Source organism: Haliotis cracherodii, unplaced genomic scaffold, assembly GCF_022045235.1.
Source record: "Haliotis cracherodii isolate W230 unplaced genomic scaffold, xgHalCrac1.p SCAF_8, whole genome shotgun sequence".
In the NCBI taxonomy this organism is placed as follows: Eukaryota; Metazoa; Mollusca; class Gastropoda; order Lepetellida; family Haliotidae; genus Haliotis; species Haliotis cracherodii.
The window spans coordinates 39,715,576-39,859,754 of NW_027266341.1; the positions used below are offsets into that span (position 1 = coordinate 39,715,576).

General features: G+C 41.3%; 2 protein-coding genes across 6 annotated transcripts; one reads left to right on the forward strand and one right to left on the reverse strand.

The window, feature by feature from the left end:
• The first annotated feature begins 1,044 nt into the window (after nucleotides 1–1,044).
• On the forward strand, nucleotides 1,045–89,844 carry LOC139449841 (cytokine-like nuclear factor N-PAC). 5 transcript variants are annotated; one of them, XM_071231392.1, is made up of 16 exons: nucleotides 1,045–1,088; nucleotides 1,184–1,220; nucleotides 3,562–3,644; nucleotides 8,128–8,263; nucleotides 8,904–9,032; nucleotides 15,901–16,071; nucleotides 21,001–21,048; nucleotides 32,368–32,676; nucleotides 39,809–39,892; nucleotides 40,391–40,603; nucleotides 73,965–74,075; nucleotides 74,606–74,707; nucleotides 75,485–75,650; nucleotides 76,134–76,313; nucleotides 83,978–84,102; nucleotides 87,320–89,844. In XM_071231392.1, exons 1-16 carry the CDS (start codon nucleotides 1,054–1,056, stop codon nucleotides 87,392–87,394), a joined length of 2,004 nt encoding a protein of 667 aa, XP_071087493.1. In that variant the 5' UTR covers nucleotides 1,045–1,053; the 3' UTR covers nucleotides 87,395–89,844. The 5 variants fall into 5 exon arrangements, with proteins under 5 accessions (XP_071087493.1, XP_071087494.1, XP_071087496.1 ...); XM_071231393.1 differs by lacking the exon at nucleotides 39,809–39,892; XM_071231395.1 differs by lacking the exon at nucleotides 39,809–39,892 and having other exon boundaries at nucleotides 40,445–40,603.
• On the reverse strand, nucleotides 47,467–69,219 carry LOC139449815 (leucine-rich repeat and immunoglobulin-like domain-containing nogo receptor-interacting protein 2). Its single transcript, XM_071231354.1, has 2 exons — nucleotides 69,060–69,219; nucleotides 47,467–52,531 (listed from the first exon to the last, which is right to left on the reverse strand). The coding sequence occupies exon 2, from the start codon at nucleotides 52,434–52,436 to the stop codon at nucleotides 49,863–49,865; it is 2,574 nt and encodes an 857-aa protein (XP_071087455.1). The 5' UTR covers nucleotides 52,437–52,531; nucleotides 69,060–69,219; the 3' UTR covers nucleotides 47,467–49,862.
• Nucleotides 89,845–144,179: the final 54,335 nt, after the last annotated feature.

Genomic DNA, 144,179 nt, shown 5'->3' on the forward strand with positions numbered 1-144,179 from the left:
AATGTATCTATGGAAATATCATGCATGCATTCATACAATTTACTACAGTGGCGCTATTTGTTTCTGGGTAGTACGGGTAAAAATCAGGAGCACCGTGTCTCGCAGTTATGTCCCCATACTTATCAGCAGGAGCTTCTCGCACAGCAACATTATTTAGTATTCCTATTACAGTCTGTTGCGCTGTTCCTTCCACGGTTTGTCCCCCTACGTGTCATGTACACATTTCTATACAAAATTACATGATAGCTTCTTAAAGAGCTTCATCCGTCATGGGTCTTAAAATAAACAAAATTCAGATTTTGTTGGATAGTATTCATGGTCAAGTACCGTATTGATGTTTCATACACTTTTCTGGATTTCGAGTTATTTTGCAATTCATCGTTCTCATTTGGAGTCAAACGGACTGTAGTTACCGCTGATAATAGCAGTACATAATGTTGATGTTTGTATCTTACATTACAAAGTTGTTGACGGGATAATTGATAAATATTCATCATTAATGTATAAAATAGTGTCTGATAAAACCCCACCCGCTTCATAGGTTTTCACGTCTTCATTCTCTCACCTCTCAAATTTTCTGACCCAACCCCCAACTTTACGTAGCACCCGCCCATGTAACATTTCCACTGACTCCCCTCCTCATAACATCATAAGACACACTGCATCCACATCAAGCCTTTATGTATTTCAAGGTTTGTTCTTAGAAGAAAATGGGGTAATATACACACTTTATTTACACTGAATATATTCTACTCTTGAGGTGTATTTCTTACAATACGTACATATTCCTCGTCCATTTGAAGAGGAAATCCTGAAATCTTTTCCGCTTTTAAGTACATTGCCTTAAAAAACCGTTTATACAGAATAATGTAAATATTGATTGGTTGGGTTAAACTATTTTATTATATCTGTGACGCTTTGATTAAATACAGCAACTCTATGAGCCACGGGTCTCTCATTGTTTGCTTGTTCATGTCAATGTGACCCGATCCGAAAGTCCCGACGCCAACTTTTGTCCCATCATGCAATACTGCCCATGTGAAACTGGACAAGATGGCGGCCAAGTTTAAAGTTGGAGATCTTGTGTGGTAAGTTTTCGCGAATTTTACAAATACGATATGAGAATCGCTTGTCATTTTATTTGCATATCAGAATATTTATGTTTCCCCTGATTTCGTTTCAGGGCAAAGATGAAGGGGTTCCCGGCCTGGCCAGGAAGGGTGAGTTTACAGCCATACCGGCAGCGGTTTGGGCTTTGCTGGCAAACGCATTGTGTGTCAAACACCTTTCACCGGAATACGCATATTTACACTCTGATCATCGAGTAGACTCATTATTTCTTATTGTATATGGTAATAGGGGTCTTTTTTCATTATCGCTTAAACAACATAATGTATATTTACATCTAGAAACAGCAAAAACGACACGAAAATATTTTGTCTTACACAGTTATCTCCCCTTAACCGACACACCAAGCACCTGCCAACAACCTGATGTCAAATGGGTTTCACTGTTATATTTTGATCTTTTTTCTCTTTGTATCTTGGTATTTTGATACAGTCAGTTCATATTAAGTTTGAATTATCTTTTCAGTTATTTTGAGAATAGTTTTCATTCATGTCTAGTTTACAATAATATATACATTCTTTCTATCTTTAATACTCTCAATATCACTGGTGTGTATATATAAAATATTTGTCCTACAAAGACAGTCTACCTAAACTCAGCTTCTGTTAGTACCTACTGTCCATGGTCTTTACCTAATGTAGGATGATGTGACTTTATTGTTTTTTGTTTTGAAATTACATATATGTATTTAAGACATATGCTTTTTGCAATTCTTATTTTACAAATGTGTGTGATTCTTCAAATGGAACTTAGTTTGGCGTTTTCTGCAGTTACAGGTTATGGGGTAGCCTTGTGGTTGAAATGGTGGCAGACCCATCCCCTGTTATGATGTCTCTGGAATGTGCTAAAAGTTTCATAAGTCCCAACTCTGACACTCATTACAAACTGACACTAATGTTAGTGTAGAAACCTCAATTGTCCCAAGATGAAAATTTCTGATCAATAAAACATATGTGCAAAAATGAAGAAGGCCAATAAAGTAATATCCTGTATGTTAGAATCTACATTCTTGTTTCCTCTACACATAAACATAAATTTCCCACAGGAGTTATTACAATCAATAGACTTGATGGAGAATTGTTCGGTAACAGACTGATCCTAGAAATCATTCAAAGAACTTAATTGTTGAAATTAACTGTACTCAGCTGCAACAGAACAGTAACTGAGCATCTCTGTATCTGTGATCATTGAAGCTAAAAAATAACTGGAAATAACTGTTTATAATGCCGAGCACCAGTAAGTTTCTGGCGAGGAAGATGGCCATGGACCTCAGTCACATGTATCCACAGGTCCTTGAAGCATGTTAAGACAATTTATCAATTGTTCTTGTTTTTCAACCCTGACACATTTCTGAAAATAGGAGGATGAAGTTTTTTAGGTAATACATCACAGAGCCTGTTTTGAAATCATTTAGAAGAATTGTAAAATGGTAAACTATGAACCAAATATATTTATGTATCATGAATGTGTTGGTTTTGTAATGGCTTCAGTTGATCCCCTTTGAAGGTCTCTTCAGGTTCATATCAATTGAAATTCTAAAGGGAGAATCCCAAAATCAGTTTGTCATATAGATCCTGAAACTGTAAATACATGTTGTTTTGACATCTACAGATAGGAAAATGTGCCCAAACAGGAGTGGTATCAAAAGTTGAATGAAATAAAACATTGGGAGCAAGTTTTTACAATAGTTTTCATGACAGAGAATGAGTTTAAAATGTTCGATGGACACTTTATATTGATAATGTTTACCATAATTTATTCTCCTAGTTTTCTGCACCGGGTATAAAAGACATTCATGTATTTCAACCCTGTTTTCAGTACCCTCTATAGTTACATATCTCATTAGTGGTTGAAAAAAGGCTGACAAGCTCGTACAAATGTGAGTGTTGCTGTGATTGCTGTATCCGACTGCTGTGCTAAGATGGATTATACAGTCTGTAGGCTGCTTGTGTAGAGTTCAGCATCTTTGCACAGTGTAGGAAGTGGTCCTTCGCAGGGGTACCCAGCTTCAACTGATTGGGTCCATTTAATGAGACTGGTCAGTTATTTCCTTCTGTATGTCATGTTCTGAGACCAGTAACAGATTTGAAGTGCTAAGTGTTTGACCAGTAACATACGTGCAGAGTGTTTGACACTGTGTCGTGAACATCTTGGAAAAATGTATTTGGTTATTGTGATTGTTTTACATCATTTGAAATTTGGCTAAAACAAAAGGTCCTGCAGATGTCTTAATTTGTATCATTGTTTAAATAGTTCTTGCTTTATCAACTACTCTAGAATGTGGTGGGTTTCAGCAGATTGTACTGTAGCTACAGTGTTGTCATACTGATCCAGCTACATTCATGTCAAACAAAGACTGAGCCTCTAATACAGCTGAAAAACACATGCAGAAAGATTTCCTGCACTAATCATGGTGTGTTTTGTGTTTTGCAGGTCATCCAACCCAAGGATGAGGTGAAGCGTCCATCCAACAAGAAGCCACATCATTTTGTCTTTTTCTTTGGATCTGAGAACTAGTATGTATTAATTGTATTGCTTGCTCATAGCATTGATTTGGATTGCTGTCTTTGGTTATGTTGGTCAATCACCAAGCCTTGTCAGTGTAAAATAGAAAATAGTATGCCAACATAATAAATTTATGGTGATACATTCTTTGGGAGTTTTCTAAGTGTGTCTCCTATGCTTGTCATGTCACATGAGGCAGCTAAATGAACATGGTGGTTGAGCTTTGAGACTTGGTTCATTGTGTACACCCCAACAATGGGGAATGTTGCTCATTACATCAATCACTATATTGTCTGGTCCAGACTATTAACAGGCCACCATCATACACCTGGTAGTTGGAATATTGGTGAGGAAAGTGTAAAGAACAAACCACCTACTGGTGACAAATGACAGACTGATTCACAAATGTGCATGATGCTTGGCTCACACTGACATTGCAGCCCATCATCTTCCACATATGCTGTCATACTGTAGTGGGAAGCAATGCAGCAGTATTATCACACATCGCACCATATACAGGTCAAGATGCAATACACATTTATGTCAAATCACGTGGAAACTTGAATATAAATATTTCAGAGCAGGTTTATGAAACATCATGTATCTAACTGTTTGATTTGCCTTCTAGAAGTTGGTGAGTAAATAAGAAAACATGCAATCAAGACAACTTCTGGTTTATTGCATTTAGCAATGTGTAATATGATGTTTTGGTGTAAGATACGATATTGATAACAGTGTAAGATATGATATTGATAACGGTGTAAGATACGATATTGATAACGGTGTAAGATATAATATTGATAACAGTGTAAGAATCTAATAAATGCAATATACCACAAGTTGTTGTCCATAGAGTTGTATGTTTTCTTATTGTCATGCATCTTTAATATTTATACTTCAGGTTCCTCCTCACTGTTAAGAAAACAAGCAAAACAATTTTAGCAAGTGTATCATCTTGTATTGACACAGTAAAAATGTGCAGTGCACACGTCTTGTGTCACCAAATCATATGTGCACAGCAGGGATATAGATGTTGTGTGATGTGATCATATGGATTGTCTTTTGACAGAGGTCTGTTATGGGTTTGAATTGGAATTGATCCTAGCTGTGTGAGTGTGGCCAGATGACCAGATAAGTTGCATATCAATGATATCATGCACTGAGTCAAACAGCAAAAATCACCTTTATTACCAAATTGATTTGAGTTATGACTGTGTCAAATCCCAATAGGATAACAATGCTGTGCATATCATTTAATGAATGTAGACTTTTGGCAGGTGTATAAGGTTTTCCTGTCTGATCTATACCAGGATTTCCTTGATGCAGAAAACCTGCATATTTGATGCAGTGTAAATATAAAATACCGTATTCGATGTAATAAGCGCCCAGGACGCTCTCAAAATTAGAAATAGGGGTCTGTTATTAGAATATAACTTTGGTGAGAGAAAAAAAGAGTGTTGAAAGATTGTAAATTTCGTCTGTGCGTTATATTTACCACAGATATATTTCTCCAGAATTTAATTGGCCATGCATATTATAAACGAATGAATCAGTCTTGTGTACATTGATCAACCGGAAAGGGTGCTAATTGGGATTGTTCACTAGCCAATATATTTGCCTATATCGCTGTGGACGCTTATTAGAGTGGGGTACTTATTACATTGAAAAGGGTACACAATATCAATATTTCCATTGTGACAGTTGTGATGGAGATCATTCAGTTTATCAAAATCAATAACTTAATTGCTCTGTGCTGTTGGACATTTTAAATTTAAAAAAGGTATATCCCATGGCAATAAAAGTACAACCGATATAAGCCTTTTTATACGGGAAAACCCAGTGTCGAAAAGTAGAACAGCCTTACTGGCAAGCTCTTGAATTAAGTTTCAATACTTACCTGGATGGGTGCCTTATTTTGCTGTCAGCCACTGACAAGAATCGGTTACAACACATTTTGGCAAGTCATCATGATATTGTCAGGGAAAAAATGGTGACACTGGTACAAACGTCGATTTAATGGCAGTATCAGAGGAATCAAATACTGATACCAGTCACTGTGACTAAAATTGCTTTAGCACTTAACTACTCACTATCATATGCCACAGCCATAGTAACAGAGGCATTCTAAAGAGTATTCATGTCTATGTCAGTCTGAATGGCTTCATCACATGGAATTCCTCCTTCTAGCCTACTAAGAAAATATACTTTCAAGTCCAAAGATATGCAGCATAAACATCAAAAACACAAGTATCTCTTCCCGTTTAATTTTTAATTTATTTTCCTACGACATAATTACTTTGACAAAACCCAGTTCTGATTTTAAATGTTAAACTGAAGCATCATAACTTCCGTGTGCCAGACAACAGGCTTACTTACCACTTGACTCCCGGGATGAAATATTGATGTTTACAAGTCATTGGAATTCTTTACTGTTCTAGATTATGTTTTGTGGTTAAGAATAATGAAACAAGTAGAGGCATTGTTTATGCTTTATTGCATTCAGTACCGAGCCTGGCGAGTCACATGACGAGTTGTAATATATACATAGCAGTTGGACAAATTGGAGCCAATAGTTTAATTGGATTAACAACTGCATAGATAGTAGATAAATACCTTAAACATTATTTAAAAGCAGGATTAGTGAAACAACATAGTACTTTTTAGATTATAAATTAAATATATTTCAAAGTTTTGTTAAAAGACCCCCTACAAAAGACCACAGTTAGGGAGTTATAATGACCTTCAGCTTTTATAGGCTAGGGCAAATGCTGCTTTATTTAAGAAATAAACGATGACTGGGAGTTGTCTAATGTTCAATAAAGCACTCCAGGGAGATTAAAGTTAAGTTTGGTACTTTCCGGATATTTTCACATTTTTCACGTTGATTATCTATACCTTATCTCCTCATACTGATTGTCAAATCTCTCCCACTTTTGGATGCGATCCTTCGGCATTGTGTTTATCTACGTTGCACAGCTACATCTATGGGCAACAACTCCCTACCCTCTCAAAAAACATTGTCAAAGATACAACTTCCATCAAGTTGCGAGCACATATTCGAATCTCCATATATGACGTCATGATAGAACAATGTTTTATCGTGAAATAAATTATGCTTTGTTCTTCATTGTTCTTTGCGATTTAGCGCATAGCTATATTATATTTACTGATCAAATGGCCTCTGCTGCAGTGAGTAATGGTACAACTATTAACAGTTTCACTATTAGGGTTATCATTAGGTTTACTATAGGGAGCTCATAGGACTGCTGGTGGCCGTGTATAGGGGATATCCTTTGATGGATAAGCTTCTTTACACCTCGTCATTTATCATGTCACAAGTCTCTATCCATAGCATAGTTGATATATAGAGGAGTTATCACATGTGTCTTTGTATGGGATTTATCAGCTGAGTCTTAATCAGCATGTGCCCAAATTTTTCCTATTTTGCGAAGAAAGAAACTCCAATCTTAAGTTACATAAGTGAAGAGATACATGTATTTATTTGTAATGTGAAGAGATACATGTATTTATTTGTAATGTGAAGAGATACATGTATTTATTTGTAATGTGAAGAGATACATGTATTTATTTGTAATGTGAAGAGATACATGTATTTATTTGTAATGTGAAGAGATACATGTATTTATTTGTAATGTGAAGAGATACATGTATTTATTTGTAAAGTGAAGAGATACATGTATTTATTTGTAATGTGAAGAGATACATGTATTTATTTGTAATGTGAAGAGATACATGTATTTATTTGTAAAGTGAAGAGATACATGTATTTATTTGTAATGTGAAGAGATACATGTATTTATTTGTAATGTGAAGAGATACATGTATTTATTTGTAAAGTGAAGAGATACATGTATTTATTTGTAATGTGAAGAGATACATGTATTTATTTGTAAAGTGAAGAGATACATGTATTTATTTGTAATGTGAAGAGATACATGTATTTATTTGTAATGTGAAGAGATACATGTATTTATTTGTAATGTGAAGAGATACATGTATTTATTTGTAATGTGAAGAGATACATGTATTTATTTGTAATGTGAAGAGATACATGTATTTATTTGTAATGTGAAGAGATACATGTATTTATTTGTAAAGTGAAGAGATACATGTATTTATTTGTAATGTGAAGCAAAACAAACTAGCTACTAACTTCTTTTGGGAATTGTATCTGTTGAGATGTAAGTTCCTTAGGAATATAATTAATATTAAAACATTAAGTTGAACAGTGTTGTATCATATTTCAAAGTTCAAAAACGGTATGACACAACACTGCAGGATCTTTCTATGACATTTGATAATGTCCATCTTATTTATCAAATTTATTGTGTTTTGATTGGTTTAACAAGACAGTCTTGGCACAGCCAGGAACATCAGCAAGGTCAGCAGTAGTAGCCTACCTAGGCGCCAGCCAAGAGTAACTGTTAGAACTGTTGTTAATCCCATGACAAATTATGACCAATGTGTTTGCAGTGCATGGATCCCAGAAGAAAGCATTCATCTGTATGCCGACAATCGCAACAAGTACAGCCTCACGTCCAGAATCCCCCGCGGCTTTAAGGAGGCCATTGAAGCTATAGAGGATGCGCTCAAAGCTCTGCCCGCCAGTGTAAGCTGATGTAGAATTGTCCCCACCATTGTGGCCTTGTTTCAGACGTCTTGTATTTTGACATTAACAGACAGTTTGAGGAATCTCCTGGATATACTTCACGCTCACACAGTATGATGAGAATTGCTTCATCAAATTTAGGTTAGGCCCTCATCTGTCAAAGACTTTATGGTTCTGAAAGTTACAGTGGTGTGCAGCTTATTTTGTCACAACCACTTGGTCCAATTTCTTTGCCTGATGTTGAGTATGTGACCATACTATTTTGCTTGAAGTTGTATACTTTAGTTTGGAAAATAGATTTTTATGACTGCTTATAACAAAAAACCCAAAAGTGATTATGTTCAACGAAAAGAATATTGTTTAAAAGAGGAGTATGTGTTTTATGGAGTGAATTAACACTTTCTGTAATGTCAGAATAGAAGTTTGATCAAGATGATTAGATTGAGTTAACACTGAAGATTTTGATCCTTTTGTTGCTTCAATACTTGGGCTACGAAAATTCCTAACAGACATATTTGGCCTGAGCGAAGTATGTAGCTACAATGTTATGTATATTCCCCTGTTTGACAAGTGTTATGTTGGACTACATGTGCAGCCTAGCAAGCACTGATAGTCGGGAACAAGGTATGTCCTCTTTCAGGTGGCTGTAAAGACCTGTGAACTGCCATCTATAGATGAAGAGCTGGCTCAGATATTCCCTACAACCGGCACGAAGAAAGACGGACCAGCTCACAGGGACTACTCCAGGGAACCTCTTGCTGGCAAGAAGGTAAGTGCACTTGTAGGGACTACTTGCAGCATCAGCTGTGTCGTCTATAGACAAACAACCCACAAGGCAGCTCACAGGTCTGCTAGTTGATAAGTAGGATCTAACTGAAGTGAATCATCAGGCTCAAGGCAGCTCACAGGTCTGCTAGTTGATAAGTAGGATCTAACTGAAGTGAATCATCAGGCTCAAGGCAGCTCACAGGTCTGCTAGTTGATAAGTAGGATCTAACTGAAGTGAATCATCAGGCTCAAGGCAGCACACAGGTCTGCTAGTTGATAAGTAGGATCTAACTGAAGTGAATCATCAGGCTCAAGGCAGCACACAGGTCTACTAGTTGATAAGTAGGATCTAACTGAAGTGAATCATCAGGCTCAAGGCAGCACACAGGTCTACTAGTTGATAAGTAGGATCTAACTGAAGTGAATCATCAGGCTCAAGGCAGCACACAGGTCTACTAGTTGATAAGTAGGATCTAACTGAAGTGAATCATCAGGCTCAAGGCAGCTCACGGGTCTGCTAGTTGATAAGTAGGATCTAACTGAAGTGAATCATCAGGCTCAAGGCAGCTCAATGCTTGTTGATAATTAGTATCTAGCTGAATTCAATTGCCTGACTCATGGTAGATCACAAAACTGCTAGGTAATAGGCTTAAGATATTACTGAGAATCTTCCCTACCTAGTTGTAATATTTGTTGAATATTGAGGATTAAGATATTTAAATGTTCAGTCAGTCAACTGAAGACTCGGTAAAATAAAGTATACTTTTAATCAGGTTCTGTTACAAGTCAAAATTGTGCATAGAAGACAATTGAAATAATTTGTATTAAAATTCAAAACCAAGGAAGCAGCAGAGCGGCTGAAATGTGTTTTCAGATTTTTATTAAGTTGGAGTGTCTACCTTTTCATACGATGTACCTGCACAAAGCTGCATTCAGTCTTATTTGTGACACATTGATTACACAGGGTTGGTTTGTTGACATGTGAAAAATCTGAGCCACGTAGAGGGCATCGATGAATTTGTGAATGTTGGCAGCTATGTACGTCCAATCCTCCCACATGATCTTGTGTGTAGATGTTACTGTACAAACATGTCAGTAGGCAGCAGGTGATATGTTCCCGCCACCCTGAACCACTAAACTGTGGTTACACATGGTGAATGGGGTGCTGAGTCTGTGACTTTGTCATATGCCTGAGTCTCCATCACCAACGTGCCCGTTTTCCTGAGCTGCTAGCTGACCCGCAGTGCTAGATCTACACTCCTTCCTCCACTTCTCACTACCACCTTCTCTCTATCGCTGCAATAGCTACTCCTCTGTACATCTTCATTTTGTTGATCACCCAGGATTTCTTCAAAGCAATTGTACATCAATTTACTTCTTAATTTGTTTGTTGGGAGATGCACCCTTGTATGTTGTAAATTTATTTTGTGTAATCTGAGTTAATATTTAAAAAGAAAAGTTTGTTATTTTCAGAACACTGACCATATTACCAGGAAACGGAATTATTTTTTTTTGCCAATTGAAAATTGTTTTTTTGGTCACGCCAACCTCACTTTTGAAAGTTACTGGTGGATGTTCATATCTGAATAAAATAACCAAAGATTAACATCAAGGGCCACATTCATAGCATATACCATATTTTCTGGAGTGTAGTGCACATTATTTTCTCCCATAAAACACACCACAGTGAGTTTTGATGTTTTTTCCCCACCACACACTAAAGACATTACCGTGAGCATTACCATAACACCGGAAATACCATGTCAGCAAATCCGTAATGAATTACACAGTTTAATCCTGCATAAGACTATCTGGTAATCAAAAGTGTTTATTGTATATATGGACTTATGTTTGTAATTTATTTTTAAAAAATTTATTCAGAATTTCATTCAATATTGTTTACATTAATTTCAGCAAAAATGTTTGTGAAGTGACTCACCATTATTTACAGCAATCACGGTCAGATTACCGATATTGACACCTGGTAATAAACTTTAGTTGACAGAGAATTGATTACCAAATAAATGCCACACCTTGACTCATAAAAAGACATAAAAAGTCAGTATACTGTGTCTGAGTGGGGTGCTCATGTTAAGCTTTGGCATGGTATCTCAATGGGCAAGCTATGTAAAATCGGCATAAGTCCGGACAAGTAAAAGCAGCCCCACACACACATGCATGCCCGTCACTATATAACTGCAATAATAACTGGATGCAAAGTCACCTCACCTGTAGTCTGACTATTGTATGTCAAGATAGCGTCTGTGAGAAGTCTCAACAGCAACAGGTCAACTTGTTCCATACGGGGAAAAAATCTGTCAATATCAATCAGCTTTTCCAAATTGCTACTCTTATGGTTTTTATTATATTTAATACACATGGTAAACGTTTTGACTTAAATACATGATATTGGAATACATTGTTTTTTGTACAACAGTATGCAATAATCCTTCTTGCTTTGATCATATAACAGTGTAGAAACATTGTGCAAACAATCCTCACCTCACGACCTCGCTCCCCGCATGCTGCACTACTCATCACTTGTTCCTACATTGCCCGTAGTTAACAGACTTGTTTTGCTTCCACTCTACATTTATGATTGGATTTGTTTTTGTTTTTGGTTGAGCTCAAGAGGTCATGATCCCTCCAGCCTTTGCCCTGACTGACTGGTCCCCTGCTCCTTGGACCAGCGATGCTCGGAGTGTACCCACTTATCCTCCGACCTTTTCTACATTTCACCTTCGGACTCCGCCCTTCAGGCTACCTCACCTGCTTTGTCGCCTTTTTCACGGTCATCCCCTCCTCGTATCTGTTTGCTACGGAGCTTGTCCAATGGGTACTACGATGGCTTTTACCTGTACTGCCTGTGCTCTTCAGTGACGTCACCTCGCCTTCTGTTGTCTGCTACTGATGCCCATTGATGCCTTTAGACGCTCTTTAGGCTCAGGTGCCTCAAGCACCTCTTTAAGTGAACACCATCTGTATCTCTGTCCTACCTCTCTACAGGCCCTTTTCACTCGTATCAGCAAGCCCCTAGGGATGTTCCTACATCAGCAGTTCGTACATAGACGACTGCCTGATGAGCTCTCGTCTCTGTTGTTTCACAACCAGATCGGATTTACCCACCGGTTTCTTCACCATTTTGTTTGGAAAATCAACTTCGAGAAGTCAAGAGTTGATTCCCTCCCAGACCCTTCACTTCATCGGGGGATGGGCTATTCGACTCACATCAAGGTCTCCTCCTTGCCTCTGGTCCAGACAGACCTGTCGTCAGGACTCCTGATTCACAGTTGGCCTACTTGGCTTGCTTACATCAGTGTAGGATTTGACTTGCCACGGACGCCTGCAACCGTGGGTCGATCAGGACATGCCAGACCTGGTTGTAGCTTTCCCAGCCTCGCTTCAGTCTTACCTCCATTAGTGGACCCTTGGGTCGAACATCTACGAAAGGGTCTCTTTGACCGACTTTGTTCCCTCTCACCACCTGCATTGAAAGAAGGGTGGGGGACTCATCTCAGGGACCTTCGTGCCTCAGGATTGGACTGTCCCGTTTCTCCATTGGCACATCAACTGTCTGGTGTTTCAAGCAGTCATACTGGCCATTCAAACATGGCGGACGATGTTGCGACGGAACTCACCTCATGACAGCGACGGACAAGGTCTCGGTTGCTCATTACATCAACTGGATGGGATGAACTCACTCACAGAGTCTCCTGACCTCATGTTCACGGTCTATCATTTCATAGACGGCGTCCCGTTTGAGGTGAGAGCTCGTCACATCCCGGTCATTTCTAACATTCTCCTTGATGCCCTATCTCAGTCCAATCAGGGCCGCCCAGACGGAGTGGCAGTTACAGCCAAATGTTTTCCACATGCTTTGCCAGACCTTTGGCCACCCAAACATTGACTTGTTCGCCACACGTTACAACAACCAGCTTCAGACGTCTGTATCTCCAATACCAGACGCTCTGTTTTTTTGGATCACGATGCATTCGCCATGGAGTGGAGTGCCTTTCCACCTCTGGCGCTCCTTCCCCGTGTTCTCCACAGGAAACATCCAGATTCTTTTGGTAGCGCCTAATTAGTCCAGTCGGACGTGGATTCCCTCCCCTGCACCGACTCGCCGGAGAGCCAGACTTAAGACTTCTCGTATTTCCAGATCTGCTCAGAAATCCATACATTTGTCAACCACACGTGTGTCCAGAGTTGTTAGATCACATTGACGTCTAGGGGTTTCTCTACAGCTGCGGCTCATGCTATGTGTCAGACGCACCGCCCTTCTATGGCCCCCTTGTATGATCAGAAATGGTTATCTTTTGAGGCTTATTGTCGTTAACATGATATGGATCCTACTGTGGCTTCTACTCTGTTCATAGCTAATTTTTTCGTCTACTTATGCGACACCAAACATTTGTCAGACCGTTCCATTACCAGTTGTCTAGGCCATTAACTTGGTCCTCTGTGTATCCCTTCTTGCCAATGCTTCTGAAATCGCCGCCATCCTTCAGAGTTATTGTAGGGCCAATCAGCTCATGATCCTCCCCAGCCTTTGCCCTGACTGACTGGTCCCCTGCTCCTTGGACCAGCAATGCTCTGAGTTATCTGTTTGCTACGGAGCTTGTCCAATGGGTACTACGATGGCTCTAGCCATTACTGCCTGTGCCCCTTCGGCAACATCACCTCGCCTTCTGTTGTCTGAAATTGATGCCTCTTTAGGCGCAGGCGTCTCAAGCACCTCTTTTAGCGCACACCGTCTGTATCTCTGGATTATTTGCAATGGTTGTTGTTACCAGTGGAAAGTCCAACCTCTCTTCAGGCCCTTTTCACTCGTATCAGCAAGCCCTTGGGGATGTTCCTACATCAGTGGGGGATCCTCTTCAGTTCATACATAGATGACTGCCTGATGAGCGATCCCTCGTCTCAGTTGTTCTGCCGTTTTGGTTACATTCAACCATTTTTCTGGCTTATGCCCATACTGGCATGGATCCGCCTAGAGCTTCCGATCCACATGAAATTCTGGTGTTAGCACCCTAAATGGCACTCCACAAAAACAGCTCCGTCACAGACATCGTCCGAGGTTGTTTTTCACCAACTTCTGCTCCGAGATCTGTGCATTAAACTCTGTACCAAGGGTACTACGTATTCTAGTACCTCCAGTTGCAACATAATTAACACCCAGCCTTGCCTGTAACCAGGCATAGTGGTGATGTATGACGGGACTAGTGAAGTTGAACATGACCATGGTTTGAAGACAAAATGGCAGTCTAGTCTAGTCTAGTCTAGTCTAGTCTAGTCTAGTCTAGTCTAGTCTAGTCTAGTCTAGTCTAGTCTAGTCTAGTCTAGTCCGTGCTCTGGCCCGACAACTCAATCGCAAATGGGGATATGTAGCTGATCCAACCTGCTGTCCTACTGTGGGATAGTTGCATACTGTGGTGTACGGCCAGGTTTGAAAATATAAGGAATCAGAGTATTTCCCCACCCGTCCATCCCCTAGCGTTGGATCCACTTGTCACCTGCCTACGGGTGATCATGGAAAAAGTGATGAGTAGTGCAGGAGCATGCTGGGAGCGAGGTGGTAGGAGGGTGTTGTCTGGTGAGGATTGTTTTCACAATGTTCTACACTGGTATATGATGGAAGCAAGAAGGAATATTGCATACTGTTGTGTCAATATAAGGATATAAATAAAGGGAATTCTCTGATTCCCTATATTTGTGATAATTTAATGGCTTCAATATAATTCTTTCGATCGTTGCATCAAAATTCTTGAAGTAATATTATTGTTTGTTTTTTAGCTGAATCACAAGTAGATTAGTAGAAATTGAATTGCTATTTCCAGCTTTGTTTACGAGAAAATATAAACGGTAATCTTCATTTCTTCTTATTAAGCAATGTGAAGCAGAACTGGAAATAGAATTTAAATGGTGAATCATCATGTCTACTCATATTTTATCTCAAATTTCACTTTTCTATTAGCCAATTGAAGTTTGTTATCCCCTGAATACCCTGAAGGGATATTATGTAGTTTTTTACCATGCATAATATGATGTTGACCGATAGAGCTTGGTGACCCTTGCGTGCTGTGTGTACACTAGTCAATAACAAAAACACATGTCTGTCTGGCTGCACCTCTTTATTTCATATCCTTAGTTATGATATCCAGTCTCAGATTGTAATGTCCAGCAAGTACTTTTTTGAAAATATCTAGTTGCCAAATTTCGAAATGTCTGGTTTGCATTTTTTCAAATAGGACATTTTGATTTCACAACTGGCCAAGTCCGGCGCCCAGACCAGTTCCTGGATCCCTGCTTATAAGTGTCAACATTTACTTGAACATAGAATATAAATCTTTCAGAAATGTAGAAGGCATGGAAATGTGCTTAAAACCAGCAAAAGGGAACTCATATGTTTTTTATTAATGACGTGAAGTGCTGCATCACAGGTTACTGAATGTATATTTGTGTGATCCTAATCATCAGCCTTTACCTGGCATTCTGCTTATAAAACCGGAGGTGTTGGCACACAATATTGTTGATCATCTTTCGTGAGCTTCCATCCTTGGCTAAAATACCCTACACTTCATGTGTGACTCTTGAATGTTCTGTTAACCTCCGCCTCCACCCCTGTACTTGCATGATCTACCTCCCACTTCACTCAGCAGGGATGCACTTGATATGGTACTCAGCCTGCTGGACACACTCAAACTTTTGGGATTGCCAATAATGTCATTCATGATACTAGCTTCACAACCTGCTCAACTGTTGTCTCTGATTGCAATAAGTGCATTCCTGCATGTGTGTCTGTCTGATATTTTATAATCTTTGTGTGCATGGCTCTAACCTCTTTAGTTGCTTTGCTTTGTCCCAACTAGTCAAAGAAAGGCGTAGAGGAGCGCCAGTCATCGGCTCCTGTCCGGAGTGGCCGGAGGAGCCTGGACAATAGGCGCAGATCAGGGGAGTCTGCAGAGAGACGCAGGTCGTCTAGCGTTATCAATGGCACAAGCAAATCACGTGATTCGTCAGTAGATAGCGTTGTCAAGAAGGTGAGAACCTTGGCAACGACATTGTCATAGTAATGATGAGCGTAATTTGGAAGGTTTGTTCTGTCTAGTGTTGCCTGTTAAACACATGGAAACCAGTAGCAGCTCAAGTGAGTGACTAGAAGGGTTAAATGTGAAGCATGTTTGAAACACAGCTCAATCATGTAAAAGGAAGGATGATATGTGTTCATACCTCACCTGCACCAAAGGTTCTTGTGAGCTTATGTATGGTCTATTGTCTGTTGTGCAGCACTTTAATCATGGCATTTTAGACGCTTTCTTTCTGAATCGTCCCCTAAATCAACTCTGGTCAAATCTGTTAGGTTGGAATTTTGTAATTTAGAATGACAGTTATCTGTTTGCTACGGAGCTTGTCCAATGGGTACTACGATGGCTCTAGCCATTACTGCCTGTGCCCCTTCGGCGATGTCACCTCGCCTTCTGTTGTCTGATATTGATGCCTCTTTAGGCGCATGCGTCTCAAGCACCTCTTTTAGCGCACACCGTCTGTATCTCTGGATTATTTGCAATGATTGTTGTTGCAGTACTTTTACCATGGCATTTTAGGCGCTTTATTTCTGAGTCATCCCCTAAATCAACTCTGGTCAAATCTGTTAGGTTGGAATTTTGTAATTTAGAATGACATGAAATGTCTTTGAAGGAACTTGTTCTTAAACCCAAGCAATGGACAGTCACAAACACTGTTTTTCCTGACTGAGCAGTCTGAAATACTGCATAGCTGATCAAGAGGGAGTATTGTCAAATTCAAATTTACAAACATTTGGTTCTACTTGTGTCACAATGCTTTGACTTTTAGGTGTTGAATTTTATGACATCAATATAGTGATAAGTACTTTAGGACAAAATATTTCAATGGCGGTTTCATTTGCTCTTAGGTAATCAGTATGAAGAATAGCTGTGATAATTAATTATTTCTTTTCCTGTAGAAATTTCCTCCTTCACTTCGATCATATAACACTGAACCCCAAACATGCCTCTTCTACATCCAGGGTGACCGATGCCCTTGATCCCTATTTCCTTCTCATCCTTGAGCAAGCTGAGATCTGTCTATGGCATATCAAGCCGAGGAAGACCCAGCAAGCGTAGATGGATAGTTTGTGGAGAGAGGCAGCAGCCATGGTTACAATCTCCACATTTTCTTCCCTGACTGCTTTAGCCAGGGAAGTGATGATTATGGCAACGACATCACTGACTGGTGCTATTTCCTCCCCTGGACAGATGCTTCAACATCTACACTATACTATCTACAACCTTGACCCAGGTGTTTGGCTCACTGGATGTCATTGCCACCAGGACTGTTCTGTACCAGAAACTGTATTGTCAACTGATTTGTCAATGGGAGCAAATTTCTTTCTTGCTATGGAGACACAACCATGATATGGCATTGGTGACTGGTTCTGTTCCCTGACTTGGACAGGCGCCTTCACTCTCCATGCACTCCGAGCACATTGGTGTCTTGGATGCTAGTGTACCAGGACTATGCTACACCACTCCTTGTCCTGTATCGTAGGACACCAAAGGGGATTCTACTGCAAGACAAGAGGATTGATCCTATGTTCATAGCTAACTACTTGCTGTGAGCAGTCAAGAAGTTACATGTGGTACCATAGGGATATTGTGAGCCATCATCCCCGTCCTAGCATCTCTAGGTCTAGCACAGTGATGGGGATAAGAGCCATGATGAAGCTTGAGGGTTGGAAGAAACACCTATGGCCAGGGACCTATGAGTAGGCCAACACCAACTGGTGTCACAGCCATATGAACTGATATAGAAGACAGTGGAACAGTCTGTAACCCAATAAACTGTTTTTCATATGCTTGGTTACCGCAGCTTGTATTGGGGGAAATGATGCCTTGGTGTAATGCCGATAGAGTTTAACAGGGGACCAGATGCCAAGGGTCACATAGACCTCATGGGGCATGTTGTCATGAAACACTAACAACTAGGGGAGGCCGCAACTGTCACCAGCACTGGGGCATGACATTGCTTAACTTGCATTATGGCCATTTCGTGGGAGACTTGGAAGATGTCTTAAAGAGATGTCTTACGTGAATGAACAGCATCTTGGCCAACTATTAAAGCTCTTGTTGATATCCGATACACCTTGAGAATGCCACCACAACACTTGTGAAAGCATTCAGGTTGTCATTACAATCTCCTGCTGAGTGCCGGATACTTCCCATGTGCCACATTAATTAATCCGAGGGACTGTTGGGCTCTTGTTGTTAGTTGGCAAAAACTTGAAGTTCTGATCCTCTGAGCGTCACATATTGGAAGCTGCACAGATACTTGACCATGGAGTATAACTTTGCATATTAGATTAAGGATGTATGATCTAGTCTAGTCCAGGCATAATCCGGCACCTGTTACCAATAACGCAAGCTGCAGATCCCACCTCCAACTGTGGGATAAACGTTGCAATGTGTTGTGTCAGGATAAAAATTTATCCTCATTAATGCTGTATCCGTGATAATAGTACAATTATCCTGACACAACAAATCCAGTCCTCGTTCCGATATCAAGCTATGTACTGATGAGAATGTCATGAGGGATCAAGAACAGATAACTCTGATTGGTAAGCAGTGGTAACACACACCTCAGATGTAGAAGAGGGACATTTTGGGTTCTGGTTTATATGAAATTGCAATGTGTTGCAATAAGTATTCTGATATCATGAATATCAAAATTCATGTAATATTACAACTTGTAAAATATTTTGTCTTTAGAGCCTCTATAAGAAATTAAAGTTGACCTCTGAAACATTTTGCCCACTACTCAGCCATTTGTTTTTATATCAATGCTCAGATGACCATGAATTAAGTGTGTGGAATGTGCAAAGAATGTGTGATATCATATTGTCAGGTCCATTGCACAGAGGGTATTGGCTGTTTTTTTATGTATAAATGTGTCATTGACATGCAGTGAGAATGTTATAATGAAGAAACATGGGATTGTGATTTGTCGTTTGATTTGTTACTTTTCGTTTGACTCTATTGAGTTCTAAAGAATTCTATCTGTGATAAGTGAGCTGCAGAGTCTTATGGCTATGAGTGGGTCTTTGACATGGACCGCTATTGTTAATGCTGAACTTGAACTCCAGGCCTTGTCTTGGTTCAGATGGTAGCAGGAGTCCATGACAGATGAACCGTGCCCATTATTCTCATGAATATCACTGGGAAATACCCATAGTTTTGGAAAATGTTTTATGATATCCAAGTACATATTTAACTCTTTCACAAACCATGTATGAAGATTTCACCATGTTGCGTGACCTGTGAGGCTTAGTATTGAAGATATTCTTAATGGGGAAAAGGGATGTGGCTTCTGTTGCAGTCAGTGTTTCACCAAGCTATTATGGAGCATTACAGCAAGGTTTGGTTATATGTCCAAGTATTGATAAATCACAATTCAGATATTCTTGAGATGTTAGCATGAAGCTTGACATCAGCATGTTTGTGTTCTTGCTTGTTTAAAATCTTCAGTGAAACTCATTTGTCATCTTTGTTTTATAAGTAGTTTGTCCACATTGTTATAACCAATGCCCTGGAACCATGTAAGACATGGCTGACACACTGCCTCATTGTCGAGGTACAGCATACGTGTGACTCGTGTTTCCCAGGGTCCACATGGTCCAGGCTGTTAATTACAACAATGTGAAGGTACCGAGGGGGAAATGTTAGTCCAGATGGTGATGCAGGATTGCTTCATCAATAGTCAGGCTGGTATTTCAGTGGCGTTCAATGTTATGAGCCATGTCTTATATTTGTGGGAGATGCACTGCTGTGATGGGAAGGTGAGCTCATCTCTCACATCAGACATTGGTCAAGCTAAACATGCATCCAAGGAAATGCAATCATACCTTTCCGGCCAGACACAGTTTATAGTAAGCTGATAACATTTGCAGGTTTATTGAAAACATGTTCTAAAAATTATATAAGATAATAATGAACTGATTGCAACTGATGTTTTAAGAACATTCTCATTGGTGAAATACCAGCCTGACAATGCTACAATGGTGTCCGAGAGTGCAGTGAGTCTGGGGACCAAGGAAACACGGTGTAGAGAGTGTATGACATCAACATGTATGTGCTAACTGCTTCAGGTGACTGAGGAAGCTAGGAAACATTCAGATAAACAGATGTACAGCTTGTTAGGAAATCATGCCCTGAAATTTGGCTGAAGATGACATAAGGTTTCCTGCCTGCAATATTTATCAAAGTTGGCGGCAACAGTTCAGTGTGGCAAAAGGCTGTATCATGCCGCATATTCCATTATGTATAGCATAAGGCAGTGTCTCGCAGTATATTCCATTATGTATGGTGTAAGACAGTGTCATGCTGCATATTCCATTTGTATGGCATAAGGCAGTGTCGTGCCACATTCCAGTATATATGCCATAAGGCAGTGTCGTGCCACATTCCAGTATATATGCCATAAGGCAGTGTCGTGCCACATTCCATTATATATGCCATAAGGCAGTGTCGTGCCACATTCCAGTATATATGCCATAAGGCAGTGTCGTGCCACATTCCAGTATATATGCCATAAGGCATTGTCGTGCCACATTCCAGTATATATGCCATAAGGCAGTGTCGTGCCACATTCCAGTATATATGCCATAAGGCATTGTCGTGCCACATTCCAGTATATATGCCATAAGGCATTGTCGTGCCACATTCCAGTATATATGCCATAAGGCAGTGTCGTGCCGTTCATTGCAAACACTTTGTCCCTCTTTGTGTAATGGTTCAGATTACCAAGCTGCTTCCTCTCTCAGCCACTGAAGCTGTGGTGGCATCCTGCTGTAGCCATGACAACTGTGGTGGATCCTGTACTCAGGAAGATGGGTTTACAGCCTCGGTTATTGACATACATTCCTTGTTTTTAAATCTATGGATTTCCTTTTGCAGCCGGCTGAGTCCACAACCAAAGGAAAAAATAAAGATTCAGCTAAGAAGGTAAATATGCAGGGAACACAAATATTTGTCAAGTTAAACTTCCAATAGAAAATAAGGGGAGATGAATTTCACTTGAGTCCTTTACTGGCTACTAAGTCCAGTTCTGGCCCACCAACCAAACCAACGTCATAAGCACTATGCAACTAAATTATTATTCACATGCTTTGCGAATGATACAACTGACCTCAAAATTTGATCAGTTCATTTTGATGGGTCAAAGCAACAGCATCTCTCTCCCACTTCTGATGCTTTGTCTCACCTGCCAGTCAGTCAAAAGCTCCTTGCTCTCTGTCAGTCTTGTCGTGTGTATTTCTTGTGTGTAGGTTGACAGTCTCCCTTGTACCTTTCTGGTGTCCCCCGCCGTGATATTGCTGGAAAATTGCTAAAAGCAGCGTAAAATGATACTCACTCACTCTAATGACTGCTACACAAAAATTATTGACACTAGAGATTATTCTTACATTGACTTCTTCCAAATGGCCTTAGGCAGCTCAAGTTAACAGGGATGTGAAATCTCTGCAGAAACGCAGAAAATCACATTTTTTAAAGCAGTAGTGCTCGAAAATATCATCTGTTAAGGTCTCAAGTTAATACAAACTGATTATGGGTACGCTTTCTTCAAAAGTATTTATACATATATCATTAAACTCAGAATGTACCAGCGTTTGGATATGGACCTGGTTTAGAAAGGTCAAGGTCAGATTAAGGTTCATGTAATACTTGTAATATTGTCTGTCCTCCAGTATATACACACAGATACAGGTAGTGTGAAGTCCTCCAGTATATACACACAGATACAGTAAGTGTGAAGTCCTCCAGTATATACACACAGATACAGGTAGTGTTAAGTCCTCCAGTATATACACACAGATACAGGTAGTGTGAAGTCCTCCAGTGTTGACACACACAGATCCAGGCAGTGTGAAGTCCTCCAGTATATACACACAGATACAGGTAGTGTGAAGTCCTCCAGTATTGACACACACAGATACCGGCAGTGTGAAGTCCTCCAGTATATACACACAGATACAGGCAGTGTGAAGTCCTCCAGTATATACACACAGATACAGTAAGTGTGAAGTCCTCCAGTATATACACACAGATACAGGTAGTGTGAAGTCCTCCAGTATATACACACAGATACAGGTAGTGTGAAGTCCTCCAGTGTTGACACACACAGATCCAGGCAGTGTGAAGTCCTCCAGTATATACACACAGATACAGGTAGTGTGAAGTCCTCCAGTATTGACACACACAGATCCAGGTAGTGTGAAGTCCTCCAGTATATACACACAGATACAGGTAGTGTGAAGTCCTCCAGTGTTGACACACACAGATACAGTAAGTGTGAAGTCCTCCAGTATATACACACAGATACAGGCAGTGTGAAGTCCTCCAGTATATACACACAGATACCGGCAGTGTGAAGTCCTCCAGTATATACACACAGATACAGGTAGTGAGAAGTCCTCCAGTATATACACACAGATACAGGCAGTGTGAAGTCCTCCAGTATATACACACAGATACAGGCAGTGTGAAGTCCTCCAGTAGTGACACACACAGATACAGGCAGTGTGAAGTCCTCCAGTATATACACACAGTTAAGGTAGTGTGAAGACCTCCAGTATATACACACAGATACAGGCAGTGTGAAGTCCTCCAGTATATACACACAGATACAGGTAGTGTGAAGTCCTCTAGTATTGACACACACAGATCCAGGCAGTGTGAAGTCCTCCAGTATATACACAGAGATATCGGCAGTGTGGAGTCCTCCAGTATATACACACAGATACAGGTAGTGTGAAGTCCTCTAGTATTGACACACACAGATACAGGTAGTGTGAAGTCCTCCAGTATATACACACAGATACAGGTAGTGTGAAGTCCTCCAGTATATACACACAGATACCGGCAGTGTGAAGTCCTCCAGTATATACACACAGATACAGGTAGTGTGAAGTCCTCCAGTAGTGACACACACAGATACAGGTAGTGTAAAGTCCTCCAGTATAAACACACAGATACAGGTAGTGTGAAGTCCTCCAGTATATACACACAGATACAGGTAGTGTGAAGTCCTCCAGTATATACACACAGATACAGGTAGTGTGAAGTCCTCCAGTATATACACACAGATACAGGTAGTGTGAAGTCCTCCAGTATTGACACACACAGATACAGGTAGTGTGAAGTCCTCCAGTATATACACACAGATACAGTAAGTGTGAAGTCCTCCAGTATATACACACAGATACAGGTAGTGTAAAGTCCTCTAGTATTGACACACACAGATCCAGGCAGTGTGAAGTCCTCCAGTATATACACAGAGATACCGGCAGTGTGAAGTCCTCCATTATATACACACAGATACAGGTAGTGTGAAGTCCTCTAGTATTGACACACACAGATCCAGGTAGTGTGAAGTCCTCCAGTATATACACACAGTTACAGGCAGTGTGAAGTCCTCCAGTATATACACACAGATACAGATAGTGTGAAGTCCTCCAGTATACACACACAGATCCAGGTAGTGTGAAGTCCTCCAGTATATACACACAGATACAGGTAGTGTGAAGTTCTCCAGTATATACACACAGATACAGGCAGTGTGAAGTCCTCCAGTATTGACAGTCAGATACCGGTAGTGTGAAGTCCTCCAGTATATACACTCAGATACAGTAAGTGTGAAGTCCTCCAGTATATACACTCAGATACAGGTAGTGTGAAGTCCTCCAGTATATACACACAGATACAGGTAGTGTGAAGTCCTCCAGTATATACACTCAGATACAGGTAGTGTGAAGTCCTCCAGTATATACACACAGATACAGGTAGTGTGAAGTCCTCTAGTATTGACACACACAGATACAGGCAGTGTGAAGTCCTCCAGTATATACACACAGATACAGGCAGTGTGAAGTCCTCCAGTATTGACACACAGAGATCCAGGCAGTGTGAAGTCCTCCAGTATTGACACACACGCACTTACAGGTAGTGTATCACGCGCATCATGAACCTGATAGCCGCCTACCTCCATTTGAGGAGTGTCCATTTTCGAGGCGTACATCGACGACTGCCTCCTGAACCACCAGGATACGGCCACATTGATCCGCCACAGAAACTTAACTCAGCGTCTTCTCCATCAGTTGGACTGAATCATCAATATCCAGAAGTCAGAGTGACTGCCCTTGTACGTCCTCTCTGTACCCAGGGACAGGTGGCGCCTAATCCACCACCACCTTCTCCCTGCTCTACAACAACCCCGCACTCTCCGCCAATGGCAGGCGCTCCTGGGTCTTCTCGTGTCAGCACAGGACCTGACATCCAGAGGAAGGCTTCAGCTATGCCCTATCCAAATGTTCCTTGCTCTCTACATCAGGTGCCATGTCCACGCCATTGTCCTCCTGGACCACCTCAAGCCACATGTCCAGTGGTGGACGATGGAGTCGAATGTCTCCATGACAGAGATCACAACCACACTTGACCTGGTTGTAGACGCCTCACTCCAAGTCTGGGGAGCACATCTAGAAGGTCAAGTCGCCTCAGGGCTGTGGTCCGCCGCTCAACAAAAGGGGCACATCAACAACCTAGAACTGGAGGCGCTCATCCTGGCTCTATCTCACTGGAAGCAGACGTTTCAACATGCTTGGATCACCATATCCACAGACAACATCACCATGGTATGGTGCCTCAAGAACCAGGACGCGAATCACTCCTCCTATGTTACAGCAGACTTTCAGGCTCTTCCATTTGATCATTCAACTGGACCTCCAGTTTTAGATTCAACACATCCCAGGTTGTCATAACATCCTTGTGGACGCCCTCTCCAGACTGGACAGGGTAGCCCCCACAGAATGGAAACTCCATCCTGACACCTTTGGTGTTATCTGTTCACACCTCGGAGATACTAACATACTAACATAGACCTGTTTACCACCAAACCTGGGAATGGAACGTGGTCCTGACTCTGCTGGGAGGTGTGCCCTTTGAACCACTCCACTCAGGATCATATTACAACCTCACGAAAAAGACCATCTTCCTCTTGGCTCTGGCAACAGCGGCATAAGTAGGTGAACTACACACCTAAGGCATCACCCTTGTCAGATTTGAGAGCAGAGTGCATGGCGTTGTTCATGTTGGGCTAAACTGGGACTTCATCACCACGACTATGTCTGGTACAGGCCCTGCGATACTTCATCCGATGCTCCAAGAATAGTCATGGAAAATGTCATCACCTCTTCATATACCGATATCTCCAATGTCGCAGACAGAAATTAGTCGCAACACTATCGCCCTGTGGCTTCACGCCCGTGTCCTCCAGGCCTACAAACCCGTGGGACTGATTTCACATCTGATTTCATGTTGATGTTTTTTCATTCTTACAATATTGTTTTAGAAATATACCAAATGAAAATCTACCATGCATCCAACAACCAATCAGTCACTCAGTTGCCATATACACACCTGTCATCTTAGTTTGAAATACAAAAAATACCCATATTATTCTGCCATTTATAAAATGTGTCCCATCATTTATTTTTAGTGCTTATCATAGGTGTTAATTCATTGATCCACTATTTCTTACGTAATTATGATACTCCTGCCCTTAAGATAGTAGTAAATTACAGATATTAGTCGCAAGAAACAATAAATCCACCTGACTACCCCACAAGATGTGTATGACACATAAATAGATGTAAACAAAAGTTGTATCTTCATATATTATATTGACAAGTTATGATGCCCCCAACTACAAGGGTGGGGGTATATAGTTATACCAAGGAATTCCGTCCGTCTGTCCTTCCTTCCGAAGACATTTGTTTGTGTGACGTATAACTTGAAAATTGCAGCATACATGATTTCCAAACTTGGTGAACTGCAGTGCGAAGTTTGATTTCACTATTTGGATTTTATGAAAAAATACAGCTTGTTTTCTACTTATACTTTTTTTACTAAAACATTTGTGCGACCTATAACTTGAAAACTACTGCATGGATTGCTTACAAATGTAGGGAACAGTTTCCATACTAATAGGAAATGTAAAGTTCCAGGGTAGAATAGGTCTTCAGCAACCCATGCTTGCTGTAAAAGGCGACTATGCTTGTCATAAGAGGAGACTAACGGCATTGGGTGGTCAGGCTCGCTGACTTGTTTGATCTCATTGTATCCCAATTGTGTGGATTGATGCACATGATGTCAATCACTGGATTGTCTGGTCCAGACTTGATTATTTACAGACCGCGGTCATATAGCTGGAATATTGCTGAGTGCGGCGTTAAACAACAAACAAAAAAAAACATACTAAGAGAAGTGGGGCACTACACAGATTGATTTTGATATGTGTATTTTCTGAAAAAATATGTTTTTCATGTTGTGAAATTATGAAAACGTTCAAAATTTGTGTGACCTATAACTTTAAAACTACTACATGGATTCTTTTCCAATTGGGAGTACTGTTTCTATACCAATAGGAGAGGACCAGTGCAAAGTTTGATTTCAATAAGCAAATGTTTAAGAAATATTGCTTTTTTCATGTTATGAACTTAGAATTATGTTGGGAGTTGAAGTCGGGGGAATAAGTGAGCATGCACTATGATGATAATAGCTATGTATCCTGATTTTCATTCAACACTACACCTGTAGTATTAAGTCTATTTATTATCCCCCGCCACGAAGTGGAAGGGGGATATAGGAATGGGTGCCGTCCGTCTGTCACACTTCGATTCCGGAGCAGATCTTGAAAAACGTACCATATTTCTTCACCATACTTGGCACATAAATAGATCTAGTGGTGAACTGGTGCCTTTTGATAGTTTGGGATTTAAAAAAAAGTTATTTTTCTAGTTTCCATGGCAACGACTTTGATTTAGACTGAAAATGGCGGTAGTCCTCGTTTCCGGAGCAGATCTTGAAAACCGTACCATATTTCTTCACCATACTTGGCACATAGATAGGTCTAGTGGTGAACTAGTGCCTTTATATAGTTTGGGATTTTTAAAAAAGTTATTTCTCGAGTTTCCATGACAACAACTTTGATTTAGATTGAAAATGGCTGTAGTCCTCGTTTCCGGAGCAGATCTTGAAAAACGTACCATATTTCTTCACCATACTTGGCACATAGATAGAGCTAGTGGTAAACTGGTGCCTTTTGATAGTTTGGGATTTAAAAAAAAGTTATTTTTCGAGTTTCCATGGCAGCAACTTTGATTTAGACTGAAAATGGCGGTAGTCCTTGTTTCCGGAGCAGATCTTGAAAACCGTACCATATTTCTTCACCATACTTGGCACATAGATAGATCTAGTGGTGAACTGGTGCCTTTATATAGTTTGGGATTTTTTTAAAAGTTATTTCTCAAGTTTTCATGGCAACAACTTTAATTTAGACTGAAAATGGCGGTAGTCCTCGTTTCCGGAGCAGATCTTGAAAACTATGCCATATTTCTTCACCATACTTGGCACATAAATAGATCTAGTGGTAAACTGGTGCCTTTTGATAGTTTGGGATTTTTAAAAAAGTTATTTCTCGAGTTTCCATGGCAACGACTATGATTTAGATTGAAAATGGCGGTAGTCCTCGTTTCCGGAGCAGATCTTGAAAACCGTACCATATTTCTTCACCAAACTTGGCACATAGATAGGTCTAGTGGTGAACTGGTGCCTTTTGATAGTTTGGGATTTTAAAAAAAAGTTATTTTTTGAGTTTCCATGGCAACAACTTTGATTTAGACTGAAAATGGCTGTAGTCCTCGTTTCCGGAGCAGATCTTGAAAACCGTACCATATTTCTTCACCATACTTGGCACATAGATAGGTCTAGTGGTGAACTAGTGCCTTTATATAGTTTGGGATTTAAAAAAAGTTATTTCTGGAGTTTCCATGGCAACAACTTTGATTTAGACTGAAAATGGCGGTAGTCCTTGTTTCCGGAGCGGATCTTGATAACCGTACCATTTTTCTTCGCCAAACTTGGCACATAGATAGATCTAGTGGTAAACTGGTGCCTTTTGATAGTTTGGGATTTTAAAAAAAGTTATTTTTCGAGTTTCCATGGCAGCAACTTTGATTTAGACTGAAAATGGCGGTAGTCCTTGTTTCCGGAGCAGATCTTGAAAACCGTACCATATTTCTTCACCATACTTGGCACATAGATAGATCTAGTGGTGAACTGGTGCCTTTATATAGTTTGGGATTTTTTTTTAAGTTATTTCTCGAGTTTTCATGGCAACAACTTTGATTTAGACTGAAAATGGCGGTAGTCCTTGTTTCCGGAGCAGATCTTGAAAACTATGCCATATTTCTTCACCATACTTGGCACATAGATAGATCTAGTGGTGAACTGGTGCCTTTTGATAGTTTGGGATTTTAAAAAAAGTTATTTCTCGACTTTCCAACGCAACAACTTTGATTTAGACTGAAAATGGCGGTAGTCCTTGTTTCCGGAGCAGATCTTGAAAACTATGCCATATTTCTTCACCATACTTGGCACATAGATAGGTCTAGTGGTGAACTAGTGCCTTTATATAGTTTGGGATTTAAAAAAAAGTTATTTCTCGACTTTCCAACGCAACAACTTTGATTTAGACTGAAAATGGCAGTAGTCCTCGTTTCCGGAGCAGATCTTGAAAACTATGCCATATTTCTTCACCATACTTGGCACATAGATAGATCTAAGTGGTGAACTGGTGCCTTTTGATAGTTTGGGATTTAAAAAAAAGTTATTTCTCGACTTTCCAACGCAACAACTTTGATTTAGACTGAAAATGGCGGTAGTCCTCGTTTCCAGAGCAGATCTTGAAAACCGTACCATATTTCTTCACCATACTTGGCACATAGATAGGTCTAGTGGTGAACTAGTGCCTTTATATAGTTTGGGATTTTAAAAAAAAGTTATTTCTGGAGTTTCCATGGCAACAACTTTGATTTAGACTGAAAATGGCGGTAGTCCTCGTTTCCGGAGTAGAACTTGATAACAGTACCATTTTTCTTCACCAAACTTGGCACATAGATAGATCTAGTGGTAAACTGGTGCCTTTATATAGTTTGGGATTTTTTAAAAGTTATTTCTCGAGTTTCCATGGCAACAACTTTGATTTAGACTGAAAGTGGCAGTTGTCCTCGTTTCCGGAGCAGATCTTGAAAACCGTACCATATTTCTTCACCATACTTGGCACATAGATAGGTCTAGTGGTGAACTAGTGCCTTTTGATAGTTTGGGATTTTAAAAAATGTTATTTTTCGAGTTTCCATGGCAACAACTTTGATTTAAAACTGAAAATGGCGGTAGTCCTCGTTTCCGGAGTAGAACTTGATAATAATACCATTTTTCTTCACCAAACTTGGCACATAGATAGATCTAGTGGTAAACTGGTGCCTTTTGATAGTTTGGGATTTTAAAAAAATGTTATTTTTTTTTGAGATTCCATGGCAACAACTTTGATTTAGACTGAAAATGGCGGTAGTCCTTGTTTCCGGAGCAGATCTTGAAAACCGTACCATATTTCTTCACCATACTTGGCACATAGATAGATCTAGTGGTGAACTGGTGCCTTTTGATAGTTTGGGATTTAAAAAAAAGTTATTTTTCTAGTTTCCATGGCAACGACTTTGATTTAGACTGAAAATGGCGGTAGTCCTCGTTTCCAGAGCAGATCTTGAAAACCGTACCATATTTCTTCACCATACTTGGCACATAGATAGGTCTAGTGGTGAACTAGTGCCTTTATATAGTTTGGGATTTTTAAAAAAGTTATTTCTCGAGTTTCCATGACAACAACTTTGATTTAGATTGAAAATGGCGGTAGTCCTCGTTTCCGGAGCAGATCTTGAAAACCGTACCATATTTCTTCACCATACTTGGCATATAGATAGGTCTAGTGGTGAACTAGTACCTTTTGAAAGTTTGGGATTTTTAAAAATGTTATTTTTCGAGTTTCCAACGCAACAACTTTAATTTAGACTGAAAATGGCGGTAGTCCTCGTTTTCGTAGCAGATCTTGAAAACCGTACCTTATTTCTCCACCAAACTTGGCACATAGATAGGTCTAGTGGTGAACTAGTGCCTTTTGATAGTTTGGGATTTAAAAAAAAGTTATTTCTCGAGTTTCCATGGCAACAACTTTGATTTAGACTGAAAATGGCAGTTGTCCTCGTTTCCAGAGCAGATCTTGAAAACCGTACCATTTTTCTTCACCATATTTTGCACATAGATTGGTCTAGTGGTGAAATAGTGCCTTTATATAGTTTGGGATTTTTAAAAAAGTTATTGCTCGAGTTTCCAACGCAACAACTTTCATTTAGACTGAAAATGGCAGTTGTCCTCGTTTCCGGAGCAGATCTTGAAAAAAGTAGTATATTTCTTTACAAAAAGGCCCAGTGAACATAGTTCACAGGAGCTAATGCATTGCACACACCCGACATGTCATATTGGTGGGGGATGTGAGTATTTCATGCTTGTTAGATATCATGATATAGCAAATATGATTTATGATCAATTATTTTTATCATGACATAAATGCAAATTTAACCCAACAACCATTCCATATAGGTATGTCTAAATGCATTAATTTGTGTTATTTGTTTTTACATAAAACAGATTATACTTATACATAATGACTGCTAAAAAGTCACGCCTATGTACAATTATAAAAGATATCAAATAAAATTATGACATTGTGCAGTAGAGATATCTATTGATGTTAAGAGAAAAAAGCATAACATTATTTATTTGTGTGTGCAAGGCTATTTGAAACATGAGTTTAGAATGTGTTTGTAAAACATAAAAAGCGAAGTCTAAAGAAATGAAGAATGGGCTCTCTCAGTTATATACCTGATAAATACTTGTGTTGCTGTCAAATGTCACAACATTTACTGATGAACTTTAATTGACATTGCATAAGATCTTTACATTTTGCGTACCACATCGCCTGTACTGAACTGCATGCATATTGCCTGATCGGCGATTATACAACATAGATGTGGGTACCCATACATTGAAACTATACTTCATATTTAAAAGCGTGACATTCAGATATCAAATGCAGGGCTTTAAGTACTGATTGCAAAACGTCAACAGAGGGACCTGGACTGAACGGTCAGCTGATCGGATCCATTTGTGCTCAGATTACTGTGGCCATATTTCCCATGTGTGCTCAGATTACAGTGGTCATATTTCCCATGTGTGCTCAGATTACAGTGGTCATATTTCCCATGTGTGCTCAAATTACAGTGGCCATATTTTCCATGTGTGCTCAGATTACAGTGGTCATATTTCCCATGTGTGCTCAGATTACAGTGGCCATATTTCCCATGTGTGCTCAGATTACAGTGGTCATATTTCCCATGTGTGCTCAGATTACAGTGGCCATATTTCCCATGTGTGCTCAGATTACTGTGGCCATATTTTCCATGTGTGCTCAGATTACAATGGCCATATTTCCCATGTGTGCTCAGATTACAGTGGTCATATTTCCCATGTGTGCTCAGATTACTGTGGCCATATTTCCCATGTGTGCTCAGATTACAGTGGTCATATTTCCCATGTGTGCTCAGATTACAGTGACCATATTTCCCATGTGTGCTCAGATTACAGTGGCCATATTTCCCATGTGTGCTCAGATTACAGTGGCCATATTTCCCATGTGTGCTCAGATTACAGTGACCATATTTCCCATGTGTGCTCAGATTACAGTGGTCATATTTCCCATGTGTGCTCAGATTACAGTGGCCATATTTCCCATGCACCCATGAGTTATTCAGGGCCTCATTTCATTGCTGTACTACCAGAAGATACTGGTCTCTACAGCACCTCATTCCTGCCCTTGAATGTAGTGTACATATGCACGTCATGTTTTGACGGCAAGCGTGTATATCCAGCAGTACTTTGAGATGTCATTGCCTAAATAGTGTGTTTACATATATTTATAAATGAAGAAAAGCAGAAACGTACAAAATTTGTTCAAAGAGTTTTAATCTGTTGAGAATTACCAGCAATTCATGAAAGCAGTAACACTCCTTCATGATGTCACAGTTGAAAAGAGACATTATGTAACATTCCTGAGAATCACTTGTTAGATTCAAGCCTCAAGCTAATGCTCTTGCTGAGTGTTAAGGAAATGATTTTCTCTTTGGAGATGTGGACACAAGTTATGTCTCCTGTGGGAACCAGTATTGGAAAATACAAGGAAAATAAAGCCAGTATTGATGTTGTTGTGAAGTCAGTCATTCCTACTAGACATAAGGTATGTGAAAATAATCACAGTTGATGTTTCCTGCTTCTATGCTGTTGTACTGTTCATTTATCTGGGTATATTTTCAGCCAACACCAGTTCGCAAACCAACTCTCAAGCGACCCCTGTCAGCATCCAAAGACGAACCCCGGCCTTCAACGTCTAAAACACCTCCAACAAAGAGACAAAAGATTCTTGTTAATACACAAACAGTCAAGTCGCCTGTGAAATCACCAGAAACTCCCAAATCCTCAGAATCCATTGTGATTCCAGACTATTCTAAGACACCCAACATTTCAAAAGATGAATTTTACCAAGAAATAGGCCTTTCACCAGAGCCCACCAAAATCAAATCCAAAGATGTTTATGATATGCCGGATGATGAAGAAATGGATAAGGTGCGCACTGATGTCCTTTTTCATTTCCATGCTCTTAGAAAGTCCAGACCTAGAAACAGAAGAAAATGTTGAATGAAGTTGTGGTACAGACAGGTAGTCCTATCCTGAACCCATGTGTACAGGCAACTGGGGGGACATTCTTGTGCCTCAACCATTTGGAATACACACATTTTGTGACATGTACAGGGCTCGATTTAGCTTTATAAAACTTTCACCAGTGCAACCTATCATTGAAAAACACAACCTAATATTTATGTCAACATGCACCAAGTGCATGTGAAAACAATTTGTCTGCCTTACTTTTACTTTTCCACATTCAGTACCTTTGAGGTAGACTTCCTGTACTACATCAATAGTCTCTGCGTTATGTGTAACTTTTCATGCTTTCGTGGGTTTGACATCATCACACTGTGGGTGCTTCAAGATTACAGTTCACATGTTCCTATTACGTTTTACAGCAATACCTCATTAGTGTATGCAACACTGACGGCAGACCCACCTATGTTTCAACTTTGATACATTCATGGGACCAGGGTGCAACCTGATTTTGTTTGGTGCAACTTGGTTTTCATGTCAACATGCACCTGGTGCAAGTAAAATCAAGTTCCTTAAATCGAGCCCTGATATATAATTTCTTGAAATTTCTTACTTTGGAAATTAATGATTAAGATTGCTTCCCAAAGATATGCTTTGGCAATGATTAGTAATGTTTTCTTTGAAAAGAAATACTATTGAACTCTCAAGAGTGATGACAGGTGTGTTAGTTGAAGTGGTATGTCTGATAAGTGTGTTTAATGTCAGTAGCAAGGAAGAACTTTAACAATGATTCTCTTTCATGTGCATGTTTGAAAGTTTTTTTCCCTGAGCTTTTTACAACCCAACTATGGAGGAGAAAGTGGCCTCTAGCTTTGACCTCTAATTTTCTCTCTCGCTTCATGTGGATACACTCTTCCTGTTGATGTAGTTACTTGTGTATGCAAGCTATGTATCCTTAGTAACAGAGCGCTAATGCTTTGGGGAAAGTTGGCCATCTTCATGGAGTAAAATATTCAAAATAATATGATGAAACTTGAGAAAATTGTATGTAGGAGTTCTAATTCTACAAACAGTGTCCCTCCAAACAATGTGTCCCTCCATACACTCTGTCCCTCCATACAGTGTCCCTCCAAACAGTGTCCCTCCAAACACAGTGTCCATCCATACAGTGTCCCTCCAAACAGTGTCCCTCCAAACAGTGTCCCTCCAAACACAGTGTCCATCCATACAGTGTCCCTCCAAACACTGTCCCTCCAAACACTGTCCCTCCAAACAGTGTCCCTCCAAACAGTGTCCCTCCATACACAGTGTCCCTCCAAACAGTGTCCCTCCATACACAGTGTCCCTCCAAACACTGTCCCTCCAAACAGTGTCCCTCCATACACAGTGTCCCTCCAAACAGTGTCCCTCCATACACAGTGTCCCTCCAAACACTGTCCCTCCAAACACTGTCCCTCCAAACACTGTCCCTCCAAACAGTGTCCCTCCATACACAGTGTCCCTCCAAACAGTGTCCCTCCAAACACAGTGTCCATCCATACAGTGTCCCTCCAAACACTGTCCCTCCAAACACTGTCCCTCCAAACACTGTCCCTCCAAACAGTGTCCCTCCATACACAGTGTCCCTCCAAACACTGTCCCTCCAAACAGTGTCCCTCCATACACAGTGTCCCTCCAAACAGTGTCCCTCCATACAGTGTCCCTCCATACACAGTGTCCCTCCATACAGTGTCCCTCCATACACAGTGTCCCTCCATACACAGTGTCCCTCCAAACAGTGTCCCTCCATACACAGTGTCCCTCCATACACAGTGTCCCTCCATACAGTGTCCCTCCATACACAGTGTCCCTCCAAACAGTGTCCCTCCAAACAGTGTCCCTCCAAACAGTGTCCCTCCATACACAGTGTCCTTCCATACAGTGTCCCTCCATACAGTGTCCCTCCATACAGTGTCCCTCCAAACAGTGTCCCTCCATACACAGTTTCCCTCCATACAGTGTCCCTCCATACACAGTGTTCCTCCATACACAGTGTCCCTCCAAACAGTGTCCCTCCATACACAGTGTCCCTCCATACAGTGTCCCTCCAAACAGTGTCCCTCCATACAGTGTCCCTCCATACACAGTGTCACTCCATACACAGTGTCCCTCCAAACAGTGTCCCTCCATACAGTGTCCCTCCAAACAGTGTCCCTCCATACAGTGTCCCTCCAAACAGTGTCCCTCCAAACACTGTCCCTCCAAACAGTGTCCCTCCATACACAGTGTCCCTCCATACAGTGTCCCTCCATACAGTGTCCCTCCAAACAGTGTCCCTCCATACACAGTGTCCCTCCAAACAGTGTCCCTCCATACACAGTGTCCCTCCATACAGTGTCCCTCCAAACAGTGTCCCTCCAAACACTGTCCCTCCAAACAGTGTCCCTCCATACACAGTGTCCCTCCATACAGTGTCCCTCCATACACAGTGTCCCTCCATACACAGTGTCCCTCCAAACAGTGTCCCTCCATACACAGTGTCCCTCCATACAGTGTCCCTCCAAACAGTGTCCCTCCATACAGTGTCCCTCCAAACACTGTCCCTCCAAACAGTGTTCCTCCATACACAGTGTCCCTCCATACAGTGTCCCTCCAAACAGTGTCCCTCCAAACACTGTCCCTCCAAACAGTGTCCCTCCATACACAGTGTCCCTCCATACAGTGTCCCTCCATACACAGTGTCCCTCCATACAGTGTCCCTCCATACACAGTGTCCCTCCATACACAGTGTCCCTCCAAACAGTGTCCCTCCATACACAGTGTCCCTCCATACAGTGTCCCTCCAAACAGTGTCCCTCCATACACAGTGTCCCTCCATACAGTGTCCCTCCATACAGTGTCCCTCCAAACAGTGTCCCTCCATACACAGTGTCCATCCATACAGTGTCCCTCCATACACAGTGTCCCTCCAAACAGTGTCCCTCCATACACAGTGTCCCTCCATACAGTGTCCCTCCATACACAGTGTCCCTCCATACAGTGTCCCTCCATACACAGTGTCCCTCCATACACAGTGTCCCTCCAAACAGTGTCCCTCCATACACAGTGTCCCTCCATACAGTGTCCCTCCAAACAGTGTCCCTCCATACACAGTGTCCCTCCAAACAGTGTCCCTCCAAACAGTGTCCCTCCAAACAGTGTCCCTCCATACAGTGTCCCTCCATACAGTGTCCCTCCAAACAGTGTCCCTCCATACACAGTGTCCATCCATACAGTGTCCCTCCATACACAGTGTCCCTCCATACACAGTGTCCCTCCACACAGTGTCCCTCCAAACAGTGTCCCTCCATACACAGTGTCCCTCCAAACAGTGTCCCTCCATACAGTGTCCCTCCGTACACAGTGTCCCTCCATACACAGTGTCCCTCCAAACAGTGTCCCTCCAAACAGTGTCCCTCCATACACAGTGTCCCTCCATACAGTGTCCCTCCATACACAGTGTCCCTCCATACAGTGTCCCTCCATACACAGTGTCCCTCCATACAGTGTCCCTCCAAACAGTGTCCCTCCATACAGTGTCCCTCCATACACAGTGTCCCTCCATACAGTGTCCCTCCAAACAGTGTCCCTCCATACAGTGTCCCTCCATACACAGTGTCCCTCCATACAGTGTCCCTCCAAACAGTGTCCCTCCATACACAGTGTCCCTCCAAACAGTGTCCCTCCATACACAGTGTCCCTCCATACACAGTGTCCCTCCATACAGTGTCCCTCCATACAGTGTCCCTCCAAACAGTGTCCCTCCAAACAGTGTCCCTCCATACAGTGTCCCTCCAAACAGTGTCCCTCCAAACAGTGTCCCTCCATACACAGTGTCCCTCCATACACAGTGTCCCTCCAAACAGTGTCCCTCCAAACAGTGTCCCTCCATACACAGTGTCCCTCCAAACAGTGTCCCTCCATACACAGTGTCCCTCCATACAGTGTCCCTCCATACACAGTGTCCCTCCATACAGTGTCCCTCCATACACAGTGTCCCTCCATACACAGTTTCCCTCCAAACAGTGTCCCTCCATACACAGTGTCCCTCCATACAGTGTCCCTCCATACAGTGTCCCTCCATACAGTGTCCCTCCATACACAGTGTCCCTCCATACAGTGTCCCTCCAAACAGTGTCCCTCCATACACAGTGTCCTTCCAAACAGTGTCCCTCCATACACAGTGTCCCTCCATACACAGTGTCCCTCCATACAGTGTCCCTCCATACAGTGTCCCTCCAAACAGTGTCCCTCCATACACAGTGTCCCTCCAAACAGTGTCCCTCCATACACAGTGTCCCTCCATACACAGTGTCCCTCCACACAGTGTCCCTCCAAACAGTGTCCCTCCATACACAGTGTCCCTCCAAACAGTGTCCCTCCATACACAGTGTCCCTCCATACACAGTGTCCCTCCATACACAGTGTCCCCCCAAACAGTGTCCCTCCATACACAGTGTCCCTCCAAACAGTGTCCCTCCATACAGTGTCCCTCCATACACAGTGTCCCTCCATACAGTGTCCCTCCAAACAGTGTCCCTCCAAACACTGTCCCTCCAAACAGTGTCCCTCCATACACAGTGTCCCTCCATACAGTGTCCCTCCAAACAGTGTCCCTCCAAACAGTGTCCCTCCATACACAGTGTCCCTCCATACACAGTGTCCCTCCAAACAGTGTCCCTCCAAACAGTGTCCCTCCAAACAGTGTCCCTCCATACACAGTGTCCCTCCATACACAGTGTCCCTCCATACACAGTGTCCCTCCAAACAGTGTCCCTCCATACACAGTGTCCCTCCATACAGTGTCCCTCCATACACAGTGTCCCTCCATACACAGTGTCCCTCCAAACAGTGTCCCTCCATACACAGTGTCCCTCCATACAGTGTCCCTCCATACACAGTGTCCCTCCATACACAGTGTCCCTCCAAACAGTGTCCCTCCATACACAGTGTCCCTCCATACAGTGTCCCTCCAAACAGTGTCCCTCCAAACAGTGTCCCTCCATACACAGTGTCCCTCCATACACAGTGTCCCTCCAAACAGTGTCCCTCCAAACAGTGTCCCTCCAAACAGTGTCCCTCCATACACAGTGTCCCTCCATACACAGTGTCCCTCCATACACAGTGTCCCTCCAAACAGTGTCCCTCCAAACAGTGTCCCTCCATACACAGTGTCCCTCCATACAGTGTCCCTCCATACACAGTGTCCCTCCATACACAGTGTCCCTCCATACACAGTGTCCCTCCATACACAGTGTCCCTCCAAACAGTGTCCCTCCATACACAGTGTCCCTCCATACAGTGTCCCTCCAAACAGTGTCCCTCCAAACAGTGTCCCTCCATACACAGTGTCCCTCCATACACAGTGTCCCTCCAAACAGTGTCCCTCCAAACAGTGTCCCTCCAAACAGTGTCCCTCCATACACAGTGTCCCTCCATACACAGTGTCCCTCCATACACAGTGTCCCTCCAAACAGTGTCCCTCCAAACAGTGTCCCTCCATACACAGTGTCCCTCCATACAGTGTCCCTCCATACACAGTGTCCCTCCATACACAGTGTCCCTCCATACACAGTGTCCCTCCATACACAGTGTCCCTCCATACAGTGTCCCTCCATACACAGTGTCCCTCCAAACAGTGTCCCTCCATACACAGTGTCCCTCCATACAGTGTCCCTCCATACACAGTGTCCCTCCATACACAGTGTCCCTCCAAACAGTGTCCCTCCATACACAGTGTCCCTCCATACAGTGTCCCTCCATACACAGTGTCCCTCCATACACAGTGTCCCTCCATACACAGTGTCCCTCCATACACAGTGTCCCTCCAAACAGTGTCCCTCCATACACAGTGTCCCTCCAAACAGTGTCCCTCCAAACAGTGTCCCTCCATACACAGTGTCCCTCCAAACAGTGTCCCTCCATACACAGTGTCCCTCCATACAGTGTCCCTCCATACACAGTGTCCCTCCATACACAGTGTCCCTCCATACACAGTGTCCCTCCATACACAGTGTCCCTCCAAACAGTGTCCCTCCATACACAGTGTCCCTCCAAACAGTGTCCCTCCAAACAGTGTCCCTCCATACACAGTGTCCCTCCATACACAGTGTCCCTCCAAACAGTGTCCCTCCAAACAGTGTCCCTCCATACAGTGTCCCTCCAAACAGTGTCCCTCCATACACAGTGTCCCTCCATACACAGTGTCCCTCCATACACAGTGTCCCTCCAAACAGTGTCCCTCCAAACAGTGTCCCTCCATACACAGTGTCCCTCCATACACAGTGTCCCTCCATACACAGTGTCCCTCCAAACAGTGTCCCTCCATACACAGTGTCCCTCCATACACAGTGTCCCTCCAAACAGTGTCCCTCCAAACAGTGTCCCTCCAAACAGTGTCCCTCCATACACAGTGTCCCTCCATACAGTGTCCCTCCAAACAGTGTCCCTCCAAACAGTGTCCCTCCATACACAGTGTCCCTCCATACACAGTGTCCCTCCAAACAGTGTCCCTCCAAACAGTGTCCCTCCATACAGTGTCCCTCCAAACACAGTATCCCTCCATACACAGTCAGGTATCAATATTGTCATGTTCCAGTATTGTCAAGTTTTAGTATTGTCAGGTAACAGTATGGTCAGATATCAGTATGGACAGGTACCAGTATGGGAAGGTTCAGTTGCTTGTTTTGTTTATATGTTACATCAGTTAACTGCCCAGTTAAATATTGACTACCTTGATAATGGTGAATAGGACAGACTCTGATATGAGACCCAACATGCAGACACTTGACACTGCCCATCACTTCGGCAATGGGGTAGGCACAGTGACCCAGCCAGCCGGCCTATTACAGTTACTAGTCCTTCTTTTGTATTAAATGGGATTTGTGTGTTGTTTATGTTAGAGATCTTAAGAAGATACGTGTTTCTGATTCCTATTAATGCCAGATTTATGGTGTAAGTGATGATTGCCCACATCCAGTCCAGCCTGCCAATCTAGCACAGCACATCTTTCTTGCCTCCACAGGATTTGGTTCATTGTCAGATATTTTAGCAAATTTCCTGTTGCAACTTTGCTCAGGTTAGCTGGCTGTCTATGACAATGTCTCTACAAGTGAAGGGAAGGCAGGGAACCTCAGGCAAATCTCAAGGAAATCAACATAAGGTCAGGGGCTTTTGAAAAGTCATGGATTTTGGACAGGATGTTCCAGGAACAGTGTTCAATTGGGCTGATCTCTGTTGGGGAAGGACAAAGGCTTCATACTTCTTGCAGGGACGTAGAAACTACACTGTCCAGTAGCTTGAAGTAGGACAAACATAAACGTCCCTAGGGACCTCATTGATTGGCTAAGAAGCATTAAATATTTTCACTTCATCATGGGATTTCTGTCCTGAATTGAATCACAGTGAATCCAATTCCTGTTTTAAGAATAAGAAATCATTTGAGAAGTAGCATGGTGATTTAAAGTTGTCATGTACGTACTCAATGTGTGCTCATGCCATTGCACAGACAGCTGATACTGGTTCTACTGAACACCATTTTACATTAACCAAAGGGGAGGTTACTCTTTCTTCTACATAAGTTGTATGTCCTTAAGCATGCCTCCTGTGATGATGGTGTGACAGTGTAGTTGGAGTTGTAAGCAGGAGTTGTGTATTTCAGGACCTGGGGGTCCCATCTACCACCACCGGTACAGCTGTCTCCTCCTCCACACAGATAGACGACGCTCTCCTCACACGCAACTCCGCCAAGTCTGTCATACCCACACCCCTGCGCATCGGCTTCCTGGGACTGGGCATTATGGGCCAGGGTATGGTCATGAATCTGCTCAGGTCAGGCCACGAGGTCACAGTCTGGAATCGAACTGCATCAAAGGTATGTCTATATTTCTCAGTATTGATTCATAATCTAACACATTTAAGGGTTGTTGTTTTTACTTGCTGGAAATTATTGTTGAATTCTTTACAGATTTATTTCCTCTTTTTACCAGTCCTCAGTGCAGCTCCATTATTGATGTCAGTGCCCTGTTCCACAAGACAGTTTTTCATCTAGTCCTGTCTTAAGGATCATTGCTGGATTGTTTTCAGAGTATTTAACACTTTAGGTAGTTAGAAAACCCAGATGATTTAGTATAACTTTTCAAATGAAAATGGAAGGGAGTTAGTGTACATTTTGTTGCTAAATACCACATCAAGTTCACACTGTACTATAGAGGCAAACTTGCATGTCACTCTCCTGTTTTGCTTAAAAGTATCATTGATAGTTTATAACCTTAAAAAAACATTTGTCCACAAATGGGGAAAATTTTCATCTATAAAAAAAATGCTTTCAATAGATTAGTGTGCTAAATCTTGTGCAAATGGACACAAATGTTTGCGTGGAATGATTTCCCTCAATGCTTGAAGTGCAGCACTGGTTTACTGATGCCATCATACAGCGCCATGACATCATGCAGCAGACTTAGGGTGCAATGAAGTCACAGTCAGAGGAATGTTGTCTTGCTACCCTCATTCACATTGGTTGTAACCAGGAAACTACCTGTCTAAAATAGATTTAATTACATTTTTATTTCTGATCATACATCATATCATATCTTTGATTTGTCTATTAGTCTGTGATTCTTGTCTCCATATGCTACATCACTCGACTGGATATGCATTCATTTGTATCAGTAATGGATTGTTTTAAGCTTTGTTGTTAGAACACTCAAAAAATTGTCCGTTTTGCCTTTGTATAAGTTGTGTAGTGATTACAAAAGCACGCCAACTTGCATCCTTATTTTGCATTGGCTGTGGACACTTGTAGGGCAAGGCCGACGCACACCCAGGATTAGAGCGGGAACACCTTTGCCTGTAATCCTACACGTCCTGTCTCAGACAGACATGCTGATTCAACCCTGCTCAATGCTTAAACTCATGATGCCTTTTACTGAGTTAAGTTCGTTATGAATAATAGTAATAACACTGTACAAACACAGGCACTTTATGTAATCAGGGGCTACTGTCAGATTTGTAACTACAACTACAACCCTTTCTGACAGGGACATGTTTCCATGTCTGCATCAGTGATGGAGTTGTGTCCCCTGGTGATCAATTGCATGCGAGGGGGAGTATATGACAGAGCAGGGTGATCCATCCATACTGCATGGAGTGGTGTACTCAACCATGTTACATCACCATCACAACATACTATACTGTCTACTTGATACCACACCATCACAATATACTGTACTGTCTACTTGATACTACACCGTCACAATACACTGTACTGTCTACTTCATACTACACCATCACAATATACTGTACTGTCTACTTGATACTACACCATCACAACATACTGTACTGTCTACTTGATACCACACCATCACAATACACTGTACTGTCTACTTGATACTACACCGTCACAATACACTGTACTGTCTACTTCATACTACACCATCACAATATACTGTACTGTCTACTTGATACTACACCATCACAATATACTGTACTATCTACTTGATACTACACCATCACAATATACTGTACTGTCTACTTGATACTACACCATCACAACATACTGTACTGTCTACTTGATACCACACCATCACAATATACTGTACTGTCTACTTGATACTACACCAGCACAACATACTGTACTGTCTACTTGATACTGTACTATCTACTTGATACTGTACTGTCTACTTGATACCACACCATCACAATATACCGTACTGTCTACTTGATACTACACCATCACAACATACTGTACTGTCTACTTGATACTACACCATCACAATATACTGTACTGTCTACTTGATACTACACCATCACAATACACTGTACTGTCTACTTGATACCACACCATCACAATATACTGTACTATCTACTTGATATTACACCATCACAACATACTGTACTGTCTACTTGATACTACACCATCACAATATACCGTACTGTCTACTTGATACTACACCATCACAACATACTGTACTGTCTACTTGATACTACACCATCACAATATACTGTACTGTCTACTTGATACTACACCATCACAATATACTGTACTGTCTACTTGATACTACACCATCACAACATACTGTACTGTCTACTTGATACACCATCACAATATACTGTACTGTCTACTTGATACTACACCATCACAATACACTGTACTGTCTACTTGATACTACACCATCACAATATACTGTACTGTCTACTTGATACTACACCATCACAATACACTGTACTGTCTACTTGATACCACACCATCACAATATACTGTACTATCTACTTGATACGACACCATCCCAATATACTGTACTGTCTACTTGATACCACACCATCACAATATACTGTACTATCTACTTGATACTACATCATCACAATATACTGTACTATCTACTTGATACCACACCATCACAATACACTGTACTGTCTACTTGATACTGTACTATCTACTTGATACTGTACTGTCTACTTGATACTACACCAACACAATATACTGTACTATCTACTTGATACTACACCATCACAACATACTGTACTGTCTACTTGATACTACACCATCACAACATACTGTACTGTCTACTTGATACTGTACTATCTACTTGATACTACATCATCACAACATACTGTACTGTCTACTTGATACTGTACTGTCTACTTGATACTGTACTGTCTACTTGATACTGTACTATCTACTTGATACTGTACTGTCTACTTGATACTACACCATCACAATATACTGTACTATCTACTTGATACTACACCATCACAACATACTGTACTTTCTACTTGATACTGTACTGTCTACTTGATACTGTACTATCTACTTGATACTGTACTGTCTACTTGATACTGTACTATCTACTTGATACTACATCATCACAACATACTGTACTGTCTACTTGATACTGTACTGTCTACTTGATACTGTACTATCTACTTGATACTGTACTGTCTACTTGATACTACACCATCACAATATACTGTACTGTCTACTTGATACTACACCATCACAACATACTGTACTGTCTACTTGATACTACACCATCACAACATACTGTACTGTCTACTTGATACTGTACTATCTACTTGATACTACATCATCACAACATACTGTACTGTCTACTTGATACTGTACTGTCTACTTGATACTGTACTGTCTACTTGATACTGTACTATCTACTTGATACTGTACTGTCTACTTGATACTACACCATCACAATATACTGTACTATCTACTTGATACTACACCATCACAACATACTGTACTATCTACTTGATACTGTACTGTCTACTTGATACTGTACTATCTACTTGATACTGTACTGTCTACTTGATACTGTACTATCTACTTGATACTACATCATCACAACATACTGTACTGTCTACTTGATACTGTACTGTCTACTTGATACTGTACTATCTACTTGATACTGTACTGTCTACTTGATACTACACCATCACAATATACTGTACTGTCTACTTGATACTACACCATCACAACATACTGTACTGTCTACTTGATACTACACCATCACAACATACTGTACTGTCTACTTGATAAAACACCATCACAACATACTGTACTGTCTACTTGATACTACACCATCACAATACACTGTACTGTCTACTTGATACTACACCATCACAATACACTGTACTGTCTACTTGATACGACACCATCACAACATACTGTACTGTCTACTTGATACTACACCATCACAATACACTGTACTGTCTACATGATACCACACCATCCCAATATACTGTACTGTCTACTTGATACTACACCATCCCAATACACTGTACTGTCTACTTGATAAAACACCATCACAACATACTGTACTATCTACTTGATACTGTACTATCTACTTGATACTGTACTGTCTACTTGATACTGTACTATCTACTTGATACTGTACTGTCTACTTGATACTACACCATCACAATATACTGTACTATCTACTTGATACTACACCATCACAACATACTGTACTGTCTACTTGATACTACACCATCACAACATACTGTACTGTCTACTTGATACTGTACTATCTACTTGATACTACATCATCACAACATACTGTACTGTCTACTTGATACTGTACTGTCTACTTGATACTGTACTGTCTACTTGATACTGTACTATCTACTTGATACTGTACTGTCTACTTGATACTACACCATCACAATATACTGTACTATCTACTTGATACTACACCATCACAACATACTGTACTATCTACTTGATACTGTACTGTCTACTTGATACTGTACTATCTACTTGATACTGTACTGTCTACTTGATACTGTACTATCTACTTGATACTACATCATCACAACATACTGCACTGTCTACTTGATACTGTACTGTCTACTTGATACTGTACTGTCTACTTGATGCTGTACTATCTACTTGATACTGTACTGTCTACTTGATACTACACCATCACAATATACTGTACTGTCTACTTGATACTACACCATCACAACATACTGTACTGTCTACTTGATACTACACCATCACAATATACCGTACTGTCTACTTGATAAAACACCATCACAACATACTGTACTGTCTACTTGATACTACACCATCACAATACACTGTACTGTCTACTTGATACTACACCATCACAATACACTGTACTGTCTACTTGATACGACACCATCACAACATACTGTACTGTCTACTTGATACTACACCATCACAATACACTGTACTGTCTACATGATACCACACCATCCCAATATACTGTACTGTCTACTTGATACTACACCATCCCAATATACTGTACTGTCTACTTGATACTACACCATCACAATACACTGTACTGTCTACTTGATAAAACACCATCCCAATATACTGTAATGTCTACTTGATATTACACCATCACAATATGCTGTACTATCTACTTGATACACCATCACAATATACTGTACTGTCTACTTGATACCACACCATCACAATATACCGTACTGTCTACTTGATACTACACCATCACAACATACTGTACTGTCTACTTGATACTACACCATCACAATATACTGTACTGTCTACTTGATACTACACCATCACAATATACTGTACTGTCTACTTGATACTACACCATCACAATATACTGTACTGTCTACTTGATAAAACACCATCAGAATATACTGTATTATCTACTTGATACTACACCATTACAATATACTGTACTGTCTACTTGATACTACACCATCACAATATACTGTACTGTCTACTTGATAAAACACCATCAGAATATACTGTATTATCTACTTGATACTACACCATTACAATATACTGTACTGTCTACTTGATACTACACCATCACAATATACTGTACTGTTTACTTGTCACCAGTGTCACAATTTACTGTACTGTCTACTTTATACACAGACATTCCTCACCCAGCCCAGTGTGTTGTTCAGACATTCCTCACCCAGCCCAGTGTGTTGTTCAGACATTCCTCACCCATCTCAGCCCAGTGTGTTGTTCAGACATTCCTCACCCAGCCCTTTTTTGTTGTTCAGACGTTCGTCACTAATCTCAGCCCAGTGTGTTGTTCAGACATTCCTCACCCATCTCAGCTTCGTCACGATATGGCTGAAATATTGCCGATGTGACGTTAAACTGTAACTCACCCATCTCAGCCCAGTGTGTTGTTCAGACATTCCTCACCCAGCCCAGTGTGTTGTTCAGACATTCCTCACCCATCTCAGCCCAATGTGTTGTTCAGACATTCCTCACCCAGCCCAGTGTGTTGTTCAGACATTCCTCACCCATCTCAGCCCAGTGTGTTGTTCAGACATTCCTCACCCAGCCCTTTTTTGTTGTTCAGACGTTCGTCACTAATCTCAGCCCAGTGTGTTGTTCAGACATTCCTCACCCATCTAAGCCCAGTGTGTTGTTCAGACATTCCTCACCCATCTGTGCCCAGTGTGTTGTTCAGACATTCCTCACCCAGCCCAGTGTGTTGTTCAGACATTCCTCACCCAGCCCAGTGTGTTGTTCAGACATTCCTCACCCATCTGTGCCCAGTGTGTTGTTCAGACATTCCTCACCCATCTGTGCCCAGTGTGTTGTTCAGACATTCCTCACCCAGCCCAGTTTGTTGTTCAGACATTCCTCACCCAGCCCAGTGTGTTGTTCAGACATTCCTCACCCAGCCCAGTGTGTTGTTCAGACATTCCTAACCCATCTCAGCCCAATGTGTTGTTCAGACATTCCTCACCCAGCCCAGTGTGTTGTTCAGACATTCTTCACCCATCTAAGCCCAGTGTGTTGTTCAGACATTCCTCACCCAGCCCAGTGTGTTGTTCAGACATTCCTAACCCATCTCAGCCCAATGTGTTGTTCAGACATTCCTCACCCAGCCCAGTGTGTTGTTCACATTCCTCACCCATCTCAGCCCAGTGCGTTGTTCAGACATTCCGCACCCAGCCCAGTGCGTTGTTCAGACATTCCGCACCCAGCCAAGGGTGTTGTTCAGACATTCCTCACCCATCTCAGCTTCGTCACGATATGGCTGAAATATTGCCGATGTGACGTTAAACTGTAACTCACCCATCTCAGCCCAGTGTGTTGTTCAGACATTCCTCACCCAGCCAAGGGTGTTGCTTAGACGTTCCTCACCCAGCCAAGGGTGTTGTTTCGACGTTCCTCACCCATCTCGGCCCAGTGTGCTCTGCTTCACAGAAAACAAAACACTTGTGTCGTTTTTGTGATATTTACTAATATCTGTAACATACTCTTTAACATTGGGATAAAATGACAAATCTTACACTTTCAAACATCTATAGTCTAACCAGTAAAGAAGTCCATGTTGGACAAGACCTAACTGATGCCATATCCAATGACAATGTAGTGCAGTGTCATGTGTGAAGAATGGAATAATAACTGATCCTATTTATTCAGGGTATCTTTCAGGGGGACCTTAGGGTTAGAGTCATGAAGTTTACACAAGATAAAAACAGCAACATTTCAATGGTTGTGATTATCCAACATGAACTTGCATACAATGTGTGAAAGTGTCAGAGGCTACAGGCAACCCTACTTATCATCTTATGTTTGGGATAACAACTTTCTGAAGACAATATGAAATCAACACACATTACACACACAAGAGAAAGTAAATTTCCAGCTTCATAATTTGTTACCCCTTTTTGTCCTGCCTAAATGTAACAAGTGTGATTTGATACATCTGAAGAGCTTTCGTCAGTTACCAGTGGCTGTTAACAATTTGATGTTTAGTGCAAACTTGAAACATGTCGTCGGATGGAAGTTGCAATCAGCCAACCTTTGATGAATGCCGGGGACACCGTTGTACATGTTAATGTGATTACCACAGCCAGAGCTTTATCACTTACCAGTAGATGGGAGGTCATAGGTGTATCAGTAAAAGGTGCATTAAGTGAATAAAGTTGTTCAAGTGCAAAGGACAATAAATTAATTCACAATACAAATAACATTGAATCAAATTGTATTGGAAGTGGTTTTTAACACACTAGAATTTCGACTTCAACTTGTTGAACTGGAATATATACTGAAGTTGACAGGCCAACAAGACAAGAGGGAGTCAGAGCAAACTTGAAAATAACATCTCCATGTGATACAAAACTCATTTTGTATATGCTTCACTCCTTTGTATATAGGAAATGAGGAGTGTTTACAATCATCTGTAGCTATGTGTTCCTGGACTATAATATATGGCGCAGGGAATTCTGTATGCCATATGTATGAAAACATAATGTGATTACTTAATGACATTGTAGTTAAAGATAAATGTTACATGAGTTTCAAGATTTCATATCAAATCAGGTCACTCTTAAGACTGATTCTGAACTCAGTCTCAAGGAATTTATAGTGTTCACAAAATTAAGATGAACTCTTCACCTGTAACATCATGAGTATCTTCGATTTTAAGCATTTGTCAGAATGAATAATTTTGATAATCTTAAACCTTGACTAACATTGTTTTAATAATGTTCAGTTTGTGTTGAAATTTTTGAAATGATCTCTGTAAATACCAAAATTGATACAGCTACCTCTTATTGTGTAAGTGTGTCATTCGCTGATGTTCTGGTGTGAGGAGTTATGCCTTCTCCACAACAGCACAGCAGCCCCACAAGCCTACCCAAATCAATCGGAGCCCATTGATCTTACAATCAATACAGTGCTCACAAGAGTGGGCCATTTCTTGCTATCCTAGAAGAAGTCAGGTCTAAATCAGTCAAATTGGGAGAAATCTTCTCGACATGATTCTAGGTTGCATGCATGTGAACAACTTGCGCAGGATTTTTGCATTCACTAATTGATCTGTGTGTCAGCTTATGTGAACTTCAGAGTCTAAACACAATAGTGTAACGAGAAGTGGTAGCAATATTGGTGCTTGATCTCCAAGGACTTTCTGTGTTGGCAACTCCTAATGAAACTATGCAGACAGGAAGCCATATTAGCTTAGTCGCTGTACATTTATTGGCAGTGCCATGTTACACTTACATCAGAACAAATATGGATAAATTAGATGGAGAATATTTTGAAAAAGGTATTCAATGAACTAGACACAGGCCAAGTAAACGAGTACAATAAACCTATGATTAACATTGATCCTGTGCTCCATTTGTCGTGGGGCTGTTTGTTCTGATGTGTGTTGCCTGGCAATCAAAGTAGGCAAGTTGGACAAGCACAAGAACAACACCAAACATAGGAGCATCTTGAAACAAGGAAACACTAGTAATGAAACAAATACCAAAGTGACAAATGTTCTGAATATTGCATATATTTCATTGTTTAAAATATTGTGAACTGAGTGTTTGCCATGAGGTCTGTTCATGCATTACACAGTTTTGGTCTCTGGATTAGAATCTGTATGTCTCTTGACTATATACATTCAGCCCTCCACAGTCAGTCCTGCTCCCTCCGATAAACACATATCCACACTGTCTGCAGGTGCTCATCACACAATTACAAGTTCCTCCAGCAGAGGCTGAGAACTTCTGATTTTACCACAGATACTGAGATCGGTTATTGTATAGGAAGTAACAAGCACAGACAGTTTGGAGAACTGTTTACTGGTGGACACTTGTTGACCAGACCCAGTGGGTCCTGGACTCTGCAACATTTATACCGGATTTAGTCACACTCATACTATAGATTCCCTGACGTTGTCCCCTTCTTCCACATTCATATCTATCACAAAAGAGACATTGTCATGGTCCTGTAAGCTACTTAACTGTGCTGAAACTACCTGAGGTTCTTCTACATCGGGTAGATGACTGTTGAATTCCTGAGTATTTAAATGTCTTTCAAAGTCATCATCATCAAGACATGGTGACATTCGTAAACTGTCCTGACTAGAATTTTCCGAACTAGATGCAGTGATATATTCTGAGTCGCTTCCAGAGAGAGGTGGGAGGGAGCTGTCCTCTGTATCCTTCAGTATGTCCACATCAAAGATCATGCTCTCAGTCCTCAAGCACTCAGTCTCTATCACAGTCTTGCAGTTGTCCAGGTTCATGGTCTCCAGGAGCTTTATGACATGCTGCTGCTGGAGCTTGTACTTTTCATGCAGACGGACCATCTGCAGAGACCCATAGTCCCGCATCTTCAACAGCTGGTTGTTATACCTCTCGCGGATCTGCTCAATCTGATGTGAGCTGTAGTTGCGCAGCCTCCCCACCTGTGTGGTGTAGTTGTCCCTGATGCGGACCACCTGGTACGTGCAGCCCCGCCTCACCCGCTTCAGCTGGGAGTTGTAGTTGTCACTCAGACGGTGGAACTGATTATGATACTGGTCCCTGATGCGGTTCAACTGACCACTGTAATTTTCACGTAGTCTTGCAAATTGTGTTGTCTTGTAAAGATCAAGGTTTTCAAGGAGTTTTCTGATTGCTTCCCTGCGACGTTTGTTGACTAGACGTCGAGCTATTGCTCTGATGATTGAGTATATGATGTTTAGTAGAAGTAAGGAAACAGCACAGCCTGAACCCACAATAATACTCATGACTTTGACATTGAATAAGACACTGTAGTCAAGTCTGATCAGGATTACATCTGAAGAATTGTAGTTTGCATTCATCACTAAGCACTTGTAAGGACCGTTGTCAAGGCGGAGGACATAGTCGATGTAGAGTGAGCCATCATTGAGCAGGACGATCCTGTCCTTGTAGCTGCTGAGACTGGCTTGGTAGGTGGAGCTGTTGTGCCAGTAGTGGGAGGCATGGTAGGAGCTGTTGAGAAGGGTGTCCTCCTTGCTCAGCATGTGGGATATCACCTCGGGGTGGAAGGCATGGTAGGTTAGGATCTGGTGACGGGGCGTGGTCCATATCACCACACTATCAGGATCTGGCTCAAACTCACATGTGATGCGAGCAGGAGATCCAATTGCAAAGTATAACAGTTCTGTTGTATTAATCTGTGGAATTTCTTTACACATTTCATGGAGAGTTGTAGCTTTGGTAAGATGTATTCGTTTACCATCTGAAAGACAGTGTAGGTCCCTACTGAAAACAGTAGAATGGTTGGTGACATATTGTGCTAACCAGGCCAAGCCACAGTTACATGTAAAGTGATTGCCATCTAGCTTTGCTGTTTGCAGGTTGTGATTGTTGTGGAATGTCAGTACTGATAGGCTGGATAGGTTGTTGTGACTGAGATCAATGGATGCCAACTTAGGAAGTTGATCAAATAGGTGTGAATGCACCAATGTTAGGCGAGGATTGTGACTGAGGTTAAGGTGTTTGAGTGATGGAAGACCATGGAAAGCGTCAAAGGCTACATTGGTCAGTGAAGGCATTCTGCTGAGACTGAGCTCTTCCATTTTGTCAAGTCCCCGGAACACTGGAATGCTTATGTTGGGGAATTGGTTATCATCTAGGCTCAGCTCCTGGAGCTTTTCATTTGTACCAGTGAAAGTTAGAGTTACTTCTTGAAGTTTGTTGCCCTCGAAAGAAAGAGAGATGAGATTTGGCATGCTGAAGTATGTGAGAGTATCAATAGTAGTGAGTGAGTTGTGGCTCAGGTCTAGTACCTGAAGACTTCTGAGAGATAAGAATGTACCCTTCTCAATATATCTAAGTTTGTTGTGCTGAAGGTTAAGTTTCTCCAGAGTTTGCAGGCCAAGGAAAGAGAAAGCGAGTAGCTCTGACAGGTCATTGTGGCTTAGATCCAGGACTCGAAGCTGTCCCAGATACAGAAACGTGTCATTCTCAATGCTGGCAATGTTATTATGGCCTAAGTTCAGCTTCTCCATTGTGGTCAAACCTGACAGCATATCACTGTATAAGTCTGTTAGATTGTTGCTGGACAGATTCAACTCTTTCAAAAGTCCTAAAGCTTCAAAGACATTTGGCTGGATGGTAGAAATTGCATTTTGACTTAGGTCAACCGTTTGTAAGTTGTAGAGGTGGTCAAAGACACTAGTATTCAAAGACTGCAGTAAGTTAAAGCTCATGTTGACCTCTTCATGAGAGCTTACTCCTAGCAACACAATTCTGTTGCCGCTGAGGTTGAGAGATGTAACTTCATGGGGCAAATCTTTTGGCACTGTGGTAAGGTTTCCTTGAGCACATACGACCGAGGTGATGTTTGTGATAATGTTTGTAGAGTTTTGGCACACACAGTATTGTGGGCATGAGGCAGAGAGCTGCACCACAGTCCACAGGATGCTTAGTGCTATGGGGACTCTCCTGAACACCCATGATTCCACCTCCCCCATCCCTGGTCCACAGAGGTTGCTACTGCTGCTTCTGCTGCATGCTCACATGCCTGTCTCTCCACGCATCAATGGCTGGGCTGGCTGTCTTGGAGGGGCTGAAAGTGGACACAAACAATCATTTAATTATATCTATCAATGCCTTAACGACAAATATCTTGTATATCGCTATGGAAATATTTGGTTGTTTAGTACTCAATAATTCTAAATTAGTTTTACCTGAAACATCCCACTTTAAGAACTGACTTATAATTAACCAGCAATTATAGATCTTTTTTCATGGAGACATATACACTGTTGAACATTATCACAGATTAAAGTGAATTTCAGTATTTGAGTTATGGTGTGAAGCTCATACATTTATTACCTGCCATGTTGTCACCTGGAGCAGAAATCCCTACCTACAGTATTATCTCTGATCTTGTGTGTCAGTATTACATTTGAATGCTAAGTATAAAATGGATTGCAAAGTCGGATGCTGGCAACTCACACCATCTAAAACCCTACGCTCTTGGCCGACAACAAGCACAGTGTACTGCATCAGTAAATACCAAATATTTTGTGATTGAAAAGAATCTGATGAGTTGATAGGAACTCTCTGAACACTTGTCTGTGTCGTCAGGCCAGCTAGCACATAGCACATACATGTGCTGTTGCATGAAGCTGAAGGACTGGAGTAGTCTCTCCAGAACCAGTTTGTACATGTAGCATGATCTCAAAGAAAGTCTGCCTCAGCATGTTAAGCAGTGGTAACTGGGCTCCCCACTTGCCACCACACATGGCAGAAGGCTCACCGCACTCAGTGTCCCACTCCACTGCCATATGCTCACATTGTGTCTGCTGCTGTTAGCTATTGTTCTCTGCACCAGTTGCTGTTGTGTTTATTACATACAGAATCAGGTCCTGAAACATTTCCTTGGCAGTAGTTTATGTGTGTACTGTTGCAGAATCTTACAATTAACCAAGGTACAGTGTTACTCAATCTTATTAAAACCAGATCTTAGTTCTCGCTATCGCTAAACAAAGATCTGAGGACATCCCATTACGGGTCACGTCAGACCGACCTTGTGCGAACTTTGACCGACCAATGGAATGACCAATCAGAAGGCAACTTTCTCGTGCTTTACGGCACAAATTTCAAATTGGCGACTACGCTTCGAAATATATTTTGACAAATTCTTGATTACAAATTTGAAACCTGAACAAAAAAACATTCTGGAATGGCTAATAGATGGTCTAGATTGTAAGGATTCAGTCGTTAAACCTGTAACTATCGTTCGGAATAACCCATGTTAAAGTTTTCGAGATTGCATGATTAGAAGTCACATTCCGACTGTCACTTTCATAATCTGGTAAGCGACGCACTGATTGGTTGGATGAAAGGTCGTTCTGACGTGACCCTTAATGGGATGTCTTCAGATCTTTGTTTAGCGGTAGTGAGAACTAAGGTCTGATTTTAATGAGATTGAGTGTTACTTGGTATTGGAATTCTAAACCACAATTAAAAGGGAAAACATCTCTCAGACGTAGAGAAGCTTGTGACAGGTTACAGTGTATTAAAGATTACATTTAGACATGGTAGAGTATAGATTCCAGCTATATGACGGCGGCCTGTAAATAATCAAGTCTTGACCAGACAATACAGTAATTGACATCACGAACATAGATCTTTGCAATTTGGATACAATAACATGCATTAAGTCAGTGAGCCTTACAACCCAATCACGTTAGTTGCATCTTGCGACAAGCAGCTGTGGAGGCAGTAAAAATTGCAAAAGCAGTTTGGTCTTAAATAACCATGTGACATTTACCAGTATTGATTTCCTGAACTTGAAATTTAATTGAAAGGCAATCTCCTTTATCACAATGATTGGTTGAGCTATTCTGTCTTTCAAGATATTTGCGTACTATGTCTTAAGTAACTATCCTTGACGGAGGCTGGGACAGTGGCATGTGGTCAGGAAGCAGGGTCGGCTGGGGTATTACAAGTTCAGTAATGTCACTGTTAACTTGGGATTGACAGTATTGCCAGTTGCTACTGCTGTGAACAGTACTGCCTCCATGCTAAATGATACTAAATCAACACTAATTGTCTATGCAATTACCAAATAGGTCAGATGTTGAATGTAGTGGACACCAGGGGTGAAAGGCCTTCATGACTGCCAATGTTGTGTAGTGTATTGATTCGCAATGGGAAGATAGGCTGGGTTCTCAGAACAATGAAGGAAATATTCACATGATGAATAAAACATTTCAGTGCAGATGTTCTATGTCAGGGGGAGAACATGGTGGTAATTGTAGCCTTCCTCAGATTGTTTACCAACGTTGTATGTTTATGAATGCTATTTCACCATTATGAGGTTAGACTAATACACAATAATATTAAATGGACCAACTCCGTCGGGGAGGCATGGAAGCATTACATGATGCACCAGTTGAAATAGTATTAGGCTTGTATGATGGCTAAACTGAAGGGAAAATAGAACTGTAAGACCTTATGTAATAGTTCCTTCTGTTGGCTCATCGTCAGGAGTCATTTCTAATAGTAGGGAGCCTCTTAGATACATTACTACCTTTTCAACAAACAACTGAAGTATGAGGAGTAGAATATATGTTCTAGCTATTTCCCAGTGTTATGTAGGTTGAACTTGTGGGTGTATAGAGTCACCCTCCCACACAATAGTATGGTTAGTATACATGTGACCTCAGATTTAACATTGGTTATCAAGTGACACTTTCTGAGATTTCTCATAGAGAATCTATTACCGCCACACTTTTCTCCATATATGTTACACAAGTGGAATACAGTCGATAGAACAAATAACTATCCTAATTATTCTACTGCATTTGCCTTTTAGAACGGAGTCAAGTATTCATACTTTTTAAAAATATTACACTGAAAATTTTGAAATATATCATGTTTATTTGTCCCAAAACCAGCTGGCTGTGGTAAAGTCTGTTAGATACTAATAAACTGACAGTTGAAGGACAATATTTAAGATTGATCCTACTTAGAGCATGTGTAATCTCAGTTGACCTATGAGCTGTGGCCTGTTGAGATTGGGTGAAAGAGAATGATATCACAGATAAGAGATGGCTGATTGTTTATGAAATGGTGTTCCTCGCTTCATATTTGATATAAACAGGCATGAATTAAGTACAGAATTTCACTGTGCAGAAGCATGTCTAATGCAAATTATTGATCTTCACAGTGACATTACTCTCTGGTACTGTAAAACTGAAACAGATCCTCAAGCACATCTAATTCTTCCTTCTGATAGTGAAAGTGGCGAATATTGAATGATGGGGAAGTAATTATTCAGTGTGGTAGTGAACGAGGACATGTCATGTTGAGGGGATATTGCCTACTACATTGACTGGGTACTGGGAATCAGAAGAGCTGTGGTGGAGGACAGAAGAACCAAAGCATAAGAAGGTAAAACAATGGGTGGAGGACAGAAGAGCCTGGACACAACAGGGCACAGATATGGGTGAAGGACAGAAGAGCCTGGACACAACAGGGCACAGATATGGGTGGAGGACAGAAGAGCCTGGACACAACAGGGCACAGATATGGGTGGAGGACAGAAAAGCCTGGACACAACAGGGCACAGATATGGGTGGAGGACAGAAGAGCCTGGACACAACAGGGCACAGATATGTGAAGAGGACAGAAGAGCCTGGACACAACAGGGCACAGATATGGGTGGAGGACAGAAGAGCCTGGACACAACAGGGCACAGATATGTGAGGAGGACAGAAAAGCCTGGACCCAACAGGGCACAGATATGTGAGGAGGACAGAAGAGCCTGGACCCAACAGGGCACAGATATGGGTTGAGGACAGAAGAGCCTGGACACAACAGGGCACAGATATGTGTGGAGGACAGAAGAGCCTGGACCCAACAGGGCACAGATATGGGTTGAGGACAGAAGAGCCTGGACCCAACAGGGCACAGATATGTGTGGAGGACAGAAGAGCCTGGACCCAACAGGGCACAGATATGGGTTGAGGACAGAAGAGCCTGGACACAATAACATTTCTTTTCTCACATCAATAAAAACAAACCTGAAAGTATATCTGAAGTAGTATCCCAATCCAGAGCCTATCATGTATGTTATGTACAGCAGAACTTACTCTCTTGCTCAGGGGTTGTATGTCGTATTTCATTCATATAGCATTATATGGCAGGGAAAGTAGCTCCCCCACTTTTATGGTGATTAGCTTGGGAGATTTAGGATGTAGACGCTTCAGACATAACACTTGGTTCACACCAGCTGGGACACAGCAGACATATCTCCAATACGCTAAGGTTACTGTTGCTATATTTGTAGTAATGTCAAAATAAACCACTATCAGCTTTGACTGAGATGTGAGAGCTAATTAGCGGTAGTTAGTTTTAAGGAATGCAGCTGGTTGGAAGATTGGGCCATAATTAGGGGTAGACACTGCTTGTCAAATCCAACTCCTCCTCAGGTCATTTCAGACTGGTGGTTCATGTAAAATTGTTCCTCTCAAATTTCACTAGTCCTGGACTAACAGACGAGTGGCCGTGTCTATCCCTGATAATCTGTATGAGAGACATGCTTGGTGTAGCAACACAAAACAAATGCAGCCATGGAAGTATAACATTAGCATAGCTGTGTTGTTTGTTATAGAGTGTCTGCACATGCAGTTAAGCCTTGTGCAAAATGTTGCGACTTGCTCACTCTGTAAATATATCCAGCAGGAACTGGATTGCAGAGAAGTGTTGTGTAGGAGTTGTTTAACTGGAATCTGCAGGGAAACCTTGATCAGGATTTGTAACACTCTCCCTCATGTCATGATTGACAATTGGTTCTACTACTACTACTACTACTACTACTACTACTGATAATAATAATAGTGAGTGAGTATGACTTTACGCCGCTTTTAGCGATATTCCAGCAATATATAGCAGGGGACACTAGAAATGGACTTCACACATTGTACCCATGTCGGGAACCGAACCTGGGTCTTCGGCATGACGAGCGAACACTTTAACTACTAGGCTACCCAACAGTACACTTATATAGCACATGATTCCACATAAAAACGTTATATTTAGGTCAGTGTGAATATGTAGTCAAATGAAGTGAGGCAATAAAGAAAAGAGGTTTCCGATGGAGTGGGACAGGCATCGATACCATATGCTGTGACACCCAACTTACAGCCTGGTGTTTAGTGTGGCAGCAGGGATGAAGCTTTGCCTCCCCAGTAGTGAGCAGAAATAACATCCCCACCAGGAGGGAGATGGCAGCAGGGCTCAACAATCACAGTACTGTGGTATGAGGGCACACACATTAAAAACATCCATATACTCCAATGAGCTGCTGCCTTTTTATCACAAGGTTATGTGTATACATCAGTATCACTATTATTGTATGGCTAATAGCAAGGTAACCCATCAGTTCAAAGGACATAGTATGATTAAGGCCCTTTCTTGGCACACATCATAAGCATAATTTAGGAAGCGAGACAAACTTTTAGAACTTGGCATGAAAGTTATCATGTTTGTCCATAACAGTGAGAATTTTTTTTGGTTCAACACTGGCATCTGTTGAACTTGAAAATTTATTCTAAATGACAGACGTGTGTACTTGGACATGTCAGAAGTCCAAAAGTGCAAGTGAAATAAAGAAAAAGGGCTGTTAGTCAGCTATTAATACATGTCTGATAATTTCAAACTTGTGTGTATCTTTGAAATGTACTGAATGAAACCACAGCACCATCTTTTGGTTTGCTACACATTCAGATGTTTGAGAAGTGAGGGGTAGCCTGTGGATGGAGGAGTGTACAGTAACATGATCAGCACATTTACAAGCAGTCGCTCACACTGCTGGCTACACAGAAGCTACCACACCCAGACAATGATATAGCCATGCCCCAGTAGCTGCTCACACACCTGCCTCCTGCCATTGATCAGACCTAGGCTGTTAATGGCACTTATTGAACTGGGCTATCATGCAGCTATCGATGAAAGCCAGATGTAGTACAGTTTAGTAGACCTATTCACAGCAGCAGTAGTCACTGAAAGTCAGCTTAAACTAAGCATTATGGTCAAAATTGAATAAGTTAAACTTTACTTCCACTACATTTGATGAATGGTCCTGAATTCTGGTACAGCTTGTTGTCAGATCAATCAGCTAAAGTAGTGTTGTGTCTTGGATATATTCTGTCTACACATAGTCAATGTGTCCATCACCTCTATTTACCCTCTTTGTTCACTGTGAGCATACAATGCATTACCTGGCAAGAGAGAGCTGTCTCCACACGGGGTCCTCATGTGTGACTGTACGATGCTGAGAGAGGCAGAGAGAGGCCCCGTTATGTTGTCACTGATGCTGTCCTATCTGGCCTCATTAATAGCTCCTCGTGCTATCTGTGACACATCTTTATCAGGGGTCAAATGATTGTTTGCTACATAACTACACAAACAAAATGTATTTGATGGTGATTCTTTCAAGGAGAAATATTAATATCATGGAGATATTTCAATTTCCTTGTGACATTTCATGTCCGTTTGTGCAGTGAGAAAGGAAAAAGCTTAGCCTGTGTATGGAATCATGTGAAAGTGTTAATATTGATGTTGAATACCCACAACACAATTGGCTCCTATCTAGAGCATGTCCTGATTACCTGAATCTTAATGTGCTAACGACCCACCCTTCAGCTGAAACTTATCTTTGACAGTGTTGCTGATAAGAAAATCAGTTTATTTAGAAATCGGATAGTTAATACAACCCAAGATTAGACTGATGATTGATTCCACCATTAGACCATGATGGTCCAGACTTGATTATTTACAGACCGCCATCTTATAGCTGGAATATTGCTGAGTGCGGCGTTAAACAACAAACCAACAACAACAACCATGATGATTAATAAAACCCAAGATTAGACTGATGATTGATACAACCCAAGATTAGACTGATGATTGATACAACCCAAGATTAGACTGATGATTGATACAACCCAAGATTAGACTGATGATTAATTCCACCATTAGACCATGATGATTGATTCCACCATTAGACCATGATGATTGATTCCACCATTAGACCATGATGATTAATACAACCCAAGATTATACTGATGATTAATACAACCCAAGATTAGACTGATGATTGATACCACCCAAGATTAGACTGATGATTAATTCCACCATTAGACCATGATGTTTGATTCCACCATGAGACCATGATGATTGATTCCACCATTAGAGCATGATGATTAATACAACCCAAGATTAGACTGATGATTAATACAACCCAAGATAAGACTGATGATTGATACAAACCAAGATTAGACTGATGATTGATACAACCCAAGATTAGACTGATGATTAATACAACACAAGATTAGACTGATGATTAATTCCACCATTAGACCATGATTGATTCCACCATTAGACCATGATGAATGATTCCACCATTAGACCATGATGATTGATTCCACCATTAGACCATGATGATTGATACAACCCAAGATTAGACTGATGATTAATTCCACCATTAGACCATGATTGATTCCACCATTAGACCATGATGATTGATTCCACCATGATACCATGATGATTGATTCCACCATGAGACCATGATGATTGATTCCACCATTACAGCATGATGATTAATACAACCCAAGATTAGACTGATGATTAATACAACCCAAGATAAGACTGATGATTGATACAACCCAAGATTAGACTGATGATTGATACAACACAAGATTAGACTGATGATTGATACAACACAAGATTAGACTGATGATTAAGACAACCCAAGATTAGACTGATGATTAATTCCACCATTAGACCATGATTGATTCCACCATTAGACCATCATGATTGATTCCACCATTAGATCATGATGATTGATTCCACCATTAGACCATGATGATTGATTCCACCATTAGACCATGATGATTAATACAACCCAAGATTAGACTGATGATTGATACAACCCAAGATTAGACTGATGATTGATACAACCCTAGATTAGACTGATGATTGATACAACCCAAGATTAGACTGATGATTGATACAACCCAAGATTAGACTGATGATTAATTCCACCTTTAGAGAATGATGATTGATACAACCCAAGATTAGACTGATGATTAATTCCACCATTAGACCATGATTGATTTCAACATTAGACCATGATGAATGATTCCACCATTAGACCATGATGAATGATTCCACCATTAGACCATGATGATTGATACAACCCAAGATTAGACTGATGATTAATTCCACCATTAGACCATAATTGATTCCACCCTTAGACCATGATGATTAATTCCACCATTAGACCATGGTGATTGACTTTACCATTAGACCATGATGATTGATTCCACCATTAGACCATGATGATTGATTCCACCATTAGATCATGATGATTGATTCCACCATTAGACCATGATGATTGATTCCATCATTATACCATGATGATTATGTACAAAGTCCATAAGCACCGGGAAGTATTGACCATTAGGTAGGATCTGTGTGTAAGTCCTCTTACAAATTGTAAATGATAGTCAGATGTCCGCCACATCTGTAGCATGTGTAGGCCACGAACTGTATTTGATGGTGTCCACCTAGACAGGCCATCTCTCAGCTTTTAAGCGACTCCTTGTCCTAACAGGTTTGCATTATATGGTTGCACCTTTCGCCCTAATGAGGAATGGTAAAGCGTCCGCTCAGGGTTCGTTCCCAAAAAGAAGTTAAAAGATGGTACTTGTTGTTACTCAGTCTGGCATTAGCATTAAGGGGCTAAATCAAGGACGTGTTGGCTCGGAGTCAGTGCGTCTGAGTGGGGTGTCCATTTTAAACTGCGGCATGGTATCTCAATGTGCTAGCACTATAAATCAGCATCAGTCCGGACTAGTACAATAAGCCACACAGACACACACCTCACCTCAACTCACCTCATGAGGACAAAACTACTGTAGGTCTTGCTCATGAAGCGTATGATATTCATGATGAGTATTGTTGTTTGCGAGGGATAAGTCATTATTGATTTCATGCCAGTTACACACTAAAGCAAGCTGATGAGAAAGGTAAGGTAATTACTGTGAGTAGTAATGCTATTTGTGTGCCCCCCACAGGTGCCTCCTCCCCATGGTCGGAACATGAGTTGTTAGGCAGCATGAAGCTACATGGAGAGTGCGCTTAGTGTATGCAGTAATTTCCGGTTGTGTCTGATTAGTGAAGGTATTTTACACACACTGCTGCCAGTCGGGGAGTTTGGGAGGCTGGATATTGATACTGGACAACAGCCAAGGGAAGGGGGGGGGGGGGGGGGGGGGGGGGGGTGGAGGGAGGCCCAGGTAGGGGAGGGCTGGGGTCTAGGGAGGGGAGGCCCAGGTAGGGGAGGGCTTGGGAGGATGGACATGGAGATGTGACCCACTAGGGTGTACATTGATCACCATGAATACATGAAAGATGTGGCAGCATGCAGGTTTTTCTTCAAGAAGGTCTCAATTCTTATACCTGGATATAAAAATGATGCCCATCAGACTGAAGAGTATATTAAACATTATGGTTTAGAAGAGAAACTTGTAATTGCTATGTTAAAGTGAGTACTGAAGAATTATTGATTGCATGAAATAGCATTACGAGGAGATTATGGTGGATAGAGTGCAAAACCTAATTACTACCATCTGCTGGTGGTGGTGTCACTCACAGCTGTGTACATGGTAGAACTGGAGATGACCTGTTGGTTCAATATGTCAGGGGGATGTGTATAGGGTTACTTATGTGTTGTGAAGTGGGGATGCAGTGGGGGATGCAGACCTGGTGTGTGGGGGATGCAGTACTGGTGTTTTGGGGATGCAGTACTGATGCAGTACAGATGTGTGGGGGCTGCAGTACTGATGTGTGGGGATGCAGTACTGGTTTGTGGGGGATGCAGTACTGATGCATTACTGGTGTTTTGGGGATGCAGTACTGATGCAGTACAGATGTGTGGGGGCTGCAGTACTGATGTGTGGGGATGCAGTACTGGTTTGTGGGGGATGCAGTACTGATGCATTACTGGTGTGTGGGGGATGCAGTACTGATGTGTGGGGGATGCAGTACTGGTGTGTGGGGGATGCAGTACTGATACATTACTGGTGTGTGGGGGATGCAGTACTGGTGTTTTGGGGATGCAGTACTGATGCAGTACAGATGTATGGGGGCTGCAGTACTGATGTGTGGGGATGCAGTACTGGTTTGTGGGGGATGCAGTACTGATGCATTACTGGTGTGTGGGGGATGCAGTACTGATGTGTGGGGGATGCAGTACTGGTGTGTGGGGGATGCAGTACTGATGCAGTACAGATGTGTGGGGGATGCAGTACTGATGTGTGGGGGATGCGGTACTGATGCATTACTGATGTGTGGGGGATGCGGTACTGATGTGTGGGGGATGCGGTACTGATGTGTGGGGGATGCGGTACTGATGCATTACTGGTGTGTGGGGATGCATTACTGGTGTGTGGGGGATGCAGTACTGGTGTGTGGGGGATGCAGTACTGATGTGTGGGGATGCATTACTGGTGTGTGGAGTATGCGGTGCTGATGTGTGGGGTATGCGGTACTGATGTGTGGGGGATGCAGTACTGATGTGTGGGGATGCAGTACTGATGTGTGGGGATGCAGTACTGATGTGTGGGGATGCATTACTGGTGTGTGGGGGATGCAGTACTGATGCATTACTGGTGTGTGGGGGATGCAGTATTGGTGTGTGGGGGATGCAGTACTGATGTGTGGGGGATGCAGTACTGATGTGTGGGGGATGCAGTACTGATGTGTGGGGGATGCAGTACTGGTGTGTGGGGTATGCGGCACTGATGTGTGGGGGATGCAGTACTCGTGTGTGGGGGATGCAGTACTGATGCATTACTGGTGTGTGGGGGATGCAGTACTGATGTGTGGGGGATGCAGTACTGGTGTGTGGGGTATGCGGCACTGATGTGTGGGGGATGCAGTACTGGTGTGTGGGGTATGCGGCACTGATGTGTGGGGGATGCAGTACTCGTGTGTGGGGGATGCAGTACTGATGCATTACTGGTGTGTGGGGGATGCAGTACTGATGCATTACTGGTGTGTGGGGGATGCAGTATTGGTGTGTGGGGGATGCAGTACTGATGTGTGGGGATGCAGTACTGATGTGTGGGGATGCATTACTGGTGTGTGGGGGATGCAGTACTGATGCATTACTGGTGTGTGGGGGATGCAGTATTGGTGTGTGGGGGATGCAGTACTGATGTGTGGGGGATGCAGTACTGATGTGTGGGGGATGCAGTACTGGTGTGTGGGGTATGCGGCACTGATGTGTGGGGGATGCAGTACTCGTGTGTGGGGGATGCAGTACTGATGCATTACTGGTGTGTGGGGGATGCAGTACTGATGTGTGGGGGATGCAGTACTGGTGTGTGGGGTATGCGGCACTGATGTGTGGGGGATGCAGTACTGGTGTGTGGGGTATGCGGCACTGATGTGTGGGGGATGCAGTACTCGTGTGTGGGGGATGCAGTACTGATGCATTACTGGTGTGTGGGGGATGCAGTACTGATGTGTGGGGGATGCAGTACTGGTGTGTGGGGTATGCGGCACTGATGTGTGGGGGATGCAGTACTGGTGTGTGGGGTATGCGGCACTGATGTGTGGGGGATGCAGTACTGATGCATTACTGGTGTGTGGGGGATGCAGTACTGATGCATTACTGGTGTGTGGGGGATGCAGTACTGATGTGTTGGGATGCAGTACTGGTTTGTGGGGGATGCTGTTGATTTATGGGGGATGCTGTTGATTTATGGGTGTTGAAGTCTCAGTGATCATAGCATGACAGGGAATTGTAGTGCTGAATTAAGACTAGTCCACACAACAAGCTGACAGACATCTGCAGGAAATACAGTCCTACTGAGGATGTTCTACACTGCCTGTTATGTGGTGACGTCAGGACCACTTCTGTATGTGGCAGACAGAAATAGTCTGGATAGCTATAGACTGTCTGCCACAAGGGCGGGCACTCCTGGTGCTAGGACATTGCTAGGAGCAATCGCATGGAATAACTGTTATGTTGATAACGCCAGCTGTAGGTGATAGGGAGCTTGGAGAACAATGCCCTACCAGTTTGTCAAGTGTTACAAATACTGATATATTTGTCCTGTTGACTCAAAAATAGAAAGAAAGAAATGTTTGTGTGCATCCTACTCTTGATATAAGATATATTCTACCATGAATTTGAAATTTACTCGATTCTGATTGGTCAATCAGAGGCTGTTAAATCAAAATTAACCCCCTCTGATTGAAACAGCTGGTTTGACGGCCGCATCACTGCAGAAGCTAATATTCATAGAATAGTACTATTTTCAGTCATTGTCATACACATATACTACTTTGGAGGCATATTTTAATAATTGTATCTACAATTACAGGTTACAAAATGCACAGATGCAGTTACTAAAATATTCGAAGGATGTGTGGCAATACATTTCAAGCAAAAAACACGACCGAAATCTACAAAGGGAATGTATTTACATTTTGGAGACAACAGAGAGATTGGAATTTTGGCACTTTTCTATATACGACTGTGATGTCATATCTTTTGCGGCACAATGACCGATATGACGTCATAACAGTGACATGCGATGTAGAGCGAAAGCCTTGCAAAGCTTGCTAAGTTTGTTTAGTTTGCTTAGATTTAACTGCGCTAAATTTAACAAATTCAATTTGGCGCGGTTAAATCGATAGGTAACCTAGCTCTACATTGAAAACACAGTAGGTTTATCTCCTAAATGAAGTAGATGTTGGAGCAGTAGAATCTGAGAAGGGTGTTGAAATGTGAATATCATTAGTTACCCACAGTTGACATGTATATGGTAATTAACCTTGTTCATAACATATGGTAATTACATCAAATTACCAACAGGATCTGAGGCCACGTTACTCGGTCACTTGTGGTTTTTTATGTTATTTTTTTGCTACAACTGAAATATCAAATGTCAAACCGTTTGCATCAATGATGTGAAACAGTTTGCCCCATTTTCCCTTCACTACATTGCACCCTCTAACTCAGCCTATTTGAAGGTCACTGGACACACTGGAAGAATCCACACGATGGAGGGCATGAACAATTACTAACTTTGATTAATGTCACATATAGCTGCTGTAGTGTAACATACTTGTTCATGTCGAGGGTTGTGTAGATATGATGGACAGCCTTCAAGGTACTCACTGGCACACAACAGATACAACACTAGACACTATCAGTCTATATGTCAGGCTTATCATCTGACAACAGTCGCCAGGTCAAACTGGGTGTTGTGTGATGTGTGTTGGAAACTGGGTGTTGTGTGATGTGTGCAGGAAACTGGGTGATGTGTGATGTGTGCAGGAAACTGGGTGATGTGTGCTGGAAACTGGGTGTTGAGTGATGTGTGCAGGAAACTGGGTCTTGTGTGATGTGTGCAGGAAACTGGGTGTTGTGTGCTGGAAACTGGGTGTTGAGTGATGTGTGCAGGAAACTGGGTGTTGTGTGATGTGTGCAGGAAACTGGGTGATGTGTGCTGGAAACTGGGTGTTGAGTGATGTGTGCAGGAAACTGGGTGTTGTGTGATGTGTGCAGGAAACTGGGTGATGTGTGCTGGAAACTGGGTGTTGAGTGATGTGTGCAGGAAACTGGGTGTTGTGTGATGTGTGCAGGAAACTGGGTGATGTGTGCTGGAAACTGGGTGTTGAGTGATGTGTGCAGGAAACTGGGTGTTGTGTGATGTGTGCAGGAAACTGGGTGTTGTGTGATGTGTGCAGGACACTTGGTGTTGTGTGATGTGTGATGTTTGTAGGAAACTGGGTGTTTTGTGATGTGTGTTGGAAATTGGGTGTTGTGTGATGTGTGCAGGAAACTGGGTGTTGTGTGATGTGTGCAGGAAACTGGGTGTTGTGTGATGTGTGCAGGAAACTGATTGTTGTATGATTTGTGCAGGAAACTGGTTGTTGATATGCTGTGTTGTGTGTAAGGGGATGGTTGTTAATATGCTGTGTTGTGTGTAAGAGGATGGTTGTTAATATGCTGTGTTGTGTGTAAGAGGATGGTTGTTGATATGCTGTGTTGTGTGTAAGGGGATGGTTGTTAATATGCTGTGTTGTGTGTAAGGGGATGGTTGTTAATATGCTGTGTTGTGTGTAAGGGTATGGTTGTTAATATGCTGTGTTTAGTCACAATGTCAAGTTACGAATCAGATCACAGGGGCCAGTCCTGTCAGCCTGACACTGACATTATAACCAGGCCTGTGTTCAGACACTGTTACTAAAGCCACACCTCCGACATAGGGGCCTCGATATTATTACATTAACTGAAATCTAGTTCAGTATACTGACGACACATCTGTGGAACAAATCAACAACCTGAAGACAAGAGCTAGCTGCAAGCCTTTGCGTTGTGCAATCTATATTGTGATGCCATTGCATTGCATTATTAAAGTTCATCAGCATGCCATAAAAACAAACGGAAATCTGTGAATAATAACTTGTCATATAAACTTGTACCCGGGGTACATTTTGATGGTAAACCGAGAATTATAACGGGGGGTGGGGGGTGGCGGTTTGTTCCATCCTGCAGGGGTCACTGCTTCATACCAGACTGCTGATGCTACAGTTGGGATATGACATCACATCCCATCAGACAATGGGGTACTGTGGTGCGGGACCTGGGTTCACTGCTTCATACCAGTCTGCTGATGCTACAGTTGGGATATGACGTCAGTTCCATCAGACAATGGGGTACTGTGGTGCGGGACCAGTGGTCACTGCTTCACACCAGACTGCTGATGCTACAGTTGGGATATGACGTCACATCCCATCAGACAATGGGGTACTGTGGTGCGGGACCTGGGTTCACTGCTTCATACCAGTCTGCTGATGCTACAGTTGGGATATGACGTCAGTTCCATCAGACAATGGGGTACTGTGGTGCGGGACCTGGGTTCACTGCTTCATACCAGTCTGCTGATGCTACAGTTGGGATATGACGTCAGTTCCATCAGACAATGGGGTACTGTGGTGCGGGACCAGTGGTCACTGCTTCACACCAGTCTGCTGATGCTACAGTTGGGATATGACGTCAGTTCCATCAGACAATGGGGTACTGTGGTGCGGGACCTGGGTTCACTGCTTCATACCAGTCTGCTGATGCTACAGTTGGGATATGACGTCCCATCACATCAGACAGACAATGGGCTATGGGACCAAGAAGCTCAAACAGTGGAAGAAGTTGCTTTTGAAGTGATGATAAAAGGGTTAATTTTGTTGATCAGCAAGCAAAGTAGTCTGTGTCAAAGTCACAGTGAAAGTCACGAGTGCCTGTGGGCCTCAAGAAGCTGCTCATTTCAAGTTGACAGCTATATTAGAGGTCACTCCAAGTGTAGTCACGTGCCAGGTAAAATATGTATTGTCAGTCCTTGTCAGATGCTCCAGAAGTGTCAACAGAATTATGAGACAGAATTGTAAGACAAAATTAGATATGCCTGCTGACACTTGATTTGAAGGTTAGATGATACAAAGAAGGATGTCCTGAAAACCCTTGTTTAGATCATGAAATTGGCCTGAAATGACCTGGTGTTGTGGGATCATTTTCAATTTCGACCAGCTGTTTTATACTGCACAACATAGACTAACAACTGTTTGCAGAATTACCATAGTAACGATGATGACATTCCAAATCTAGGAATTAAAATTAATTTTTTCTAAAGGTAAACATTAAAACCCCTTAGGTCCATGTTTTTGGCCTTGTTATTAGGGAAATACAAGTCACATCTACAAAGCAATAGGTGTTACATCGATGGTTATAACGACATCCAAGTTGCATTTGTACTGACATTCGCTGCAGACTTGGGGTGAGTATCAGTCTCCCCAAGCATGTATTTGATACCAGATGTGAGTGGTGTGTTGAACTTGGCCTTTGAGGAAGTCTCTAGGTTTACTGATATAAACAAGGTTGTGTGACCTGACCCTTCCTTTCCTGACTGGGGTCACGCTTCTAGGGTGCATGTTAGCGGGAGGGTTCTTCTATTTTAAGCAGTGTTAAGACTTGTAACATGAAACGGTGTTAAGATCTTGTACGGATGTGGTTTTATGTGGCAAGTTATAGTTGTGTATCACATTGAAGATATATCAGTATCCAATGTGACGGGTCTTGCAAAATATACCAGGTAATGATTTAGTCTGCAAGGATAACCTTAGGGAAACAGCCTGAAGCTGGATGATGTATGGAGTTATACTTCTGAAACTGATCACTTTTGACACTAGAGTTATAACAGAGTACCTGAATAGTTAGTCCAATTTTGCTAGAAACAAGTCTGACACATAAAGGGTTGCCTTGGTGTTGCTTGTGTCCTGACAGTGATCCAGCCTTCCTCACACACTGTAAGTCAGTTGGTGCCTGCATCTCAGAAGACTATGACTCATAACAACTAAAGCATGGATGTATAGAGGTTAGCACTAAGACAGGATTCAGAAATGTTCAGCTGCAGAGTAGCCAGAACACACAACAGCGTGAGCTGCCTGCTGGTCACAGACAGATCACAAAGTAAGAGCCCAACTGACACCCCCCCATCACTTACCCACAAGCTGTGGAGAACCCCGGTGGCCCACATTGTCTTCATTTCACACAACATAAAAAATTCCGTCCAAATTTTAATTGTGGCTGTGCATGTGAAAGGAGAGAACGAATGAGCAAGTACAGGCTCTGATGCTCCTGGCTGCTCAAACCTATTGATTCTGGTAGTGTGCTTGCTTGGGCATCTCCACTGCTTTTGTGGGGGTGGCAGCTTGCAAGCTCAGTCTGGATGCAGTAAGAGAGAAAGGCTAGTCCATTATCACTGCTCTCCCTGTTATGCTGTGAGGTGAAATGAATACATCCTGTTAACTAGGTTTCTAGGTTTATTGTTCTCAGTCAAAGTAGGAACATTTGTTATGAATAAAAGCAAGGGGAAGACATTTTTCAGCATGACACTGTTGTGATAAATCTTAAAAACATTTCCAGAATAACTGTTGGTAGGTATGATTCATTTGGAATAAATGTTGGTCTTTTGTGTATGGTTTCTCATTGTTATTTAGTGATCAATTCATGAAACTGAGCATAATTCCTAAATAGAGATGCAACTGGTTTATGATGGCACAGTTACATAGCAACTACTTCCATCACCTGAACACAGGTAACACCGGGACATTGATACAAAACTGTTTTACTCTCATTTATGCAAATATGGCACATTGAAAACTCATCAGTGATGCTTGCAACTGCTGATGGGGATTCACTGTTGCAACTATAGCAGAAAGATTTGATTGAATAATTTGTTATCATTGGGTTAGTGGTAACTGATTTCTCCCAAACCTATTCACGTAATCCAGAATTGATACGATGGAGCTTGGTGTAAGCTGACTAAAAGAATGTGTTTGTTCAGCGCTGTCCGTGATCCCCAGGGCCCAGGCACAGAGCCCAGTAATGGTAAAGCAATAAAGCGACTGCATGTGGCATTATTAGCGATTGATCCTGTAAGGGAATTGCTATCGCTACTTTGCCTGTTATGTTATGACCTTGATCATGTGATATAGATAAGCAGCAGAGACATGACAGCACAGCCTCACACTCCTTGACTGTACTGGCCTACAGGGGTAACACTGGTGGCAGTGCGGGTTCACATGCAGGCAGGGTGTTTATGTTGGGTAACATAGCCAGCCCTGTGTGTGCTGGCAGTGTGGCTGTTGTGCAGTGGGTAACTGAACTATTTAAATTCCTGCTGACCTGTCACCACTAACCCTAACTGGGACTAGAATTATTGTGACACAATGTTTATGAGTGTGGCAGCATGAGCTTCAAACTGTGAGCTACCTTACTTTCCTTCTTAAACAATAGGAAAGTATTCTGCATGTGGATCTCTTTTCACTTTCACAGGTCTTTCCTGCCCCAAATACTCACCAGATTTACAGCATTTATTAACCGTCATCTTGGTTACATATCAGAACAGCTGAAATGGCTCCCATCTTGATTCAAAATGGGTAAATGGTTTAGTCACTGGGTATTGAGAGTGGCAATGGGGTTGATTGTTTATATGGAAGGTCTAGTTTCAACTTCCATATTGTTACAATGAGAACTGACATAACATAAATTCCACATTCAATATGAGGTTCTTTATCAGAATATCATACTATATGTGAATATTGCAGCTTTGTAAGTATTGATGAAAGACAGGTGAAATTTGCACGGGTACCTGTTCCATGGCAAGGGATGAGCAGGATCACAACCCTGCATGCCTTGGTCCACATCCTCAATGTACAGGGTTTAACACGACACAGATATGTATGTCAAATAACAAATGTATGGTATGGATGCAGATAAAAACAATTACCCAATTCTTGACAAAAGTCCTGCAATTACAGTAATTAGCAAATTGTACACTACATTACATTATTTCATTACTATACAGGAACCCGTGAAGATGCGGGGTAGAATAGGTCGTCAGCAACCCATGCTTGCTGTAAAAAGTGATTATATGCTTGTCGTAAGAGACGTCTAATGGGATTGAGTGGTCAGCTCTCTGGCTTGGTTGATGCATGTCATCGTATCCTAATTGCGTAGATCAGTGCTCATTATGTCAATAACTGGATTATCTGGAACAGACTTGATTATTTACAGATATTTGGAATATTGCTGAGTGCTGTGTTAAACAACAAACAAAACCTTCACCGGACTCTGATGTTTCCTGTTTTATCTTGAAATTAATGATTGGGGGTCCCCTGTAATCCTAGATTTGTAGGGCAAAGTAAAACACTGAATGTATTTTTTATAGGATTCCAGGATTCAAACCCACTGGCTTTCAAAGAGGAGGTTATATGTCAGTTGGAGTTTGTTTACAAAGTGAACTGGCAGTTTTGATATGTTATTGATTGCAGGATAATTAGTGCAATGTCTCGGCCTGCTAAAGTGATCCTTGGTACATGCTGATCGATAGGCAGTAGACATACATCCTAATGCTACAGCACCTGGAGCACTGCATGACTACCAGTGGGAGCATGCTGGTTTAACCAGGGCAGTGTCATCAGTCACATGTTACAGGACTCTTCTCATGCATTGTAACATTATACAAATGATTACTCTTCACAAGGTCAGTATGCAAACACAAGGACCTGACCCTTCGCCATTGTGTACCAAGAGTAATTGTTTGTTTTGTTATTCTGAAATTCACTTAAAAGTTTATGAAGCCATTAAACTGTCCTCTGTTTCATTACAGAAACTTATCTGCGAACCTTGAAATGTTAGTACCAGACGCCAATATTCAGAGTCAATATTCATCATGTGATGACTCAATATTCGAAGTCTGTCACTCACATGATTTGGGGATCAACATTGAAATGTCTTTCCAAGGACATTTTTTTTGCGACCTATACCTTGAAAACTGCTAGTCTACATGGATTCTTTTCAAACTTGGTGAAACTTTATATACCTATAGGAGAGATGCAGTGCAAACTTTGATTTCAAAATTTGGATTTTCTAAAACAAATAGAGTTTCTTTAGGGGAAAAGTGATATGATATTTTTCATGTTGTGAAATTAGAATATGTTTTTCCTTCAACATTTGAGACTTAAATTCTAATTTGTGGATTTTTTTCCAATTGTGGGATACAGTTTCTATACCAATTGGAGAGGTGCAGTGCTAAGTTTGATTTCGATAAATGGATTTTCTTACAAAATATTGCTTTTTTAATGTTTTGAACTTAGGAATATGTTTGACTCGAAGTTGGGGTTTAGTGAGCCCTGTTAGTTATTGAAAGATATGGTCCTAACTTAAATGGTTTGTGCATTTTGTGTTAGTATAGTGAGACACATCAACTCCTGTTTGGGTCAGGGGGAGAGTAATAGTCAGCTATATGACGGTGATCTGAAAATAATTGAGTCTGGATCAGATAATCCAGTGATTGATATCATCAGCATTGATCCATGCAATAAGTTGCCTTAGAAACAGTAGATTGTGACTTTTCAATAAATTTTGCATGAAGCTTCCTATCAGTCTGTTCTAGTAATTTAAAAATCTTCTTTTCATTAACTTTAAGGCCCCAAGGACTGAAACTTGGTTGTGATATGGTCACCTTGTGCAGTGTCAAGTTTGTTCAAGACATCTTGATCAGAAATCAAACATGACTGTCAATGACCATATTGTAGAATGAGTCATTCGTCCAGCATGCATCTTACGTCATGAGTCTCCTTCTCAGCACTGCACCAGTGAAGCTGAAACTTCATGTTTGTTCCCACAATTTGTTTAGGGGGTCTGAATCCAATGTTTAATGTGGCAGCCGTGGCTAGACATATTTCTAAAACTAGTTTTGGACATTACTTTTGCAAAATGTACACGTGTAGTAGGGCTCAGCTGTATGTTCTGTTTCTTGCAATGTTTTGAGTTTTGACATTTTTAATTGTCCGTTGCACTTTGGCCACACTGAAAACTGAATTTTCTTATTGCCATTACCCGACCATTTTGTTGGCGATATTTAAAATATTGACCTATTTTTGATCGTTGCTCCTAAATTTTCTCAAAATGCATTTCCTGACACTGAAAACATCTCCTGCTCAGAAGCTACTGAACCATTTCTGCTCTAAATGCTCTATAATGCTCTTAAATTCTTTTCTTTCATAATGCAGTTTTGAGGCTGATATTTTTGCCAAACTGAGGAAGCAGGACTTTGGCATATGATTCTCCCTATGACGACATCATGTTGTGTTCAAATCACCCCGTTTCGCTGTGCAGAGTTGCGTCCCTTGGACAGGACATAAACCTATGATTGTGGGTTCAAAACCCGGTTCGCCCCGATTGTGTTTGTAGTTTTGTCAGCACCATACCCGTGATCATGGGTTTCGCCGAAGTGGTAAACATCTGATTCCTGAGTCATTTTGGGCTTTCCTCCCACATTAAGCTGACACGCCGCGATATAACTGGAATACTGTTCAAAGCAGCGTATAACCAAACTCACTCACTCACTCACTCAAATCATCAGTGTTTTACTGTGTACATTTTTATGGCTTGGGACAAAATATTCTGTTTGGAATGTTTAGGAGGCTCAAGAGTTGATACTTGGTGTTATTATAAATTTAACTGTTGTGTATTGCAACAGTGTTTTGCAATAGTACATTCATTTTTACAGATTTAGAAACATTAGTGTTTCATCTTCGTTAATACTAGGCAGACAACTTGTTCTAAGAAATCCTGTGACATATTGTTTTCATTTTTCTATAAATTTTCTTCATCCTTGGGATTTGACCTCTGAAAAGATCGTCTCCTCTGATGAGAACATAGAATTTGTAGAAATTTAAGTGGAGGAACGCAGAGAGACACTAGTCTAGTGATGCTCAGTGTCCCTCTGCTCGCGTCACTCACTGCGAGGAGTTTCCTGCATATCCAGCCTTGGTACAGTGTCAACAAACACACTAAATTAATGGATTTGTTTAGCTCAGATAATACTTTATATTTTCAGTGTCGAGAGTTTGTGAAGGCAGGGGCATTGCGTGGTACGTCCCCAAATGATGTTGTCCAGAACTGTGACATCACCTTCACCTGTGTGGCCGACTCTGGAGCTGTCCGAGATGTGAGTAGCAGCACTATCAGCACTAGTAGCACTAGTAGCACTAGTGTATAATGCTTCACTCAGCAATATTCCATCTATATGTCAATGGCAGACTGTAAATAATCGAAGCAACACCAGACATTCAGCGATTGACATCATGAGAATTGATCGATGCCATAGGGATACGATGACATGCAATCAACACAGTCAGTGAGCCTGATCACCTGATCCCATTCGTCGCTTCTTGTGACAAGCATGGTGTCGTTCCTTGTTGCAGATAAAGAAATAATCAGTTGCTTGTTTCATATTTGTAAATTTGTTTTCAGTATTAATGCGGAAAGATTTGAATATCAATGCTGATAGCAATTTTGTTTAAATCTGCTGTTTTGTACATTTTAGTCTTTTGACAACACATCTAGGTGTCCAAATGCTATGGCACATGTTTTGTGTTTGCCAGTACAACAGTAGATAAGAAAACATAAATTCCTGCTTTGGACAACAGATGACTTTACATATTCTGTTATAGTAACCATCTGAAAATTCTGTTGCAGATTGTGTTTGGTAACTCTGGTGTGCTACAAGGAATCTCACGAGGGAAGTGTTATGTGGAGATGTCCACAGTTGATGAGGAGACTGTGGAAGATGTAGCAGAGGTAGGTGGCTGTGATCAGGGCATGTTCCTATATATGGGGGATGGATACATTCAATGCCAAGGTCCAGGATGTCACTTACGAAGCATTTAGTGACAACTTGTGTTATGTGGGCCCAGTTGTCTAAGACACTGCAATTAGCTAGCGGAATCTAAAGGTCAAAGGTTTGAAGAGATTTGTTGTCATATTTGTTTTGGACATGTAAGCAAAATACCCAAAGTGGTAAACATCTGAAACCTGCCTCAGTCGTATTAACCCAAACTTATTCACCATTGGAGAGTAAGGATGCTTGGTATTACTGATAGTTGAGGTTCATTATTTCCACGATACGTATCACAACATCTTTTTCGATATGGGGTTTATCTGGTGATTTCAGAATAGCATTTTTTATCATGTTATTAATGTTAGACACTTGCCAAATACCTTCCTGGTGTATAAGCCATCTTTTTCATAGACAGGTTGGCCAAATACATTGGGCAGTGTCAAGTATGGCACAATGGATGAAAGTATTTACATTTTTGCTACTAATTTTCGCTACCAATAACACTTATTAAAGCAAACATTTAAGGCCAGAATCAATGTTTTTTACTTAGAGTGCTACTGTGATCAATACTTTTATCAAGAAGTAAAAAATTGTGCTCCACCGATGCATCAGTGCTTCATCCTGCTACTATTCAGCACCATATGAGTGTATTGTGTTGGGACATTTGGTTAGGGAATTATGTGTTGCGACACTGCTGTGATGATGTGTTTGGATGCACTGGTATGTGTGTGTTGCAGGCAATCATGGCAAGGGGTGGCGTGTTCCTGGAAGCGCCTGTTGTTGGGAGTCGGGTGCCAGCCCTAGAGGGACGATTGGTTATCCTCACATCAGGAGACAGGAAGCTCTACGATGACTGTTTCTCATGCTTTGAAGCCATGGGCAAAAAGTCATTTTACTTAGGAAGTAAGACATTTTCCTCGCTTATTTTGATCAGTAGGTTTTCAGCTTGTCCAATTTTTCTTGAAATTGATGTTGTGGCACTAAGCTTCCATGTTTGTCGTAAAAAGCAAATTTGCTTGTTGGAAGAGGTGACTAACGGGATCGGGTGGCCAGGCTTGCTGACTTGGTTGATGCATTGTATCCCAAAATTGCGTAGACTGATGCTCATGATGACAATCACAGGGTTGTCTGGTCCACACTCAATTATTTACAGACTGCCATTATGTAGCTGTTATATTGCTGAGAGCTGCTAGCTTTAAGCAACAAAGTATGCAAGTTACCTGTTATCTTGTTATAAAAAGTGTTCTTTGTATACAGGGGTTTATATTTGTAATCTGTTTTATTAAATTTATTCACACACACACACACACACACACACACACACACACACACACACACACGTTGAATTTGTTGAGTTGTTGTCTCACTGTCACTCCTTCCTTTCAGATGAAGTGGGCACTGCCACGCGGATGAAGCTCATCCACAATATGCTACTGGGCACCGTCATGGCAGGGCTGGCAGAGGCAATGGCACTGGCAGAGAAAGTGGGCATAGACATGGAGGATCTGTCAGAAGTTCTCTCCCTTGGCTCACTCTCCTGTCCTACCATTAATCATAAGAGTCAAGGTAGGCCCAATGTCACTGTAGTTAGCTGGTTCATGGGACATAGACTGATGGCAATAAAACCCAAAGGCTGTTACTCGGAATTCTGAAATTTTGAAGCTAGCAAATGTCCTAAAATGTGTAGAAACTGCCAACATCCAAATCCTTATTTCACTTTCACTTTGACTTCATAAAATGTGTCTATCTGTCAAAACATTCATTTTTGCTAAAACTAGTGAAAATGTCCAAAATTGAAAGTACATAAAAAGAAAAAAAAATCGTCATTTATTAAATTGGAAATGCTTTCCAAACAAACTATTTTCTGAATCTCATAAAGCACTTATTAAGTGTTTTTTATTTAATATTAATTGTTTGCATGCCTTCTTTTTTTTTGTCTTTTCAGCAATTGTTAATGGCAAGTATCTTCTGCATAAACACTATCCGCGTTCTATAAACTTGAATATTTGGCTTGATAGTGCATGTTTCTGTTTGCACACTCAGTCCATAGTCTATGTTCACACAGTCCCTTGTTTCTGTTTGCACACTCAGTCCATAGTCTATGTTCACACAGTCCCTTGTTTCTGTTGTAACAGTAGTAACTTCTGTTATGATCCTTTATATCCATGTGGTTGTCTGATGCAGACTGGATTACTTATCCACAGAAGTGCTTGTATAACAGTAATAATGCAGCTCACTCACTATCTTACTCACTATCTCACTTACTATCTCACTGTTTTATTCACTCACTCACTATCTCACTCACTGTTTCATTCACTGACTCACTATCTCACTCACTATCTCAGTTACTACCTCACTTACTATCTAACTCACTGCTTCATTCACTGACTGACTCACTCACTATCTCACTATCTTACTTACTCACTATCTTACTTACTAACTCACTCACTATCTCACTCACTGTTTCATTCACTGACTCACTATCTCACTCACTCACTCACTATCTCACTACCTCACTTACTATCTCACTCACTATCTTTCTCACTCACTCACTCACTACCTCACTCACTATCTTACTCACTGTTTCATTCACTCACTATCTTACTCACTCTCTATCTCACTTACTATCTCACTCACTGTTTCATTCACTGACTGACTGACTGACTCACTTACTCACTATCTTACTCACTATCTCACACACTATCTCACTCACTGTCTTACTCACTACCTCATTCACTATCTTACTCACTTTTTCATTCACTCACTATCTTACTCACTGTCCTACTCACTATCTCACTATCTTACTCACTATCTCACTCACTATCTCACTATCTTACTCACTGTCTCACTCACTATCTTACTGTGTCATTCACTCACTATCTCACTCACTCACTCACTATCTTACTCACTGTCCTACTCACTATCTTACTAGCTCACTATCTCACTCACTATCTTACTCACTATCTTACTATCTTACTCACTATCTTACTGTTTCATTCACTCACTATCTCACTCACTATCTCACTCACTCACTCACTATCTTACTCACTGTCCTACTCACTATCTTACTATCTCACTCACTGTATTACTCACTATCTCACTCACTATCTTACTCACTATCTCACTCACTATCTTACTATCTTACTCACTGTTTCATTCAGTCACTTACTATCTTACTCACTGTTTCATTCACTCACTATCTCACTCACTCACTCACTATCTTACTCACTGTTTCATTCACTCACTATCTCACTCACTCACTCACTCACTATCTTACTCACTGTTTCATTCACTGACTCACTATCTCACTGACTCACTCACTATCTTACTCACTATCTCACTCACTATCTCACTATCTTACTGTTTCATTCACTCACTATCTCACTCACTATCTCACTCACTCACTCGCTATCTTACTCACTGTCCTACTCACTATCTTACTATCTCACTCACTGTCTTACTCACTATCTCACTCACTGTCTTACTCACTATCTCACTCACTATCTTACTATCTTACTCACTGTTTCATTCAGTCACTCACTATCTTACTATCTTACTCACTGTTTCATTCACTCACTATCTCACTCACTCACTCACTCACTATCTTACTCACTGTTTCATTCACTCACTATCTCACTCACTCACTCACTATCTTACTCACTGTTTCATTCACTGACTCACTATCTCACTGACTCACTCACTATCTTACTCACTATCTCACTCACTATCTCACTATCTTACTGTCTTACTCACTATCTCACTCACTATCTTACTGTTTCATTCACTCACTATCTAACTCACTATCTCACTCACTCACTCACTATCTTACTGTCCTACTCACTATCTTACTATCTCACTATCTCACTGTCTTACTCACTATCTCACTCACTATCTTACTGTCCTACTCACTATCTTACTATCTCACTGTCTTACTCACTATCTCACTCACTGTCTTACTCACTATCTCACTATCTTACTCACTGTTTCATTCAGTCACTCACTATCTTACTATCTTACTCACTGTTTCATTCACTCACTCACTATCTCACTGTCTCACTCACTTCCATCTCACTCACTGTTTCATTCACTGTTTCATTCACTCACTCACTTTCTCACTCACTGTTTCATTCACTCACTCACTATCTCACTGACTCACTCACTATCTCACTCACTCACTATCTCACTCACTGTTTCATTCACTCACTCACTTTCTCACTCACTGTTTCATTCACTCACTCACTATCTCACTGACTCACTCACTATCTCACTCACTCACTATCTCACTCACTGTTTCATTCACTCACTCACTTTCTCACTCACTCACTTCCATCTCACTCACTATCTCACTCACTCACTTCCATCTCACTCACTTTCTCACTCACTCACTTCCATCTCACTCACTGTTTCATTCACTCACTCACTTTCTCACTCACTCACTCACTCACTCACTATCTCACTCACTTCCATCTCACTCACTGTTTCATTCACTCACTCACTTTCTCACTCACTCACTTTCTCACTCACTCACTCACTCACTCACTCACTATCTCACTCACACACTATCTCACTCACTTCCATCTCACTCACTGTTTCATTCACTGTTTCATTCACTCACTCACTATCTCACTCACTCACTCACTCACTCACTCACTTCCATCTCACTCACTGTTTCATTCACTCACTCACTTTCTCACTCACTCACTATCTCACTCACTCACTCACTCACTCACTATCTCACTCAGTTTCATTCACTCACTCACTTTCTCACTCACTCACTTTCTCACTCACTCACTTCCATCTCACTCACTGTTTCATTCACTCACTCACTATCTCACTGACTCACTCACTATCTCACTCACTCACTATCTCACTCACTGTTTCATTCACTCACTCACTATCTCACTCACTCACTCACTCACTCACTTCCATCTCACTCACTGTTTCATTCACTCACTCACTATCTCACTCACTCACTCACTATCTCACTCACTGTTTCATTCACTCACTCACTTTCTCACTCACTCACTTTCTCACTCACTCACTATCTCACTCACTCACTCACTCACTATCTCACTCACTGTTTCATTCACTCACTCACTTTCTCACTCACTCACTTTCTCACTCACTCACTTCCATCTCACTCACTGTTTCATTCACTCACTCACTATCTCACTGACTCACTCACTATCTCACTCACTCACTATCTCACTCACTGTTTCATTCACTCACTCACTTTCTCACTATCTCACTCACTCACTCACTCACTCACTCACTATCTCACTCACTGTTTCATTCACTCACTCACTTTCTCACTCACTCACTATCTCACTCACTCACTCACTCACTCACTATCTCACTCACTGTTTCATTCACTCACTCACTTTCTCACTCACTTTCTCACTCACTCACTATCTCACTCACTGTTTCATTCACTCACTCACTTTCTCACTCACTCACTATCTCACTCACTCACTCACTCACTATCTCACTCACTGTTTCATTCACTCACTCACTTTCTCACTCACTCACTATCTCACTCACTCACTCACTCACTCACTCACTATCTCACTCACACACTATCTCCCTAAACTATCCAGCCACCCACCTGTTGATGACAGTGGACATTTGAGTGAAACCGAATACTTTGGGTTTCACTTTACTCTATCCCAGTGCAATGAAGGTTGTTTGTTTTGCTTGTCCCAGAGGACCATACGCCAGATGAAATTTTGCTCTGAGGGCCATAAGTTTGTCATTATATTGTGAGTGATATGTGTTGCTTTCTCTGACAGCTTCTAGAAGACATTGTCTGTGACCTCCCTGGTGGTGTGGTGCATGTGTGTCTTGTAGGAGTTACCTCCCTCTCTCACCTTATTTACCTGTCCCCCTAGCTTCTTGACTTTGTCTCACTATCTTTCTTATTAACTGTCTAAATGCAAGAAATAACAGAAGAAATAAGAAAACATCAAGCTATTTTATAGGGAAACAATACAGTGTGTCGCGGTAAAAAAGAAATGTGATCAAAGCGTGCGAGAGAAGAAACATGTGCAGCATAGACAACTTAAACATTCCTAAATATTCTCTCATTACCTGTCCGGGTGGCTCAGTGGGACAACAGTGGGTTACAAAACTTCACATGATATGTGAGGTATCAGATTTGATTCCAGTCATCCATAATGAAAAAGTTTCATTTCTTGTCTTCGATTTTAGAACATTGGACGTATGAAACACATAGTCCAAGTTTCATCTGCTACTCAAGTCATCACCAGGAAAAAGTCAAACCTCCCAAGAGGTTATGAGATAGAAAGATACCTACAAATCAATAGGCAAAAGTGGCAGTATCAAACCTAGAGACTTGAGGTTTGATATAAGAAAACCTGTCACAGACACACCTTGGTTGAGGAGCTAATATGGAGAGTCTTAAGAATGCAAGGTCTATGGCAACCTTGGGAGACTCGATTATGTGCATGCTGGGGCAGCTCAACATCTTGCAGACATTTATTCTGCCAGGGGAGGATAGTTGCTACAGAAAGGTCTCCCCAATGTTGGATAACATTGGTGTTGGACACACCTCATCTGGACTTGTCTGGCACATGCCATAACAACAAGTTTCCAGTGTATGTCAGTCTGCTGTCGGATCTCCGAGCTCGTCAAGCAGATGTTGATCATGGTATGGATGGGGATATTTGCATATGACTGTCGACCTTGTTCCTTCATAGACGGGGTTCTGAGGAAGATCGAGGACACAGACTGCGCCAAAATTCTCATAGTGCCAGTATGGCCAGCCTAGCTGGGGTTTCCACAGACTGTTTCCATTATTCTTGGACAAACCCCTGAGACTTCCGTAACACTGACATCTCCTACTCCAGCCCAGATCAGACATCATGTTCGGCAGCCTACTTCCACGGCACCTTCATACCTGGAAGTTATCATACAAAGATGTAGACAAACTCCATCTACTCCAAACCTGCCTCAGCAACAGCTGCTAGATCTTCACCAGGATGCTAAGTTCTGCCACGGCATCTTTGAAAGATACAGTTCGGCCCGATGTACAGTTCTCCAGCCCAATGGGATATCTGTAGGAGGTTATCCTGTCCCCAACAGAACGACGAAATCGTTCCTGTTGGAGGACGTGTAAAACCCATGCTTCATTCTCAAATGTAACTGATCATTATTTTTTTATCTGATTGGGTCTTACCAGAGTTCGTGGCAAAGAACCAGTCTCCAGCTCTGGGACGATTAGGGCATAGACAATACATGAGTCCTGCCCTTTGCAAAGAGCTAGTATCCACCGGAGTAGTATCTCTGTTCTGTTCTGGCTTGCAGATTCTACTAACCAGCCACTCAACTGCATCGGAAATACAGAAAATATCTGTTAATCTTCTATACAAAGGATGTCCTTGCATTTATTCTGAAAATTGGGCCTTTATAGGTGATTTTGGGATGATGTATGCCTAATATTGGTCAAAGCACCTAGAATGGTGTTGTTTGGAACAATTAGGACCCAAGTTTGATGAAAATCACGAAGTTTAATTTCAGTAGAACTGTTGACTATTGGTGTTTGGGTAGCCTAGTAGTTAAAACGTTCGCTGGCACGCTGAAGACCCAGGTTCGATCCCCCACATGAGTATAATGTGTGAAGCCCATTTCTGGAGTCCCCGGCCGTGATGTTGCTGGAATATTGCTAAAAGCGGCATACAACCATACTCACTCACTGACTCACTGTTGACTATCCAGGGCATAACTAGATGTCAGAACCTTTCGATCAGTCAGGGGTATTCAGGCAATGATGTAATAGAGGTTTTGTATTTGTAGGAATTATCAAACAATTGCCATCATTGTTAACAAAATAACTTTTATCCAAAGAATCAACATGGTGCAAAGAAATTTTGTATCATACCTACCTATTGACTCAAGTACCAATACTGACATAACCCTTTGGTAAGACAAATTGCAATTTGCATGAGGTATCTTCAGAAACAGGAATGAGAATATTGCACATTTCAGTTTAAATATTTATGTAATAATAAAGTAGAAAATAAACATTTAAATATGAAAACAAAACTTTTAACTAGGAACAGGGGGTTGAAACAATCATAGTGTTAAACATGATTTTGTTGATGTTGATATATCTCCAGTGGTAAAGTTATTAATATTTTTTTCATAATTGATCTTTTCAAAGAAGTAGTTACATTGTTGTTATATTATGTTTTAATGAACAGGATGAGTGGAGACATGAAGATATTGGTAAAACTGAAGCCCACAACCTTGTGAACCATGCTTCATTTGAGAGTTACCTCTCTAACGCTAATATGATCACTCCTGTAGCCTGACACATCAATTATTCACGCTGTCCAAAACTTGGTCAATGTTTCACTGCAGCGAAAGTCTGTATGAGGATAGAGCTTGACTGGTTACCTGCTCTTCGCCTCCTAGCGGCTGCAGGCGAGGAGCACAAGAGCTCTAGAACAGAACGTGGCTTCCTCTCATGATCGGGCTGATTAAAACAAACATGTTTAGTGTAATAATTCACAGTTAGGAATGTTTTAAAAATATTTTCATAATTATTTACGCATATCATTATGCATAAGTGAGACAAGGAAAAAGATTGTTGCAAAAGGTTTGTTTACATCTTTCCAACTATTACTCCTCTCCATGTAACTTTCTCAATCCAAAAACAAATAAAGCAACAAATAATTCAAAGAATATGACCTCTATTACATCAGGAGCTATCACACCTGCCTCCCCAGTAATCTGCATGCAGTTACTGATGTTAGAAACAAGTGAGGTTTTCCCCATGGCACATGTGCAAGAGATATAGGAAGAGAGATAATATTAGCGTCACAACATATTATAGGTAGTTGACAGTGAAGAGGACTTCTGGTGAAAATATTAAGAATTTTATAAGGTGATTACAACCAAAATACAGGATTTAGGTAATAATTTATTAGAGGTATAGTATTCTTTGAATACAGAGAGAACTAAAAATGGGATTCCCAGTGGTTGGATTATTGCTTGTTTTGTATGTGACCCACCTCAAAAAGTGCTTGACTTGGTCCATGATTAAGACCACTGCAGAAAAAAATAACCCGTGATATATTGACAACCTGTGTGTGATGTGTGTACTGAGATGTGTGATATATATATCACACATATATGATGGCTTCTGAACTTTGTATGTGTGCACTGAAGCATGTGATGTATGGAGTACTGACTAGTGTTCTCTCTTGCAGCAATGGTGAATGGCAAGTTTGACCCTCACTTTCCCCTACAGCACCAGCAGAAAGATCTACGACTAGTCCTGGGCCTTGGGGATCGTGTGGAACAGCCGTTGTATGTCGCCTCTGCAGCTAATGAGGTAACTAACTGTAGTACTGTATGTCGTTTCCTCAGCTACTGAGGTAACTGACTAGAACTGTATGTCATGTCCACAGCTACTGAGGTAACTGACTGTAGTACTGTATGTTGTCTCCACAGCTACTGAGGTAACAGACTGTAGTACTGTATGTCGTCTCCACAGCTACTGAGGTAACTGACTGTAGTACTGTATGTAGTCTCCACAGCTACTGAGGTAACAGACTGTAGTACTGTATGTCGTCTCCTCAGCTACTGAGGTAACTGACTAGTACTGTTTGTCGTCTCCACAGCTACTGAGGTAACTGACTGTAGTACAGTATGTAGTCTCCACAGCTACTGAGGTAACAGACTGTAGTACTGTATGTCGTCTCCTCAGCTACTGAGGTAACAGACTAGTGCTGTATGTAGTCTCCTCAGCTACTGAGGTAACTGACTAGTGCTGTATGTCGTCTCCACAGCTACTGAGGTAACTGACTGTAGTACTGTATGTAGTCTCCACAGCTACTGAGGTAACTGACTGTAGTACTCTATGTCGTCTCCACAGCTACTGAGGTAACAGACTGTAGTACTGTATGTAGTCTCCACAGCTACTGAGGTAACTGACTAGTACTGTATGTAGTCTCCACAGCTACTGAGGTAACTGACTGTAGTACCGTATGTCGTCTCCTCAGCTACTGAGGTAACTGACTGTAGTACTGTATGTCGTCTCCACACCTACTGAGGTAACTGACTAGTACTGTATGTAGTCTCCACACCTACTGAGGTAACTGACTAGTACTGTATGTCGTCTCCACAGCTACTGAGGTAACTGACTGTAGTACTGTATGTAGTCTCCACAGCTACTGAGGTAACAGACTGTAGTACTCTATGTCGTCTCCTCAGCTACTGAGGTAACTGACTAGTACTGTATGTCGTCTCCACAGCTACTGAGGTAACAGACTGTAGTACTGTATGTAGTCTCCACAGCTACTGAGGTAACTGACTGTAGTACTCTATGTCGTCTCCTCAGCTGCTGAGGTAACTGACTAGTACTGTATGTCGTCTCCACAGCTACTGAGGTAACAGACTGTAGTACTGTATGTCGTCTCCTCAGCTACTGAGGTAACTGACTAGTACTGTATGTCGTCTCCTCAGCTACTGAGGTAACAGACTGTATTACTGTATGTCGTCTCCACAGCTACTGAGGTAACTGACTAGTACTGTATGTCGTCTCCTCAGCTACTGAGGTAACTGACTAGTACTGTATGTCGTCTCCACAGCTACTGAGGTAACTGACTGTAGTACTCTATGTCGTCTCCACAGCTACTGAGGTAACTGACTAGTACTGTATGTCGTCTCCACAGCTACTGAGGTAACTGACTAGTACTGTATGTAGTCTCCTCAGCTACTGAGGTAACTGACTAGTACTGTATGTCGTCTCCTCAGCTACTGAGGTAACAGACTGTAGTTCTGTATGTCGTCTCCACAGCTACTGAGGGAACTGACTGTAGTACTCTATGTCGTCTCCACAGCTACTGAGGTAACTGACTGTAGTACTCTATGTCGTCTCCACAGCTACTGAGGTAACTGACTAGTACTGTATGTCGTCTCCACAGCTACTGAGGTAACTGACTGTAGTACTGTATGTAGTCTCCACAGCTACTGAGGTAACAGACTGTAGTACTGTATGTAGTCTCCACAGCTACTGAGGTAACTGACTGTAGTACTGTATGTAGTCTCCTCAGCTACTGAGGTAACTGACTAGTACTGTATGTCGTCTCCACAGCTACTGAGGTAACAGACTGTAGTACTGTATGTCGTCTCCTCAGCTACTGAGGTAACTGACTAGTGCTGTCTGTAGTCTCCACAGCTACTGAGGTAACTGACTGTAGTACTGTATGTCGTCTCCACAGCTACTGAGGTAACTGACTAGTACTGTTTGTCGTCTCCACAGCTACTGAGGTAACTGACTAGTACTGTATGTCGTCTCCTCAGCTACTGAGGTAACAGACTGTATTACTGTATGTCGTCTCCACAGCTACTGAGGTAACTGACTAGTACTGTATGTCGTCTCCTCAGCTACTGAGGTAACTGACTAGTACTGTATGTTGTCTCCTCAGCTACTGAGGTAACAGACTGTAGTACTGTATGTCGTCTCCACAGCTACTGAGGTAACAGACTGTAGTACTGTATGTCGTCTCCACAGCTACTGAGATAACTGACTGTAGTACTGTATGTAGTCTCCACAGCTACTGAGATGACAGACTGTAGTACTGTATGTCATCTCCACAGCTACTGAGGTAACAGACTGTAGTACTGTATGTCGTCTCCACAGCTACTGAGGTAACAGACTGTAGTACTGTATGTTGTCTCCACAGCTACTGAGATAACTGACTGTAGTACTGTATGTAGTCTCCACAGCTACTGAGATGACAGACTGTAGTACTGTATGTCATCTCCATAGCTACTGAGGTAACTGACTAGTACTGTATGTCGTCTCCTCAGCTACTGAGGTAACTGACTAGTACTGTATGTCGTCTCCACAGCTACTGAGGTAACTGACTAGTACTGTATGTCGTCTCCTCAGCTACTGAGGTAACAGACTGTAGTTCTGTATGTCGTCTCCACAGCTACTGAGGGAACTGACTGTAGTACTCTATGTCGTCTCCACAGCTACTGAGGTAACTGACTGTAGTACTCTATGTGGTCTCCACAGCTACTGAGGTAACTGACTGTAGTACTCTATGTCGTCTCCACAGCTACTGAGGTAACTGACTAGTACTGTATGTAGTCTCCACAGCTACTGAGGTAACTGACTAGTGCTGTATGTAGTCTCCACAGCTACTGAGGTGACAGACTGTAGTACTGTATGTCGTCTCCACAGCTACTGAGGTAACTGACTGTAGTACTGTACCTTGTCAGCTAATGAGTTAACTGTTGTACTGTTTGTTACCTTGTCAGCTAATGATGTATTTCATTACCAGTTACCTGCCCCATTGTTTGTGGGAACACCCACAACACCCACACATGGGGAGAACCCTATCTATGGTATGAGGAAAGTTTGGCAACAGTTTGATGGGCAGCAAGTAGGCACCACATCATTGTCATCAATCAATGTATGGAGCTTATTACAAGACTCTCCTGCTCGGTGACGTCAACAAGTGTATCAATGGTTTACTGTGTGGATAACACTCTCTATGGGATCAGGAACACTCTTAAACAGTCATTTCTATTTTCAGATGTTCAAGAAAGCTCGCAGTCTTGGATTCAGCGAGAGTGACATTTCAGCAGTGGTTCGAGCTGCAAATGCATGATGAGAACCTTGAGATCAGCCAATCACTACATGTGTTTCAGAACAATTAAATGAAACAGTTTCCTCAGAAAAGTGTTGGAGTTTATGTAGAAGAAACTTGGTAGGACGACCAAGACAAGGACTGCAAGAAAGGGTCATTGTAAATGTCCATCTTTAACAATGTGCAGGCGTTCTCCTGTCAGCAGTGGCATTGCATGGAAAGAACTTGATGTGACAAGATTTTATTTATGTATTTTAGAAGTCTAAGCATTGATGCAAGCATTAAAGGGAAAGCCATTTTCCCAATTACTTAAGGTCTCTGAAACCAGCAAGACAGTACAAGTGCTTGCAAGCTAACATTGCTGTTCATCACTTATGCCAATACCATAAGTTTCAGTCTGAGGAAGTAACATTCAGGATGTAAATGAAATTTTCATTTGATTGTATAGAAAAAAATTGTAGATGAGAAGTTTGTATAGATTTCTATTTGTAGCTTTAAGAAAGCCCAGTGCATAACAGTAATGGAGCAACACGGAAATGAGATGAAAGTGTGTGAATAATGTAGAAGATGTTAATATAAGTATTATGTAGCAGAACTTATTTATTTGGAGAAATACCCAAACTTGTTAAGAAAGGTATTTTTTGTCCTAATTTTCAAAACTGAACAGCTGTGGAACATTTGTTGTTGCTTTAATTCAGTTGTGTGAAGGCGCCTCAAAGTGTTCATTTGGGAGTCTGTACTAACATTTCTTACAAGTTATGTTAACCTTTTTAGATGGGTCTTTTAATATAAATTTTATATTTTACATGAACTTAATTAACTTGTTTGTTTAATCTAAGAACCAAGCTGTGGTGATTTCATTTTAATTTTTTTTGTTTTTTTGCACTGCCAGACAACCATGATTGCAAAACAAGGATATTGACAGATTAATTTTACCTGATGAAGTCACTGATTGGTGGGCTTTCGCAGAGGATAGATCTGGGTAAATGGTAGAAACCTGGCACAGTCTCTGTCAAATAGGCTCTCGCAGAGGAGAGATCTGGGCAAATGGTAGAAAGACAAGATTTCTTCTTTTTTTAAAAAAATTCTGTTGGGAAATAATCCGTAGAATTAAAGAGTGATTGAAATGGCCAGTAGAAGTTGAAACTGCATTGACTGGTTAGCTGAAATAAAGGGGATAGTAACTATACCAAGACAAGTTTGTCCAAATGAATATCTTCTTGTCAAATATACATGGAGTCTGCAGCAGCAGATTTGGCAAGTATTACCAGACATTGTTTGAATATCCCAAAGTAGAAATTGTTGCTACGTTTTTAGACTTAATGGGAATTACAGATATTCAGTCGGACTAGCCTCATTGTAATTTGACACTCCAACATTTTGTTATCATTTCACTTCACCCAATATACATATGTACCACATTCAACTGTAATGGTGTTAGCTAGCAAATATCAAATATATTTTTTACTCATACCAAATATGAATTCTCTGTCATGTGAAGAGACTGGTTTGGTAAGGTATCAGGTAGGGTTAAGTTCAGATACCAGTAAATGCTGTATGCATGAGTCAGTCTGTGACTTAAGCTGCTAATCCTAAGTCCAAGTGCAGTGAAATTCTGTTCAGGCTAGTAAGGTCAGCTAATAATAATCCACATAATAACACAACATCCTAACTGAAAAGGGTGCCAAGAGCCAAGTTTGGGCTAGTAGCCTCCAAAGTATTTGGTACAGACTAATATGTATGGAGACTTATCATCCTGCCTGAATTTTACGAATAGACTGGTTGTTTTTCGTTAAGCAGAGACGGTCATGTAAATATCATTCCTATATTTGTAATCATACTTTCTGTTCAGCTGTGTGTATATGCATGATACAACTGTGGTCTTTTGTCACATAATTATACTACTGACTTTGTGAGGCAGAGTATTGTCCCACAACATCTATGGATTCACAAGTCAAAATAATAATCTTAGATTGAAAGGCATACTGAGTTTGGTGTTGACATAGTTTTAGTATATTTTGTGTATTGAGTAGAACTATGATACAATTAATTGTAGATAGGTGTGATTGAATCCTGATTTTGTATAATATAGAAAACTTTCAATCATGACCACAGATTTTTACAGAAAAAGGCGTCTGTTTGATCTTTGCCTCAAGTTGAGGCCCTCAGGCAGATCTAAAGTAAACTATCAGTGCGTAGCAGTGTGGTAGAAATGTGATTGCTTTGGTTTTGTTTTGTTTTTTTACTGTATCAAGAAATGGATATAGACATCATGACTTTGCCATGATTAGCTGTCAATTTTAACTTCTACCAAGATGTCAAATTGAAATGGATTTTAACTTGTTAGGAAGCAAGGGTAGAATGTTTCTGTTGCGAACAAATTGCTACTGTGTTTCTACTTGTGTTTGTTCCTGTGTTGGATTCCATGTGTTGTATGTCCTCATCACATTCATCGTTTGAACCATCAAGTCAACAGCCATTTAATAAATATCTCAATCTCAGTCTTGTGTGTACATTATTCAACTTTGAAGCATGCAAGTTTTTTACAGCTGTCGCAGGGTTCTACAAAAAGGCTGGTCCACTAAAACATTGCCTGTAAGGTGTAAAATAAAAGAATTGGTTCTCAGGCAATAGCTTTTGAAAATATAGTGAGAGCGGGCAGTGTTTTGTGTGTGTTTCATTGAATTTCATTTACATTAACTTCGGTGAAATGGTGAATGAACACTGCATAGATCGGCAAATTGACATTGACTCACCTTAAACTTGCCTTTAGTCGTTAGAGATACATAGTGTTTGGTCTTCCGATCACTGTATTGAAATTTCTTTTCAGTTATGATATTGGCCATGACATTAAGTATTTTTTAAACTAAAAGACCCATAGATTGGGGGAAAAATGTGTGACCAGCTGATTGTTCTTTCAAGATGTTGTTCCGAGACAAATACACATGTAAGCTGAATCTCTGAGTAGGAAACATACAGTAAACAAGTAGCATTTAATTTTAATCATTATGTCTTGCGATGTTTTATTGTAGATTGTTTTTACCAAATTTGCAAACTTCTATTGCCGCCATGACCATAACACCAGACATGCAGTAAAGCAGTGCCCATGTAAAGGGATGTAACTGTACGTGATATGGGATTGCATTGTTTTGAAATATTGTAGCATTTCCCTGACACACACCTCCCCCCTCCCCGGGTTCTTATGAATTTTTAGGACTTTTCTTTTTTGAAAATGGAAAGAAAAACAAAATGTGCGGCAGACTTGATGATGCGGGCGGTGCATGAGAACTAAGACTATTGGTTTGACTTGTTTTTAAGTTGTTGTATGGCCCGCTCCACAGCTAGGTGTCAAGTCATCTGGCAGGGACAGCATACCCTCTCACACCTTGCCTTCGGATACTTTGCATTAGGATTATTCTTCTGCTTCAGCAGAGGTGGATACTGCACATTTTGTGCCAAAAGACGTTAAAAGATTTGTGCTTGGTACTTGTTGTTAGTCTGTCTGGTGCTCTGTATTAAGGAGCTAAAACAAGGACTGGTCAGCTGGGAGTCAACATACTGTGTCTGAGTGGGGAATTCATGTATAACTGTGACATCAGTGCATGCACATCACTACATATGTGCAATAATCTTGAATGCACTATGCTTGTCGTAAGATGTGACTAACGTGATCGGGTGGTCAGGCTAGCTGACTTGGTTGATGCATGTCATCGTACCACAATTGCGTGGATCGATGCTCATGATGTCAATCACTGGATCAATCCCCAGACTCGATTATTTACTGACCGCCATCACATAGCTGGAATATTGCTGAGTGCAGCATTAAACAACAAACAAACAAACAAAATCTGGACAAGATGACCATGGGGATGAAGCTGCAGTAAAATACTTGTTTGAGCTGCTCTGCAGGTACTGCTGCAAGAGCAAAAGCCCTTGTAGAAGTAGTCTAGTCAGTCACAGGTAACCACACCCAGAGGTCTGTAAACAGAGACTCAGTACAGTCTAGTCAGTCACAGGTAACTGCACCCAGAGGTCTGTAAACAGAGACTCAGTACAGTCTAGTCAGTCACAGGTAACTGCACCCAGAGATCTGTAAACAGAGACTCAGTACAGTCTAGTCAGTCATAGGTAACTGCACCCAGAGGTCTGTAAACAGAGACTCAGTACAGTCTAGTCAGTCACAGATAACCACACCAAGAGGCCTGTAAACAAAGACTCGGTACAGTCTAGTCAGTCATGGACTGTAAACAGAGGCTCAGTACAGACTATTTTGTATCTGCTTTCGTAATTTAACATTTCATTTACTTTCGAAAACATTTAATTACATCCCCCCCCCCCCCCCCCCTCCAAACTGTTATTTTAGGGAGGCAACAAAAATGGCGTCTGAAAACCTTAGAAACCGTTACTAAGGAATGAGTGCACATCCCCAAACAAAATGGCGTTAGGTGTTAGGTGTCCGGTATACTGCATTCTTGCGAAGACTTATCTCAGTCCACATTAAATTACTTCCTCAAATATTGTATTTGGCGATGAGGTGGCACATTGAAATGCATCTTAAACTTGAATTATTTTCAATGACATGGAAACAGACAGGGATATTAACCTCTGCAAATAATATCATAATAAACGACGAAGTTGAAAGTTGTTTATCGTACAATAAAACACTGCAGAGAGAATATGCCATGAGGGACACTGCAGGGTGAATAAACCATGAGGTGAGCAGAGTGGTTTATTCTCCCTGCAATGTTTTTTAGTACGATAAACAACAACCACAAGTTGTTTATTTCTTATTCGAGATATCAACATTTTGTACAGCCCCCTTAAGAATGTAAATAAAATGTACAAACTTTAAACATAATTAACCAGATTTTCTTATTGATGACTCCCTGAATAGAATCCTACCGCAGCAATGTCAGACAGGTGAATTTTATGAAAATGTCCAATATACAACGTCATCAAGTTGCAAGCGCATGTTCAAATCTCAAGAAATGACGTCATGACAAAACGTTGTCTCATGAAATAAACCAGGCTTCGTTCTTCATTGTTCTTTGTCATATATCGCTTAACTATCTTACAATTTACAATACGGACACTTTTGGCTAATTATCTCTTTGTATATTTCAGTCAATTGATGAAATGTTAATATCTTTGAAACAAATTAAGTATGTTTGCTTCATTATAAATAAACTTAATATACTGCTTACTTCCAATCACTAAGTGGCTGCTCATGGTGCCACATATATATATATATACTCTTAAAAAAAAGAAACTTGACACTGACTTTCAAAATGTAATATAATGCGATTGTTTCAAAATAGGACAGAGGACAGAGAAACCATAATTGAAACACTGTTTGAAGATCAATGTACACAATGTTCAAAACATTAATCGTATCACCTAGACAGACACACTTACACGATACAGTTAATGTCACAGGGGTACGGAAAATGTCAGTATCGGTTGTGCCCACCACATGCATCAATCACCGCTTGACACCGACAACCCATAGATGCAATCAAGTTGTCAATAACACGCTGTTGGATGTGCTGCCATTCATGCAGAAGTGTATCAAGAAGCGCCCGAATTTTCAAGATGTTAGAGGCCGCCATGGGCCACAGCGTGGATTCCAGTTACCAACCCATGGACCAGCCAGCAAGCCACTAGACCAGAGAACAATACGGTATGGGAGCCACACAGTATCCAGGGATAGGCCGTCCAAGGCAACCAGCCAAATAACTCCCACGGCATTCCAGCCGATTACGGGGCGGTCGGGTAGCCTAGTGGTTAAAGCGTTCGCTCGTCAGACCAAAGACCCGGGTTTGATTCCGGACATGGGTACAATGTGTGAAGCCCATTTCTGGTGTCCCCAGCCGTGATATTGCTGGAATATTGCTAAAAGCGGTGTAAAACCTCACTCACTCACTCACTGCTGATTACAGCGACAACAGCTTCTATCCAGATTAGGTCAAGGCCATATCTAGACAGACCAAGTGGTTTTTGACATCACAAACACAACCTTCAACGGGAAACTCAGAAATGTGATAGATGAAGTGAAACAAGAAACAGCCGAGTGTTTCCAGACTTCAACCATAGACTCGGTGTCCAAACAACCTCCTGTGAAGAAGTTAGTTCCCTGCAGAGATGGAGGTACGACAAGCCACAATCTTCACAGGACTCTTTTCGCCAGCCAAGGGGATATAACTGTCGAGGAAGATCAAGCAGCAGAGGGGAAAGAAAATTCTGACTTCCTTACAACCCCCTCCGACGTTATAGACCCTTTCGACCTGGTTACGTCTATGGATTGCGATTTACGCCTACTGTCTTTCAACATAATGCTGACTCTGGGCCCAGTGGGAGGGCGCCTTCTGTCATACACCTAAACTTGGAAGCAAGTTACCTGACTACTGGATTCTTGACGTCATGGCTCACGGTTACAAGCTACACTTCAGGAAACATCCGAACCCGAACATACACGCTGTGGGTTGAAGGTTTCACCTGACCGGTGCCAAGTTAGCAGCTGCAGAATTTCGCTGTCAGGAAACTACTAAAGAAGCGAGCCATTCGGGAACTAAAGGAGTCCAAATATCTACATTTCGCAATTAATGGCTGACTTTACGAATTCCAAGTCCTACCATTCAGGATAGCAATAGCACCTTGACTATTCACCAGAATTACAGTGCCAGTCATCAAGTTCGCCCATCTCCAGCTTGTTCGAATCAAGGGTTATCTGGACGACTTCTTAGCGGCAGACCAAGGGAAAAATCAGCTACAGTAGAACATGATATTCTTGGTCCAACTTATGACTTACTTGGGGTTCCTGGTCAACCAAGCCAAGTCAGAGATCACTCAGGTCAAAGACATTATATACATCAGAGCAAGATTCCAGCTAGACAGGGGATATCTATGTCACCAGAGAATCAATTCGACAAGACTATAAACATGATTCAATCCATCTCAAGTCAACCCAGCAAGTCACTGAGGTGGTGGATGTCTCTGCTAGGCAACTTGACATCTCTACGGGATATGACCTTCAGAGGAAGGCTGAGGCTACCTCCTCTACAGACATGGGTAAACTTAAAACGATTGAAGGGCCTACAGTTCCAGTCTCAGTTACCTTCCAGTTTGCTACAAGACCTCCATTGGTGGAATCGCAGAGAACACGTGATGAGTGGCATCCCTCTGACTTATCCGACGCCAGAACATCAGCTATTCACAGACACGTCAGATTAGAGCTCATATGGACAATCTCACAGTACAGGGATTGTGGAACGCAGAAGAGAAAAACCTTCATATCAACTGCGGGGAAATGAAGGCCATATATTACGCCATCCTCGAATAGAGAACATAACTTCATCTATCATCAGTTCTCATAGCCACGGACAACACCACAGTAGTGGCCTATATTCAGAAGCAGGGAGGAACCAGATCCAACTCCCTAATGACAGAGAGTACTACACAATTGTTTGCCTTGGCAGACTCCTTCAACTGCCAGATTGAAGCGAGACATATACCCTTGAAACTGAACATACTGGCCGACAGCCTCATCTGTTGGGGGAAAATAGTGGCAACAGAATGGACATTACATCCACCGATCTTCAGCTGGATAACCAAGATATGAACATGCCACATATAGATCCATTCGTCACCTCCCAGAACAACCAACTTCCAGTTTATGTCAGTCCAGTTCCCGACCCAACAGCTCACCAGATCGACGCTCTTTGGATGGTTTGGACGAATCTATTCCGCTATACATTCCGACCATGATCTCCCCTGGACAAGGTCATCCACAAGGTAGAGGAGACTGATTGCGTAATTATACTGATAGCCCCAGTATGGCCCAGCAGGGCATGGCTCCCCAGGCTATTAAAGCTACCAATGGAAGAAACACTTCGTCTGGATCTGCTATGACAGCCCAGGTCCAGCAGATTCCACGAAAATCTGCCCAGCCTACATCTAAGCGCCTGGAAGCCATCGCGCAGAAGATTCAAACATCCGGTTACTCTGAGATTGTCTCGGATGCTGTGGCAAGATCGTGGCGTCCATCATCCTCCCTTTTATATGACAACAGATGGGACAAGTTTGTCCAGTGGAGAAGACGACTAGGGATTATTGATAATGCTGTATCAATCCCTATGTCAAGTAAATAAATTCAGACACGGGACGATAGAAAGTTACAGATCAGCCCTTCATTCTGTACTTAAACGTGATAGATTATCTATCAGAAACCATCCCATCCTCAACAGACTAATGAAATCCTTTCTACTAGAAGATATTAGGACAACTCGTATCTCCCCAAGTGGAATCTATCTGTGGTATTATCAGCACTGTTAACGGAACCTTAGGCTACCCTACTTCAAAAAGTCAGGAAAACATTGTTTCTCCTAGCCATGGCTACAGCAGCAAGTGTTTCGGAGTTACATGGCTTAGACTATTCTAGCCTTACACATGATCAACACTGGACCTCTAATCTAAGATCGCTCCCAGACTTCATAGTTTACCACAACGTGACTGTTGGGTCATAGACATTATACAATTCCTGCATTAGGGCCATCAGTGGATCACCCTTACAGACTCTGGGGACCTGGGGACCTGTCCTAACACAGACCCATGTGGGAAAGTAGCAAAAGAGTCCTGGGGACCTGTCCTAACACAGACCCATGTTGGAAAGTAGCAAAAGGGTCCTGGGGACCTGTCCTAACACAGACCCACGTGGGAAAGTAGCAAAGAGTCCTGGGGACCTGTCCTAACACAGACCAAGGTGGGAAAGTAGCAAAAGAGTCCTGGGTACCTGTCCTAACACAGACCCACGTGGGAAAGTAGCAAAAGAGTCCTGGGGACCTGTCCTAACACAGACCCACGTGGGAAAGTAGGCAAAAGAGTCCTGGGGACCTTTCCTAACACAGACCCACGTGGGAAAGTAGCAAAAGAGTCCTGGGTACCTGTCCTAACACAGACCCACGTGGGAAAGTAGCAAAAGAGTCCTGGGGACCTGTCCTAACACAGACCCATGTGGGAAAGTAGGCAAAAAGTCCTGGGGACCTGTCCTAACACAGACCCATGTGGGAAAGTAGGCAAAAAGTCCTGGGGACCTGTCCTAACACAGACCAAGGTGGGAAAGTAGCAAAAGAGTCCTGGGGACCTGTCCTAACACAGCGCCATATGGAGGATCTAAAATAAACGATTGAGAATATCCTACAAATAATGAGGTATTACACATTAGCAGTTCAAAGTCAATTATTTCAACATTGTAATTAGCTAAACAGCATGAAGCAACATTAATGTTCAGTGAAAATTACTGAAAAACAACCAATACCAATATTTATATAACTGATATAGAGGATTGAGACACCTGTATCTGACATATAGGATTGAGACACCTGTATCTGACATAGAGGATGTAGACACCTGTATCTGACATAGAGGATGGAGAGACCTGTATCTGACATAGAGGATGTAGACACTGTATCTGACATAGAGGATGGAGAGACCTGTATTTGACATAGAGGATGAAGACACCTGTATCTGACATAGAGAATGGAGAGACCTGTATCTGACACAGAGGATGTAGACACCTGTATCTGACATAGAGGATGGAGACACCTGTATCTGACATAGAGGATGGAGACACCTGTATCTGACATAGAGAATGGAGACACCTGTATTTGACATAGAGAATGGAGAGACCTGTATCTGACATAGAGAATGGGGAGACCTGTATCTGACATAGAGAATGTAGACACTGTATCTGACATAGAGGATGGAGAGACCTGTATCTGACATAGAGGATGTAGACACTGTATCTGACATAGAGGATGGAGAGACCTGTATCTGACATAGAGAATGGAGACACCTGTATCTGACATAGAGAATGGAGACACCTGTATCTGACATAGAGAATGGAGACACCTGTATCTGACATAGGGAATGGAGACACCTGTATCTGACATAGAGAATGGAGACACCTGTATCTGACATAGAGAATGTAGACACCTGTATCTGACATAGAGAATGGAGAGACCTGTAACTGACATAGAGAATGGAGAGACCTGTATCTGAAATAGAGGATGGGGAGACCTGTATCTGACATAGAGAATGTAGACACCTGTATCTGACATAGAGGATGGGGAGACCTGTATCTGACATAGAGAATGGAGAGACCTGTGTCTGATAAAGAGAATGGAGTGACCTGTAACTGACATAGAGAATGGAGAGACCTGTGTCTGATAAAGAGAATGGTGAGACCTGTAACTGACATAGAGAATGGAGAGACCTGTATCTGACATAGAGAATGGAGACACCTGTATCCGAAATAGAGGATGTAGACACCTGTATCTGACATAGAGGATGGAGAAACCTGTATCTGACATAGAGAATGGAGACACCTGTATCTGACATAGAGAATGGAGAGACCTGTATCTGACATAGAGAATGGAGACACATGTATCTGACATAGAGGATGGAGAGACCTGTATCTGACATAGAGGATGTAGACACCTGTATCTGACATAGAGGATGGAGAAACCTGTATCTGACATAGAGAATGGAGACACCTGTATCTGACATAGAGGATGGGGAGACCTGTATCTGACATAGAGAATGGAGAGACCTGTGTCTGACATAGAGAATGGAGAGACCTGTGTCTGACATAGAGAATGGAGAGACCTGTGTCTGATAAAGAGAATGGAGAGACCTGTAACTGACATAGAGAATGGAGAGACCTGTGTCTGATACAGAGAATGGAGAGACCTGTAACTGACATAGAGAATGGAGAGACCTGTATCTGACATAGAGAATGGAGAGACCTGTATCTGACATAGAGAATGGAGAGACCTGTATCTGACATAGAGAATGGCGAGACCTGTATCTGACATAGAGAATGGAGAGACCTGTATCTGACATAGAGAATGGAGAGACCTGTATCTGACATAGAGAATGGAGAGACATTTCACGTTTTTTTTAGAATTTCCAACTATGAAAACTAACAGATTAATTCATGAAGGACAGAGAATGCATAATTCTGAGCTGCAAGTAGGGTTATTCTTTTTACTAACCATAGTCACTTTGTTCTGAGATTAAGTTGAAATATTAAGTTTTCCTGACCTCAAGTGGAGACATTAACCCAGGTGGCCTAATTCTGGAATAATGTCACTTCACATAGTTTGTGGCATCATGAACAATGGATGACATCATCTTTGATTAGTGTTACAATGTTTTCATATGACGTCATGTTGCAATGGGCTTGTTCACAAATAATGAAGACAACGGAACAGTTGAAACTAACTGGCCACTTTGCATGACACAAACATTATTATGCTCAGCGAGAAATACCATGCCCGAAAGTCTGACACTGTCTATTTTGCTTACGGACAGTCAGTTTTGAAAAGCTGCATGTCTGATGGTCAGACTATTATTGTATTCCCTAAATCTCCTGAGAATTCTAGTTTTTAATCCGATGTAAGTATTAAATGAACTGTCAACACTGAACACATTTGTGTACGATGATATCAAGTTTCTGTCCTAATACTATTCTTATGTTTACCTTTTTGTTACTTGTGTTTGATAGTCTAAAATAGTCTGGACTGGAAATATTTTATCTGATCTGTAACTTTGCATAGTTGCAAGTCCGGTTGTCTAAGTGACATTTTGTGAAATTTTATACACTGCAACAACTGAAACAATTTCACCCATATCCCTTATGGGTATCATAGATAAACCACAACTTCAACAACCACTAGTCGTTTCCAGATACAGAGTCAGTATATCAATACTGTTCGTATCATCACACAAGAAACTGAATAATTGTGTGTACTGGAGTCAGTAGACTGTGAAAGGATATGAGGTATTTGTCCATGTGGAACAAAGACTGTGAAAGTGATGGATGAGATAATTATCTCAGGCGGAGCAGAAACTGTGAAAGGAGTTTGAAGTGTAACCAACACTACCAGCATAGATTTCCTAATTGATCACATTGGAACTTAGTTTGATCATGTCATGTCATTCCTACTACCTACAGACACAATTACTTCAAGTGTCAATGACAATTCCCTTTTTTCAATATGTAGGCTGATTGAGAACACAGGGACAGTACAAGAATGACAGCCATGTCTATGATTCTACCAACTGGCTGATGAGCCCAAGATGAGTGCTGCCTGAGACAGATATGAGATCACTGCCATCAACACATTGTGTGATATATTGAATTTTTGATTACAATTTGCTTCAGTCATGAAGCAATTGCCTTCCCTTCAAGCAGCAGTCATGTCTGAACAGGAAGTCTACAATTTTACTCAAGACGCTGTCATCTTTCCAGCAAGTTAACTAAATCCCATGCTTTATTAGAAGAATTGATCTGACAGATGCAAGTAGTGGAACGTTTCTTCCTACTTAAACTGATTAATTCACTTTCTGATGGCAGACTTTAATTGTTGTCATCATCGATTTGGCTGTCAGGTCTACATGTCTGACATTTCTCTGATTTAATGTCCACATTAACAAAGTCAGATCTGAATGTGATGTGCTGTTTGATGTTTTCAGCATGAATTATCTGCTACCTACACAGAGGGATAATGTCTGTGCCAGGTTGTGACCATATCCCTGTAGGACTCGGCAACACAACTGAGGTAGCGAACAACCAGGAGGGTTAACATCTTCATCTTCAACTCAGCCCATGCATTCATTTGCAGCTTCTGTACTTTTTTACCAACACAAGATGGTTTAGAATTAAACATATGCAATAGCAGAATAAAACAAAGGCAGTAGCAATGATTCTAGGTATTTCTGTATTCCATTTCCCACTAGGAACCCCTGATTGAAAACCTAGGTCACTCACTGGAGTCCAGATGTCAGCGCAGATCCCGTGTCAGTGTAGATCCTGTATCAGTGTAAATCCTGTATCAGCGTAAATCCTGTATCAGTGTAAATCCTGTATCAGTGTAAATCCTGTATCAGTGTAAATCCTGTGTCAGTGTAGATACCATGTCAGTGTAAATCCTGTGTCAGTGTAAATCCTGTATCAGTGTAAATCCTGTGTCAGTGTAGATACCGTGTCAGTGTAGATCCTGTGTCAGTGTAAATCCTGTGTCAGTGTAGACCCTGTTTCAGTGTAAATCCTGTGTCAGTGTAGGCCCTGTGTCAGTGTAAATCCTGTGTCAGTGTAGACCCTGTTTCAGTGTAAATCCTGTGTCAGTGTAGACCCTGTTTCAGTGTAAATCCTGTGTCAGTGTAGGCCCTGTGTCAGTGTAGATCCTGAATCAGTGTACATCCCGTGTCAGTGTAGATCCTGTGTCAGTGTACATCCTTTGTCAGTGTAGATCCTGTGTCAGTGTACAGTGTAGATCCTGTATCAGTGTAGATACCGTGTCAGTGTAGATCCTGTGTCAGTGTAAATCCTGTGTCAGTGTAGGCCCTGTGTCAGTGCAGATCCTGTGTCAGTGTAGATCCCGTGTCAGTGTAGATCCCGTGTCAGTGCAGATCCCGTGTCAGTGTAGGCCCTGTTTCAGTGTAAATCCTGTGTCAGTGTAGATCCTGTGTCAGTGTACATCCCGTGTCAGTGTACATCCCGTGTCAGTGTAGATCCTGTGTCAGTGCAGACCCCGTGTCGGTGTACATCCTGTGTCAGTGTACATCCCGTGTTAGTGTAGATCCTGTGTCAGTGTAGATCCCGTGTCAGTGTAAATCCTGTGTCAGTGTAGATCCTGTGTCAGTGTACATCCCGTGTCAGTGTACATCCCGTGTCAGTGTAGATCCCGTGTCAGTGCAGACCCCGTGTCGGTGTACATCCTGTGTCAGTGTACATCCCGTGTTAGTGTAGATCCTGTGTCAGTGTAGATCCCGTGTCAGTGTAAATCCTGTGTCAGTGTAGATCCTGTGTCAGTGTAGATCCCGTGTCAGTGTAGATCCCGTGTCAGTGCAGACCCCGTGTCAGTGTACATCCCGTGTCAGTGTACATCCCGTGTTAGTGTAGATCCTGTGTCAGTGTACATCCTGTGTCAGTGTAAATCCTGTGTCAGTGTAGATCCTGTGTCAGTGTAGATCCTGTGTCAGTGTACACCCCGTGTCAGTGTAGATCCCGTGTCAGTGCAGATCCCGTGTCAGTGCAGACCCCGTGTCTGTGTAGATCCTGTGTCAGTGTAGATCCCACATCAGTGTACATCCTGTGTCAGTGTAGATCCCACATCAGTGTACATCCTGTGTCAGTGTAGATCCCACATCAGTGTAGATCCTGTGTCAGTGTAGATCCCACATCAGTGTAGATCCTGTGTCAGTGAAGATCCTGTGTCAGTGTAGACCCCACATCAGTGTAGATCCTGTGTCAGTGAAGATCCTGTGTCAGTGTAGATCCCACATCAGTGTAGATCCTGTGTCAGTGCAGATCCCACATCAGTGTACATCCCGCGTCAGTGTTGATCCCGTGTCAGTGTAGATCCTGTGTCAGTGTAGATCCCACATCAGTGTAGATCCTGTGTCAGTGAAGATCCTGTGTCAGTGTAGATCCCACATCAGTGTAGATCCTGTGTCAGTGCAGATCCCACATCAATGTAGATCATCATCATGCAATGCTTTCTTCACCACCTCAGTACCTCAGTTACATGACGATATGTTCCCTATAAATAAACTGCACTGTTCAAAATTGTATTTCTTCATTAAAGTCGCACATCAGCTTTCTCATGTTGTCTGATGTTTGGCTTTAGACTTAACCTGGACAATTATGATTGCAGTGTTTGATATCAGTGTAAAAACTTATGTTCCATGTATTGCCTTGGAAAACATTGAAAAACACTTGAAAAGAAACAACAAATCCTGCCTGTTAATGGATCCCTGAACAGCATAGAACAAGCACATTTGTGACACCAAAGACATAAAAAACACAATGCTTTCAGTTGACAGACAGTCCTCTTCAAATAAGAAAACTTACACAACTGTAGTTCAAAGAATTCCAAAGCAATTATTACTGACATCCTGTGTCAAGCTCTTCTCTCAGTGTTAATACAACTGCAGTTTGGGAAAATCAATGTGTACAAGCAATGTTGTTAACTTGTTGAGTGCTAGAACAATACTGATAGCTGTGTTTGACTTCAGGCTCAATACAGATTTGATAAACACCAGAAATCATTTATATTGACAATATGGCTTTCTGATAAATTCCCAATCAATTATGTTGATGGTTATATTATGCCTCTTTGTTAGTGTTAGCTGAAGTATGAAATCAGTTTCACAGCGACTCCAATACCAGCCTCTGTGCCAGGAGAACCTCCTTGAGTATGGCCAGTATGTAGCGGTCTGACTGGGTATTAGTGGGGACAAGTGGACAAGCCAGTCTGTCATATGAGGCAGGTGAGTTTAGGTAGATCCACCTTAAGAGACTCCCAATCTGGTTAAGACATATAATTACCAGTTTGTCACACGTCTGCTACATCATTGTTGCCCTCTCTGTCTGCCTGTCTCATGTTTGACTATCAGACAACAAAAGGTACATTTAGTGACTTGGGCTGTCGTCATGTTCTACTGCATGTTTGTCTATACACTTCATTATTTAAACATCATGCAGCATGCAGGATGACACTACTTCTAATCCAGCAACCCACAGGATCAGGTCAGGAGACCAATAATTGACTTCTGTTTGGTTTATGTTTAATAACGTAATTTCCAAATTAAAACCCAGTTATATTTTAAGAGAACCTTGAATCAATCTGTATGTTTCTGTATGGTGCTGGATCAATTAATTTATACTACTAATGATATGTTACTTATTATACGGTCCGATCAACTCCCTTTCAACATTAAGTAAATACTCATTGGGCATTTCCCTTAATCCTGCAGGTGAGTTATGCATACATATATATATGTGAGGTATAGTCACTGGCTAGACTTGTCTGGTGCTGGTGGCCGAACAGTTAGAGGTATAGTCACTGGCTAGTCTTGTCTGATGCTGATGGCCCAACAGTTAGAGGTATAGTCACTGGCTAGACTTGTCTGATGCTGATGGCCCAACAGTTAGAGGTATAGTCACTGGCTAGACTTGTCTGATGCTGATGGCCCAACAGTTAGAGGTATAGTCACTGGCTAGACTTGTCTGGTGCTGATGGCCGAACAGTTGGAGGTATAGTCACTGGCTAGACTTGTGCTGATGGCCCAACAGTTAGAGGTATAGTCACTGGCTAGACTTGTCTGGTGCTGATGGCCGAACAGTTAGAGGTATAGTCACTGGCTAGACTTGTGCTGATGGCCCAACAGTTAGAGGTATAGCCACTGGCTAGACTTGTCTGGTGCTGATGGCCCAACAGTTAGAGGTATAGTCACTGGCTAGACTTGTGCTGATCGCCCAACAGTTAGAGGTATAGTCACTGGCTAGACTTGTCTGGTGCTGAAGGCCCAACAGTTAGAGGTATAGTCACTGGCTAGACTTGTGTCTTGTGCTGATGGCCGAACAGTTAGAGGTATAGTCACTGGCTAGACTTGTCTGGTGTTGAAGGCCCAACAGTTAGAGGTATAGTCACTGGCTAGACTTGTCTGATGCTGATGGCCCAACAGTTAGAGGTATAGTCACTGGCTAGACTTGTGCTGATGGCCCAACAGTTAGAGGTATAGTCACTGGCTAGACTTGTGCTGATGGCCCAACAGTTAGAGATATAGTCACTGGCTAGACTTGTCTGGTGCTGAAGGCCCAACAGTTAGAGGTATAGTCACTGGCTAGACTTGTGTCTTGTGCTGATGGCCCAACAGTTAGAGGTATAGTCACTGGCTAGACTTGTGCTGATGGCCCAACAGTTAGAGGTATAGTCACTGGCTAGACTTGTGCTGATGGCCCAACAGTTAGAGATATAGTCACTGGCTAGACTTGTCTGGTGCTGAAGGCCCAACAGTTAGAGGTATAGTCACTGGCTAGACTTGTGTCTTGTGCTGATGGCCCAACAGTTAGAGGTATAGTCACTGGCTAGACTTGTCTGATGCTGATGGCCCAACAGTTAGAGGTATAGTCACTGGCTAGACTTGTCTGATGCTGATGGCCCAACAGTTAGAGGTATAGTCACTGGCTAGACTTGTGCTGATGGCCCAACAGTTAGAGGTATAGTCACTGGCTAGACTTGTCTGATGCTGATGGCCCAACAGTTAGAGGTATAGTCACTGGCTAGACTTGTCTGATGCTGATGGCCCAACAGTTAGAGGTATAGTCACTGGCTAGACTTGTGCTGATGGCCCAACAGTTAGAGGTATAGTCACTGGCTAGACTTGTCTGGTGCTGAAGGCCCAACAGTTAGAGGTATAGTCTCTGGCTAGACTTGTCTGGTGCTGATGGCCCAACAGTTAGAGGTATAGTCACTGGCTAGACTTGTGCTGATGGCCCAACAGTTAGAGGTATAGTCACTGGCTAGACTTGTGCTGATGGCCCAACAGTTAGAGGTATAGTCACTGGCTAGACTTGTCTTGTGCTGAAGGCCCAACAGTTAGAGGTATAGTCACTGGCTAGACTTGTGCTGATGGCCCAACAGTTAGAGGTATAGTCACTGGCTAGACTTGTTTGGTGCTGATGGCCCAACAGTTAGAGGTATAGTCACTGGCTAGACTTGTCTGATGCTGATGGCCCAACAGTTAGAGGTATAGTCACTGGCTAGACTTGTGCTGATGGCCCAACAGTTAGAGGTATAGTCACTGGCTAGACTTGTGCTGATGGCCCAACAGTTAGAGGTATAGTCACTGGCTAGACTTGTCTGGTGCTGATGGCCCAACAGTTCGAGGTATAGCCTCGGCTAGACTTGTCTTGTGCTGATGGCCCAACAGTTAGAGGTATAGTCACTGACTAGACTTGTCTTGTGCTGATGGCCGAACAGTTAGAGGTATAGTCACTGGCTAGACTTGTGTCTTGTGCTGATGGGGGCACGGATGGCCCAGTCGTCTAAGGCGCCACGATTCACTGTGAAGAGTTGCGTCCCTTGGGCATGCCAGAAACCTATGACTGCGAGTTCGAATCCCAGTTCACCAGATTATATTTGTAGGTTTGTCAGCATCATACCCGTGCTCAAGGGTTTCATTGAAGTGGTAGACGTCTGAGACCTGCATCACTTTGGGCTTTCCTCCCACATTAAGCTGACATACCGTGATATAACTGGAATACTTTAAAAAGTGGCGTTAAACCCAAGTCACTCACTCTTGTGCTATACCTCTATGTACGACAAATGTGCAACTCACCAGTTTTCAATGATTTAATTCAAAAATCTTTATTTTAACTGGTTCAGATTGTCAGATGTACAACAGAACCTTTGATTTTATCTTTCATATGTAATGCTGGATGTTGCCACACTCACACTAATGGTGCATTTGTTATATCATTGTTCACCACCTCAATTAAACTACAGATTTTACCACAAATACAAAGTAAAATAACAAGTTAATCATTGATTCTCATGTTTTTGTGTTGCATTTGTAATAACATTCATCAGAGACACTCAGTTTTCAGGAGAATTGTTCTTGTGAAACTTTCTTCTTGTTGAGTTGTGATAACATTTTGATCTGCTAGACCTGACATAATGGTCTGCATTGACACATTACAACTGCAGGCTGCAAAACCTGTCTGCTCAACAATCTCCCTGATGAATAAAGGAAGGCGACTGCACTGTTTTTAGTGCTATTTCCTGACCTGGCTTTACAGGAAGCTTTGTATTGCAGGATCTGGGCAGAGGGTCAGTCTGTCACTTGCAGTCTTTGATGTATGGGAATGGGTTTGGGGAGAGACCAAATTAGCCAACTGTCAACTGCACCTTTTATAATGTAGCAGTATTACTGTGTGACACACAGGGGACTATCCAACTATTATCCTATCACTCCCACTGCTTATCCTCAATGTTGAAAAAAATATTTCAGGAAATAACATGTTCTTAGGAATCTTCTTCCAGATGATGAAGAGTTGCCATTGGACAGGTACTTACCATCAAATGGGAATCTCTTTCTCTTCATCTTCACATGAATACAGGGAGATATTTTCTGTAGAACCTGTTAACAATGTTTTCCATTTCCATCACAAACACTGCAGATAGATTCTCCAGAAGGCACAGACTGCTCTTCAATAGAATACAATGCAGATTAAGGAACTTATACCTTTTACATTAATCAGTACTATTTGACATGTATCAGACTTCTTTACTCCTGCATTTAAACTGTGATGCATGTTATTACATTGTCAGGTAAGGGAAAGCCCCATTCCAAAACAGTGGAAGTGTCTGTGGTGACAGATGAAAACAGGTTAATACCTGTACCAGCAACATGCACAAGTCTAGACAGGTCGGGAGGAGGCCTCATGTTCACACATTCAAATACATTCTTGGATTCTGTCCATGATACTCACACAGCCAGTCTCCACAGCTGGTCCCTGATGACATACCACCTCCCATACTGGTCCCTGATGACATACCACCTTCCATACTGGTCCCTGATGACATACCACCTTCCATACTGGTCCCTGATGACATACCACCTCCCATACTGGTCCCTGATGCTACATGCCACCTTCCATACTGGTCCCTGATGCTACATGCCACCTCCCATACTGGTCCCTGATGCTACATACCACCTCCCATACTGGTCCCTGATGCTACAAACCACCTCCCATACTGGTCCCTGATGCTACATGCCACCTCCCATACTGGTCCCCGATGCTACATGCCACCTCTCATACTGGTCCCTGATGCTACTTGCCACCTCCCATATTGGTCCCTGATGACATGCCACCTCCCATACTGGTCCCTGATGCTACAAATCACCTCTTATACTGGTCCCTGATGCTACATGCCACCTCCCATACTGGTCCCTGATGACATGCCACCTCCCATACTGGTCCCTGATGCTACATACCACCTCCCATACTGGTCCCTGATGCTACATTCCACCTCCCATACTGGTCCCTGATGACATGCCACCTCCCATACTGGTCCCTGATGCTACATACCACCTCCCATACTGGTCCCTGATGCTACATTCCACCTCCCATACTGGTCCCTGATGACATGCCACCTTCCATACTGGTCCCTGATGCTACATACCACCTCCCATACTGGTCCCTGATGCTACATGCCACCTCCCATACTGGTCCCTGATGACATGCCACCTCCCATACTTGCCCCTGATTACATGCCACCTCCCATACTGATCCCTGGTGCTACAAACCACCTCCCATACTGGTCCCTGATGCTACATGCCACCTTCCATACTGGTCCCTGATGCTACATGCCACCTCCCATACTGGTCCCTGATGCTACATGCCACCTCCCATACTGGTCCCTGATGCTACATACCACTTCCCATACTGGACCCTGATGCTAAAAACCACCTCCCATACTGGTCCCTGATGCTACATGCCACCTCCCATACTGGTCCCTGATTACATGCCACCTCCCATACTGGTCCCTGATGCTACATGCCACCTCCCATACTGGTCCCTGATGCTACAAACCACCTCCCATACTGGTCCCTGATGCTACTTGCCACCTCCCATACTGGTCCCTGATGACATGCCACCTTCCATACTGGTCCCTGATGCTACAAACCACCTCTCCTACTGGTCCCTAATGCTACAAACCACCTCCCATACTGGTCCCTGATGCTATATAGCACCTCCGATACTGGTCCCTGATGCTACATACCACCTCCCATACTGGTCCCTGATGACATGCCACCTCCCATACTGGTCCCTGGTGCTACAAACCACCTCCCATACTGGTCCCTGATGCTACTTGCCACCTCCCATACTGGTCCCTGATGACATGCCACCTCCCATACTGGACCCTGATGCTACATGCCACCTCCCATACTGGTCCCTGATGACATGCCACCTCCCATACTGGTCCCTGATGCTACATACCACCTCCCATACTGGTCCCTGATGACATGCCACCTCCCATACTGGTCCCTGATGCTACATGCCACCTCCCATACTGGTCCCTGGTGCTACAAACCACCTCCCATACTGGTCCCTGATGCTACATGCCACCTCCCATACTGGTCCCTGATGCTACATACCACCTCCCATACTGGTCCCTGATGACATGCCACCTCCCATACTGGTCCCTGATGCTACATGCCACCTCCCATACTGGTCCCTGATGCTACATACCACCTCCCATACTGGTCCCTGATGCTACATTCCACCTCCCATACTGGTCCCTGATGACATGCCACCTTCCATACTGGTCCCTGATGCTACATACCACCTCCCATACTGGTCCCTGATGCTACATGCCACCTCCCATACTGGTCCCTGATGACATGCCACCTCCCATACTTGCCCCTGATTACATGCCACCTCCCATACTGATCCCTGGTGCTACAAACCACCTCCCATACTGGTCCCTGATGCTACATGCCACCTTCCATACTGGTCCCTGATGCTACATGCCACCTCCCATACTGGTCCCTGATGCTACATGCCACCTCCCATACTGGTCCCTGATGCTACATACCACTTCCCATACTGGACCCTGATGCTACAAACCACCTCCCATACTGGTCCCTGATGCTACATGCCACCTCCCATACTGGTCCCTGATTACATGCCACCTCCCATACTGGTCCCTGATGCTACATGCCACCTCCCATACTGGTCCCTGATGCTACAAACCACCTCCCATACTGGTCCCTGATGCTACTTGCCACCTCCCATACTGGTCCCTGATGACATGCCACCTTCCATACTGGTCCCTGATGCTACATGCCACCTCCCATACTGGTCCCTGATGCTACAAACCACCTCTCCTACTGGTCCCTAATGCTACAAACCACCTCCCATACTGGTCCCTGATGCTATATAGCACCTCCGATACTGGTCCCTGATGCTACATGCCACCTCCCATACTGGTCCCTGATGACATGCCACCTCCCATACTGGTCCCTGGTGCTACAAACCACCTCTCATACTGGTCCCTGATGCTACTTGCCACCTCCCATACTGGTCCCTGATGACATGCCACCTCCCATACTGGACCCTGATGCTACATGCCACCTCCCATACTGGTCCCTGATGACATGCCACCTCCCATACTGGTCCCTGATGCTACATACCACCTCCCATACTGGTCCCTGATGACATGCCACCTCCCATACTGGTCCCTGATGCTACATGCCACCTCCCATACTGGTCCCTGGTGCTACAAACCACCTCCCATACTGGTCCCTGATGCTACATGCCACCTCCCATACTGGTCCCTGATGCTACATACCACCTCCCATACTGGTCCCTGATGACATGCCACCTCCCATACTGGTCCCTGATGCTACATGCCACCTCCCATACTGGTCCCTGATGCTACATGCCACCTCCCATACTGGTCCCTGATGCTACATGCCACCTCCCATACTGGTCCCTGATGACATGCCACCTCCCATACTGGTCCCTGATGCTACATACCACCTCCCATACTGGTCCCTGATTACATGCCACCTCCCATACTGGTCCCTGATGCTACATGCCACCTCCCATACTGGTCCCTGGTGCTACAAACCACCTCCCATACTGGTCCCTGATGCTACATGCCACCTCCCATACTGGTCCCTGATGACATGCCACCTTCCATACTGGTCCCTGATGCTACATGCCACCTCCCATACTGGTCCCTGATGCTACAAACCACCTCCCATACTGGTCCCTGATGCTACATGCCACCTCCCATACTGGACCCTGATGCTACAAACCACCTCCCATACTGGTCCCTGATGCTACATACCACCTCCCATACTGGACCCTGATGCTACAAACCACCTCCCATACTGGTCCCCGATGCTACATGCCACCTCTCATACTGGACCCTGATGCTACAAACCACCTCCCATACTGGTCCCCGATGCTACATACCACCTCCCATACTGGACCCTGATGCTACATACCACCTCCCATACTGGTCCCTGATGCTACAAACCACCTCCCATACTGGTCCCTGGTGCTACAAACCACCTCCCATACTGGTCCCTGATGCTACATACCACCTCCCATACTGGTCCCTGATGCCTTATACCATCTGATGGCACATGCTCCTCAGACCTCCGGTGAGTGTAGTCCTTCCTTCCTCCTCCAGCCATTGATTTAATCAACCAGCTATGTCCTATGTAATCACTCTCATAGTAAGTGCATTTAATGCTGAAGGAAGTTTCTATTTTGGAGCAATGCTTTGCTGATCCTTGTCGGGCACTGCCTTCAAGGCAGTTCCTCTTATATCCAGCAACAGACTGCCCACTTAGCAGACTAATTTCATTGATGACACACGAAAATGGGGCTTTTACTATACTCAGGATTCCGGATTGCCAATAAGCTGAACAAACACATTACTGAAGAGAATATTGCATGAAAATACTTCTCATATATTTATAATCTATCTTGACCATTTCGCAGGAAATTACATAGGGCATAATATGGTACTACATATGCTTGTGATGTGGCAAAACCTACTCATGTGTGACCTCTTATCTGCCATCCGTAAAATCCAACTAGGACAGGAAAGTAACACCAAATGCAACCAGTGAGTTTACCCCAATATGCATACACACTGTTTACCTGCAAGAGAGACCAGCATAGTCTGTATTGCTCACATGGCTATGTATTCAAATATTCTTTTGAAAAGAATTATCTTTGTATGTTGTTGTCTCCATCTACCTACCTGTATTTTCACTTGATACCAAATACAGCACCTTATGTGGCACACTAGTGGAGGTCAGTGAGGTGAAAAATATCATTCGATATGTGCACACTTTATGCACCATCTATTGATTTTGCATCTATGAACGTACACCTGTCTAGCATTGTTGTCCTGTCCTGAACCAGTTGATGGTTTTAATAGTGTGAGGTTGATGGTTTTAAAAGTTGTTAGTTGGTTTTAATAGTATGAGGTTGATGGTTTTAATAGTGTGTAGTTGATGGTTTTAATAGTGTGTAGTTGATAGTTTTAATAGTGTGAGGTTGATGGTTTTCATAGTGTGTAGTTGATGGTTTTAATAGTGTGTAGTTGATGGTTTTAATAGTGTGTAGTTGATGGTTTTCATTGTGTGTAGTTGATGGTTTTAATAGTTGGTAGTTGATGGTTTTAATATACCGCAAAAGAAACATCACCCCAAGTAACAATACAAGAAAAGCTGTTATTCAACAAGATTAAAGTTGTGTGACAACATCTTCAAGATCGCTTTGTCACTGCTGCAGAAACTGCTCAACAGACCATTGGGACACACCAGTGACAATTGTCGAGCAGACACCTCCATTGTCACAGGCCACACCGATGGCCCATTCTGACGCCACATCATCGCCAGGACCATCTTCAACAGGCATCACACCACCATCACATCTGACCAAGGCCGACAACTGCAGCTGAACTGCATCAAGCATTCCTCAGAGTGTTAGCTCCAGTGCCTATGGCCTTCATCCATTCCATGTATCAACATTTCACGGCAGTCATCAATGCACATGGCGGACACACAAGATACTGACTTGTGATACCATGTTCTCAGAGACTAATGTTGTGTTTAACTTTAACAACATTTGACACTTTAATTTCAACCTTGATGATCAGTTTTGCCAAGTTTCATTGCATTAAGTATCAAAGAAAGTGCTTAAGGCAAGATATAAATAGACTGAGGGTAACCCTGCAGGTGTGGAAAAATATCTAAAGATAGACAGACGGTTGAAGGGGAAGATCTGGTGAGACATTCCCAGAGACTTTAAATTAAACAACTTTGCAGTCACAAACCAAACTAGGAAGTGTTGTGTATGAAAGAAATAGTTTCGTAAATCTCATCTGGTGCCATTACGTGAATGATTTTATGATTTGTCATAAATTTAGCAAATATGTCAATGTTAAAATTAAGTGGTCCAAACCATGCTAAAATCAATAAAGCAGCAATAGAAACTAACAATTTTAGTCCACTGGTCCTTATAATGATAACATATACAAAATCATAAAAATGTCATTTCAACTAGTGATACCTTAACTACTGGGTAGTTTGGCAAGGACTACATGACTTGTGCCAATTTCTATCATAGAATAAAGGGTGCCTGCATGTAATGTCGTTTAAAATTGCACTCAGAAAGATCCTACTGAGATCATGGAAACAATTCCGGATCTGAATATATAGCAATACCAGGAATGTACGCAGATCTGGCCTGGAACTTACAATCTACAGAATCTGCTGTTGTGCCAGTTCAAGACACTGAATATATGTTGCCAAGACATTGTCATGCAGCAGAGTATTTTCAAAGTGACACTGGTAGAATAACGAAACCATGCTGCATTGCCCTTTATTCTATGAGTGAGTGAGTGAGTGAGTGAGTGAGTGAGTGAGTGAGTTGCGTTTATCGCCGCTTTTAACAGTATTCCAGTTATATCGCAGCGTGTCAGCTTAATGTGGGAGAAAAGCCCGAAGTGATGCAGGTCTCAGACGTTTACCACTGCGGTGAAACCCACGAGCACGGATATGGTGCTGACAAACCTAGAAACATAATCGGGGCGAACCAGGATTTATTCTATGAAGAATTGCTACAATGTTACATGCAGGAGAAGCAGTTGTGTGCATGACAAGCATGGTGGGCAGGGTTCCGACCCGCTAGCCAAATGCCAGTGACTTTAAATAGGGCTGGTAACATTAACTTAACGCTGGCCTGACCATCTAGTTCAAAACTATAGTCAATACATATTCATTTCTTCGAATCATCAAGTCAGTTATGCGTCATTTAATGTCAAAGTCTGCTGACATTTGTTTTCATTTCACAGTTTATCGGAAGTGTCTGGGCTAGCAAAATTAAGTAAGGGCTTGCAACATTTCAGGTAAGAAGCCCTCCTGGCCTGTGAACTTTGGCAACTACTTCGTACACTGTTGGCAAGTGTTGTGTTATATTCACAACAGCAAAGAATTACACAAATATCTTGGACTATAGTCAGTGACTACAGATAAGGTTCATGGAGGTGATGGGACTCAACTCTTTCCAGACATAGTACAAGTATTAATGTTGTTATTTGCTAATGATGTAATTATGGTTTCTGATACTATGTGTGGTTTACAGAGTCAGATAAATATTCAAGATTCATATGCAGAAAAGTGGGGAATAAGTGTTAGCTTCCACAAATCAAATGCTGTTTATAGAAGAGGAGGAGATGTATCAGCTAAAGAAGGATGGTATTATAGAGGACAAGTTTTAGAGGTTGTCAATACTTATAGATACGTGGTATTAGTCTTCACTTGTAAGTTTAGCCTGTAAGTTTATCTGTTGCTGATCTTACTCGACATGCCAAAAGGATTTATTTGAGTTACCTTCTACAGCTAGAAAAAATATTTATTACTGCCTCAAAAGTGTTCTTTGGGCTATTTGATTATCAGATTAATCCGAACCTTGGGGATCAATAGATTTGAAAGTATAGAGAAAATCCACCTACAGGCTTGTAAAAACTTCTAACAAACAGGACCAGAAACACCCAATGCTATAGTTTATGGTGAATGTGGCTGATATCCAATGTATATTAACTCACTTGTTCGAAGTGTTGGATACTGGTGTAAAATATTATCAATATACAAAGACCCCCTCCCCTCCAAAAGCAGACAATGTGTTACTTTATTTGGATAATGTGGGGTATAAAGTTGAGCTTCAAGTATATTATATCTACCATTTTCTTATGGTTTTGGTTTTGTTTGGCCGTCACAAACAGTTGGAGACAAAAAATGTTTGATAAATACGTTGAAGGATTGTGCTAGTAATATGTTTCATCAAAACTTTTTACCTACTATCAATAACAGTTCAAGATTTAACCTTCAAAGAGAATATAAAGGTTTGTTGGAACCAGAAAAGTACCTTTACGCAATTAGCAAATCTAAGCTTTGAAATATTTTAATGTAGTTTAGGTCGGGTGTTACCGTTATGGTTAAAAATAATAAAGGTAGATGGCAAAACATGATATATGCATGAGTAACTGTCCCTTATGTGATCAAGGCATAGAGGACGAATTCTACTTCATTAGATAGTGACCAAAGACATGTTGACTAATGGAAATATGCATACATTTGAAAAGATAATTGTCACAAACGATACAGAACAAATAAAATCACTATGCCGGTTTATTTATCATGCATATGAAAGAAGAAAGTATTTGTTAAACAATGTTTAAAATTTGCCACTACCATACTTGTAAATTGTTATTTGTACATGGGCCTACAGCCTTCATACTGAATAAACTATTGATTGATGGATATAGGTGAGCAAGTGCCAATTATTTATTATTTGATGTTGGTAAACAAAGCTAGTGATATGTAACTTATTTATTACTCTGATCTTTGAGATATCTACATTGAAGGGGAATCCGGTTTCTATATAAATGTGACTAGACTATGTATGATGGCCTTCACAGCATACACACTTGCTAGGCTTGTAGTAGGGGACAAGGTAGTGCAGGGAGAATCTGTGTACACACAAAGCAGTCATGTCACAATCAGAGGCACTTGTCAGTGGAGCACAGTGCTGACACTGAAACTGAAAGTTATGTGTGCTGATGTGCATACACTGTACGTAAAACAACACCATAAAAAACAGTTCCTACCTTGCACTTCTTAAACCAATTGTGCTTGCACTGACACTGGGGCACTGACACAGGCGCAGGTCATGAACTCAACATGACGACAACACTGCCACATCTATACTACATCAGAAGTCATGACAAGAACATATGGTTCGTCTCTGGCGATATATTCCCTAGTTCCTATTTCCTATTTCATCTTAAAAATCAATACTAGTATCCAACTGGTCATGTAGAGTTTACTGTACAGTGTCCTCATCAATGACATACCAGAAGACTGATATCCCCACTGATATCACCACTGACATCACCACTGACATCACCACTGATATCACCACTGACATCACCACTGACATCACCACTGATATCACCACTGACATCACCACTGACATCACCACTGACATCACCACTGACATCACCACAACCCTGGGTATTTCTTCCAGGCTTCAAAGCTTCTGTGCTTTCAGTTTGCATATTATTGCTGTTTTGTAGAAATGCTTATTTCAGAGGTCAGGTAAAGCATATATATAAATGTTTGGTAGTAAATCACCCTCCCTTACATGATACTTTAGATTTCAATCAATTCTCGGGGAAGTAAGATTATGCTCCAAATGAATGTTGATAGAAAATAAATAAAACATAATATAGATAACATAATGACATAGCTACCAAAACATTTACACCTTCTAGATTTCAAATGAATCCTACAAATAATCTGTTGACATTGTCTGAAGATGTCAGACTGACAGATTCCAGGCATCCTGGGAACCAAGAAACGCATCTGCTGCCACTCACTGTCATAAAACATGCTGTCCTTGATTGTGAAAAACATTTTTTGTAACCAGTTTTATATCATACAATGGAAAGCACAAGAACCACTCAGAAGGAACCTATCTCATCATGCCATTAATGCTGTCAGAGAGAAACTAACCACCATTTATTATGTCAATACAGCTTCAAACTATCCACTACAAAGTCACCTGGTATATGTTTACCACTCAAAATTATAATGAAGCTGATAACAGAGAGTGGACACTGATGCTGTCTGTATGTATATAATTGTGTATCTGGAGATAGTTAAACCTCATGTCTTGTATGTGGTTGTGACAGTAGGTAATTCCTGAAGCATGCAATTCTCTATCTGTGGCAAGTTAAATCAATGATGTGTATTAGTTCTGCAGTATGTTACATTGTTCACAGAGACAGTAATTAACTTCACCAGTTCAGGGTCCAGACATCTCCTGGTGCTCTTGTTAGTAATATCTCATAATGACCTTAGCACTTCACATGGGCTAATTGGTTTTACAAACGTGGATGAGAAAAGGGTACCACTGAGACTACATGGCCAACATAAATAATTGCCATCCAAGAAGCTCTATCAGATCTCCTACACTGGTGTCGGCAAGGCCCCTTGAGTGTCTGGATCTTTAGTCTCCTTGTCTCAGCCAGCATAGACATCAACCTCTGCCAAGGCCTTGGTCTCCATGACTCAACCTATGCGTAAATCTCTCAACTACGACGTCTCATTCTCGCCTTCCCGTCTCAGTTTTCCAGTCTGGGTGGAGACCTCAGAACAGTGTTGTCCTGTCATACAAGACAAAAAGACTGTCATTGTAAAACCTACCGTATTTCCAAATTTTACATTACCGTCTATCCATGTCATGAATCTGCCTAGAATGGAACTTTCACTTCATTCATTTAATTGCCATTAATTACAGCCATCTGCAAATCCCAACTCACTGTTTCTGACAATTGCGAAGATCTACAACTCTATTTTCCCAGGGTTGAGTGCGCTACATAATGCTACTACTTTGGGAAGTCTTATAAACTTTCACTTACATCATAATAATTTTAATAGAAAGAATAAATCTCAATGAGTGCAACAATGCTTTTAATATCAATTTCAAGGGGCAGGCCCACATGGCCGCTAAAACTTGTTTTTTTTGTGTATACTGGTCCTATTATGTTTCATTTCTGTCAAAATGTATTTAATAAATCCTTCATGGCTTGATATGTTTAGTATATTTCCTTAATTTAACTGTTTTACATATCTCAAATCGCTTGAATGGTCATGTTTGCGGATGGATACCGTACATGACCACAGATAAGCTTTCAAGTTGTGGGTGCTTAGCCGTTGTATTTGTTCCTTTGTTTTTGAGAGATTAGTTTAATAAACTGGAGAAGCCTGTGAATTAGTGATGGTCATTTAATTTGTTCATAGTGTATTTAATTCAATTGGATTAACATACAGCAGTGGCAGCAATGTTTGAAGTTGAATTGAAGCAAACTGGTGAGTTACTGCATAGGTGTATAAAAGGGAATATTTTTATTGACTGGCATTCTCATCATGAGTTCAAAACTCCAACTCATTTGTTGGTACATTTTCTCACGGGTTTATAATTCTATATACACCGATTCACAAAATGGCGCTTCGTTGTTGATGGCAACAAAAAACGATCACAATGAGATTAAAAAAAGACAAAAGAAACAGCTTCCCACATCATGAAAGTGTAAGACTGGTTTGTTGAATCCTCATTAGAAATAATAATGACTTTTTCCATATAACTACGTTTTTCACCTTATATTTTTGAATATCTGTGAGTACTGGCACATGTCTTGCAGTCCCACTTTTTTGCCTTTCACTTCCTGGTTCAGCTTATCAGCGGGTCATATCATTTTCTTTCATATTTCAATGGTCAAGTTAACACCTCGGCTTATCTACGGGGTCGGCTTATCCACGGTCATATACGGTACATAAAATCTAATAAACCCAATTCTGTGACATTCTAATGACAAGGCCGTAATTAAATTTTTTTTACAGGGGGGCAAATAAGATTATTCATTTCTTATTAAAGTTAACTTTCCGAAGGAAAACTGTTTTCTTTAAAAAAGCCAGGGGGGGCAAGTGTACCATGGCTATGGCTATGGCAATGGCTATGCAAGTGTATATGTAATATGCACCATCATTTAGTGTTATTTTAGAAGATGCACATCTAGAATTTTCTTTAAATGATTTTTGTGTTTGAATTAAATGCTTCGTGAAGACTACATTATTATCATTTTAATATGAGAGTCACATGCACATATTTCCATAGTCCGTTTCATAGACTTTCATCAGTGGACTTAAAATAAATCTGAACTTGTTGTTTTTGTTAGAATTTTTCTCCTGTAAAATTGTTGATAGGACTCCTTGTGACAGAAATACTTCAAACCACAGATCAATCGGAAGTTACTTGATATTTCAATAGCAACAGTCTGTGAAAAATTACATCCTTTTTTAACGGGCACAAAGCATTTCCGACAGTACTTTATATTAAGATGTTGACTCTTGCACACACAAGAAAGAAGTGAGGATTTTCCCACCTTTGCACATGGAAGAGGTAATCCAAGGTGCCATAAGGGATATGACCAGTGATGTATAGTTGACAGTGAAGAGGACTTCTGTTGCGAATGTGAAAGTTTTAATGTGATATACAGGATTATAGCTCAGTTAGTCTACTGTTGGAATGACATCAGGTTGCTTGGAGACTAAGCAACCAATCATATCAATGGAACAATGAATGAACTAGCCAATCAGCAGGAACGAAAAATTGTAATGCTCCGTGACAATTTTTGACAATAATTTCCCTGCAGGGAATATTATATAATAATGCTAAAATGTAACATGTGATATTGTAACACATTTTGGGAATACACAACAAATATTCTATCAAACAAATTTCAACAATAAACTATGGTTATTTTTTTTTTAAAAGCAGTAGTATAGGTAATGGGGGTTCTGACTCACTTTAACTAGAGCCAGATTTATATACCTATACCACCACTACAGGGGGAATTTTTTATGCAAAAATGATGATGCGATTCAACAATCATCATGATTCGTATTAAAAGAAACATCAATATTAATTAATAATGAATAAGATTTACTATAGCCCACGAGGATATTGGAAAGGTATAGGAGCAATAAAAAAATTAGCCACCGCGGCTAAGGTATCTAAAGATGTGGCCAAGGATTGGTTAAAGAAACAAGCGATGTGGCAAATATACTTACCAGCACCGCGTTATATACCGAGAAGAAGTTTGATATTTATACAACAAATGAAGTTCATCAGGCTGACCTCTTGTTTCTTCCCCACGATAAGGTAAGACACAAAACGTATAAATACGCTTTAACCGTAGTGGATGTGGCTAGTCGATACAAAGAGGCTGAGCCATTAACCTCGAAAGATTCAACAGAAGTAGCTAATGCACTGAGTCGCATATATAAACGCGGACCACTAAAATGGCCTAAGCTATTTCAAGTAGATCCCGGTCGCGAGTTTATGGGATCGGTAACTAAACTGTTAACAAAGCATGATGTCGAAATCAGGCGTGGTGAAAAAAGAGGCCCACCGTAGTCAAGCTATCGTCGAAAGATTTAACAGGACATTAGGGGAACGTTTATTTGGATATCAGTATGGGATCGAAATGAGATCAACCGAATGGGTGACATGATTATCAGCAGTTGTATCAGCGCTGAATAATGAAGTAACGAGATTAATCGGGAAGAAACCATCCGATGCGATTAAAATGAAATCCGTGACTTCCGAATCTTCAGCACCAAGGAGAGGCAAAAAACAAAAACTTCCAGATAGAGTAAGCGTAAGATATTTATACCAGCCCGGTGAACTCGAAGGAGGCCAACGTCGCGCAACCGATCCGATTTGGTCCCTTAAGATATATAACATTAGTCGATAGGTTATGAAAGAAGGAGAGCCTATTCTTTATTATCTTAAAGATGGATCGGGCAGGGCATTTGTACGAGAAGAGTTGCTCATAGTTCCCAACGATACAGTATCACTGCCCTAAGTAACCATAAGTATAGGTAGTTACACCATCATTATCAATCCATCTCTTTGTATCTAAGGGGGATAATGATGTCTTGTTCATTCTTAATCCATATATCCTATGATTGTAACTTCTTAAAGAGTTCATCTCGTGTTTGAATGTTCCACCGTTGAATAATGCTTCTTTATACTGTTCGTGTTTGATATGCTTTATTACCACATACTTTTCTTATCTCTCCATTATCGGACTTCTTTATAGAATACATCTTAGGTCATAATCCGACATACTCCGCTATAGGGGTCCCAGCACATTCATCCTTCATCTTACGTAACACCTTTTTATTTACTACGCTGTGCAGTGGATTATCTTTAGGGTAATCGCTCGTGTCGTACATATCTATTTTTTTTGGGCCATATCTTTATACACATCCTCGGTTTGTATTTCCATCAACAAAGAATCTGTGTCGGTATATAACACCTCACATCTATCGCCATACTGCTTCTTAAGTTTGTTGTAATAAAAGTCATACATTAAGTGTTTTGACAAGTCAAGAATACTCATACCAACGTACACCGGTCTGTTGAATTTTATATTACTTTTCTGCATGTGCAACGCGGCTAAGTCGTTATCGAATATCTTGCTTCTGTTAAAAGCCGGACTGGCTATAAGTTTCCTGAGTCTTTCTTCCTCATTAGATCTGCCTAATTTAACATCGACACGCTTCCTTAGATTCTCCATAGTTTTACCAAATACTGAGTTATTCATGAGCTTATATACCGGTAGATTCTTTTCAAAATTGCTGGTAGCTATCTTTCTTAATCTGTGTTCAGCCTTATATATAGGGCTCCATCTAAGGACTTTGATCAAACTTTAGAACACTGTGTATTTCTTTAGTTTCATACCTAACGATAGATATAACTGGAGACTTCTGTAGTGAACTATATATTTTGTCTTATCCATCAAATTTGGTACAAGTTTTTCTACGTTAGCTAACCTTGTATTACCCATCAAGGAGTGATGATATTCCGACATCCAATCTTTATTAACCATTAATCTTTCAGGAGCTAGCGGATAACTGCTATGATCTTTATGTAACGAATTTGGATATTCCAAGTCAACTTCTGGTATGTATCCTTTAGTCACATTGATATTATGGATATTATTCACTTCGATATCATCGACCCACTCAAAACCATCCGTGGGGTAAAGGTTGACTCAGTCATAGCCCATCCATACAAATTGTTGGCGTTGAGATATAATATATGCGGGTCGGGTTTACTCGGATTATATCCTTCCACTAATTCATTATTAGCCTTAGAATACCTTTTCGCTACCATTGATATACCACCTCTTAATACTTTCTCAATAAACAAGTGCATATCGTAATCAGTGAGTAGTTTTAGTTCTACGCCGGTCTTCTTCAACAATGCATCCCACGATAGTCCGGGACTGGAATAGTACCATGCCGGGTCAAAGCTGTATTGTTTTAAACATGTCTTTCTAAATATCTCGAATATATCGGCGAGTAACAGTACATCAGTTTTTAAGTACAGATCGTGATAATTACCTAAGTTCTTACAACCTAATTTATCCCAGACCGTCAGAGCGTGTTCATAATCAGCATCGGTTATTTTAGATTCTGTTAAGTTACTATAGAATGATTCAAAGGGTAATTTAATTTGGTCGAATCTAGACCAATCATCCATATATTCATAAGGATATACACCTTTTCTCAGCAACAAATGACGGCACCGATCGGTATATTGATTTGTTATCACAAAGTCATCGGGATTGTTCGCATTAGCCAAATTGTCTAGGGAAGATAACAGAAACTGTACGGAGTCTTATGAATCTAAGCCCATTACTTTGCTTTATTCTGGCTTTCCCAACCTTGTCCGTATAATGTATAGTTTTAGTCAACGAGAATGATATGTATTTTTCCATATTACTAGGAATGCACGTTAAGCCGCCGTCGGTCTTTGAGATAGCTTGCATGATGAGATGTGAATCGTATCCTCTAAGGTTATGAAACACAACGGGGATGGGTATTGTTTGAGAATTCATTTTTAGTTTCAAGTTACACTCGTTATGCGCCGCTCCCCGATAGTTACCCGTGATGTGGCAATGATCTCTTCTGGAATCCCCATTCAGGGGTTTATCACAAACATGACAACTCGTTGACTTCTTATAGGCCCTCCAATCATCCCTCGTCATCCACATTGGTTTCTTACACAATAAATTTTCCCTGATTATTCTCTCTTCATTTTGTAGATATACTAGGAACTTTCCCGCTGCATCAGGACCTCTGTAAATCACGGGCGGGTTTGTTTTCCCATCATACCTTACAACTATCTATCCAAACCCACAAGGAATATGTTCTTGAGTTTTGTACGTAAAACTACTATCTTGATTATTACGTTCAGTATTTTCTATAGGTTTGATAAGCGCTTCGAAGTCGGTGTAAATTACGTACGGTACTGGCATTTGATTACAATAATGTTCAAATTTTAATACATTTTTTCCCTCTTTAGGCATATCGATCCTGATAGCAGTCTGTCCAACACCTCTACAGTCTTCTTTATGCGCTTCTAATAGATCTTGTCTGCTGTACCCATGTAGGCATCTTTCGCAGAAATATTTCTTTTCCTTATGGGTTGTTTGATCGTATAATAGCCTGCTTAAACTCTTTATCCACGTATAATGATATTTACCATCTTTTTCGATCAGAAATGAATTGTTTTGGGAATATGTTCCGGAAAGGAGCTTATCCTGTGTACAACAATTCCTTTAGAAGAATGTCCGAAAACATTTATAGCTTAATTATTTTGCTTTTCCACTTTGTGATATTGGTGTAGGTTCGTCTATACCATCGAGGTTAAGTCCATCGTTTTGGGGATAGCTTGAAGGTCTATCCGGATTTTTGTCTACAGGGAACAATGCAGATCTTATCATCATTCTGAAACAGTCATCTGATTTATTTTTTACATTAATTATGGCTTTTTTCTTTTTATAAGACGGGGGTAAATCTATATAAGATCCATCTTTGAAGGGCATATAATTTGCTATATCTTGATATAAACTATCGATTTTATTCACACCCCAACCCAAACCTCTATTAGTCCAGTGTTCTAAAGTTTCCTGTATCCTCTGAATTGATGTATCTAATGATGTGTTTATAGTATCGGATTCGGTTATAACTTCTTGATTGCTCCGGAAATATGGTTCGGTATATTCAGTGCTATCGTCTGCGCTACTTTTACTCAATGACATTTTAATCGTCAGCTGGTATTTTATACTATGTAAATCATCTAACTCCTTGTTAATTTTACTCGATACGATAGGCTTAACATCATTAACATCCATGTTGGAATTGATATCCATCTTCCAACCTCTTAGATATTTACCAACGCCGGCTGTGGGTACAAATTTTAACTCATTATTTTTTTCAACATCATCAACTGATTTATTATCAACATCATCGGATTGATTATTATCTAGTAAAGCGATCAATTCAGCTTTTCTCATTCGAGAATAACCTCTCAGCCCACTGTTTTTTGCTTGAGCTTTGAGTTCTCTAACAGTCTGGGGTTTGTTGTATTCCAAACCTAGTAAATCGATCAATTCAGCTTTTCTCATTCGAGATTATCCATGTAGACCACATTGTTTTGCTAAAGCCTTCAACTCTCTCACAAAAAACATTGTGGTTGAATGGTATATGCAAAATGAGTCAAATGTCTAATTGCTATTCTCCCCAACCTATTCCTCTCATTGATGTAATCTCTCTTCCTAGCATAAATAATCTGGTTCCTGACCCTATCAGCACCGTGTTTCTTACATAAACAATAACGACCTTTGACCCCTATCCCACATACAGAACATGTATAGTTAATGTTTCCCCGCCTGATGTAATAAGAGTGGATGCCACAGTAAATACCAACAGAACGTCGGTTGCATTGAGTCGGCTTCCCCATGAGTGTAAATCTGCACCGATTGATGGTTATACATCTATCATGTCATTTGTCTTAATGTAAATCACATCTCCACTGGTGAGTCACGGTGATAAGACTCGCCTGCCCTAACTAGGTCATGGTTTATGCGTAGTTATTGTGTAGCTAAAAATAGCAATGACTGATAACCCAAACATTATGAATGCTATCTCGCGGTTTTTTTGTTCCACCGATGGTGTATAAAACTGACTTATTGTTGGTCTCTGTATTGGGTCAAGTTTTTTTCCATAAACGAGGAAGTATTCGTGCATGGCAGATTCAACATCCTTAAACGTTTGAATTGAATGTCCCTGCTAACGCACTTCTTCATTAATAAAATCTAATCTTTATATCCTCTGTCCATTGTGACTGGGCTGCTTCGAGTTGTTCTAATGCTTTATTATGTCGTTTACGCTCCTCTCCTCTCCTATCACACTAGAAAATAAAAAATTACTCCCCGAAAAAGCTAGAGCATTAACAACAGCTCCACCGACCATCATCCCAATTGATGCCATGTTTATATAAATATAAAATATTCAAATGTTGAATTTACTTCATTATGTCTTCCGGGATAAGCCCTTGTTTGATGAGCATATCTTTTGTAGCCATAGCCAATCCAATATCAAGAATCATCATACCGATATCATAACAATTAAAAACTAGCTTGAGTGGTGTGGCTTTAGTAATCATTTTAGCTATACGGGCATAGCCAATGGCCAAGCCGCTGACCACTACTGAAGGATACGTTGCGTTTACCGTCTGTAACTGGAGTAGTCATACTTCTCATAGCATTATATGAAGGCTAACCTCTAATTGAACTTGTTGTGTAATCAGGGGTGACGTTTTCTCTTCTCCGGTCTTATAAAAATAAAACAACCATACCACCGCTATAGCAACAACACCTAGTGCCCAAGTTTTAATCGGACGACTATGTTCAATATTTGAATTATGCATTATTTTCGCTTTCTTCGCCAGCCCACCCTTCCTGCGATATTTCTGGGGTTCTTCATAGTAACTTGTGATATTGCTGGTATTTCCTCATTCACAATCTGTTGTGCATCCTCGTTCACTTGTTGTACAATCTGTCTCCATTATTATTAAGTGGGCACGTATGTTTAAATTGACAATACCTAGCCGTTATTAAAGTGGTGGTCACCTGAGCTAAGAACATTCCGTATCTATGATAAAACTCACAGCTTACTGAGCTTATAGCGTGTTCGATAAATACGGGCGATGTTCTGCCGGGATAGGAAGATATGTACTATCTACTAATGTGTATACCGGTAGTTGTAACATAACCGACCCTATTGTTTTAGTCATGGTAGCTCCCAGTCTAGACTCGTAACGCGCGTACAGTTTTTTAATTTCTTCATCAGTCATGTTATCAATTTTTTCGATGGTATAATTTTCTTCCAAATATTGGGAACATTTTCCACCGGCTACCAAAGCAGCGAGTCTTTCTCTATGTTTATCTAAAGATTTGTCTACGTCTTGATCTGGTTCTTTGAGCATTTGTTCGATGAGTTCGTCGCATTCCGTAATGTAATACCTAAGGAGATATTCAAGTCTAACATAATGTAATATGGCATATCCAATACAGCCCGTAATAATAAACTGTTGCGAAAGAATGAGGATTTCAAGCCACATTATGTCCTAATAACCACTAATGTTCAATTTATTGTATTTTTTGCTATTTTTGCTATAATTTTGCTTTGCAGTTGCTGTAATTTTGCTTTAATTTGCTATAATTTTGCTATTTTTGCTATCTTTTTGCTATTTTTGCTATAATTTTGCTATTTTTGCTAAGCAATTGCATAAGCAGCTGGTTGATCGGTTTTTAATACGAGTTTACAGTGCTTTGTTGAAGCTAAAAGTTTTCTGACTTTATCTCGTTCGGACTTGGTATAAATAACATCATTTTCGTGTAAACATTCCTCGAATGAATCTCGGTCTTTGCAATGAAACAGTGCAACCCATTTGGTCTGCTCTCTCAGATCTTTCAGGACAGAGTTGTATTTTTGAGTATGTACCCAAACGCCATGCAGAGTATGGTAAATATGAAAGCATATCTTTCTTTTTGGTTACTTCTTCACTCGCACTGCAATCATCTATTATGAAAAGGGTTGATTCTTCTTTGTAATTTTCGTGACATACTCGTAAACAGTCTTGTAAACGATCACCTGGATCAACTCTGTGTACCCCATCGTCATTCATTACCCAATCTCTCGATAGGTATGTTTTATTTACGCTTATAGTCGGGCACAGAATAATAATATGATCGAAAACGTCCTGATAATGACTTTGTAAAATATCTAGAATAAAAGCTGTTTTTCCACAACCCGTTTGCCCGCATATGATAGCACAGTGGGGTTCTTTAGGTAAAAGATTATTAATAGATTGCTTGCACGAATCGTCCATTCTGTATATTAAGTTACGCATCGATAATCACGTATAAATATATGTTTAATTTACCAGCCGATTCCGGGAGCTTCGTTATCTGTATAGTAACACCCTTGCTGGCATTTTCTATTCTCCGCCCACTGCCGTATTGGTGGTCATCGTCCGTGGTTCGCATGTTGAGCCATAGCGCATACTTCATGGTGAGGTATTCACCCATCGATACACTCCCGAGAGAAAGATCTTTCGCAACCGCGTTAACTTCTGGGCTAAGTTTTATAGAAGGAAGTTTTTTAATCTCATCACATTGTTGATACGCTAGCATTCCTATATATAGTCATATAGTTGATTAGGCACACCCTCGATAGTCAATTCTACTTTTGTAATCTTGGGATTGTAGAACTTCTCGGTATTTCTTTAATATGCATCAGAGGGATCCTCGAACAACATTAAAATACCCTTCAACAACCTCGTGGGGACGTTTAGATTGATATTCCACGTCGTATCATTTTTGTTCCTTGTCGATGTCGAAGCAAGCGGTCGTACAAAATGGCTAAACTTCCTGTATACTGGTTACGAATTTGTCTGGCTAATTTGGGATCTTTTATCATATCATACTCCAGTGAGATATTGTCAATGGAATAGCTAGCATCTTCAGCAGCTCTGATTACTCTACTGTAGTCATTAAAAGTGAGTTCGTATTCTAACCTATCGCCTAGGGATGCTTGATAAAAGGGCATGTGGGAATCTAGTAATTATAAGTCTAGCGGAATAAAGAATTGGTTACCTAATGCGCCAGCAACAGCGAGATCTTTAACAACGGTATTATCACCATCATCAGCCCCCACACGCAGTCTCAATGTGTTCCGATTACAAATACCTTGGTACTGTAAGTTTTCCCGCTTTTTATCCGTTCTCCAGAGATCCACGTAACAATACTATACATCGCTATCATCGATACTCAAAACCTCATTACTGCTAATTTAATCATGATTTTCTTAACGATAGCACAACCTATGTTCTGAACAGGCTCCCTGTTAACGTCGGTAGAAGTCAAATGCTAGTCGGACAGTTCCCGGAACTAACACATCGTGTGCGCCTAGATTAGAAAAGCGAACCAGAAGCGTTTGATTCTGATCGATGGTACTAGGGTTATTAGTTATAGTTACAGACTGGTCAATTGCTTTGATCCCTAATGGATCTCGAAGTCTACGTTGTGGATTTAACTTGCGTCCGTATTGCGAAGACATTGTTATATTGAAATTATGTAACCTTATGTTTAATATAAAAATGGATGATATTAATCTAGATAACATAACTGATACTAGTACAATCGAAGAGGGTACTGATGAAACCAGCTTTACGAATCTTAACGATGAACTTTTGAAACCAGCCGTTAATGATTATTATGATACCTTTAAAGATGTTAGCCCAAATGGTCATGACTATTCAAAGTTTACGATAGATAATAAAGGAATATTGCGACTACGCGGTGAACCTGATATTGACCTTCTGCATTATCGTACTCGCAAGCCCCTAGCTTTATCTACTATAGCAGCTAAACATGGCATCAACATTGTTCGTAATGAATTAGGTTTTGTAGACTACTCACGAGAAAAACTTTCCGCGAAGACTAAGGTTCTTCAGACTGTGCGTGATGAACTCGGTAACACAGATAATTTGGAAGAAAGCTCGAAGGTGGCCTCGGACGGACTCGGAGAAATCTTGAATACCTACTACAATAATTCCACGGTCAGTGTACCATCCTCGGAGTTCAGTATTAGGGAATTATGAGGTCTTGATAAGGCAATGCAAACAATGCGGGGAGAACTCATAAAAAATATAGCCAAGCTATCCGAACTCGACAAGTATATAGCGTATGAGAAAACAAAACTTAAACAGGCGGGTGATGAATTCAGTAGACGCCGCGTTGAAGAAAGATTGCATAACTTAGAAGAGGAAAGATCAGACCGCCTCGAGGCTGCTTCCAGTAATAGAAAGGCACTTCGTTCACAAATCAGTCGAATTCGAGAAACTATTGATCAAGTCCTTAACGATGACACTACACTAGCCGATAAAATTAAAACAATGTTCAGAGAACAGGGAATAACCATTGCCAGTATTTTAACCGCATTGGGATTTATTATATCGACTTTGACTCACGCGTTAACCGGTGGTACAGGTGGTAGTGCACCGCCTAGTGATAGGGGTGGTATAAAAGAAGGGATAAAAAAGCATTTAAAAGCATTAGGTTCAGCACTGGGAAAGCTTGCTGGGAAAGCTCACTGGGAAAGCTTGCTGGGAAAGCCGCGTCTGCACTTCCCGGTATAATAGGGAGTATAGTTTCCTGGCTCCGCTAAGAACTATTTAACCAAAACATGAGTAAACCAGCCGCGACTCCACCTACTACAAGCGCTGTTTTTTCATCGATATGTTGTTGATTTTTAGCTGCAATATGTGGTGGTACTTGTGGTTGTGCGTTAGTAGATGGTTGAGCGTTAGTAGATATCTGTGGCTTGACTATTGCATTATTAAATCAGTGTTAATATCTGAATTTATATCTGGTTTTTGTTGATCGGTAGCAATAACAATTTTATTATTATAACCTATCACTTGACCGATCTTAAGTTCCATATTACTCAGAGACATGTATAGTCCCGGCGCATAAACATAGTCTACTTTGGATTGAGCGTACTGTAATACATCTTGATAACGCTTTATAGAAGATGGTATGTCAACTGGTGAATTAATAGCATCCACTACGTTTACAACAAACTGTTTTTGGGCATCGAGCGCCGTCCCAGAACCCGATGATTCCCGTTCGTGTTTGCGATTGTGCACCAAGAATTGCTCTTACATAAGTTCTTATTTATTCATTAACTCCTACAACTCCTGGGTTAGTAAAATTATTTTCTGTTTTATTAACAACGCGTTGGTCTGACGTTGATGAATGAATAATTTGCATACTCGTATATGCAAGGGGCCGACGTATGGTTCTCAGTAGGAAGTGACAACTTGGAGACGATGGCTGGCGGTATATACAGTTTTACTTTATACATGTTGATATATACATACAAAAGACACTATGTGCCAGGTCAGCACATAGTGGTAGTGGTTGTTGTCTAGGTGCTCCGGAGCACCCAGCCTAACCCTAGTTCCACTAAGGGTAAAACCTTTCTTTTTTCCTTTTTTTCTGGACCAAAGCTTATATAGTCAAGGTCACCTGACATTTAGTAAGTAATAAATATAAATGTAAACAGTAAATCATCAGTGACGTACTTGCACATCACGTTCAGGATGGCAGTCGGTCGATGTACACAAAAATGGGGATTAACCAATAGGATTAGCATCTTATAAATAACAGCAATTAAGTGATTCAAGGCATATAGATGTCATGGCTCCAGGGTAATGAGCCTTTGCAATCAAATGTTCTTCAGACAATGGATGTCGTAAATCAGTCGCTATGACATTATCATTATGAAATTCATTCCAAGCAATTCAGTTGCACAAATTATGTAACAATATAAGCCAAACCACCCTTAAAACTCATAAGATCTCCTCTCCAACCGTTACTCGAAAGTTCCCAGCCATGATTAAGATTATGTTATCTTACAAAAAGATTGTTTTTCTGTAACAACATAAATGGATTGAATGGTTGATTAGTTTTTTTAACTAAATCATCGCTTTCTTCTTTAACAGTTCTTTTTCTGCTGTACGGAACACCTAGACCATGGTTAAGTCCTTTAATACGCCAATCTAAATTCCTGACAAATACGTTCATACGCGAACCTATTGTATGGATTATTTGATGCATTCCATGCTCGATACTGCGGTAATGGGGCACTAATTTCTTTAAGTATACGTCTAATCTGATAGTACACATGAAATGATAAAAGAGACTTATTTAGTTCAAATCCTGGGGCATAAAGAGATACAACACATCCTGTTGTGGCACACCATATGTCAAAGTTTAACTGATTCTGCCAAAATTGCATTGGATTGTGGAACCAATCGTGCACCATTTTATCGCTAGTCGCCCTGACCCTGTATTTTTCAAAGATATCAGGGAATTCAACAACAAAATTAGCACCAGAGGCACTTACTAAAATCAACTGATGAGTAATGTAAGTTGATTTCATATTTAAGTTATGATATAGTATCAGTGTATTTTTAATATGTATGTCACACTCCCGGGAATAACAAATGGTCAGTCTATTCAACTGCTTCATACTATCGATAACTCGGATGGACAACTTGAAGTCTCTATCTGTGATGTAATGTATTACCCGCGGTGGACCAATATAAATGCTGCTAGAGAAAATAATAGGCTGTTAATAGGTGAAAAAAAGTATTGGTCACACTCGCATTGTTATATCTGATAGGTATTACAGCGTATGCTCACTCAATGATGAAATTTTTAAGCCTAATGGAATTAGTCTCACACAAAATGAGTCGAATGGGATGCTGAAATTAAGTGTTGGAGAAAAGCTTGTAGTTCTAAGCTTAGCAGATACACTTGGATTATCAACGTTGACAATACCACCTAACGATATAGTGCATGGAGTTAAATTACCCGATTTAGTTCCCTATAAAGAGTTGTGCATCCATCTTGATCAGATCAGTACAACGGTTAATATTCAACTCGAACATCCTGCAACTCTACTCAGATCTATTCCAGTCAAAGATGAAAAATACAATAGCGGTAGAACGGAATCTTTCTGATCATTACAATATAAAAAATTAAAGCATGGTTTTATTTCAGATCTCAAAATTTCTGTATTAGATGTAAAACATCAACCTGTACATATAGGATACTTGAGTGTAACACTCCATATAAATAATGGTTGATTCATTAGGCCCTGGAACGCATAACCTTAGACAATGTAATATAATTGTGCTTTCCGATCTCAGAGACACAGAAGGATTCGGTAAACCCGGTACCGATGGTAAGTTATACGCTTTACATTTACAAGATAATGTATACAAGCCGAAAGAAGTTACATTCACAGGTAATCTAGGAGATTTAAGCGATGTCGACATTAGTAGACTCCATAAAAACACTTCGTATTATCTTACTCGCAACGATGATAATAAATGGACCATGGTCGAAGCAAACATCAAGTGGCTACTGAATATCGTCATTACCCCACCGTATGTGATGATGGGTAAGGCACATAATTTAACTAAGATAATAAATAGTGGGATCGTACTCGGGGCTTATATCCCGTCTAAACGAAAAAGTGTGTTAGTCACCCCCCTGCCAGAAAACCCAGGTCATATGTTATATAGTCGTCCGGCAGTCCACAATATTAGATTAAATTTGGTTACTGAATTCAATGATATTAAACAGAACTTGAGTGCAATACCTAATCTTTCTACGCTTATCATTGAAGTCTTGTTCGGAGATGCACTGGAAGATGCCTTCGAAATATTACCAGGTCTATCGATTAAATGGCTCAAGAAACACGAGCGTCAACGTTGCAGTATTATTCATATTGGAGCATCACCTGTTGCAACCTTTGAGGGGATCCAAATTATTAAAAGTGACAGCATTTCTCTTACTAAGATATTCATGCTGTATAATATACATTTGATAAGGTTGATGTATACTCTCAAAACATTTAAGCAAGACCAATTAAAGACTATTATATGATATAATAATATACACTATGAGTTTATATCCAGCGCTTGATGAGGCATCTGAAAAGATGGATACTGTTGATGGATTTCGATTACATCAAATAAACGACATAAAACATCGAATAGATAAGGAGAGGGAGTTTAGACTTGGATTGTATAAAACGTATCACAGAGCAGTGAATGCTCTCAACAGAGTTGACACTGCTCTTGTAACAGTTGGCATGGGACTTGGTGTAGCCAGTGTTGGTTTATTATCAACTATAATCGCCGCGCCTATCGTACTTGGCATGGAAATAGCGTCCGGAGTCTCAGGACTGGCAGGAATAGCAATAATATTCTTTGTTGTAGGGTGCAAAAGAAAGCTAAAAACATGATAATATTCGGATACTCGCCGAAGCAAAGTTGAACAGCGTTGAGGATGATATTTCAACAGCACTGGCTAATTGTAAGATATCTGAGGAGGAGTTTTGTTTAGTGCTGTCGGAACTCACCAAATACAATGTAATGAAGCAGGAGATTCTATCCAATTCTCATAAGACCAGTGGTATTAGAGAAGACGAGAAAAAAAAGTTCATAAAACAGGGGAGACAACAAGCACGTCACTTATTCCGTGCCAAAACCAAAGAACTGGTTGGAGAAAAATAGATTGCTTACTATCATTTGATCACATTTAGAAGAACGTTTACATCAATATATAATAATGGAGAATTACAAACCAACAAAGGAAGAACTCGAAAAAGCTATCAAAACATTTTTGCTCTGGGATAAAATTATCAAATGGAGAGAATTACCACAAGGTATATATTATATCAGTGATGTCAAACCAACCAAATACGGTCATCAATTGTTTCTTACCAATTACCAAGAAGAGTATATAGTCTGGTCTCCTAGTAAAATGAACGAAGAAATGTTGAGTATCACTTCCAAATTCCATCTGTAGTAGCGGTATAGGTATATAAATCTGACTCCAGTTGAAGTGAGCCAGAACCCCCATTACCTATAAAAAATATATCATAGAAGCATTGATAGGGTTCTAAAATGGTTCAAGTGGTGGTGAGTTAGGGCCCTTTTCATTACAATTTAGCTTAGTCTCATGTTGATTATTTGTGTGCATCATCATTTACACATAATAAATTCCCCCTGTAGTAGCAGTATAGGTATATAAATCTGGCTCCAGTTGAAGTGAGCCAGAACCCCCATTACCTACACTACTAAAGCAGCCAAAAGAAACTTTCAATCCAAAATCATCCAAATACAGTATCAGAGTATTTCAGAAAGCTATAACTGAACAAGTTTCAGAAACTAAAGAAATTCTTGCATTGTATGGAAGTAGTGCCTCATGGCGTTTCTTAGGATTGTATGTGTTGAAAGTCAAACTTTCAGTCAGGTGAGCTAAAAATGATTGATAGGATTGATGAAACTTGCAAAGAGGAGAGGTGTGATGGGAACTGACAGTTTACATTAACTGACAACAATTTTGTTGTCAGCGCGAAGCGGGGGATATAGTATTCACGACCGTCCGGACGTACGTCCGTACGTCCATCCGTACGTCCCACCTGTTTGTTGCCGCGATATCTCAAGAACTAAACACTGGATTGTCTTCATATTTGGAACTATTGTGTATATACAGACTCCGCAGACACCAGTTGGTTTTGGTGACCTTGACCCCATTTTCAAGGTCACAGCAGGCAAATCTGCTTTTAGAGTTGGAAAACGGTGTTGCCGCGATATCTCAAGAACTAAATACTGGATTGTTTTCATATTTGGAACTATTGTGTATATACAGACTCCACAGACACCAGTCGGGTTTGGTGAGCCTGACCCCATTTTGAAGGTCACAGCAGGCAAATCTGCTTTTGGAGTTGGAAAATGGTGTTGCCGAGATATCTCAAGAACTAATCGCAGGATTGTCTTCATATTTGGAACTATGGTGTATATACAGACACAGCAGACACCAGTCGGTTTTGGTGACCTTGACCCCATTTTCAAGGTCACAGCAGGCAAATCTGCTTTTGGAGTTGGAAAACGGTGTTGCCGCGATATCTCAAGAACTAAACACTGGATTGTTTTCATATTTGGAACTATGATGTATATACAGACACCGCAGACACCAGTCGGTTTTGGTGACCTTGACCCCATTTTCAAGGTCAGAGCAGGCAAATCTGCTTTTGGAGTTGGAAAACGGTGTTGCCGCAATATCTCAAGAACTAATCGCTGGATTGTCTTCATATTTGGTACAATGGTGTATAATCAGGCGGGGGACATTTCGTCACTTTGTGACAAATACTTGTCTAAATTATCTTTGTCAAATAACTGGGTTAATTTACCAGTCAAAATAATACATGATTTACTAATAAAAAGAGAAATTTGCTATTAATCAATGACAGTGACCAAAACTAATTTCACTTGTAACGGTGACAGTGAAAAAGTGGGAACATTCCAACTGAATTACCCTGCCTCCAGCTGCTGGGCACAGTGATAATCTGTGGTCACTCATCAATGCAGGACTATCAGAAGCAAGTCATGTAAAGTCATCTCTGGTTACTGCTGTGGATTTAGTGTAATCGTTTCAGGTGATAGTATTTAGTCAGCTCCACAGAGTAATGGGACTCATTAATCCTGATATCCATCCAGACGGCCCACAGAGTCAGTGTCAGGGCCAAACTCAATAACTGAAGTTGATCTGCTGCAGTGACAACATATCAATAACATCTGTTTACTGCCAGACAATTGTAGACAGCATGCATAGTGCACCTCTGTCACACAAACATTTTCTTCTGGCAGTGGTGAACAAATATCTGTTATCACAATTTATTTATTTTTTTACCAAATGTACAAGGAAGGTGTCTTAAAGATATAATTTCTATGTGGGCATTTTGAAAAGGAGACTTCAAGCTGTCACAGTGTCATACAAACAAGCTTCTGGCTGCAGTGTCATACAAATAAGCTTCATGCTGTCACAGTGTCATACAAACAAGCTTCAGGCTGCAGTGTCTGAAACTCAGCAGAGTAAACTGTGAGCCTTTAGGGCCTGCACATTTCACAAACATATATGAGATATCATTATATAGCGATGATATTATTTTGTAACACACATCCTGAGATTTTATTTGATGATAGCTTTGTCAGGAGTAGTGATCTGTCAACTGAATCAAAGGCCTTTTGAAAGTCTACAAAACAAAAGTATAATCTTTTCTTTTTATTTACATCATCTGATGTTGGTGAACCCTTCTAAATCTAAACCGTGGTTTTGTGATAGAGCTTTTTCCATGTGTTCCATTATTCTTTCATTCATAAACTTGACTTTGTAAAATATCAGAGAAGGCACCACTTCACATACAGAACTATCTTGTGGGCTGGAGGTTAAAGGGGCACTGATCTAAAGCAATTCCCCGGGACTGGTTGTTGCCTTTATTATTTTTTCCCCCGTGAGTACCCGGATGATACGCATCATCGGATGTGGTCATTTGGAAATATCCCTGATTGTTATAGTTTAATAATAAAAAAAAAGTATCCATGCAGTGAAAGCATTTTCGGATTTTGGATTGCGTCAATATGATGATTACTACTCCCTTATTGTCATCTATGTTTTCTGGTATAACCCTACACCTTTGTATTTGTAGTCATTCATTTGATGTTCAGTTAATGAATTTATTACAGGTACAATTAGTGGTAGCACCACTTAGATCACCTGACAAAGGTTCCCATTTGGCATTTATTGTGTCTGGGGTAATTATTCAATCTAAATCCAGGTTTGAAGTGAGGTGAAATGTGTGTTATGTAATATGCACGTGGCAGACCAGCAAGAGATGAATGATCAGTTGATTTACGGATCGTTCCTAGTCAAAGGATTAACAGAAAATACATTGATTAATCACTGTTATCTTGCACAGTGGATATGTCAAAAGTGAGTGTTTTCATGTCTAGGTTTACTAAAACAAAGGGAATACACTCATATCATGGCGTATAGTGCTGATGTAAAAACAACATACTTTGTTCAAAGGGTTAGCCAATTATACGTCAATTGATTGTTCATTGTTATCTAACTCAGTGGATTTTTTTAGGAACCATGGACGTTATGAAAATAGTTGTCACGTGGGCTTTCTCAGCCGACCTTTGAGACTTGACACCTAGGTGAAACACCTGAAACAAACTAATTGATGATCAGTTGAGAAACGAACACGGGTTACAATATCCCGAAACGATATATATATTTTTAAAAATATTTGATTGTTACAGAGACATGTGACATCGAATAAGTTTCTTTGTACAGCTGCAGACGTGTGGGATATTATTACTTTGTGTGGATATTCATGGATACATTCCTCGGACAAGAAAGCTGCCTGAAATTATACACATAAATTTGGTAGGTTGTAATTATGATATTTGCATTTTGTTTTCCTTCATTTGCTGTAGCATTGGACAGGTTCATTCTTGTTCCTCTACGTCTTGGTTGGGAAATTCTTCGATGCGCGATAAACATTGTTTTCACAAGTCTTTTCTTTTGTAAGCGTGCATATATTACAGTCAATTTGTAAAATGTGATTCTCTCAGGCAATTTATAAAATGTGTAAATATTTCAGTCATTTTTGTCCATTTCTTTAACAGATTGACTAAAATTGATTAAGACGATCAAAAGGGCCTAAAAACATCACAATAGATTATTATGGAGGAGTAGAAGCCAAATAATAAAGAAATGTACTTTTCATAGTAACATTTTCAGTCTCTTGGTGATGATATTAAACATAAAAATGTTTAGAATAATAATACAGATGGACATATTTTTCAGTCAGTTTGTAAAATAACTGAATATTCAGGCGTTTTATAAATTTTCTAAGTGAAAATTTTGCAATTTAGGACTAGAAAAATATAAACATGATAAAATAAGCAATGCTCAGGAGAAATATTTACTTTGTGTTGCAAGTCAAAATAGTGTAAACGAAAATCGCACAATTACCAAGCAAGTGACTTATCAAAACTTCGTCACTATTACCCATGCTACCCACAAAGATACCTACGTTTTCTTATTATCTCCAAAACTGTGTTTCATTTTGTTGATCAATGTTACCATACGCCTTTATACTATCAATAAAAGTGACAAATGCGCTTACGAATGGCGCAGCACAGGTTGCGAACTAGTCTAGGTTTCTGCTATATCATCCGGGTACTCACGGGAAAAAACAATAACAAAGGCAACAACCAGTCCCAATTGTTTGAGATAGTTTGAATATTTAAGCTTGATCTGAAGTAGCATGTTCAACACATATATGACTGTTGGAATGCCAGTATTTAGAAAAGGTTACATCATATGAGTGTTTATTGAAGGTTGTTTACAAAATACATGTACAAAGAGGTAGGTGTCAGATTACACAGTATACTATATTTATGAAAAGGCCCTTGACTGGTGAAGATGCTTAAATGCAATATGTATATACACACAATGTATACATTATACATTATACATACAGACGGTAAGGAATGAAGTAATACATTTTGAACCTCGTCATGCAGTTGTCATATACACGGCAGAACTAGCCAATTAAACTCAGAATGTTTTACAAATTGCAGCCCCATTAACTGACTATGAAAATAAAAAAGAAATAAGTTAAAGTAATAAAAAAATGATGATAAATGCATTTTAAATATGATCTATTGTTAAGTGTTTGATGTTACCAGACTTCATAACTACCAAGTTATAACAGATAGAAGTGGTTTATCATTGGATTTACTTCTCAGCTTCTAGAACGGTATCAGAAAACGCTGACAGTGACGTCATCCATATGTGCGTACAGTAAGGGAGGCAACTCTCAAGCCATCAGAACAGTTCCATGGGTGAACAATACCTTCCAATTGACGTGCTGGTTTTCTTGGGGAATTAGTCAGCAAAGAGCCAGAGTCACAGGAGACTAATCACAATTTTATTTACAAGAACAATTAACAATTTACAATATACTTAGAAATAACTGAGGGTGCAACAGAGAGTCGGTACACACTCTGGGCTGTGGGAGAGAGGTCTGCTTGGTAAGAGAGTCAAACCCCTTCTCTGCTAGAACTTACTTACTTACTTACTTACTTTGGAGATTTAACGTGCGCTTTCCGACTGATGCGTATTTCGCACACGGGCCCGGCCAGGCCATTTAATGTGTTTCCGAAAGGGGCGAGGGTGGTCTGTGCAACCCAAGAGGGGGCTTTAGGGGTTGCTTATATAGAATTTGGGAATTTTGAGATTTGGAATAGATGCTGATGGGGTTGGGGAGGAGAACTAAGGGAGCTGGGTATGGTGGATGATTGTTTGTTTATGTGATTTTGATTTGGTAGGTTATTATGGTTTTAGATGCGTTTTATTAGTTCCGTTTTTATTAAGAATACGCCTAAGGCCTTGAAGTTTTCTAGTTTATTTTGTGGGTTTAGTATTGCTTCTAGAGTGAGAGCCTTGTTTAGATTGAGGGTGGTTTGTAATGCGGTTCGATGTGTTAGGTAGTGTGTGCAGTGGATGGGTGCGTGTTCTGGGGTTTCTGGTTGTTTGCAGTGTGGGCAGTTACCTGTAGTGTGTTTTTTAAAAATTTTTAGGTGGTTATTTAGGTTGGTGTGTCCTGTTTGGAGTTTAGTGATTACTCTGTCGATTTTTTTTGATGGATGGAGAATTTTTGGTTTGGTTAGTGGTTTGCTGAGCACTCTTTTGATTTTGCTATTTGAGTTTAGATATAGGTTATGCCATTTTTTTGTGATTTTTTGTTTGTTTACACTTTTAATTTCTGTTTTTGAGATGGGTAAGTTTAAGCTTATTTCTGGGATTTTAAGGGATAGTTTAGCTGCTTTATCGGCGTTTTCATTACCGTATATTCCTACGTGGGCGGGTATCCACAAGAAGGTTATTTGTTTGCCTGCTTTTGTTAGGTCGTTGGAGCTTTTAAGTATTTGATTTATTAATTTAGGTCGGTTTTTGGTATTTTTGTTTTGGAGGGCTTGTAGTCCACTTAGGGAGTCAGTAAGTATTAGGATTGTTTGGTTGTTTTTGGATTCTTGATTGTGGAGGGCTGAGGCCATGCCCATTAGTTCGGCCGTGAATATTGATTGGTTATTTGGGAGTCGGAAGGATTGTGTGGTTTTAGTTGGTTGTGTGGTATGGACTCCGAAACCTGTGTGTTTGGAGGTCGGATCTGAGGATCCGTCCGTGTAAATGTGACACCAATTTGGCCAATTTTTGTGTATGTATGCAAGTGTGGTAGTTTTAGCTATGTTTGGGTCGGTTTGTTTATTTATTTGGCTAGCTAGTGTTGTGTCTATTTTGGGTATTTTAAGTTTAGGGGTGAAGATATTTGATTGTTTGCAGTTTTGTTTAAGATTTTTAATTTGGTGTTCATTTAGGTAGTTTGTTATTCTTTGGGATATTGGGGTAAGTAAGGGGTGTTTACGAGCTAGAGCTTGGTTTTTAGGGCTGATGTTTTGGTTTATTAAGTTTTGGATGAGAGGGTTTGATTGGGACGCGGCCCAGAAATTTAAGCTTAGCTGTTCCCTGCGTAGACTTAGTGGCATTTCTCCTGTTAAGGCCTGAAGTGAGGTGTAGGAGGTGCCATGTTGGGTGCGTGTAATGAGTTTGAGAGCCTGATATTGTATTGAGTCAAGGTTTTTGGATAGAGAGTTGTTTAGGGTGTTGTATATGGCGCAGCCGTAGTCTAGTTTTGATCTAATTAGGGATATGTAGAGAGAGAGGAGAGTATCTTTGGAGGCTCCCCAGTTAGAGCCAGTTAGGCATCTTAGGGTGTTTAGGTCTTTACTGCATTTAGTTGTTAGGTTTTGGATGTGAGCATCCCAGGTGAGATGTTCATCGAAAATAAGTCCTAAGAATTTGGTTTGTTTTTGAAATTTGATTGTTTGGTTGTTTAGCTGGAGGATTGGGGAGGCGGGTTTCATGTTTTTATGTTTGAATACTATTCCTGTTGTTTTTTCTGAGTTAAGGGAGAAGCCCCATTTGTCAGCCCATTGTTGTATTTTATTAAGAGATTTTTGGAGTAGATTTGTGGCCATTTTCATGCTTTTAGTGCGGATCCAGATGGCTCCATCATCCGCGAATTTTGATGTGTTTACTTTAGGGGATAGACCCTCGAATAGATCGTTTATCATTATATTGAAGAGGGTGGGGCTGAGGATACTGCCCTGTGGAGTGCCATTTTCTAGGGGACATTGGTCCGATAGAGTTTGGTCTATACACACGGTTATTTTACGATTGTTTAGGAAGTCCTGGATGTAGTTTATTATCTGACCTTTGAGTCCTATTTTTTTAAGTTTTTGTATTAGCCCATCGTGCCATACCATGTCGAAAGCTTTAGAGAAGTCTAAGAAGATGCCTGTGGTATATTGTTTATTTAGTTGTCCTGTCTTAATATCTTGTTCTAGTCGGGCGAGGTTATCTAGGGTTGAGCGGCCAGGAGTGAAACCGCTTTGATCTGGGTTTATGGTGTTATTTTGGGTTAAGTAATGTTGTAATCTATTTTTAGCCATTGATTCCATTACTTTACATAAGTTTGAAGTTAGGGATATTGGTCTATATGAGTTAGCTTGATTAGCTGGTTTATTAGGTTTAGGGATTGGTATGACTAGGGCCTGTTTCCAGGGTGTAGGAACCTGTCCGTTTAGGTAGATGAGATTGTATAGTTTGAGTAGTGCCTGGAGCAGTTTTAGGGGGAGTTTTTTAATTATTTGGTAAGAGGTTAGGTCTAATCCTGGGGCTGTGCCCTTTTTCCTGTTTTGGATTACGTAGAGGAGCTCCTCCATTGTGTAGGGTTGATTTATTTCTAGATTGTTATTGTTTGGTTCTTTTGTGGGTTTGTTTTCTGTTTTAAGTTTATCTTGGAATTTTTGGCTGAAGTTGCTGTTACTGCTAACGGCCGAAAAGTGGTTGGCGAGATTATTTGCTTTTTGGGCGGGGTTGGTTGAGTTGTTAATGTTAGGGGTTTTTTTATGTCGTTTTAAGCCTCTAATGGCGTGGATTTTGCGCCAGACCGTTCTGGCATCTGTACGGTTATTTATACCTTCGCAGAATTTTTTCCAGTCTCTACTTTTGGCTATTTGGACTAGTTTTTGAACCTGGTGGTTTAGTTCGTGGGCTATGTTTAAATATTTGTAGTCGCGTTTTGCTTTATTGAAGGCTGATTTACGTTTTCGTCTAGTCTGTTCTATTTCCTCATTCCACCATGGTACCGTCGGTTTGCCTGTCTTAGATACTTTGAAGGGGATGGAGGTTTTGGCTGCGTTTATTATATAGTCTGTTAGGTTTTTACAATAGGTTTCTGGATCATTATTTTCTATTTCGTTTAAGTTAGCTTCGTTGCAGATATCTTGGAATTGGTCCCAGTTAGCTTTGTTGTAATGGAATTTTGGTTCTTGGTTTTCTGTTTGGATTGGTACGTTTGTATTTCCTATGGTTATGTTTATGGGGAAGTGGTCGCTACCTAGCGGGACGTCGTGCACTTCCCATTGAGTGCTTTGGGCTAGATCTGCGGTGCATATGGTTAGGTCGATAGCCGACATTTTTTGGTTTATCTTATCGTACCTCGTGGGTTGGTTGCTATTAAGGAGTACTAGGTCGTTTGTTTCTATCCATTCGGAGATTAATTTGCCATGAGTATCTATTTTATCATCTATGCTCCATGTAGGATGGTGAGCGTTAAAGTCTCCTAGGAATATAGTAGATTTATCGCTTATTTTGAGTAGTTTGTTTAGATCCTCAGGTTGGACTTTTTGTTCCGTCCAGTGGTAAATATTTATGATGTTTATGTTTCGGTTATTTAATGTGATTTTAATGCCGTTGGCTTCTAGGTTTGGCGTGTCTATTTTTATTTCTTCGTAATTTATATCTTCCCTGATAAATATGATTAGTCCTCCTGCGGCTCTTCTTGTTTTCGGTTTAGCTCTGTCAGTTCTAACTGAGTTGTAGTTAGGTAGTGTGAATTTCGATTTTTTTGAGAATTTGGTTTCCTGTATACAAGCAATGTGAGGGCCTTTATTTAGTTTAAATTTAGTTTTTAGTTCATGGCCGTGGGAGGTGAGTCCGTTGGCGTTCCACTGAAAAATATTTAGTCCTTCGAATATTGGGTTCGGGTGATTGGTGATTTAGTTTTTAGTTTTTATTTTATTCGGTGAGTTCTTTTAGATGGAGGTTAAAGAGGAAGAAGGGAAGATCGGTTAATTTTAGATTGAAAGCTACTTTGTGGAAGGATTCCATACTAGCTTTTGGTGAGTTTTGACTATGCATATATGCTAGGAGTAAGGTGAGGTTATTTAGGTTTGGGGTGTTGGCTGGTTGGGAAGTTTGGTTTGTTTTAGTTGGAGTAGTGTCTATTGTTTCCTCAGTAGTGGAGAAATCTTCGTCATGGGTTGGATTAGGTTTAGCTGGTTGAGTTTCCATGGGGGAGGCATGTGATGTGGAGGGTTGTGAAGGTGTTGGCGGGATGGGTGTAGCTGATGTTTTCTTAGTGTTTGTGTTTTGTTGTTGTGCTTGCTTGTGGGAGAGCGTTGTTGCCATATGGGCTGTAGGGTGCTTGGATGAGGGTCGTGTTGTGGTGGTCATTTTGAGGTTTGTTTTGCATGCGGGGGTTGATGTTTTGGGAGGGTTCGTGGTTGGTTGAGTGGCTGCTTGTGTGTGTGAGGTGGGTGCGGTTTCTCGGTAGGGGTCCCAGACAGAGCTGTCGGTTATGGGTGTGGTGTTTGTTTGTGGGATGGTGTTTGGGTGTGGTGTAGGGAGGAGTGGTTTAGATGCAGGTGTAGCAAATTTTCGTGTTTGGATTTTAGCCGTTTCTATGTTTATGTGTTTGTTGGCCTGCTGGGTGAGTGTGTGTCTGTGTGGGCATTGGTTTGAAAGTGAAGTGTGTTGGGTGGATTTGCAGTGGATGCACCAGGGTGTGCATGTGCCTGGGCAGTCTGTTTGTGCGCATTTTTTACATTTAGTTTTAGGGTAGGTGCATTGGGAAGCAGTGTGGTTGTATTTGAGGCACTTTGAACATTGCTTAACCTGCTTTATATAGGGTTTGACTTCTAAGTTTGTGTGGGCTCCGAAGGATATGTGTTTGGGGGCTTCAGGGAATTTAGCGGTTTTTTTAAAGTTGATTATGACAATGGAGGTTGGGACCGTTTTTCCGTTTCTAGTTGAGGTTATTCTGCGCGTGCTGGTGATTAGGGGTTGAGGGTTTTGGTCTTGGTTTATGTTAGCTTCTAGAGAGTATAATTGTAAGTCCTCAGTTGTTTCCCTTGGGTTAACCCTTATTACGCCTCGTGTATATTGTTGCCAATTAGGTGTTTGTTTGATTACCGTGACGTGGAATATTTGAGTTATTTTATTTGCTGCGTTGTAAGATTCTCGGTTAGGAAAGATTATCTGGTATCCTTTGTTGGCTTTTTTAATATTGTTGTAATTTATTTTTTGTCTTTTGAACCAAAGTCCTATTTTGTCTGCCGAAAGTTCTAGTGAGAGAGTGGTGCCTGAGCCTGCTGAGAAGAAGTAGAGGGCGAAGGTGGTGAGGAAGGCGGCCAGGGAGGGTGTTGGCGATGGAGGTGGAGTGGATGTGTCGAGTTTGCGTTTTTTGGTGTTTTGTGGTGGCGAGTTAGCTGGTTTGGTTGGGGTGGTGTATGTCGTGTTTTCGCCATATTCGGTCGGGACGATGTTTTCGAGTGACCTCCCAGAAGTGTTGTGCGCTTCCGCAGGCGTGGGTGAGTAAGGAGCTGGAATGTCTGCGAGTGTGGCGTTGCGGGTGTCAGTCATATTGTTTGGGTGTTGTGTTGGAGAGCGTGTGTTGTGGTGAGTGGTGGTGGTTTTGGGGAGGTGAGTTGGTTTGTTGTTTTTACTTGGTGATTTGTGTTTAGGAGGCGGAGGAGGTTGCGGTGGTTATTTGTTGTTGGTTTTAGTAGGAGGGTTTGGGAAATGGATTATTTATTGAAGATTAAGTTTGATTCTGGAAGGCTGGGATAAGGTGAGACAAGTGGAAAGCGGGGATTAAGAGATATTTAGTCGAAGGAGTCAAAGGGTGTGTTTGAGTGGTGGGCGTGGGTGTGAGTAGAAATGAGTGCGAGCTGTGTTAGGGAGATTGGGTAGGATAAGGTGTTGGTTATTTAGTGTTGTTGTTTTTTAAGGATTTAGGGGTTTTATGATTAATTCGGTGAGAGTGATTTTAAGAGTATGTGAATAAGGATAACGTGATAATTACCGATGATGGAGTTTCCTTGGCTGGCTATCAGGCAATGCTCTGTGCTGGCTTGGGAAGTGTTGCTCGCTGGGAGTACAAACTGCAACTGATTGTCTGGCCAAGACTCGTTTATTTTCAAACCGCTGTCCTGTAGCTGGAACACTGCTAGGTTCGGCGTTAAACAACAAACAAACAAACGGTGAGAGTGATTGTAAGAGTATGTGAATAAGGCTGAAAGGATGACGTGATA

Excerpts from the sequence above, each read along its gene's own strand:
- LOC139449815 (XM_071231354.1), bottom strand. The coding sequence starts at position 52,436 with ATGGGGGAGGTGGAATCATGGGTGTTCAGGAGAGTCCCCATAGCACTA.
- LOC139449841 (XM_071231392.1), top strand. The coding sequence starts at position 1,054 with ATGGCGGCCAAGTTTAAAGTTGGAGATCTTGTGTG. Across the intron at positions 9,033-15,900 it reads AACCTCTTGCTGGCAAGAAG|TCAAAGAAAGGCGTAGAGGA; the intron begins GTAAGTGCACTT and ends TGTCCCAACTAG. Across the intron at positions 75,651-76,133 it reads AAAGTCATTTTACTTAGGAA|ATGAAGTGGGCACTGCCACG; the intron begins GTAAGACATTTT and ends CCTTCCTTTCAG.